At 41.1% G+C, this 144,179-nt stretch overlaps 2 protein-coding genes across 2 annotated transcripts; one reads left to right on the forward strand and one right to left on the reverse strand.

Moving 5' to 3' along the window:
• Positions 1-14,709: 14,709 nt before the first annotated feature.
• LOC148010660 (putative RNA-dependent RNA polymerase 1) lies at positions 14,710-93,470 on the forward strand. Its single transcript, XM_087671400.1, has 7 exons — positions 14,710-14,882; positions 15,036-15,141; positions 70,765-70,862; positions 86,831-87,347; positions 89,111-91,071; positions 92,156-92,306; positions 92,420-93,470. Exons 3-7 carry the CDS (start codon positions 70,837-70,839, stop codon positions 93,224-93,226), a joined length of 3,462 nt encoding a protein of 1,153 aa, XP_087527526.1. The 5' UTR covers positions 14,710-14,882; positions 15,036-15,141; positions 70,765-70,836; the 3' UTR covers positions 93,227-93,470.
• Positions 46,713-47,294, reverse strand: LOC148010661 (uncharacterized). The gene has a single exon (XM_087671564.1). It carries the CDS (start codon positions 47,292-47,294, stop codon positions 46,713-46,715), a length of 582 nt encoding a protein of 193 aa, XP_087527690.1.
• Positions 93,471-144,179: the final 50,709 nt, after the last annotated feature.

A 144,179-nucleotide genomic window follows, 5' to 3' on the forward strand; every position in this document is an offset into this window, starting at 1 on the left:
CAGTCCAAAAGAGTTGCGATAAACCTATCTAGCTAAGCATACTACAAACTTACTATTGAATCATCCTATTCATGCACTCAGCCATACCATTTTGGGGGGTGGGATGTATGGGATAATCAACTGACACTTAATAACTCTCTCATTATAAAATTGCTCAAAGGCTCTAAATACATACTCATCCCCATTGTTAGATCGTAGGTATTTTAGCCTATACCCAAATTGGTTCTCAACAAAAGCAAGCCAATGCTAAAATGTAGCTAAGACTTCTAATTTTTGTTTTATGCGGTATGCCCACACCTCATGCAAGTAATCATCAATGAAAGTGACAAAATACTTTGTATCACCTAACGACTTGCAAGGCATAGGTCCACAAACATTAGAATGAACGAGAGTAAGAGGCTTGTTAAAAGATTCAAGATAGGAGAGAAATGGAGGCAAGAGTTGGAGCAAAAACAAAGAGCTATGTGCTCTCATCTTCTTCCATTATTCTTCTTCAGTAACACTCTACACTTACTCTACAATAGTGTAATACGATAGGTCTAACTATTGATCATAGTTAACTAACTAGAGATAACTTACCTGACTTATTTATGAAGTCACACATGGCTAGTGATAGCTAGCCTATACATGTCAATGTCAAGATAAGATGAACTTGACTCTTTAACACTCCCCCTCAAGCTCAAGAAAGACAATGCATCCCAAGTATCTCTCTAAAAGTGATTGAACTTATCTTGACCTAATGACTTGGTAAAGATATCAACTACTTAGTCTTTGGTTCTGAGATGCAGGAGATCTATCTGCCTTGCAAGTACCATCTCTCGTATGAAGTGATGGTGTACCTCTATGTGTTTTGTTCTGGCATGATACACACGATTCATGCCAGAAGTACTCCATTCATATTGTCACAATACAGTGTGACTAGAGCATCTACTTGCATATCCAAATCTATCAATAACTTCAACAACTAAGCAATCTCACATGCTACTACTACAACACCTCTATACTTTGCCTCATTACTAATAGAGAGTGCAGCTATTCGTTGCTTTTTACTACTCTAGCTAATTTTTCGACTGCCAAGGTTGAAGACATATCCACTAGGAAGCCATCTATCATATGGACAAGCTCCCTAATTTACATCTATATATCCCATGAAATTCAGGTGCTTGCCAATCTCATAGAAGAGTCCATAGTCTATTGTAGCCTTAACATAGCGCATAATTCTCATCACTACATCCAAGTGGGGTTTTCTAGGCTTCTACATGAACTAACTGATAAGTCCAACTAAGTAACTAAGATCAAGCCTAGTGATGGTAAGGTAGATGAGACTTCCTACCATTTGCATGTACATAGTAACATTTGAAATTTCAACTCCAATATTCACATCCAACTTAGTATTCTGATCTAATGGACTATCCAAGGGTTTGCAATCTATCATACCATATTTCTTCAACATCTCAAGTGTATACTATATTTGCATTAGCCAATGTCCATTGGTTGAATTTACAATCTCAATGCCTACAAAAGAACTTCAATCCTCCCAAATCCTTCATATCAAATTTAGTTTTCAACATGGCCATAACATTATGTATCCCAATATCATCATCTCCTATAATGATCAAATCATCTACATAGATGACTAGTACCACAAGTCATGCATCTATTTACTTTGTAAAGAGACTATGATCAGCATTGCCAACTACAAATCCAAGACTCTGCAAGGAGATACTAATATGTACATGCCAAGCTCTTAGAGCCTGCTTCAGACCATAGAGTGTTTTTTTCAGTTTGCAGACATAATTTGGATATAGAGGATGCACATAACCTTTTGGATGATCCATAAACACCTCATTTGCTATGTCTCCATTCAGAAATGCATTCTTAATATCCATCTACTATAATTTTTAGCCATTTGATGTAGCCAATGCAATTACTGTCATAATAGTTGCCATTTTGGCAATAGGGCTGAATGTCTCTTCATAATCCAAACCATACTATTGTGCGTAGCCTTTTGCCAAAATAACCTAGCTATATACCTTTCAATGCTGCCATCAAACTTGCACTTAACTTTGTAAATCCATTTACAACCAATTGACTTCTTACCAGCAATGCAACCAATTTCCAAGTTTGATTTTTAGCCAGTGCATTCATCTCCTCATCCATTACTTTGCACCAATTCTTGTCCATGACAGCCTCATTGAATGTAGTAGGCCCTTTGTATTCCATAACCTTTGTCATATATGCATAATGCTTTGCTGAAAATCCCCTATATGTGAGCCCATTAATAGGGTATCTCACCCTTTGTGATCATCTCATCTGTGTGGATTGCTTCATTTCCCTCTTTCATAAGGTGGCACGTATCGTCTAACTCTAGGAGTATACATAGATGGAACTCCAAGCTCACTATCCAAGTTATCAGTTGAATCATATCTAGATATCTCTTCCCCCCTACCATTACCAATTTAACCCCTCATTGATATAGTGATGTTAGTGGATGGTGATGCATGACTGCGTAACCTACCGATCCAAGGTGAAACAATTGAAAATACATCACTTATAGGCCTAGATATAGTAGTACTCTACTACGAAATATCAGTGGATACATGATCTGAAGGTACATAATGTGGAATAGCAATAGATGAACCACACCAGAATGCCAACTCATCAAAGATAACATCTCTATTGATTAATGTTTCCTATGTAGATGGATCAAAGCTTTTATACGCTTTTTGCTCTTGAACATAGCCAATGAGCACACAATTTTGTGCTTTAGGATCCACCTTTCTTCTCCTCTTGTCTAGAATGTGTATATATGCAATGCAACCAAAGACTTTCAAATAGCTGATGTCGGTACAAGTTTTGATATGGTGTCATGTCCTGAATCCCTATAATAGGGTATGGTTCAATGTGTACATAGCTATCACTGTAACTTCAACCCAATAGTACATTGGAGTATTCTTCTCATTAAGCATTGCACAAGCAGTTTCCATAAGAAACCTTTTCTTCCTTTTTGGAGTGTAACTGCAAGTAAGCTACATGTGCGAATGCCATTCTCTACCAAAATCTATCAATTTCATTGGATACATATTCACCACCATTGTTAGATCTCTCAGGCCAGAGATCGAGCAATCGAATTCTTTCTCAACCTACCACTTAAAGTCTTTAAAAACAACAAGTACCTAATCTTTATGCTTCAAGATACACATCCATGTATATCAGCTAAAATCATCAATAAATTTCACATAATATCTTTATCCACCAAGAGTACCATTATGGGTTGGTCAAAATGAATCAACTGCAATGGCCTAGAGTTGTTCCAAACATGTTTCATAAATGGAAATCAAGATTGCTTTGCCAAACTAATATGCATCACAAACATGACCTAAATCTATGTAGGTAAACTTTGGCAAGCTTGTAACCAGCTACCTCTTCTACATATTATGCAGCCTTTGAACATTAACATGGCTAATCCTCTTATGCCATATCTCAAGATCTCTAACTGCACCTTGTCTTTATGCAAACATAGTTGATTTTAGATGGGGAAGACTAGCATCCAAGGTAAATAGGAGACCATGCCTTTTTCCCTTAGGAATAAACTTACAACCATTTCCAAAATCCTCAATAAAATAGCCATGTTTATTGAATCACACTTACAAATTCTACTCATTTGCCCAACTGATATAGCTGATTCTTAGTGATGGAAGGAACATGCAAGATATCATGCAAATTCTTCTTCTAACCATCATGTATAACCAAGGGAAATACACCCTTATGCTCAATGTTATGATGAGTATCATCATTTATAAAAACATAACCATGCTTATCAAGAACCATATTGGTGAACCATTCACCATGCAGAGTCATGTGATTAGAAGCTCCCGAATCAATGTACCATACATCATCTGACTTATCAACCTTAGGGATATTTTTTTGAACATAGGTCATAGCAAATAACCTGCCAGTAGTAGCATCCTCAACATGACTAGATGAAGCATAGTGTCAGTGTTGCTTGCCTCTTTGATTTGCTTGATTCTTCCAGCATTCCTTAGCAATATGCCCATACTTCCCATAGTAGTGGCATTCATTATCCTTATTTGCATTCTCATGCACATTTTGAGATTGTATAAACCTTTGCCTCTAGATCTCCCCTATATCTATTGATTATTCATATTTTGAGACGCATTCTGATTAGTCCCCCGACCAACCCTCTACCCATGGCTGCCTTGGCCTCTTTGATTTGAGCAAAAAAATTGATCTCTACCCTTTGAGCCATTATTAGAGCCTTTGGCTAATTCAAGTTTAATCTCTTTATGAATAATCAATGGAACCAGCTCATTAAAATCAGGCACCTACAATTGTAAGATAGGCATATCAAATGACTTATACTTTGGTTCAAGACCATTTAGGGCCATTGCAACCAAGTCTTCATCATTAACTTTAGCTCCAATAGAGGCTACTTGATCAAAAATAGTCTTTATCTCTATGACATAGTCTTGTATTGACTGTCCTTCCCTGTCCATGGTGTTAAACTTTTGTTTTAGCTGGATTTTTTGTGCATTGGTAGTAGTACCACAGTACTGTATCAATGTCCCATGCATCTTTGACTTTCAATTCATGATTTGCATGACCATTGGATTGAAGATACATAGTGAAAGCCAGTGCAAGACTCTACAAGCTCGTTCAAGCTACACACGATGTGCTCTCTTTGTTGTTCAGTAGTGGGTTTTCTTTCCGAAAGCTTAGGTTTGGCCTCATCACCTGTAATCAAATCCCAATATTCTTTTCCAATCAAGAAATTCTCCATATGAAATTTCCATATTGGATACTTTTACCCACTATCTGTGTGATATTGTCTATCCTATCAACATTTGCCATGTTTGCAGATCTATGTCTTTACTACAATATTCAAGTTGTTAATGCCTAACTACCTACAAACTAAGATGTATTTTCACTAATAAATTTCTTGCATTACATTCATGCAACACATGTACATTTGTAGGTATTCAATATCGAGTTTAGTCCCAACTCATTTTGGACATGTAGTAGACATCAGTTCTTTAGTTAGAATCCCAAAAAAACTTCAGTCAAATAGCATAGGTATGCCACTTCTCAGACAATATAGTTTCTATCCTCAAGTAATAGTACAAACTCTACAACAACCAATATATTTTAGCTCAATAACATGCCAAGACATCTCCAAAAATCTGCCTTAACATCTGTAAGTAATAGCATATCATGTAGATATCATTGACTGCATAAACCTTATGCATATATGAAGAAGAACCTTCTAATAACCACTGATGATAGGCAAGTAGTCTAAAGTAATTAGCAGTAAGGATTCTACTATACCCAAGGTATTCTCTGCTCATAATAGCCTCAAGTCATATTAGACATGTGTCATAACCTCTAGAAGTTGATACATGGACATATGAGCATCAATGCTTGTACATACATCAAGTAGTAGTGAGAAATGAGCTTCTCTTAGGCCATGACCAACCAACAGACATGTTAAACTAGTTGTAAATAAATCTAGGACTAAGCATCTAGTGCTCATAACAATTTATAAACCATCCACCAATCATGTGGCATCATCCAAGCATTAACGACCAACAACTCAAGCTTCATTGAGCTCCAAGCATTATATACAAGTTGCCCCAAACTTTATGACAACACTTAGTCAATTGCATAAGGCTTTAGATCACTGTAAAAGTACTGCACCACATGACATGCATACTGTGGTAGTACGAGTGCTCAGGAGGATCTTCCAATTTTTGTGTTATGCCAACTCCAAATGAGCTACCAATTGCTTCAATAAATGCTTAGATAGTAGGCACAATTTCCTACAACTCAAACTAATCTATCTACATGTTCTCTATTGCTCAATTGCTACCATTTCTAGTATTTAATGATGCCTCTAATGTTGCACAATAATACCCAAGGTGTAGTAGAAGGTAGGCAATGTCTACCAAGTGTGATAGCCCTTTGAATGTTTAAATGTTGTCCACGTTGTCCTTTAAAAGTAGGTGCAATTTCAAGGCTATCTATGCTTATTAGATCCACACGTGCTTGCTGATGGTTAAAGCTCCAATATCCAACACTCAATAATACTCCATATGCATCAAAGACGGGTTGCTTGACTCTCTTGAATGCCTTAACAGGACATGATCAGAAGACACACCAAAGACATGCCTCTTAATTGAGATTCTCACTAATTGCAATCCACATTCACCTCTCAATTATGCTCAAGCAGCAAAACATGCTTTGATACCATCTTAAAAGATTCAAGACAGAAGAGAAATGAAGGTAAGAGGTGGAGTAGAAATAGCGAGCTATGTGCTCTCATTTTCTTCCATTATTCTTCTTTAGTAACACTCTACACTCGGTCTACAATAGTGTAATAAGATAGGTCTAACTATTGACTATAATTAACTAACTAGAGTTAACTTACCTCACTTATTTATGAAGTCACACCTGGCTAGTGATAGCTAGCCTACAACTGTCAATGTCAGGATAAGATGAGCTTGACTCTTAACAAGGCTCACCCATGCATGTAATGCTAAGACTTCTTATGTGAATTACGAGCCTACTTGCCATAAAGACAATGATCATAAGAATCAAAACACATAGTTAAGGGGCAGAAGATACCGCAAAATGAGCAAGAATTTTCATTTCCTTTAGTGACACGTACCCAAGGCAATGATGCCATAATGACACATGGGATTGCAACCATTGCCAAAACATGGTCGATAGACCCAGATACAAGTAAGGGATAAAGAGTGCTTGACTTGGTCCCTCTTGTTGCTAGGACAAGATTCCCACAAGTAAGCTTCCATGAGGAAGCACCAAAAGATATAGCATAACATGCATCATCCAATTGTCCATCCAAAAGTAAACTTATAGGTAAAGTCACGAAACATGTCATATTCCTTGTGCTTATCATTGTGCATTTTATGGCACTATGGCCAAATATGACCCTCCTGCTTCCCACAATAGTGATAAGTCAATGTGGACTTACAACCATGAGACTTATTGTGAGATTTTCCATGCGACTAAGGAAAGAAACTTTTGAGAGTCTCTCCCACAATGGTCATTGCTACTCTTACTGTTATTGCCTCTAAGTGTCAAAGCGTGAGAGGTGTTAAAAGCATCTACACTCTTACTGTTATTGCCTCTAAGTGTTAAAAGTGTGAGAGGTGTTAAAACCTCTTCATTCAAGAGTGCACCCTCTACATCTTGCAACTTCAGCCCATCAACAGGCATATTTGCACACATAGTAGTGCAGAATGTGTCCCATGACTCAAGTAATATAACCAACAAGAATAAGAGAGGAAGGTTGTCCTTAAATTCAATTTCATGCAAAGAAAAGTGGCTGAAAATGAAACGAAACTCATTTAAGTGGGTGGACATGGATGTCCTCTCCTTCATATGAAGGTACATGAGTTGCTTCAACCAATCCATCTGAGAGGCATGGGTATGCTTATCATAGACATTATGAATCTTATCCCATAATTCCCATGCAGGGCTGCTTGTTTGAGACAACATTATAGTAGACTTGCTTAGAGAGTGACAAAATGATTGTAGATTATATAACCCATCTAGTTTAGCCCAATCCTCTGCATTAAAGCATTCTAGCTTTACATTCTCATGTCTCAATGGCTTAATATGCAATTTTTGCACTAGAACATGCCAAATTTGTGCCTTCCAATAGCTATAATTTATGCCATCCAAGTTCCCAATGTCAAAGATAGTATTGTCATTTGATCCACCAGCCATAATGCAAGAAAGGAAAGCACCGTCCAAGACAAACAAGCTACTGTAAATGACAACAAAACAGTCTGAAATCAAAGCCAATATAATGCCTAACAAAATAGTCCACTAGCTACCAGTAGTAGAGGATGGTCAAGTCAAAGCATGTGCCCTCATAAAGGATGCATAAGCCTACAATTACAACAAGCTGCAAATAATGACAATAGTTAAACCCAAAGCCAAGTGTGAGCAAGCAACCAATAAATTCCAATCTACAACTACCAGGTATATCTTACAAGAAGTGGGATATGTACAAACCACTAGCAGTCATGGAGCATGCAACTAGTATCGAGAACTGTGTCAGAGAGATATACTAAATAGGCATAACTGTCATGTATATAGTAGGTCTTAGAGATAGTGGAAAAGAACTACCACATACACAACTAACTAAGCAATTGTAGAGAAGCTCAATACATAGCCAAGCGGGATGAATACATCACTGACAACGACTTGACAGAGATGGGTGCCAACTCAAAGCATGAATCAAATCAACCCACTAGGCACTAATTGCACCCAAATATCACTAGAAGAGCATGACCATAACTCAATGGAGTCCCATGGTCTCAGTAGTAGTAAAGGAAGCTCAATTACAAACCTAAAGCTCTACTCAAATGTGAAGTATCCAAGTAGTGCAAGTAACTCCCACTAGAAAAAAATTGAATACCAAATGAGCAATGCAAGCTCAAAACATCAAGTACATGACATCCAAGCATCCAAGATATGTGAAGCATAAGCCATGAACATAAAGCCGAATAGATTCTTCAAGCTCAAAACTACATAAGCCACTAAAGTAACAAAGGCATGTAGTCATACCCAAGGTAAATATCACCAAGCTCAAAATCTTTCAATAGCATATTCAAGTGCGTAGACCAATGCTAAGCATCAATACAATGATATGAACCACCTGAATCACATCCAAGAGCAATAGATATTTAGTTTTCCATGATAAAAGCTTGCTGTCCACTGTATTACAATAGTGAAATCTCTGCTAAAACTGAGCCAATGTGAGCTTAAATCCAACCATTAGCACCTCAAGACATTTACTAAATATCCCAACATCAATGCACATGCATGCGAGCATTAATAGAGATAGGAGTGAGCTCCAATGATTGACAAAACCCTATTCGGACCTGTATGATAGCAGGTTTGCTATATTTTTTAGCAAGTAATGGAGGTTGGGGGCTGTAAGCAACAATTAATATCATGCCAAAGGTGCAATATACAATGCCAAGTGATTGCCCAAGGTAGTCGGGAGCTCAGGTAACAAGTTGGAGATGAGGTGAAGTGGATAATAGACTCCACCTCCATAGTTTCTATTGCTAACAAATTTCACTTATAAGTGCCCAAGAATCACCTTTGCGTTTGCTTCCATACCTTGAACTTTTGTTTTTCTAGTTTTTTGGTTTTTTGGTCTCTTTTTCTCACCTTTCCAAGAAGAGGTTAACATTGCCCCTCTCTTAGATGAGTGCATGTTATAATCTAGTTGGAGCATTATTCTTGGATTAGCTAGTCTTGTTATTGCTACTAACCTCAAGGGTGGATCCTAAAGCTTATGGGACGTAAACAATGCCTCGAAGAGGACTTGATCACCCATGAGGAAGCAAAGAATCAAATGCATACCTTTGAATGTGAAGCCATGGCTACCATAGATGAAGGGTTTAAACTTTTCAAATTTGGGCTAAAGCAAACTGAAGGAGAAGCTTCTCAATCTCAGCTCTGATACCCATTGAAGGGGAGAAGCCCTAAGTCGAAGCTGACAAGCAAAAGTAAGAGCTCTGGTGGAAGAAGTAAGAGAGAAAGAGTAAGAGACATAGGATGCGGGAACTCCAACAATCATAATGTGTAACCAGCTTTCCCCTATTCAAATATCACTAAAAGAATAAAGAATGAAGTGAAGTGATGGGTGCCTACCACTTGCAGTATATAGGTGGGCCGACACTGTCAGTGTAATGAATACATGGTCGATTAGGCACAAGTGCCTTTACCCCCAACAAATGGAAGCATATATGATGATGATTATGGGAAGAAAATTGCAACAAACAATACTTAAAGAAAACAGTAGATTGAAGACATGTTTGGTCCTCAAGACAATGAAGAAAACAATAGGAGATATAGCAAATGGAGCAGTAGATTGAGGAGTGCACAAAAGAAGACATGAATAGTGAAATGGAAGAAGCCTATGGGTGATAGTTCAAACGATGAGCCTATGGATGATGCATTTGGGATACCTCATGTTAGAACAAACAAAAAAAATGTAAGAAAGTATGTACCACAACATGGAAGATAAATTGAAACACCGTCTAGTGCACCTTAGTTTGAGAAGATAAAAAAGAGTAAGACATCTAGTTGACAAGTTGATATACAATGGCTTAATGAAAATGCATTATGAACACATGGTATCTTATGTGCAACATGTAGAGCCTACTTGAGCCACCTTATGCCAAGAAAGCAATTGGTTGCAAGTGGGTTTACAAGGTCAAATGCAAGTTAGATGGTTCACTGGAAAGATATAAAGCAAGGCTGGTTGCAAAGGGCTACACACAAACATATGGATTGGACTATGAGAAGACATTCAGTTGGTCGTAAAGGGCTACACACAAACATATAGATTGGAATATGAGGAGACATTTGATCCAATTGCAAATATGATTACAATTAGATTAATTATTACCTTGACTTCAATTTATGGCTAGAATTTATATCAAATGGATGTTAAGAATGCTTTCTTGAATGGAACCTTGGAAGAGGAAGTATATATGGAATAGCCAGAAGCGCATGTGCACTCTAAGTATGTGCATTATGCATGCAAGCTAAGGAAGGCATTGTATGGGTTGAAGTAAGCACCGAGAGCTTGGTGTGAAAGGATTAATAGGTTTTTATGCAACATAGGATTTCTGCAAAGCATGGATGACTACTTACTCTATGTTAGACACTTGGAGGATTGAATGGTGGTTGTTGTTATCTATGTTTAAGACCTTATCATAACATGTACTTTTGAAATAGAGATTGTTGAAGTGAAGAGTGGGTTACAAAAGGAGTCTGACATCAAATATTTTAGATTATTGAGGTATTTTTTGGGAATAGTCCTTGGAAATGTTGAAAAAGTATGGAATGACAACATATAAGCTAGACCAAAACATAAGGATGGTTGGCGATGGACAATATGATGAAGATATTACCATGTTCAAGAAGATGGTTGATAGCTTAATCTATTTAACCATAACAAGATCAGACTTGAGCTATTTAGTTGGAGTGATAAGTCAATTCATGTAGAGGCCATGCAAGTCACACTTGGATGTTGTAAGGAGAGTGTCGAGGTATGTGAAGAAGACAATGAATTATGACTTGTTCTATGAAAAAGGAATTGAGCCTAAATTGTTTGGATACACACATGCTGACTAGGCAAAAAGTCTTATGGATAGAAGATCTAATATTGATTATGCTTTTTTATTCGGTTCAGTCATGGTGAGTTGGAGTAGCAAGAAGCAACCGCATTAACTTTATCAGGCATTGAAGTAGAGTATAAAGGAATAGCATGAGTAGCATGTGAGCAGACATGACTGAGACTGTTTCTATGTGACATGGGAATTGAGATAGATGGTAGGGTTATCATACATTGTGATAAAATCAATAGCATTATGCTTGCAAAGAATCCAACCTATCATGCAAGAACAAAACATTTCATTTCATTAAAGAGAAAGTCATGAATGGAGAGATAGGCTTAGTACATGTCAAAACCAAAGACCAAGTTGTGGATATCTTTACAAAATGATTAGGTAAAGATAAGTTTAAGTATTGTAGAAGTGCACTTGGCATATTATGGTTGCAAGCTCATTTTGAGCTTGAGGGGGAGTGTTGAGAAAGTACAACTCATAGGTTAAGTCATATCCTACTAAAAGTCAAAGTATACATCCACTTTGGGAGATACTCAGAGGGTGCATAAGAAGAATGAAGAAGAAGATGGATTAAGCCTCCATGTCTTGTGCCATCTCCATTCAGCCGCCCATCTAAATAGAGAGAGAGAGAGAGAGAGAGAGAGAGAGAGAGAGAGAGAGAGAGAGAGAGAGAGAGAGAGAGAGAGAGAGAGAGAGAGAGAGAGAGAGAGAGAGAGAGAGAGAGAGAGAGAGAGAGAGAGAGAGAGAGAGAGAGAGAGAGAGAGAGAGAGAGAGAGAGAGAATGAGCACGTGTGTGTGTGCCACATAGGCTCAGTAACTTTCTCCTTGGTTCAGGTTCACTAAGCCAAAGCTCTAAATAACATATGAAAAAAGATATATATATATCTTTATGTGTATATAAATAATATTTAGGTGGCATTTTTATGCTATAAGTGAGGCTAAGTGGTTTTCAGCTAATGTACATATTATAGGCATGTTGTTTTCTATAATATGTGTGGACATTTACACTATAAACCATCTTTTTAATAATACAAGCCATCCTAGGTAGCTTCCAATTGATGTATATATCATAAATGCACAATATATAGAAATCGGATATTGGATTGTACAATTTTTTGTGAAACTTATTGGATCTAGTTAAATCAACTCATTACAATGTGACAAGATGGTTTTTAAAGTCAACAATACATGACCTACATACTCTAATTAAAAAAAAAGAAAACCAGGGTTTTTAAAGTCAGCATCTATAATCATGTTTATATGCACGGCTAAGTCAATGCAATATTTAACACACTTTTAAACATGAGCCTTTAGATGCTAATATGAACATGCTAATAAATGCACCAATAATTTTTCTGACCTTTTTTTTGTTTAATTCACAATACATGTTTAGTTCTCATCTACAACCTTATTTCAGTGTAGGAAAAGGTGAGGAAGGGGGATATTTTTTATGATTACTGACAAGGTAATGATAATTGAGTAAGATAATTATGTATACATGGCACATTTTTTTGCTTAGTTCACAATACACACTATTTCCTCTCTATGGCCCTTTTTTGGTGTTGTGAAACATGAGGGAGGAGGATATTTTGTATGATTACCTACAAGATAATGACGATGGAGCTTATGAATAATGTATAAAATACACACAATGTACAAAATATGATTAAGTATGCATAAAGTAAAAATTTTTAATGTCATATAAGGTAGTGATTGGACTTACATAATTATGATTAAGTATGCATAAATGAATAAATAATTTATGTTATATAAAGCAGCGATTAGACATACAATTATGTAATATTAGACCATTAAATCTAGATAACTGTGTATAACATTAATCATATACACTCAAAGATATTAGGAATATCTTTATATTAAATCTTCTTAATATGTAAAAAAAGTATATATGGTTTCAATGGCTAAGTATACAAGTACATATAAAACATGAAGTAATTAGGTATATATTGTACACTTTGAATGATTATGTCTGTAAGTAGATAAAGAAATATATAATCAAGTATATAAATGTTAAATTTTTGTAAAATAACATACAATTACACACTTTTTAAAATGATTATATATTAGTTTAATAAGTAACGCATAAATGGCAATATCAATCTAATGATTAAAATAAAAATAGTTTTACTATAATGCATAAATGGCAATATCAATCTAATGATTAAAATAAAAATAGTTTTACTACAATTATCTAGTGGCCAAATATAGTTTTATGCAAACAATTAATCGCCTACATACTAAGATTATAATAAATTAAGATTATAAACATACATGTAAGTATTTCATATAACTTATAAACCATTATAAAATTGGGTTAATGACATGGTTATGCATCATTATTACTTGACGCTATTATAAAGTTATGTTTTAAATTAAAATCAAGTTAACGATAATATCATTGAGCTATATGAGCTATCTTTATAAATTAGAATTATATAAATGTTATGAGTTATAATGACATTAATAATAACAATAAAATCAAAAAACATAAGTTGATGTTTTAAATAATCTAACATTATAATTTGAAATCATACTTTGATGATGGTTATTAAACTATTAAAAGTTTAGGTTATCTATATGTAAACAAGATTGATATGAGTGGCAAGAAACTTAAATAAGCTTCAATTGTCAATTTCCTTTAGTAGAACTTCGTATGAAGTAGCCATAAATTCACTAGCAAAATGTCAAACTTGTAAACAAGCAGAATGACAAACTTGTCTGTACCAGTGCTTAACAAGTGCTTAACAATGCAAAAGTAAAAATCACATGGTTGCGAAATTTGATGCTTTAAAATAGAAGAAAAATGTAGCGAATTATTTTAACTCTTCGCAAAAAAGAGAGAAAAAAAGCTTCATGAATAGTGAATTAGTTTGACTAGGTAAAAAAACAAGAAGATTCCTAGGCAAAATCCATCATAAGCTCCATGGTTAATAAAAAAAACCTCGTCTCTCTATAAATAATTGGGTATGGAATAATTATAATTGTTATTTTTTTTGGAAAAGGCGCACACAGCCATACTCAAACCACTTGGGCTACAACCCATATAGCAAATCTTGAATTTTCAAATAAAGTTCTATAAAAAATTAGGTATGGAATAATTATAATTGTTATTATTTTTTGGAAAAGGTGCACACAGCCATACCCAAACCACTCGGGCTACAACCCATAGAGAAAATCTTGAATTTTCAAATAAAGTTGCAGGTGGGAATGCCTCTCATAAATTATATGTGTCACAATGTACCTTGAAAAACTATTTTAATTGTTTATTATTATTATTATTATTAGGTTGTATTAGGTACATTGTGTGATGAGAATATGACATTTTTCCTATATTTTTATTATTTGATATTACAATGATGATGATGACGATAATTATGATTGGTACAATGATGAGACATACTACCCCTTTTTGTATAGGGATAAGGGACCTTAGTTTGCATGCAAGGACAAAGGTGGCGGCGATGGAGCTTCAAGTTCTGATGGCCTCTTGTACATCTGGTTATTCTTTAATTTCAGGAGAGAGAGAGAAAGAGGTCCTAACACTACCAGCTGCAGTGGTTGTCAACCCTAATTTGAGCCATACATATCCAGTAGCTGCAGGCGGCCACCTGCCTTGTGCCTGCACACTACGTCTGGAAGCAAAATGAGTAGATGCATATGCAGGTGAGCTTTCGGGGCGTTCTGGGCGTTCATGGGTTCTGCATTAGGGTTGCGCTTGGCATGCCTCTATTCATGATGGAGCACATTTAATGGCATTGATGATGGTCCAACCTTTTTTGGGGACATTAATGTTGCCCATGCTCAAATTTGGGCTAGGATCAAATGGAAAGACGAGGCTGCATGCAGTCTTCCAGGCAGCAGAATCATAAGACTTGAACCTGGGAATTATCAGACGCGGCATACCATTGCTGTCCAATTTGGGGTATGTAATTTTGTGTAGTAGGCATTCTAACACACGTTTAGGGGTTATGATTGCAGCAGCTTGTTCAAGCCCTCAACCTTCTAGATGTCTAAGCACCTAATTATGTTCCTTCTTGATGCCGATTGTAGTAGAATTTGAAATTTTACCTGATGCTAAACTGGGGTTTCGGACTGGGAACTTTAATTTTGTGAGCTTCTAACGAACATGCTCCATCTACACTGGTCGATGGATAATAGAGACAAGTGTGGGTGCTGTAGCCAGGACTCTTAATAGGCTAGGCTGGATAGAATGTACCTTTTTAAGCATAATCTGTTTTTTTAAAAACTTATCAAAGAGCTACGTAGCATGTACCCTCTGACAGATCTCCTTTCATGCTAGAGCTATCACAGCATGTATTAAATGATTACCAGAGCTACGACAAAAGCTGCCTCTTTGACGTGATCAGGCTTGTGTTGATCATGAAGTTTTTCAGCATTTTATGGAGCGAATAGGGGCATATTTGTGATACTGCTCATGACCAGGGAGTTCTAGCTTATGAATTTTCTGAGCAGAATGTACAGAAACTGACTGATCACTATGGAAATTTTTAATCTGTCTCTTTATAGTTAGCAATTGATGTTGCAGTCCTTGTTGAATGGGTTGTATGATGGAGTAGACAAGGGGCTGCCATTGAGGATATCTGTTATGTTTAGCATAAAAGCTCTTACTAATCAGAACTGGTAAGATTATGAAATTTAAGCATTGCTGCAACAAAAATATTCCTCATAGAATGTTGTTGAGCTAAGGATTTCCAAGTTTCAAGGTTGTGGATCATTCCAAGGTTATTGGGTTGTATGGGCTGCTCCTTTGTCTTGCAAAATTGTTACTGTATAATGTCATTGCAGCTAGATAGTGTTTATTGTATTTGGTTCATTGTTAAGACTCAAATGAGTAAGCCTCTAGTATCGGCGAGTGGTGCAAGCCATTTGGTGCTCCTTCCGAAGGGATAGGAATACAGGGATTTGAGGCATCGCACCTCCCATTCCAGAGTTTGAGGAGTTGTTAGATATAGAATTTGTAGATGACACATATGTCTACTTGGATGGGGATGAGGAGAATTTTAAGGCCTTTGTAGCTGCAATGGAGCTCTTCTATAGAGCTTCATGAGCTTTTATTAATTGGCACAAATCCTATGGATTTTGGGTTTGTGATACTTGGCAAATAGACTGGAAACCACATGAGATTTCAGTTGGGTCCCCTGTGGCACTTTTGTGAGATACTTGGGCTGCCATGTAGGCATTGATATTTCTTCAAAATAGAAGTTGGCACCCTTATTACTTAGCATAAGACAAAAGCTACTATATTGGAGCATAGCAAGACTATCACTAGCAGGTAGTGTGGTAGTTGAAAATCAGGTTCTGATAGCCACCATGTGGTACATAACTTCTTGTTGGACCTTCTCTAGTTCATGCATTGGCCAAGCGAAGCAACTCATTGGGAATTTCATTTGGCTAAGTGGAGATGGTAGTCTTGCGAGGGTTGAGGTAGCTTGGGATATTATCATCCAACCTAGATCCAATGGTGGGTTGGGGGTTATTGATCCTGATAGTTAGAGTAGAGCAATAATGGTAAGGCTGACTATGAGGGTTCTTCTTCCGGGTGGAGAGCCATGGAAGAAGCTACTATTATGGAGATTAGAGACCATTTCCCTTGCTCATGGGGGATTGTGGCAGCCTAGCACACATTGGCTATTTTAGTATATCCAAGCTATAGGGCTTAGGAATAATTTTGAGGTCAGATTTGTTGCATCTATTCTATGCACATGGAGATTAGTATTATCTATAGGACTTCATTAGATTGACCTAGTGAGTGTTGAAGTTTGAAGAGAAGTTGAGGCAGCCATTGCTTTTTAATCAGCTACTCAAGGTAGAGAGAGGCCACACGCTTGGAGAGAGGACCCTTCTATCTTGGGGGAGATTCTCTACACAATTAGCTTCTACAATGGGGAGTGGTTTGCCTTTCTAGAGTTGCTGGCCGGTGTACAGAGAAAGAGACTTTGAGGTACTAGGGAGCCCAAAGTCATAGAGCATCAGGGAGGCGGTACTCGTTCAATGGAGGAATGACACAGTGAGACGGATTAAACATTAGGGAGGTGGTATCCCTTGAATGGAGGAATGACACAATGACAGATTAAACATGGATACGGCTCTTTACAAAGGAGAGATCCTTCTTGTAGTGGTAGCCAATGGAGAGCTAGAGTCATAATGGAGAACATTAGGTATCAGGGGGGCCAGAGTCATAATGGAGAGCATCAGGGAGGTGGTACTCGTTGGATGGAGGAATGACACACTGATAGATTAAACATGGATAGGGCTCTTTACTAGAGGACAAATCCTTCTTGCAGTGGTAGCTACCAATGGACAGAGTCTTTAGTAGGAATGGATGACACACTTAAGCAAGAGGATCTGGATTAGTTAGAGTTCACAAGATGCTCTTGACAAAGGACTAGAGTTGTGACTTATTGTGATAGGACTTGGTACTTAGATCCAAACCCTCAGACTTGTATGGAAGATGGATGGAGACATTGGGCATATGGGAGGAGATTGCTACATAGATTTTAGTGGGATCTTGAGGAGTGGGTATGGTTGTTCTGGATGGTCGACCAAATATCATGATATCCTCTAGGCACCCAAAAGTGCTGACGAATATGCCGAAAAGAATAAAGATGGGCCTGCTTAGGAATGACACTATCTAGGGCTGTCTACAATCCCAAACGAGCCATCCGGTTGAACTTGTCTTGCTGTAGATCTTTATCAGGCCAATCCAACAATCTGGAGGTAGCTAGTACTTCTCCTAGCAAGTAATTATCCCCCTTACGAAAATCAAGAGGGCGCCAAACTATAAAACGTAATATCATCTGCCAAGATGTGATCATATGGGCAAGGAGAAAAGAGTGGGAGATCTTAACAGACCTTGCAGAGTTAAGCACATGCCACCAAGAAGCATGAATAACCGTTCTACCATGAGAAATGCCAGTCCTTTCTATAAAAAATTTTGCTATATCTATCCAGGGATGATTCTCAACACAGAGTGCCTGCAGAAGAGCAGACCTCAAAGCAGCCATATGAAAATTAACATCCAAAAGAGTTGCTCCCTCCATCCTTTTAGAAGTAGTCACATGCTGCCATGAAATCCACACCTGTCCTAGACGATTTCCTTTCTTTTTCCATAACATAATCGGATAGGTTGAACCAATTTCAGTAGGGACTTCTTGGTCCAAGGAAGCAACGACAAGAAAAATGAAATCATGCTGATCATAATGCATTGAGCAAACTTTTAAGTCTCACATGGAAAGGCCAGCCTTGAGATTTCCAGTACATAAACCTATCATGAATACGGGATGCCATCCAATCCAACAAGGCATGAGGAGCTATCTCCACACCAATAGGATAATCCAAATGTCTAGTTATATTTCCCTTAGGGATCACAATACCATTCCACTCCAAAGCCTGCAAATCATTTTCCGTACAAGAGAGCAGAGTGGATTTTTGAGCATTAATATGAAGTCCCGATGCTATAGCAAAAAATTTCCACGCTACCATTGCCTGATCAACATTCGAGCGATCTGCCTTAAGAAACATAAAGGAATCATTTGCCAAAGATTGACTTAGAAGTTGGGTTCCATTGGGAAGAGACAAACCAACGATTTCACCTTGATTAGCCAACTTATCCAACAAAGAAAGCATCGGGTGAGTGACCAATGCAAACAACAAAGGGCTGAGAGGGAAGCCTTGCCGAAGGGATCGAGATAAGGCAATTTCATCAGTGATCCCTCCGTTAAGTGTAATACGGGCCACTGCCCTCAACTAAAAATGTCCATAAGAGAAACCATACATGGCTCAAACCCCATGGTGGACATTAATTGCTTCAAAAAGGACCAGCTTACATGATCAAATGCCTTTTCAATATCAAGCTAAAGCATGACAATCTACTGGCCTGAAGCTTTTGCAAAGTCAATCCCCAGCTGAACATTCAAGATGTTGTGCATTATAAGCCGACCCTTAATGAAATCGTATTGACGTGGATGAATCAAATGTGGAAATACTTTTTGTAGTCTGTTGGCAATGATTTTTGAGAAGATTTTGTATAAAGAGCCCATAACAGAAATGGGTCTCCATTGTTTCAAAGAGGTAGGAGAGGGAACCGTAGGCAACAACTGAATGATTGCAATCTTCCAATCCGAAGGCATAACACTAGAATTCCAAACTTGCTGACATAGGCAAGTTAGCGGATCTTAAAACTGTTCAACATTGGCTGAAAACAACTCATTAGGAAGGCCATCCCAACCAGGGCTTTTCCTTCTAGGCAAATGGGATAGGACCTCTTTTACTTCATCCTCCAAAATATCAGCCTCCATTAGGGCTACCCATTTTGGCTGAACCTGATTACTAACCAGGTCACAAATGTATCTACGAGCTGAGTGTACAGCATCAGAGAGAGTCTCTTGAGGGCCCAATAGTGATTTATAAAAATCTACACACGACTGAATGATGGATGGAGGATCTGTCACCATAACACCTTGCTCATTGTTCAAATGTAGAATATTTTCTTAGGCATATTTCTGATGTAATCGAGCAAAGAATTGATAAGATTGACAGTTATTATCATGCAAAGCTTCTGCTTTGGACAACAATTTGTACTTAGCATATTTCTCTTCCTGTAGCGATTGAACTCGGCCTTTCAACCATTCAATGCATGTGAGTAAGTCATCAGTGGTATCCCCCAATTGACATAGAGACAACGAATGGGCCAACAAAGATTGCACATGGTTCAATTCAGCACGTAAAATGGAAGCATGCTGAATATCATGCTGTCGGGATAACGAATATGCATTATTCCTAAAAACAGCCCATGTTTCCATCCCTTCTGATAGGACTCTCGAACGAAAAGAATCAATTAATTGCTGAATACATTTCCGAAACTGATTTTGCAGCAGAAAGGATTGATTGAAACGAATAGACAAACAAGCCAGGAGAGCCTTATAGGCATGAATAGATCGGTGTGTCATTTCCAAAATCAAAGGATAATGATCAAACACAACATGCTGCCGCTCAATCCACATATCACTGACTGAAGGGAGAAAAGAATCACTGTGACAAATATAGATCCTGTCTAGTCTGGCCCATGTGTTTGGATACTAAAGAGAATGATAAGTATATCCTAGCTGAGAGGGATACAGCCAAGGCCACGTGTCCTGTTTCAAAGACACAGCTGCTAGAGCATCCCAAGCCTGTCGCTTAGGACCATCCATAACCAGGTGCTGTGAAGTCTTCTGATCCAGTGATGTACATGCGTTAAAATCACCCATTACAAAGCCTTGGGCCATGGCAAGGCAATGCAAGTCATCCCAAAGCTGATGACATTCACGAGTAGTAGAAGGAGTATACACACCCACTAGCCATAAAACCTCTCCCTCATATAGGATTTCCAAAATCATAAATCTGCCGCGATAGTCCAGAGAAATCAAAGATGGTTGCAATGAAGATTTGACGGCCAACATTACTCTAGATTTATGTGGAGCACGACCACTAAAAAAGACTAAATAATCCTTATATACATAGGATGAGCCTATGAAGCATGCTATTTATTCTCCACATCACCAAAAACATCCCAATTGCCAGCAAACACAACTTTCCACAACCGATACTACTTATTGCCTGAAGAAATATCCTTAACATTCCATAAGGCAATTCTCACGATGGATCATAAAAAATGAAAACTATTGAACCCCCACTTTCCCTTTCCCTTTTACATCAATTGCTTTGGTTGCCTGAAATCTTTCCATCTTGCTTCGAATCACATCTACCAGATCTGCCCTTTGCAAACTAGCAATCAAAGTACGAGAAGGAAACTGCTGTTGCTGGGGACAAAAAACATCCCGAGGAGACACCAGCTTCCCTCTCGAGTCAAAATGCAGAGAGCAGTATCAGAAACCCTGTTTTCATTCTCACCAACTGTAGGTTGCGGTTTCATATAGAACCCCCTATCTTTGTGTTGAAAAGTTTGGGTGATAGTTTGTAGAGCTAGGTGAACAGGAGTTGACCGAGGTTCCTGTCTAGCATTATGACGAACCACTGTAACCCAAGAATTATCTTGAGGAGACACGTTCTGACCCATTGGAAGCGATACACGCTCAATACCAGCTTGAGAAGCAACCTTCTTTCCATCTGCTTGTCCCTGCTAGACAAGCGGCTCAGGAACAGCTTCACGCTGTCGAACCATCTGCTTGGGAAGATGGTCATGCATATCCAAATCGGGATCCATAGACCGTTGCAATACCTCCTAGCTTCTATCACATTTTGAAATAAAATGTCCAAGTTGTCCACATCTGAAACAATGTCCAGCAAATGTGCCCCATTTCAGCTCATAGACCAAAGTTTGTAACCCCGGAACCTCAAATGAACTTTGGTCGGATGAGGCTTCCTTGTATCCCAAAGCATATAGGCCCTATTCCTATTGCGAGAGGCCAACCGAGGCTTCACCAAAACCTCACCAAGAGATCTTAGAACCAAGGGAAGAAGTTGCCAAAGATGTGCGGGAAAATCAACCACCTCAACCCAAATTGGACATGCTTTCCTAAGTACCTCATGAAACTCCGCCATAGGCCTCCATGGAACCATATGAACCAATTGACCATCCATGAACAATAGGATATGTTGCATAATATGAGCACACACTTCCTGAGAGCAGAAAAAAACCTCAAAAAAACCCTTGGGTCCATCATAAATCTCTTCCACAAGGGAGGCCTGCCCTTGCCCTGAAGCATCATTCAAATGCACCTCCACATTGACAAGCGTAGATTGCAACCAAGCGCGGATTTTAGTGATCAAAAGAGTCCTTCCCGTAAAATAAAAGATGGCTGCCCTCTCATGAAAGGCAGCTATCTGCTGAAGAACCAGATCAGCACCCACAACAACGACCACATGTTCACCTTCCGGTAAAGAACTCACTTTACCCTCATTGGCTTGAGCATATTCCGACATACGATGATTGGCAGTGGCCAGCATAAACTGAAAAGACTCGTTAGACTGCGAACACGAAGCGTGAACATTTTGCTGAGGCAAATTCAGGGCACAAACATCTGGTTCTTGGACCGACATTTTACGACGCTTACCCATCTCATCTCCTTCCATTAACAGCCTAGAATCGTCAGCTGACGAATCACCATATGATTCTACCAAATCTTTATCATCCCCATTTCCAATATGCTGGTCTGGAAAGGCCATATCAATACCATTAGATTCCTGCAAATTCTCCATATCCAAGGCTTACGCTTTACACAGTTTATTCCAGCCCTGAGTGTCTGTCACAGAACAGAACTGAACCTGTCTCTTTCTTCAGGCCGTTGTACCTCAGGTGCTCTGTGCAAATCTGTGCTCTGCTATACTGTTTGTACAGACCTTTAACAATCGCACTCAGTCAGTCTTACCTGGGATGAAAGCAGGTCGTCACAGACAGACTCTCGCAGTCCGACGCAGCAGGGCACCACAGGAAAGTCAGGACAGATCAGGTCGACTGTGTGCACATGCGAACTGGGACAGAGTGCGAGCTGGACAGAAGACGAACCTTAGGATGGCAAGGGCAGGAGTGGAGTTGTCGAACAAGGCAGATGGTAGCCTGCGCAATGTGAGCCAGGACACACACACACACACACTCTCTCTCTCTCTCTCTCTCTCTCTCTCTCTCTCTCTCCAAAAATCCTTCACACACACACACACAGAGGGAGGGAGGTGGGAGCATCGGAGGAGTTCCACTGTCCAACAGTGGAGCCTTGTGCTTCCACTATTGGTATGCTTTGCATCTCTGTTTTCAGCTCTTGCCCTCGATCTTGCGTTGCTCTATTTATCTTTGTGAATTTGCATTTTCCACATGCATTTGACATTAACTTGTTGCTAGATGACTTGTTGCATTGTCTTGCATGTTCATTGCTTGTGTTTTGCTGTATCTTACTGTCTTCTGCTGCACTAGGATGGTTGTGTTAACAGCATGACACGGATGCGCAGGAGTGTGATAGGGTAGCATGTCACCTAGTGGATCCTTTGATGTTAGCATGTTGGTAGTAGGGTATTTGTGTTTCTATTGTAGATTGAGGTCTTGCATTTGACTTTGTGCTGTACCACCAAGTCGTAGATTATGTGGGATTTTCCTTTGTGGCTGTTCTTGCATGCTGTACATTTTGTGTCTTAATCATCACCGTGTTCACTTTGCAATTGTACCTTGAGAGGCGGTTCTTCCATGTTGATTGAGTGCTACAACTAAATTTTGTGCATCATTGAGCCTGTTTTTGTTCTATGTGTTCGTTGATTTTTTCATGCAGACTATTGAACTTGAGAGTTAGTTGTTGGCTCACTAAGGACCTCTTGATGGATCCAGGTATCTCTTGTATTCTCTACTTTGTTTCATTACTTTCTACTTCGCATATCATTTTTAGAATTGTGTCACTTCTATCTGCTGGCTTTGTGTATAATTTATCATGGCTTGACCTTGTTCTTTTGAGCCTTCTTTGAAAGCCAAGATTTTGTTCGAGATAGTGTGATCTTGAGATGCAAATATCTTTTCTCTTGCTTGGACCAAGGCCTTAGCTTCCCACATCTCTTTTGCCTGTGAGTGCTTTCATTTTTAGACAACTATGGTTCTCACCGTAACCATTGGTTCATTCAAGATTCTTGATGACACTTCTTTGGCGATGTTCATGGTGGTCTACAACCTCTTTTGTTGGGTTTGACGCATGCCTATGCTCACAGAGGAGTGTCGGTGATCTGCGGTAGGACATTGGGGCACTTTTTACTCTTTTTATGAGAGGTTTTTTCCCCTAGTTATATTATCTTTTATTTTATGTGCTTAGGTCACATAGCTCGGGCACTTATTGTGTTTTACACTTTTTGGGTGTGAATGCACATTAACAACCCTAAGGTTTAAGGGTTGTACTTTGTACTTTCATTACACTCTTTTGTAATTGCATTGGGAGTCGTGTTGCGTCTTCACTCTCTCACTCTCTTCACTGTTAACCGTGTACTCTCAGCTGAGCTTTGATCCTCCATATCTCACATTTGGTATCAGAACTGTCAGCTTTAGCTCCTCCCAGCCAGATCAGCTCGACCTAGCCATCCAGCTGTTGTCCCCAACCAGCAGCCCCTGTAGGTTTGTCCACCAGTAGCACCACCACCTCAAGCTTGCAGCGCTGCCCACTTTGTGGACGCTAGCAGTCACCACCACCACCACCAGCTTGCGTCATCTGCAGCTATGCTGTCCTAGCCTGCCACTCTATTTGCTAGTGTCGCCTACTCTAGCTCTTGCATCATCTACTCTAGCTCCAGCGTCACTTGCTCCAGCTCAAGTGCCACCTGCACAACATCAGTGCCAGGCCTGTAGATGTCTCCTCTAGCAGCTCCCTACCTCCACTAGGGTCACGGTCTCTTGCTCCACTAGGCCTGTTGGCTCTCAAAGCTAGCATTAGAGGTAAAAGGAGACATTTCTCTATTTTTTAATTCAAAAATTTTAATCTTAGTAGGAAGTGCTTTTGCCCGGCCAATTCATTTCGACTCCTGGATGTGACTTGGACACACTTATTGTAGAAATTTCTTGAGATTCGGATGAGAAAATTTGGGGCTTTGGGTTTAGTGCAGAGATTGGTACGTGTACTACAGGTTCACTTTGAAATAGACTAAAATTGTGCATTTTGGATAGAAAGATTTGGGGATTTTGCATTGATTGTGTTACTAAGCACTGTTTGTGCATTGGACAGCGTGCACATTGGACAATTTTGATAGAGTATGACACATATTTGTCAATTATGCTGTAATTTTTGGAAATTTCCAGATCTTCAGGTTGTTCCAACTTTAGCTTTTGCTCTTGTGCTATTTGAAACAGTGACATTTTCTATGGCCAATTAGGGACAGAGTGATGTATTCACATATGTATCCAAGGCGGATAGATTGGACGACAATAATTATTCTCTATGGTCTTTCATGATGAAGAATGTATTGATTGCAAAAAATCTTTGGGATTATGTTAGTGGTGAAGAAGTTTGTTTTGGAGTTGTGGCTCCTACAACACCTCCTCCAGGAGGATGCGGTTAAAGGCCTGCTCCAACTCAGCCACTTCCCCAAAGATCAGCAACAAAAAAGGCTTGGGACACATGGGATGCTTAAGCATTGTCACTGATTGCATTGGCAGTTCAATGGTCTATAATTCCGCATATACGGTTTGCAACTTCTTCATGAGAAGCATGGCTCACACTTGAGTAGATGTTTGCAGGAAAAAATGAGACATGCACTTGTTTCTTGTAGAAAGATCTTGAGAATGTGAAGATGGATGAAGTTGATTCCATGCAGGATCATCTTAACAAAATTTAGGACTTGCGTGAGTAGTTAATGAATGTAGATGAGTATTATTCGGATGCATAGTTGATCTCTACTACTTTGAATTCTTTGCTGCTCTCTTATTTGGCCTTTCATATGGCCCTAAATCTCACCATGAGAATTTCTCTGCAGCCACGTACCTTTCTTCAGTTGGTTAGTATGCTTCTAGAAGAAGAGCAAACAAGAAAGAATAGTGGGGTGAATGTTATAGCCTCTGAATAGGCTTTTATGGCGAGGTAGAAGGGCAAGCACAGCCAGTCAAAAAATACTTTGTAGAGTTTTGGAAGTTCAAGTACTTCGCAGAGCAACAAGAAACATGGGGCTAAGCAAGCCAGGAAGGGCAAGTGCCACTATTGCAAGAAGCTAGGTCATTACATCACGGAATGTAAGAAGCACATTGCCAAGGAGAAGAAGGAGGAGCCAGGGATGTCTGTTTTTGATGCACCTTCTATTGAGAAACCCTTCACCCGCAGTTTGCATTTTTTGCGTTTCTGCGTTTTGCGTTCAGGGTTTGCAGCCCCAAAAAGGGGCGTCATCCTAGACTCATTGTGCCTATTTATAGACCACTCTCTCATTCATTCCTCATGACCTATTCATTCAGTCCGTCACCTCTTCTCTCTAGCCTCTTCGTTGCCCTCATACCCCTTTAGGAGGACATTGTGGTTCATGGTTCGTGGTTGTCTTCATCATCTTCCTTGCGCTACGGCACCCTTGTTTCCTTGTATCACATTCACTCCATGATTCAGAACTTCATCATTCCATTCATCAGAGTTTTTCTCTCTTCTCTTCTCTTCTCCATGTTTGTCGAGTTCACTCCGTGTTTCTCCCCACAAACCCTGCTGTCTCACTAGTATGTCATCTTTTGACATGGTATCAGGGTTGGATTTGCTCAAACAGTGGCAAAGATTCGCTACTCCAATGAAGGCAAAGACCGGTGGCGGGGTTGGCATCCACTTCTCTTCTTCCGCTGCATCAAAATCTCATTTTTGCAGGTTTCAAGTGTTTTCAGCTTGCTGTCCACACCCCTTTTGCGGAGGACATCACAGTCTTAGTTGTCCCTTGCTGTCATCTACAGTTTGGTGCTTGTTTCTAGCCTTCCATCCACAGTTTGCAGTTGTTTACAACAGAGTGACTGTTGTTGATCACTCTCCATTTAGAAAACAATCTCGTTTTTGTAGATTTCAGGTATTTTAGGTTGCTGCCCACACCCCGGTGCGGAGGACATCGCAGTCCAAGCTGGCCATTGCTGTCTACAACAGTTTGGCACCTGTTTCCAGCCTATCACACAATGTTTGAAGCTGATTTTAGCATGCTGATTGCTATTGCTGGTTTTTTCCTGAGTTTTTAGTATTTCTCTCTTCTCACCTACGTTTTTCTACTGGTTGCAATCTCCTATTGCTGGTCGCATCCTCCTCCCACTAGCAGCTCACTTCCAATCCTTCCACTACCCTCCCAGCCCTTGAGGCGGACATTACAGTTCATGTTTCGTGGCTGACCTCTTTCTTCTTCACAGCAAGGCACACTGGTACCCATGGCTTCTTTACCAATAGATGACCAGACGACTAGGTGCTCCTACTGTGGCATCATCGGATACACCACCGATGCTTGCCGACTTTGACCTTTGCTCCCCACCCCCCCGGAGTATATGCATCTTCCACCATGCACTTCTTGTGCCACCTCTCCTTCTTGGGCCACAGAGATGGTTCTGCATTGGCTATTAGAGTACTATGCTCAAGGCAATAAGACGCATTCGATGCGCTTTAAGTCCTTTCGAGCACATGGAGGATTAATTGGCGCTATGACCTCTTGGAGATCGTCGCAATGCCAGCGGCAGTCTCCTCCCTCCTATTTTTGGGTACAGTGGCTACCACGGCCCGTGGTTTTGCAATCCCCTCCATCGAGAGACGGTGATTGTTTGATACTGTCTCCTTGTTAGTCCGCTCCTTCGAGAGACAGTGGCTGCTCAACTCCTTCCTCTTCTTCGGCTTCCTGTCCGCTCCATTGAGAAGTAGTGATTGCTGCCCACTCATTGCTCAATCTGAGCCCCACCCTTCTCCACCCTCGCCTACTTAGGCTCGAGAAGCCACCTCTGGTAGTTCTTCACCACCCTAGATACCTTCTTCGGCACGATTGGCGGTATTTCCTTCATCCTCAGACATTTCGGGGTCCGTGATCCATGAGTTTTTGGATTCCCTATCTACCTTAGAGAGGGATCTAGAGGGGGATGATCTTTCTTTGCTCTCCAAGGGGGCATCTGTATCTATTGTGACTTCAGAGGGGGCTCCTATTTCTCTAGTTTCACAAGGGGTGCCCACCCACTGCTCAGTCCTTCGCACACCTTGGCAGAGGCCTTTTACCTTCTTTTTTTACCCTTGGATGGGGTGGATTCCTTCCAACGGTCATCTCACCTATTGATACCTAGGATCTCTAGGATCTACATAGATCGGGGCCTTGGAGGTTCATCAGCTGCGACTTGGTGATGAGGCCTTCATATTCCTTCTTGCATGGTTGCATGAAGCTAGTGGCTTCTTTCCCGAGGTTGAGTTTCAGGTTCTCCAATTCACTCTGTCTACTGTTCTTTACTGCAGGTTACCTTTCAGGTGGAAATCTTGGATCTTAGGGATCCTCTACATTTTCTTCCTCCTCTTTTTCTTGCCTTGGTCACTTGGTCAGCATGGAGCCAACTCCTGAGATCGAGTACGGGCATATCCTTATGGTTCTCGACACCACAAAAAGTCCGATATTCCTCCTATGCATTGTGTGTTTTCATCATCTTTGTACTAGGGCACTTGGACAAGTGAACAATTTTCCCATGAGGGACATTGTCCAAGTGGCACATGGTGCGTGAGCATTCTTCTGCATGTAGCATTGCATCTCCACCTCACTCTTTTCTTCTTCTCCTTTTTGGGCTTGAGAGGGGGTGTTGAGAAACCCTTCACCCTTCATCCGCAATTTGCGTTTTTGCGTTTTGCGTTTAGGGTTTGCAGTCCCAAAAAGGGGCGCCATCCTAGACTGATTGTGCCTATTTATAGGCCACTCTCTCGTTCATTCCTCATGGCTGATTTATTCAGTCCGTCACCTCTTCTCTCTAGTCTCTCCGCTACCCTCACATCCCTTCAGGAGGACATTGTGGTCCGTGGTTCATGGCTATCTTCATCATCTTCCTTGTGCTACGGCACCCTTGTTCCCTTGTATCACATTCACTCCATGATTCAAAACTTCATTATTCCATTCATCAGAGTTTCTTCTCTCTTCTTTTCTCTTCTCCATGTTTGTCGAGTTCACTCCGTGTTTCTCCCCGCAAACCCTACTGTCTCGCTGGTACGTCATCTTTTGACACCTTCTACTACTATAGAGTCCTCGTCTTTTGTTGTAGACCATGACTACTATTTTTACACATGCAGTTATGACTCTTCTTGGGCTGATAGAGCATTTAATTATACTGAGGATGCTAGCACTTGGTTCTTTGATAATGGTGCTTCTAAGCACATTATATCCAACGGGGATTTATTTTCCTTTGTTATTGCAGCTCATGTTAGCAAGTTTGTGTAGTGTGCCAATAATGCATCTTACCCTATTAGAGGTGTTGGGGAGATTGTCTTGAAAGCCATAGATGGCTCTACTCTTCGTTTACAAGGTGCATTATATATGACAGGCATAAAGAAGAATTTGTTGTCCGTTTCTTCTTTAGCAAAGTGTGGCATGTAGGTCACATTTGATGATGACAAATGTATGGTCAGGGATAAAGAATTCTTAGACTTCGGTGTTGCTTTTAAGGCAACCACCAGATTACAGATTGTGTATTTGGATGTATGTGGACCTATGTAGACAAAGTCATTGGGTGGATGTTGTTATTTCGTCACCTTCATTGATGATCTTACTCGTTTTTGTTGGGTCCGCTCATTGGTGAAAAAGTCAGAGTTGTATGATTCATTTTTGGCTGTTGTTGCACTTTCTGAAAATCAATCTGGCTGCATGATTAAGACTCTCCGTTCAGACCAAGGGGGGGAATACATGTCTTCCTTGCTGAATAATTTTTTGAAGCAGAAAGGCATTGTCCATCGGTGTACAGTAATGCACGCTCGTCTTTTTGTGTTTCCTGAATCCATAGTATTTGGTTCATATATGATGGCCTAGAGCCACCTTGCTGTTTGTAATATTTTTATCCTTGTACTTTGTAATCTTGTTATCTTTGACTTTTTTCTGTAATTAATACAATTACCCATTACGAGAGAGAGAGAGAGAGAGAGAGAGAGAGAGAGAAAGAGAGAGAGAGAGTATATTAACGTCTCTAAAAGGCCAATGTGGCCTATGAGACCAAAGCAATACATACAATGATGGTGTGTTTCTCATCTAGAACAAGAAAAAGATGAAAAACATATATATAAGATTGAAAAATGAAATAGTGTCCTATAAAAGGGAGACATGTCAGTGATCTGAAAGTGAGAGTAGAGAAAGGAAATCTCTCCATCAATGATATGTCTGTTCTCTAAGGAGGTGTATCTTTGCATGGCTGAGGCGTCTCGGCATCTGTCTCTTGTGGCGCTCAATGATGGCTTTAATTTATCTGTGGTGTGGATGTCTAGGCCTTCGTCCGGGTGGACGTGGGCGCCTAGACCGGCTAAGTGCCATTGCTCTATCCAAAGGGACACCTACTACAGAAGATGAGGTCCAATGATGATGTACTCCTGTAGATTGTGTGGCAGTAGTAGTGGTATCTGCCATACTCTGTTGTGTATCAGTGAAAAAGTCAGTGACTGCTCTCTGTCTATGTGAGCCGAGCTGTGGGGGCCTCCTACTCTGTAGAATTGTTGCTCTGTGCCTCTGGAGCTCCAAGAGGAAGAATCCCAAGCATCTCTGATCCTCAAACTGCATGATCCGTCTCAGGGGTCCAAAACCCTCTTTGGACCCTCTCGAAACAGACAGTGGTATCTACCTCGTATGTCATAATATACAGTGCATCGGCAGATGTAGTGTTCCTCTGTCTCTGGCTCTCTGTGCACACAGAGAGAGAGAGAGAGAGAGAGAGAGAGAGAGAGAGAGAGAGAGAGAGAGAGAGAGAGAGAGAGAGAGAGAGAGAATGGAGTCATTGTTTGTACTCTCACTTTTGCCACAGCATCGTTGACCTATGCGCCAGCTCCATAGTGATTGTGTGGGCCTAGGGGCTTGTCTACTCCCTACATAGCTTTCCTACTGCCTTGTTTCCACACGGAGTAGGCTATTTGACTATGAGAGAGAGAGAGAGAGAGAGAGAGAGAGAGAGAGAGAGAGAGAGAGAGAGAGAGAGAGAGAGAGAGAGAGAGAGAGAGAGAGAGAGAGAGAGCATGTATGTGTGTGTAAACACATGAGAAGTCGTAACGGAGAGATGGCGGGAGCGAGCTTTGAACCCTACTGTGCGCCCGTCCTTTCTGTGCCCTCGCCGCCGTCGCCTGACCCGTCCGCGCCAGTCCCCGCCGTCGCCTGACCCGTCCGTGCCTGTTCGCCCCGTTCGCACCTGTCTGAGCCTATTCGCGCCCGTTCGCGCCTGTTCACGCCCGTTCGGACTCGTCCGCCCTGGTCTGCACCCGTTCGCGCCCGTCCACCCTGCCTTGCACCCCGTCTGAACCCTGCCCAACGTCAACCTGATCATCTGTGAGCCCCCGCGCGCACGACTGTGCCGTTTTCCTTGTCGGCGGTCCCTGCTTCTGCATGACGACCTGCCCCACGATTCCCTGTGTCGGTGCACCCGCCTGGCCCCTCGTTTGACCTGCCCAGCTGGACCTGTGGCGTCGGCTGACCTGCCCTGCGGACCTGCCTTGCGAACCTGTGATGTCGGCTGACCTGCCTCGCGGACCTGCGAAGTCGCCCTTGGCTGCGCGCCCTGACAGAGAGAGAGGTCAGTAGTATGGCTGGCCTGGATATGGATTTTATTGACCAGACGGTAGCAGCCCTTGGTCCTGATTCTGATACAGAGGAGCCGGAGGATATGGTTCCTTGCATGGAGGAGATGCCTTCTGGTTCTGACCTGCCGCCTGCGGGCAAATGCTCCAAGCATACTTCCGACGAGATAATGGGTCCTTCGGAACGTTCATATGCGCAGGTTGCCTCGAATTCTGTGGATTCCCAGGAGATTGATTGGGAGCATTTGTTGGAATTTGCCAATACTCTGCTTGGCAATTATGTCCAGCATAATCATGAAGCTTTTTCTGACTCAGGAACTGATGAAGTGCTGGAAGCCACGGTGGACCCGAAATCAGTCTTGCGGTCTTTTTCGGTGTTTTATGACCGTGCAGTTATACTCTTCTTCACTGGCAGGATCCTAGTGCTTTCCCATATCCGCCAGTGGCTGCACCATTTATTACAAGGGGAATGTGTTGAGGAGATCTTTCTTGGACCTCGCGGCTTTTATGAGGTGCTGCTGAAATCAGAGACACATCGGGCTGAGCTCCTGTCCAAGTTGCCATTGTTCTTTGATCGCCGCTTGGTCCATGTTGTGCCATGGGACCCTATGGCCGACTTTCAGCGCCTGCTTCAATGTGAGTGCCCAGTGTGGGTTGAAGTGGAAAATTGTCCGGCGGTCTATTGGCCATTGTTAAAGGATGCGATGGAAGTTGTGGGAACGGTGCTGGTTCCCCCAAGCCTAAGGGCTATGAATTGAAACCGTTTATGCATGTTATGGGACACGTCCAGGAAAAGGCCTGTGTGGCTTCGTCTCAATTGCTCTGGCATGCATCCTTTGCACTTTCGCTTGAAATGGGGCAACTTTGCAGGACACTGCTTTTCGTGTGGAAAATTGGGGCATTTTATGGTCGAATGCCCAGAGAGACAACCGTCTTCAGATGATGCGCATGTTGTGCTACCTAAGGATGACATGGTGCTTGATGCTCCGGCACAGGAGGCCCCCCGGCCACCTAATGTTGTGGATAAAGGTAAACAACAGGTCCTGGGTTTGGATTCCCGTAGCAATGACTGGCTTGAGGCATGTCCCAAAAAAGATAAAAAGTTGGATGCAGGCCTGGCAGATTCTGGGCCTAATGTTTCACAGGATTCCGTGCGCACGTATATGCGCAGGAAAGAAATGTTCTCTTCACAGCATGCTGCACGTACTATGGTTCCTTCTGCCCCCCATAATCAGTCTACAAGGAAAGTCTATACAGGCGGTCCAAAGGGCCCACCTGCTAAGCTGGCGTTTGATACTAGAGGTAATGTGATTACACCCTGGGATCGTTGTTATCCCCGTTCCACTCCCAAGGCAATGGATATTCCATCTACCTCTAAAGCGGGCCGCCAGAATTCGTTGCAATGTTAGCTGATTTTCTGGATGAAGGTGTCTTGGACACTCTCGCGGAAAAGGTGAAATCGAGGCAACAGGTGCCTCCTTCCTGATTCTCTTTTTTTGAAGATATATGAAGGTAGCCACGTGGAATGTGCGAGGCATTTGTTCTCATCATAAGCAACATGCCATGTGGACTGTCTTGCATGAGAACCAGTGGGATGTCTTGTGTGCGGTTGAGCACAAGAGTCACGGTGAAGTAGGGAAAGTTGTGGATTGCCATGGGTTTTGCCTGTTTTATGCAGGGACACATGCTGTGCACTATTCGGGCGTGCTTATGATTGTCCATGAGAAATACCAGCCTGTTCTTATTAAAAATGATGTACAGGGCCGCTTTGTGGTAATCAAAGTTTTATTTGAAGGAGAGATTTTATGGTTGCTGGGTCTCTATGCTCCGAATGACCCTGCATCCCGACGGGATCTTTGGAAGACTTTGCAGAGCTCCATGTCACTTGGCAGAAGGGGTTTTTTGATGGGGGATTTCAATATGTGTGTTGACTCTTCTCAGTCCACTTCAGGGCATTCGGTGATGGATGCTCCGGAAAGTCGGGTATGGAATGTCTTTGCTCTTCACGTACTTAAGCAAGATCTCTGGTCTTGGCTCCACCCTTCTTGTTCAGGGTTTACTTTTCATTCTGCACAATATGCAACTACCTGGTCGTGGTTGGACCGAATGTATATCATGCAAGGGGATGATTTTCTTCCCAAGATGCTGGAAATGAAAGTCTTGCAACAATATGCCTTGTCAGACCATTTCCCTCTCCAGCTTGAGATGCTTGCATAACCTATTGCACCTTTTATGCAGTTGCTGGATAGACTCCCTTTACGTTTCAACTCGTCTTATTTGAAGCATCCAATCTTTCAGGGCTATATGCAGCAATTGATTGAGAGGTTTTTATTGGACTTCGCCTCTGAGGGCTTGGCTTCCTTTGCAAGGCTGCTCTCTAATGTGCAGCGGGTTGCTCGGCAGTATGGGATCCATCACGCCTCTATTTGTCGGCGGCGTCGACACGCAACGGAGGACTTACTAGCTTCGGTCCGTTCGCTATTGGTGGACACCCCAGATGATGAATTTTTGTTGTCACTGGCGATGCGTTTGGCTGATCTAATTCAAGTATTTCAGTTGAAATCTTATCAGCAGGCCAAACTATACAACTTGACTAACACATTGCAAGATAGTGCTTGTCAGACTCATAAGTTCTTTTGCGCCTTGCATGCTTCTCCTGCTCGAGAAAATATGACTAGACTCAAGGATTCAGAAGATCGCATGGTCACTGATCCGCAGACCATTGTCAATATGTGCAGAAATTATTTTATGGATCTTCTTGGTTCCTCTCCCTCGCCTTCTAACCAGGTTACGCATGCACGCTCGGTCTTCTATGATTTGGACTGCCAGTAGGTTCCACTTGATATGTGTTGGGTATTTGACTCACGCCTCACTTACGCCTACGCTCATATGGGAGTATCGGTGATCAGTAGGACACTGGGGCACTTTTTACTCTCGGTAGGAGAGGTTTTTTCCCCCAGACTTATAGTCTTATTGTCGTATGTGCTTATGTGCTTATGTTACACACTTATGGGCACTTAGTGTGTGTCGGGTGTGAACACCCCCTACAACCCTAAGGTTTAAGGGTTGTACTTTGTACTTTCTGGTTACACTCTTTCAGTCCATTCTCTTGGGTGTCGTGCTTCACTCTGTCTCTCTCTCACACTGTCTACTGAATCTCAGCTGCACCTCGATCCGTCCATCTCACATTTGGTATCAGAGCAGTCTGCAGTCTGCAGACTGAAGCTCCCACTGTCTGCAGCCCCCGCCCTCAGATCTGCTTCAGGCCTTCAGCTCTAGCCGATAGCGCAGCTCGTCTGCCTACTCCTGCTTGTCAGGCAAGACCTGTAGCTTGTCTGCTCGCCAGCACCGCCTGTGGTATCCAAGCGCAGCCTGCCTATGGCCGCCTGCCTGTGGCACGCCACCTGTCTCTGCGTCTGTCCGTCGCCAGCGCACAGTCGCCACGGTTGCCTCCAGTCGCCACGGTTGCCTCCAGTTGCCAGCGCGCAAGTTCAGTCGGTCGCCTCCAGTTGCCAGCGCCACCCGCCAGTTGCAGCTCATGTCAGCCTGCTCGTCCGCCAGCGCGTAGCTTCAGACGCCGCACGTTCGTCAGACGCCAGCCACGTCAGTTGTCAGGCGCCACGTCAGGCGTCAGGCGTCACATCAGTTTGCGCTGCCAGTTGCAGACATCACGTAACCTGTCCTGTTCACCCACTCTGACAGCGACCTGCCACACTGCCCTATCAGCTTGCTCCACGTCAGGTATATTTTTTAACAAAATTTTTATTTTTAGTCCAGAACACAGTTCTGGAAGAGGAGGTTCATACGCGGCAGGCACAGCACAGGATACAGGTGTGCGATAAATTTCAAGCAAATTTCTGGACTGGATCATCAGAAATTTTGGGGCTTTTGTGTATTTTGAGGACAGTTGCATATGAACTGCTGATACAGTCATAGAAAGACTATTTTGACAGACATTTTGGCAAAAATTTTTGGGGATTTTGATATAATAGTGTTGCTGAGAACTGTTTGCACCTTGGGAAGCGTGCATTAAAAGACAGTTTTTTGACAGAGTACGCCCTTGCACATTAATTGCAGAAGTGTGTTTGCTGCAATTTCTGGTGCAGATTTCCAATCCATACTGCTTTGACATTGCTCAATTGTCTTTGGAAATTTGTCATCATGGCAAATCAGGGAGGTGATGTCTTTACGTATGTATCTAAGGAAGACAGATTGGACGGAAACAATTATTCGCTATGGTCATTCATGATGAAGAATGTATTAGTGGCCAAGAATTTATGGGATTATGTCAGTGGAGAGGAAACTCGACCGGGAGTTGTAGCTCCCGTTACTCCTCCTCCCCATGGCGCACGTGGACAACGGGGACCTCAGCCCGCTCCACCTCAGCCACTTCCTCCAAGAACTGCAGCTCAAAAAGCTTGGGATACACGTGATGCACACGCCTTGTCGCTGATTGCTCTGGCAGTTCAGCGGTCCATCATCCCTCACATTCGTTCGGTATCTTCTTCACGAGATGCATGGTGACTTTGGAGCATATGTTTGCAGGAAAGAATGAGACTCGGATCTCTTTCTTGAAGAAAGAGTTGGAAACTTTGAAGATGCATGAGGGTGATTCTATGCAGGATCACTTAAATAAGATTCAGGACTTGAGGGAGCAGCTCATGAATGTAGATGAGTATTTTTCAGATGCACAGTTGATATCCACCACCTCGAATTCCTTACCTCCTTCGTACTTGTCTTTTCATACTGCATTGAACCTCACCATGAGGATTGCTGAGCACCCACTCACTTTTATTCAGCTGGTTAGTTTGCTTCTAGAGGAAGAGCAAACAAGGAAAAATAGTGGTGTGGATGCTATAGTCTCTGAGCAGGCTTTTGTGGCAAGACAAAAAGGCAAAAACAACAAGGTGAAAAATGCTCCACAGAGTTCTGGCACTTCGGGCACATCGCAGAATCAGACACAAGGGGGGACGCAAGCTAAAAAAGGAAAATGTCACTATTGTAAGAAGCCCGGCCACTATATCACTGAGTGCAGGAAGCGTATTGCCAAAGAGAAGAAGAAGGAGTCAGGAATGTCTGTTTCTACTACTCCTTCCACTGCTAGTGAGTCCGCGTCCTTTGTTGTGGACAGGGACTATTGTTTTTACACTTGTAGTTACGACATCTCTTGGGCCGATAGAGCACTTAGCTTTACAGAGGATGCTGACACTTGGTTCTTTGACAGTGATGCTTGTAGATATATTACATCTCGCAGAGATTTGTTTACTTTAGTTTAGTGCACCTCCCATTGGGAAATCGGTACAGTGTGCCAATAATGCATCATACCCTGTTCGTGGTATTGGGGAGATGCAGCTCACAGCCATTGATGGCTCTATTCTCTGCCTGCAGGATGCTTTGTTTGTGCCTGGAATCAAGAAGAATTTGCTTTCTATTTCTTCTTTGACACGTTGTGGTTTGCAGGTCACATTTGATGATGACCGTTGCATGGTTAGAGATAAAGAACGCATGACTTTGGTCTTGACAGGAACTTTGTGTCATGGTTTATATGAGTTGGATGCTCTTTCAGTAGATCAGTCGGCATATTTGACATCCACTCTTACTCCTGCTATGATACAGGCGGAGTTATGGCATGCTCGTTTGGGGCATGTAAACTTTGGCAGCTTGATGCTTTTGCAGCGTACTCAGATGCTGGATGGCTTACCTCTCTTGGAGAGACCTCTTGAGCACTTATGCAAGGGATGCATTTTAGGAAAAATGCATCGTTTCTCATTTCCTCGTGATGTTGCTTTCAGAGCAACAACCAGATTGCAGTTGGTGCATTCAGATGTTTGTGGGCCTATGCAAACCATGTCATTGGGTGGTTGTTATTATTTTGTGACATTCATTGATGACTTTACACGTTTTTGCTGGGTCTACTGCTTGAAAAAGAAGTCAGAAGTGTATGATGCATTTTTGGCTTTTAGTGCACTTGTTGAAAATCAATCTGGATGCAAGATTAAGACACTTCGTTCGGACCGAGGGGGGGAATACATGTCCTCTATGTTGAATTCCTTTTTGCAGCAGAAGGGCATAGTCCATCAGTATACTACTACCTATACTCCATAGCAGAATGAGGTAGCAGAGAGGAAGAATCGGTCACTCATGGAGATGGCGAGATGTATGCTGAAGGCAAAAAGCTTGCCTCATAGTTTTTAGATGGAAGCAGTCATGTGTGCTTGCCATATTTTGAACAGATGCCCTACCAAAGCCTTGAAGACCATCACACCTTTTGAGGCTTGGAACAGCCGTAAACCTTCTGTTGGTCACTTTCGTACCTTTGGGTGTCTTGCCTATGCCCATATTCCACAGGTACTTAGAAAAAAGTTGGACAACAAGGCTGTTAAGTGCATTTTTATGGGATATAGCAATGAGAGCAAAGGCTACAGACTCTATGATCCCGTTACAAAGAAGGTTTTTGTCAGCAGGGATGTTGTTTTTGATGAAAAATCAGAATTATCCTTGGCTGGTTTGGACACATATCAGGCTGCCCGTGATGTTTTTGAAGGGCTGCTGCCCATTACTTTTGGTGATTCAGCTGGAGCTTCAGAAAAGGAACCTAATGTTCAGCCAGCTGCTCCTATGGAAAGTGCAGAAATTCAGCCATTGGCTGATCGGAATATTCAGCATCATGCTGAAACTGAAATTCAGCAAGAGCTTGCACACAATCAGGATGCTAGACAGTTACCTAGATGGTATTTGCAGACTATGCAAAATAGTCCTTTGGATGCACCCATGGCTGGTCGTACTAGAAGGCAAACTCGTTTGCATGATTCAGCACATACCATGGAGTTTGTTATGGCAGCAAGTACTTTTGATAATGAAGAGCCTGAATGTTATGAGGATGCACAACACAGTGTGCATTGGATGGCAGCAATGCAAGCTGAATTAGATTCTATTACTAAGAATCAAACTTGGGATTTGGTGTCCTTGCCATTTGGAAAGAAAGCCATTGGAACGAAATGGGTCTACAAACTGAAAAGGAAAGCAGATGGATCCATTGATAAATACAAGGCACGGCTTGTAGCTAAAGGCTATGCACAGAAAAAGAGCATTGATTATGAGGAGACATTTGCTCCTACTTCAGGTCTATGATTTCTTTGGCTGCACATTATGGTTGGACAGTGCATCAGCTAGATATCAAGACTGCATTTTTACATGGGGAACTTCAGGAGGAAGTTTATGTACAGTAGCCCATTGGTTTTGCAGTTGAAGGCTCTGACAAATTTGGTATGCAAGCTCAAAAAGGCACTATATGGTTTGAAACAAGCTCCTAGAGCTTGGTATGCAAAAATAGATGCTTTCTTGCTTGGTCAGGGGTTTCTAAACAGCTCATCTGAGTCTACCCTTTACATATGTAAAGAAGGGGGATCTATGCTGATTATATGTCTTTATGTTGATGACCTTTTGCTCACTGGAACACATGCTGATCAGATTTCAGCATTCAAACAAAATTTGCAGCAAACTTTTGACATGTCTGACTTGGGAGTTTTGCATTACTACTTGGGCATCCAGTTCATACATTATGCTCGAGGTATTGGGCTATCACAGTCAAGGTATATTGGGCAGCTTCTTGAGAAGTTTGGCTTACAGGATTGCAAGCCAGTTTGTACCCCCATGGAATCTGGACTGAAACTGTCATTACATGATGACAGTGATTTGTTTGATATACATACATATGCTCCTGCAGTTGGATGTCTTATCTATCTATGCAACACTAGGCCGGACATACAGTTTGCAGTTTCAGCTTTGAGCAGGTATATGCATCAGCCACGTATGTCACATTGGCAAGCTGTCAAGCGTGTTTTTCGCTACTTGCAGGGTACTCGATCTCTTGGGTTGCTTTATGCCAAGGGGGGACCACTGCAATTACATGCTTACAGTGATTCTGATTGGGCTGGTGATTATGATACACGTCACTCCACTAGTGGCAATTGTTTCTTTCTTGGCTTTTCTTGCATTTCTTGGCTTAGCAAGAAACAAGCCACTGTTGCCACATCGTCATGTGAAGCTGAATACATTGCAGCTTCCACTACCACAGTTGAATGCGTATGGCTTAGACGCTTGCTAGCTGATTTGGATGTATCTGTTACGGAGTCTACTCCTTTGTTCACTGACAGTCAGAGTGCCATTGCAGTGGCACGGAACCCAGTGTTTCATGCCCGTACGAAACACATTGAGATCCATTATCACTTTGTCAGAGAGGCTACATGCAGGTGATATCAGCCTTGTCTATTGTCCTACCACCAGTAATGTGGCAGACATCTTCACCAAAGCTCTTCCTCGTGACAAATTTGAAGCATTTCGCGATGCTTTAAATTTGATATCCTTTGGTGGCGGATGATCCTTGTACTCTTGATCACTCTTCACTCCAGGGGGGTTTGTTGGGTATTTGACTCACGCCTCACTTACGCCTACGCTCATATGGGAGTGTCGGTGATCAGTAGGACACTGGGGCACTTTTTACTCTCGGTAGGAGAGGTTTTTTTCCCTAGACTTATAGTCTTATTGTCGTATGTGCTTATGTGCCCAAGTAGACATACTGCCTAACCATCTCCGCTGGCTCTCCATCAAAAGTAAACTGGTGCTCAGCTCTTGTCACCCAAGCAGCTGAAGTGTTAAATACCATAACTTTAGTTTTCCCAAGGTTCACCTTAAGATCTCTATCTCTGCAAAAAGCTGATAATGCATCCAAGTGTCTATTTAGTCCCTCAGGCGAGTCAGATATAAGTACAGTATCGTCGGCATAAAGTAGTAATGGTATTAGCACTCCAGCTAGGTTGGCTCCGGCTCCACCAGTTCTGTCCACATATTCTGAAATTTCATCTATGTACAACCCAAATAGTGTCGGTGAAAGTGGACAGCCTTGTTTCACCCAAATGGTGCTATTGACTGTATCTGATATGCCCTCAGGTGTTCATACTTTGCCCGCCGTCAGTGTCTCATACAAGGCATAGATACTCCACTGTATCTCTATAGGCACATCAATGTTTTGCATTCTTCTCATGAGTCTAGCACGTGGCACTGTGTCAAAGGCCTTGCGAAAGTCCATAAAACAGCAGTAGATCTTTTTCTTGAATGCCTTGCCTTCTTCGATGATTGCCCTCAATGTAAAGATATGGTCTAGAGTTGTATATCCCCTCCTGAAGCCAGCCTGGCCTTTTGATCTCAGGCCATGCATCTCGACCCATTCACTCAATGCTTGTTCCACGATAGAGCCATATATTTTGGCCAGCATGTGTCCAATCATGATAGTTCGATAGTTACTAGGTAGTGTGGGGTCTCCACTCTTAAAGAGCGGCACAATAATATGGTCTGACCAACAGGTTGGAAATCCCTCACAAACTGCCCTATTAAAGATGTGAGCCAACGTTGGTGCCAAGATATCACAAGCATGCGCGAAGTGTTCAGCTACTAAACCATCATGATCTTGGGCTTTTACATTTTTCAGTTTCCATATGGCATTCCTCACTTTTTTTTCTGTGAAAAATCTGCAATTTGTTGGTCTTGAGGTTGAGGGGAGTGGCATAGGCTCTTGGCCAGGAACATCATAGAGTGTGCAAGCATATCCATGCCAATCATCCGGTCTAGTAATTTGTAAGGGTGGCTGGTTCTCATGCATCTTTTTCCATGCTCTCTTGCTGTCCTGTCCCAAGAACATGGAATACATTTCTGTTTCTAGTCTGCTCAGGTATTCCCGCTTCTTTTCGCGTACCAATCGTCTGAAGAGTGTTCGAGTATGCTTATGTGTACATATGCCAAGTGCCACCTCTCGTTGAAAACGTGCTCGTGTCTCTTTGCACTCATCATCATACCAGCCATTCTGTGGGGCATTACCTCGTGGAGGTTTATATGACGGTGTAGTGTGTGGGAAAGCGTAGGCTGCTGAAGTGTGTATTATCTCGGCCAATTGTCCTGTAGACTCATCCAGAGAGGCTTGTGTGTCTAGCTCCCTCAATGCATCTCGCACAGTAGTGCTGTATATGTGTGAGGTCGCTTCCACAAAATCATAGCGTGGTAATTTTGGTATGTGTGGCTGTGCTTCGTGTATATGCCCATATTGCATTGTGAAAGCTAGAATAGCATGGTCTGTTGTGCTAATCCAATTGGTCTGTCTGAGATTTCAAAGCTTTTTATGTCAGGTAGCAAGTTGGGTGATCCAATCAAATAGTCCATTGTGCTTGACCCTTTCTTGTTATTCCAACATGTGAAACCATTAGATCTTGGCCACTGTGGCAGCCCGTTAAGGATGGCCAAACCATGTGCACTTCCCAATGCCAGTAGCTGTGTTCCATATTCTGTTATCTCTCTATCTTGGGTTGATCTAATCCCACTTCATCTAATGCAATATTTCTGAACATCTCATCACTAGTGTCAAAGAAAGCAGATTGGTTGCTTCTTGTGCGTGCATTAAAGTCTCCTGCTAGTAGAACATCCCCAATTCTCATAAATCTCATTATGTCCTCATATAGTGGTGTATACAGGGATGTCTCTTTAGGGGCAAACTTAGAGTATGCAGGGGAAAAGTAGCATATGGCAATATACATGTCTCGAGTTCTACTTGTACGTAACTTGATCCACATGTATCTTGCCTCTACATCTCTATGTACCACTTGGACTGTATCTCGGAGCTCTTCTCTAAGTAGAATTGCCACACCTCCTGATCTCCTCGTCCCTCCAGGCCGCCTAGGCTGAGGGCGATATACACTTTCCCATCTATATCCATATACATCAGGTAGACGGCTGTCTTTACATTGATGTGTCTTAGTATACATAGCAATGTCTATCCCTTTGAAAGTATCCTCAAAATAACCTGCATCTGTCTTAAGGGAGCCATTGCAATTCCACAGTGTGAACTTCAGGGTCTCATAGGCCGCGCACCATCATGCTATCTTTTTCTCTGCAATGATGACTCTTCCATCTTTGTAGACAGCCCATTTACCTGCTTTCCGTGCCTCTAGAACACATGGCATATTTTCCCTCCTGTGGGCTATCTGGGCTGGGGTGAGGTCTTCATCTAGGTAGATCTTTTCTCCTTTGAGAGTGATCCTCTTGGAGAGGAAGGCTCTCTTCTTTTCCAAGTCTCCAAACTTCAAGATGAGGACTTTTGTTTTTGTGTCAGCTTTCCCGACTCGCCAAGCCCCAATGATGGGTACATCTGTAGCCCCAATTTTGGTGGCAAGAGCTGTAGCATCTTCAATTGGGGAGCTTTTCTCATCTAGTCCAACCACTCTTATGTGGAGTGCGCGTGCCCGTCTTTTTGTCTCTTCTTCCAAGGTAGCATTCATAACTTCCACTTTGTTGGCATGCATTCCTTTGTTCTTTTTTGCCACATCTATCCATTCTGCATTTTCTTTGACAGTATTCTCAACATTCTTCATTTTCTTTTGGGTGCCTTCCACCACACTTGCATAGGTGTGCATATCCTTTTTTAAAACATCCATTTCTTTTTGTAGTTCCGGTGTGATTTGTGGTTCCTTTTGTGCGTCCAGTTTCTTTTTGCATTCCTCTAGTTCTTCTTGTAGATTAGAGATCGTTGAGTCTTTCTTTTCCATGTGTGCATCCAATGTTTGTTGCATCTCCTTTTTTAGTTCTTCCATCATTTCAGCTCAAGTCCGCTCTTGTATATCATTTTCCATTTCCTTCCTCATGATACGCATTTCAGCATGGAGTATGGTCAACATCTCCTTATATAGTGTTTCATTAATTTTGCGGGATGTCTTCTCATATCTACTTGACCCTGGAGAGACATTCCAATCTCGGGTTTTACGCCCATAGGTTTTGTATCTCGTGTTCTTTGGCAGTGTATGAAACATTGTTTCCATGGTTGGTTTTGTGATTCCTTCATTGTCATTTTCTTCCATCATGATTATAGTATGTGCTATAGCATAAAATTGTTTACAGTCTGACTAGAGTAGTAAACCAGTAACATTAATTATCACTATAGCATAAACTGCCAGTATATCATAAACTGTCAATGTGACTGCATCATAAAATATGACTGTAGCATAAACTGTCAATGTAGCATAGAACTGTCAATCTCACCTAAACTGTCACTGTAGCATGAAATGTTAATGTGCGTCAGTCTGAATTCATGCAGGTCTCTAGTCTACACAGCACAACAAGGTTCACATCAGTCTGAGTACATCTGCAATCTCAGTACATTCACACGGGTCTGCATTCACGTCAGTTTGAGAGAGTCAACAGATTTCTTATACAGTCACAGTCACGACACAAAACTGTCCCATCAGTCACTGCGCATCCCTGCAGATACTGTTCACAAGGCCCACCACTGTTTACTGCAGGTACATCCCGTCACTGTTCACTTAGTACTCCTGCGTCAGTACATTTACAGCATTCTCAGTGCTCGTGCGTCAGTACCTTCGTCACAGCATTCTCACTACAGCATTCTCATTTGTCACAGTACATTCATCACAACGTGTATTTTTGTCATAGGACATTCGTCAGTACAGCATTACTACATCAGAGAGGTCATGCTTGTATCAGAGAGAGAGCTCACGCCTGCATTACTGACGACCTCAGACTTATATCAAACTTGACGACTTGTCTTGCATCACGCTGCAGTAAGCAGTGCACTCAATTTCTGTTTTGTAAGGAGGCATGACAAGATCGATATAAACGAAGGGGAGGATGAAGTGGACAGTTAAGTAGGACTCGGGCGATAAACCACTATCATGTTGTGTGCATTATGGCAAATCCTATGTTTTTCTATGAAGATCCGCTTTGAGGCAGCGCTTGTGTCTTGTCAGGCAGGCCCAACCAACGAAATGATCAAGTTGACTTGTTTGATTCTTGATGTAGAAAAAGCTACACACAGAGAGAGAGAGAGAGAGAGAGAGAGAGAGAGAGAGAGAGAGAGAGAGAGATTTACGAAAAAAAAAGAGAGAGAGAGAGAGATTAACGTCTCTAAAAGGCCAGAGTGGCCTATGAGACCATAACCAATACAACTGGTATCATCATCTCTCACCAGATAAGAAGAGATAAACTTTATGTGTAAGTTTACATGGTATATTGGAATGAGATGTATGGAAACTGAAAAAATTAGTTGGAAAAAGACCTAAGTTTAAAAAGATCAAGAGTGTAGGGTATCTCCCCTTAGTCTATGGAATCCACCAAGACTCTGCAAGCTACCTCCGACTGAGTCATCATGTAACCGGCCTGTTCACTGGAAAGGGCGGTAGTGTACAACCAAAATACATAAACGCTTTCACCCAATTTACAGTCGTCCACTTTACCTGAACTTAAAGACACATAATTAAGAAGACATACAGGAAGCTAGAATGCTCTTGTTGCAACACATACACCCTGTTGGCCCCTAAGTTAGGCGCCCCTTGCGGTATTTCTTTATTTTTAAAAAGAGAAAGTACAATGGGCTGTCTTTCACCTATTCTGGGTGAAATTTGACAGCATAACAGTACAATTACTGACCCAAATCAAGTTGACCAGGAGGGGAAACTCTTCCCAAGTCTGAATCTTCTGGTTGGAGTGCAGAATTGACCATTTCAACCTGCTGTATTTACTGGTTCAGACCTGTTCTGAAACCTGTTTACAACTCATACTGTTCCCTGTACTGTTCAGCCCACTGTAATTACTGGTTCAGTCCTGTTCTGACACCTGTTCTCAGCTCATATTGTTCCCTGCACTGTCCTGCATCATCTGTGCCAAGTGCCCCCTTGATTCTGACATCAATTGGGCTCTGAAATACCCTCTGAACAGTCCAGAATCAGTTCTGGTTTAGTGCTGTTTCAGACACTTGCTTGGTGAGGTTACCACCCTCACCTGTTCCTGCTTGTGGGCAGCAAACAACTGCTCCTGTTCCTGGAGAAAAGAGGCTCTTGCCTCATGCCAAAACAGCATATTCCACACAGCTGTACCTGAATCAGAAGAAAGGCCCTTGATTCTGCAGCATAACCATACTGTCAGGGAGAGAAAGAGAGAGTAGGAAGCAAGCTCAGCCCTCTGTGCATCATAGACAAGGTAGGCAAGCTCTCAAGAGCTCTCCATCTGCAGCTATCCCTCTTTTCTTTCACAAATGAGCCCCTTTCAGCCCAAAAACTGCACGCCAGCCCTCTTTAAAGAGGTAAGTGCACCAATTTGTGCCAAATGGCAGCACTGGAAGATATTTCCCGTTCCAGCCTTCCGGTCTAAAATTCTCCATGCTCGGTGCAGAATTTGACCTCGGCACAGACCAGAGGATTGATCCTCGTGAAAAAACGAAGATAATGGCGTGAACAGATTCTGGGGTCCAAAAATAGTAACTCCCTAAATTTTAGGAGTTGCTTCCATTGCATCCCCACTAGTCTTCTGACCATCTTTACAGACTATAGCTACATCCAAATTTGTAATGTAGCTCAACTGAAAGTGAATTTCCACTGATGACCCCACATGGACTAATCTCTTGTAGATTTGTCCATCTTTACTTTGAACTAGTCTCTTTCAGGCTAGTTCTTCAACACACTTGTCCATATACACTTTCACAAGTCTCTTCCAGGCTTGTCAATCTATAGTGCCATCAGCCTCTTCCAGACTTGTACTGGACCTTAACTGTCCCGTCTTGACTCATTAGACATTCCTGTCCGTTTCACATACTGGCCATGCAACTCAGGCGTTTAGATTTCAAGAGGGATTCTTCCAAAAAGAAAAACCAAATAAAATATGTAATAAAGAAATCAACAAAAAGGTAATAGTTGTCACAGTCTTGTGACATACCTCCCTCTCGAAATCGCAAACGTCCTCGTTTGCATGAATGTCATACATGCTTCCAGCTAACCCAGTGAACTTACACTTGGCAGCACATGTACAACACATACATGCTATCAGTCAACATTGTGTACTGAACACACTGTTAACACATGTATGTTCTAACTGTGAAACATGGCAGACTATCATCATGTGACTCCACATCACTGTTTCCAGATATAGTGTCCAGTACACCACAATGATATCCCCATAGTGGCAGATTCTCATTTGATGACTCCACATCACCCTGACTAGAGATCTAGTGGCCGGTACATCAAAATGATATCCCCACTGAGTCAATTCACAGAATACATGCCCGATCGAGTAACCATTGTTACAACATGTATTCAATTCAATAGAAGTAAAAACTGTATTCTTGCAAGCAATGCTTACTTCTTTAGCACCGAGAAAACCATATGGACACAATAAGTGTTAACTTGTACAAAATCTATTTCTATACATAATTTCTTTCTTGAGCAATTGTCACTTTGACAATCTATTTCAGCTTAGAGATACAAGGGGTCAAGGTAGGTTGCAAGCGAAATGCTTCAAGGTAAAGTTCCAACACATTAGGTGACTCTGCAAGTTCACCTTCGTCCATCCACTTAGCATCTATAGCTGGATAGTTCTTGAACTTAACCAAATACCTTCTGGCAACTTTGCCTTTCACTTTCCTTTCCTTGTGTGCCAATACTTGTTCTGGAACAAGAATTTCATCAAGTTCCTCAACTTCAGGCTGTTCCTCAGCTGGCATATCTTCTAGCACATCACCCACATATGGTCTAAGAAGACTTACATGGAAAGCATTATGAATCTTCCAATTGTTAGGTAATTTCAGCCTATAACTGACATCACTAATCTTCTTTGTTACTTGAAAAGGCCCATAGTATCGCATACTAAGCTTAGTGAAAAGACTTTCCTTGCCTTTCCGCTTCTTTAAGCGCGCCTTTTCAAACCGCAACAGTACCCAATCACCAAGTGAAAACAACAATTCACGACGGTGATGATCAACAGCTTTCTTTTGCTTTGCTTGAGTCCGTTCAAGGGCATGCTTAACTTTCTGATACATTTCCCCCATACTCTGCACATACTGATCTGCCTGAAAGATCTTATTCTTTGTATTTAAAATGGGAGGAACCTTTTTACCACCTTCAACAATTTCAAAAGGGGCTTTGCCTGTTGATGAATGCACAGTATTATTGTATGCATACTCGACCAAAGGCAAATACTACTCCCACTTTGACTTGTGCTCTAATACATAGCACTTAAGCAGATCCAAGACAGTAGAATTTGCCTCTTCTAACTGTCCATTTGTCTGTGGATGAAATGACGATGAAAACTTAAGCGTTGTGCCCATGTTCTCAAATATGCCCCTCCAGAATAGACTTGTCATCTGTGGATCACGGTCACTGACAATAGACTGTGGCATACCATGATACTTGAAGACATTGTACATAAACAAACGTGCCATCTGATCCGGTTTTATCTTCTTCTTGACAGGAATGAAATGAGCCTGTTTGCTAAACCTACAAATAATAGTCCATATCCCATCATTTCCTGTCTGTGTCCTTGGAAGATCAAAGATAAAATCCAGAGCTATGCTTTCCCATGGTTTATCTAGAATAGGCAATGGCTGTAAAAGCCCTGGTGCTTTTTGCCTGTCAAACTTGACCTTCCGGCAAATCAAGCACTGCCACACAAAAGCATCCACATCTCTTCTCAAAGTAGGCCAATAAAAGAATGTCTCTACTGCTTTGACTGTTGCATCAATACCACGATGCCCTGCATACGGTGGAGAATGACTCTCTGTCATAACTTTTCGTCTCAATGGCATAGTCACACATAGTTTACCATGCATCAACATGAAACCTTCCTTGAGAAGATAATGCTCATGATGTTGTCCATTGACAAGCTGATCAAAGATCCTTGCAAAATCTTCATCATCAGCATATTGTTCCTTCATATCATCAAGCTCATGATGATAAGGAATTGACACAGCTGAAATTTGTGGCTTCCTTGACAAAGCATCTGCCACAACATTCTTTTTGCCTTCCACATGCACAATCTGAAAATGGAACATTGACAAAAAGTTTGCCCAACGCATATGCTTTTCTGACAGCTTAGTCTGAGTTAAGAAATAACGCAATGTCTGATGATTTGTCTGGACAACAAAATCTGCCCCAAGTAGGTAGTGTTTTCAACAAGAAAGCGCATGAATCATAGCCAGCAATTCTTTCTCATAGACTTGCATAGTCTTTTCTGGCCCTCGCAAGATTCTGCTTTCATAAGCCACTACCCGGCCATCTTGCATTAGCACTGCACCAATGCTATTGCCACAGGCATCACATTGGACAACAAATGACTTCCTAAGATCTGGCAGAATGATCACTGGACTAGAAGTCATCTTTTCTTTAAGAAGATTAAAAGCTGAAATCTCTTTATGTGTCCACTGGAAAGAAATTCCTTTCTTCTGTAAAGCATGTAAAGGTGAAGCAATCTCTGCAAAGTTGCGGATGCACCTCCTGTAGTAAGAACACAAACCCAAGAAGCTTCTAACATCATGGACAATCTTCAAATCTGGCCATGTTCTAATTGCTTCAACCTTAGTAGGATCCATTCGGACACCATCCTTTGACACTATATGCCCCAGGAACTAGATTTCTTCCAAGAAGAACTCACTCTTCTTGCCATTGATAAGCAACCTATTACTGCAAAGCTCATGAATGACTGCTTTCAAGTGTTCTTTATGCTCCTGTTCATTCTTTGAAAAGACAATCATGTCATCAAAGAATGTATCAACAAACTGCCTGCATGGACGAAAAATCCTGTCCATCATTCGATTAAACGTAGCAGGAGCATTTGTAAGTCTAAATGACATTACCAAGAACTCATAGAGACCAAACGTGGTCCTAAATGCAGTCTTATGCACATCCTCTTGCTTAATCCTAGTCTGATGGTATCCACTCTTCAAGTCTATCCTGCTGAAAATTGACGCTCCTTCCAAACGGTCAAGGATTTCGTCAATTCTTGGAATGGGGAACCTGTTCTTGATGGTACTCTTGTTCAACGCTCGATAATCTATGCACATGCGCCAAGATCCATCCTTCTTCTGCACTAGGAGCACTGGTGAGCAAAAAGGAGATGAACTTGACTGAATCAGCCCTTTTTCTAGCAGCTCATTCACCTGGCTCAATTGTTGGGTATTTGACTCACGCCTCACTTACGCCTACGCTCATATGGGAGTGTCAGTGATCAGTAGGACACTGGGGCACTTTTTACTCTCGGTAGGAGAGGTTTTTTCCCCCAGACTTATAGTCTTATTGTCGTATGTGCTTATGTGCTTATGTTACACACTTATGGGCACTTAGTGTGTGTCGGGTGTGAACACCCCCTACAACCCTAAGTTTAAGGGTTGTACTTGTACTTTCTGGTTACACTCTTTCAGTTATTCTCTTGGGTGTCGTGCTTCACTCTGTCTCTCTTACTCTCACACTGTCTACGGAACTTTGAGCTGCACCTCGATCCTTCGATCTCACATTTGGTATCAGAGCATTGGCTCTGTTGAGCTCAGCTCCGTTCAGCGTTCGGGACTCTCTGCTCAGTTTGAAGCGCCAAACGTCAGCTGCTGCCCCGCCAGTATCCAGCTCGCCAGTGCTGTCCGTCAACAGTCGTCAAACAGCCACCAGATGTCCAGTAAAACAGTCGCTGCCTGCCTTAGCCCTCGCTTGCTGCACCGTCCCTGTCTAGATGCCCCGACAACTGCTGCACGCCTCGCCAACTGCTGCACGCCCCAACTGTGAGTCACGCTGCCCGCCCGTCAGATGCCACGTCAGCTGTCAGCCGTCAGCCGTCAGACGCCACGACAGGCCACTGTTGCGCCGCCCGTCACCCGCCAGTCGCGAGCGCTGTGTGTCAACTCACCTGCAACCACCAGCTGTTTACCCTCACGTCAGCAGTCCTGCCCGACACCGTCTGACCAGCGATCGTCAGCCTGTAGTCTACGTCAGGTATTTTTTAACAAAATTTTTATTTTTAGTCTAGAACAAAGTTCTGGAAGAGGAGGTTCATACGCAGCAGGCACAGCATACAGGATACAGGTGTGCAATAAATTTGATGCAAATTTTTGGACTGGTTCATCAGAAATTTTGGGGCTTTTATGTATTTTGAGGACAGTTGCATATAAACTGTTGTTACAGTCACAGAAACACTGTTTTGACAGAAATTTTGGCAGAAACTTTGGGGCTTTTGATATAACAGTGTTGCTGAGCACTGTTTGCACCTTGGGAAGCGTGCATTAAAAGACAGTTTTTGACAGAGTACGCCCTTGCACATTAATTGCAGAAATGTGTTTACTGCAATTTCTGGAAATTTGCAGATTTCCAGTCCTTACTGCTTTGACATTGCTCATTTGTCTTTGGAAATTTGTCATCATGGCAAATCAGGGAGGTGATGTCTTTACGTATGTATCCAAGGAAGACAGATTGGACGGAAACAATTACTCGCTATGGTCATTCATGATGAAGAATGTATTAGTGGCCAATAATTTATGGGATTATGTCAGTGGAGAGGAAACTCGACCGGGAGTTGTAGCTCCCGTTACTCCTCCTCCCCATGGTGCACGTGGACAATAGGGACCTCAGCCCGCTCCACCTCAGCCACTTCCTCCAAGAATTGCAGCTCAAAAAGCTTGGGATACACGTGATGCACAGGCCTTGTTGCTGATTGCTCTGGCAGTTCAGCGGTCCATTATCCCTCACATTCGTTCAGCATCTTCTTTACGAGATGCATGGTTGACTTTGGAGCATATGTTTGTAGGAAAGAATGAGATTCGGATCTCTTTCTTGACGAAAGAGTTGGAGACTTTGAAGATGAATGAGGGTGATTCTATGCAGGATCACTTAAATAAGATTCAGGACTTGAGGGAGCAGCTCATGAATGTATGAGTATTTTTCAGATGCACAGTTGATATCCACCACCTTGAATTCCTTACCTCCTTCGTACTTGTCTTTTCATACTGCATTGAACCTCACCATGAGGATTGCTGATCACCCACTCACTTTTATTCAGCTGGTTAGTTTGCTTCTAGAGGAAGAGCAAACAAGGAAAAATAGTGGTGTGGATGCTATAGTCTCTGAGCAGGCTTTTGTGGCAAGACAAAAAGGCAAAAACAACAAGGTGAAAAATGCTCCACAGAGTTCTGGCACTTCGGGCACATCGCAGAATCAGACACAAGGGGGGACGCAAGCTAAAAAAGGAAAATGTCATTATTGTAAGAAGCCCGGCCACTATATCACTGAGTGCAGGAAGCGCATTGCCAAAGAGAAGAAGGAGTCAGGAATGTCTGTTTCTACTACTCCTTCCACTGCTAGTGAGTCCGCGTCCTTTGTTGTGGACAGGGACTATTGTTTTTACACTTGTAGTTACGACATCTCTTGGGCCGATAGAGCACTTAGCTTTACAGAGGATGCTGACACTTGGTTCTTTGACAGTGATGCTTGTAGATATATTACATCTCGCAGAGATTTGTTTACTTTAGTTTAGTGCACCTCCCATTGGGAAATCGGTACAGTGTGCCAATAATGCATCATACCCTGTTCGTGGTATTGGGGAGATGCAGCTCACAGCCATTGATGGCTCTATTCTCTGCCTGCAGGATGCTTTGTTTGTGCCTGGAATCAAGAAGAATTTGCTTTCTATTTCTTCTTTGGCACGTTGTGGTTTGCAGGTCACATTTGATGATGACCGTTGCATGGTTAGAGATAAAGAACGCATGACTTTGGTCTTGACAGGAACTTTGTGTCATGGTTTATATGAGTTGGATGCTCTTTCAGTAGATCAGACGGCATACTTGACATCCACTCTTACTCCTGCTATGATACAGGCGGAGTTATGGCATACTTATTTGGGGCATGTAAACTTTGGCAGCTTGATGCTTTTGCAGCGTACTCAGATGCTGGATGGCTTACCTCTCTTGGAAAGACCTCCTGAGCACTTATGCGAGGGATGCATTTTAGGGAAAATGCATCATTTCTCATTTCCTCGTGATATTGCTTTCAGAGCAACAACCAGATTGCAGTTGGTGCATTCAGATGTTTGTGGGCCTACACAAACCATGTCATTGGGTGGTTGTTATTATTTTGTGACATTCATTGATGACTTTACACGTTTTTGCTGGGTCTACTGTTTGAAAAAGAAGTCAGAAGTGTATGATGCATTTTTGGCTTTCAGTACACTTGTTGAAAATCAATCTGGATGCAAGATTAAGACTCTCCGTTCGGACCGAGGGGGGGAATACATGTCCTCTATGCTGAATTCCTTTTTGCAGGAGAAAGGCGTAGTCCATCAGTATACTACTGTCTATACTCCACAGCAGAATGGGGTAGCAGAGAGGAAGAATCGGTCACTCATGGAGATGGCCAGATGTATGCTGAAGGCAAAGAGCTTGCCTCATAGTTTTTGGATGGAAGCAGTCATGTGTGCTTGCCATATTTTGAACAGATGCCCTACCAAAGCCTTGAAGACCATCACACCTTTTGAGGCTTGGAATAGCCGTAAACCTTCTGTTGGTCACTTTCGTACCTTTGGGTGTCTTGCCTATGCCCATATTCCACAGGTACTTAGAAAAAAGTTGGACAACAAGGCTGTTAAGTGCATTTTTATGGGATATAGCAATGAGAGCAAAGGCTACAGACTCTATGATCCCGTTACAAAGAAGGTTTTTGTCAGCAGGGATGTTGTTTTTGATGAAAAATCAGAATTATCCTTGGCTGGTTTGGACACATATCAGGCTGCCCGTGATGTTTTTGAAGGGCTGCTGCCCATTACTTTTGGTGATTCAGCTGGAGCTTCAGAAAAGGGACCTAATGTTCAGCCAGCTGCTCCTATGGAAAGTGCAGAAATTCAGCCATTGGCTGATCGGAATATTCAGCATCATGCTGAAACTGAAATTCAGCAAGAGCTTGCACACAATCAGGATGCTAGACAGTTACCTAGATGGTATTTGCAGACTATGCAAAATAGTCCTTTGGATGCACCCATGGCTGGTCGTACTAGAAGGCAAACTCGTTTGCATGATTCAGCACATACCATGGAGTTTGTTATGGCAGCAAGTACTTTTGATAATGAAGAGCCTGAATGTTATGAGGATGCACAACACAGTGTGCATTGGATGGCAGCAATGCAAGCTGAATTAGATTCTATTACTAAGAATCAAACTTGGGATTTGGTGTCCTTGCCATTTGGAAAGAAAGCCATTGGAACGAAATGGGTCTACAAACTGAAAAGGAAAGCAGATGGATCCATTGATAAATACAAGGCACGGCTTGTAGCTAAAGGCTATGCACAGAAAAAGGGCATTGATTATGAGGAGACATTTGCTCCTACTTCCCGTATGACGACCATCAGGTCTATGATTGCTTTGGCTGCACATTATGGTTGGACAGTGCATCAGCTAGATATCAAGACTGCATTCTTACATGGAGAACTTCAGGAGGAAGTTTATGTACAGCAGCCCATTGGTTTTGCAGTTGAAGGCTCAGAACATTTGGTATGCAAGCTCAAAAAGGCACTATATGGTTTGAAACAAGCTCCTAGAGCTTGGTATGCAAAAATAGATGCTTTCTTGCTTGGTCAGGGGTTTCTAAACAGCTCATCTGAGTCTACCCTTTACGTATGTAAAGAAGGGGGATCTATGCTGATTATATGTCTTTATGTTGATGATCTTTTGCTCACTAGAACACATGCTGATCAGATTTCAGCATTCAAACAAAATTTGCAGCAAACTTTTGACGTGTTTGACTTGGGAGTTTTGCATTACTACTTGGGCATCCAGTTCATACATCATGCTCGAGGTATTGGGCTATCACAGTCAAGGTATATTGGGCAGCTTCTTGAGAAGTTTGGCCTACAGGATTACAAGCCAGTTTGTACTCCCATGGAACTTGAACTGAAATTGTCATTACATGGTGATAGTGATTTGTTTGATGTACATATATATGCTCGTGCAGTTGGATGTCTTATCTATCTATGCAACACTAGGCCGGACATACAGTTTGTAGTTTAAGCTTTGAGCAGGTATATGCATCAGCCACGTATGTCACATTGGCAAGCTGTCAAGCGTGTTTTTCGTTACTTGAAGGGTACTCGATCTCTTGGGTTGCTTTATGCCAAGGGGGGACCACTGCAGTTACATGCTTACAGTGATTCTGATTGGGCTGGTGATTATGATACACGTCACTCCACTAGTGGCAATTGTTTCTTTCTTGGCTCTTCTTGCATTTCTTGGCTTAGCAAGAAACAATCCATTGTTGCCACATCGTCATGTGAAGCTGAATATAAGGCAGCTGTCTTTTCATAGCTCACTACTGTCACTTCACTCCAGTCTTTACTTGAGTCTTCAGCAGCTACTTCTTTCACTTGTTTTAGCTCTTTTACACTTGTATTCACCTCTTTTCAAGGCTAGAAAACTTTTCCAAGCTACACATACATTCTACAGGACACATACAGAAGCATACAGAACAGTCACAGTACAGTTACAGAACAGCTACAGTACAGAGATAGTATAGAGACAGAAGCTCTACAGAAGATCTACAGAAGGTTACAGAATGTCATCAAAACCTCATAACTCATACTCAAACCATTCCAAACTCTCAAAAACCATTTAATAAGCTTTCACAATATCTCAATCTTCATCAATCATCAATCCATGCTTCATACAGAAGAGAATCAGAACAAAACAGAAGCTATACAGAAGGTATACAGAACCAATCAGAACATCACATCTCTACTAATAAACATCATGAACTTCCAAAACACAATCAATATTATCCAAAACACTCTCAAACCACTTCCAAACTAATCAATCATCTCATAAAATCAACCATTCAGCTCTCAAAAACAACAAAAATCAGCCAAAAAAACAAGTCATTTCAACACTCAACAGTGATGCAGATGTGGCGCATATGGGCACGCCTATGTTGCCATGTAGGTACTCTAGGGCGTTGTGCTCTGCGTAGCGTTGTAGCTCTGTCAACTGTGATGCCTCCTAATGTTGTATCTTGGTAATGCCTATCAGTAGGAGATGTAGTGTCTGGGGCGGTCGCGGTTGGGGGTTCAGCTACGCTGAAGTAGTTTGTAACCGCTCTCTGGAGGGGTGGATGATGCTGGGGTCACCTCCTATCCTGTAACAATAATGCTCTGCGTCGTTGGAGGTCCAGCAAGAAAAGGCCCAAACATCTTTGGTTCTCATAGTCCATCACCCGTCTTAGTGGTCCAAACCCCTCCTTAAAGAGGCAATGATAGTGGCCTCGGATATCATAGTATAAAGTACATCTACAAATGTAGTGCTCCTCCGTCTCTGGCTCCCATCCACAAAGCTGGCACATCCTCTCATCCGTTGCAATATGGCTCCATCGACCTGTCTCAATCATTAGCTGATGCGATGAGGTGCGGATTTGACCAATAGCAACTCGGAGTCCATGGGACAGTTGAGCATCCATGTATCTAGGCCTCACTATGAAACCGTCATGAGAAAGCTGCAAGAAGTGACTTTGGTATCGTGCCATTTTCGTGCCTAATGGGAAAGGGGGACTTGGACCAAGTCCTTTCTATCTCCACTTTAGTGATGTTTGCCCTGATCACACTATTCAGCTCTGCACGACTAAGGCTCAAAGTAGGGTAGTCGAGGCTGTAATCAAACGGTGATAGTCTATGTGTACTCATGCCATGCAAATTCAGCCACGTGATCATGTGTGCATACCAGCACTGCCTATCTCCCTCTGCTGCAAGCTGTCTTGAAGACTCCAGCGCTAGTCTAGGATATCGGTCTTTAGGGAGCTGCCATATCCTTTGAAGGAAAGTAATTGCTTGGAATAATGCCTCAACTACCATGGGTGCAGCGCCTAATTCTGCCCAGATGATCTCCTCTGGTACTGAGGCTCTTGCCCTTATCATATGTGCTATCATCATGACTAGCGGTCTTTCCATGTGTTCCCAGCCATCATAATGTTGTGCTTTCGGTCCATCACAGTCCATAAGTGGCATCCGTCTAGTTTGATAAAGGCTTGGGTCCCAAATGGCTGCCCCATAGAGCAGTGTGGGCTTAACTAAAGTGTCAAAAAGCCACAATTTGGTACGAGGCTCTTGAAACTGTATGTGTGCACACTGCCGCTCTAGAATACCCAAAGCTGCATATGCCCGTGCAAGTCTAGCCTCTGAAGTCTCCTTTCATGAAAACTGTGGCCTCTTGAAAGTGACCCCGAGGTATACATATTATCTAACCATTTCCATAGGCTGGCCGTCATACATAAAGTAATGCTTTGAGCATGTCACCCAAGCTGCTGAGGTGTTAAGGACCATGATTTTAGTCTTTCCGAGATTAACCTTGAGACCTTTCTCTTCATAGAACACATGCAATGCATCCAGATGCCATTGTAGTCCCTCTGGTGAATTGGAGATAAGCACCATATCATCAACATATAACAAAATTGGTATCAGTACCCCAGCCAAGCTAGCTCCCGTACCACCCCATCTCTACATATAATCGGAGATCTCGTCAATGTACAGTCCAAACAGCAAAGGAGAGAGGGGACAACCTTGCTTTACGCCCACTGTACTAGAGACTGAGTCTGTTGTGCCTCCAAGCACTCGTACTCTCCTTTTCACAGTTTCATACAATGCACAAATACACCACTGCATAACCTCTGGGACCCCAATGGCTCGCAACCTTTGCATGAGTCTTGCACATGGCACAGTATCAAAGGCTTGGCGGAGGTCCACAAAACAACAGTAGATTCTTTGCCTCCGTGATCGTCCCTCCTCAATCAAGGCCCTTAGTGTGAATATATGGTCTAGCGTACTGTATCCCTGGCGGAAATCGGCTTGTCTTGTAGACCGTATTCTCTTTGTTTCAACCCACTAACTCAACTCATGCTCCACAATAGAGGTGTATATCTTTGCTAGCATATGGCCAATCATAATAGTGCGGTAGCTGTTAGCGACCAATGGACCTCCACTCTTAAAAATCAGCACTATTGCGTGGTCACACCAACTTACTGGAAACCCCTCACATACGGTTCTATTAAAGAGATTCGCCAAGATAGGGGCCAGTGCATAGCATGCATGTGCAAAATGCTCTGCCACAAGGCCATCTTGATCATGTGTCCTCCCATTCTTCAACCTCTAAATGGCATATCTCACCATCTTTTCGGTAAAGAAACCGCACTGTGTTGGCCTAGAGTTTGATGGATAGGGTATTTGCTCTTGTGATGGAACATCGTATAGTGCCTTAGCATGTTCATGCCAAACCATAGGTAATGTCAACTAGATTGGGGGTTGTCTCTCGTGAAATTTCCTCCATGCCCTCTTGCTGTCCTTGCTCAGAAAGAGCTGATACATCTCTGACTCTAGTTTGGCTAAATAATCTCTCTTCTTTTTTCGCACAAGACAACGCAAGACATTCCATGCTTGCTTATGTGCGCATGTCCCTAGTGTAATATCTCTCTGTAGGCGGGTCCTAGTCTGTCTGCACTCATCATCATACCAAGCATTCTGAGGGGCAGTACTATTGCGTATTGCAATAGGGCCCATCTTATATGGGAATTCCTCTGAAGCTACAACATGCAAAACCTTTGCTAGAGATCTAGTGGCATCTTCCAATGGTTCATGTTGGTCTAGCTGACTTAAGCCATCTCGTACTGCATCACTATAGATGTGCGATGCTTTCTTTAGAAATTCATAATGCGGGAATGCGTGTGAGTGTGTGCATGTTTCTTGTCTCTGACTACATGCTAGAGTAAATTTTAAGATCGCATGGTTAGTTGCTATATTGATTGGCTTATCAGATATCTTGAAATCCTTAATTTCTGGAATTAACGCTGGCGAGCCCATTACATAGTCCACCACACTGGCCCCTTTTTTGCTGTTCCAACAAGTGAAAGTATCCACTCTCGGCCATCTCAATAGGCCATTGAATATAGCCAATCCATGAGCACTTCCCAAAGCTAGCAGATGGGATCCATATGTTGTCAACGCCTTATCTTGAGATGTCCTGGCAAGCCCTAGTTCATCCAAAGCCAATTCCTTAAACATTTCATGTTCAGTATCATAAAAGGCAGATTGCTCATTTCCTGTTCGAGCATTAAAGTCTCCCACTAGTAGTATGTCCCCAATACTTGCATATCTCGTAATATCTTCATGTACTACTTCAAATGGTGATCCCTCCCTAATAGCAAATTTTGAAGAGGCAGGTGGGAAGTAGCATACCGCAACATATAGATCCCTTGGGTGCCCTATCCTTAGCCTTACCCACATGTATCTAGCATGCACATCTCGTGACACCACGTGAATCATGTCTTGGAGGCTCTCACGATAAAAGAATAGCCACCCCTCCTGACCCCGTGGTTCCTCCTGGTCTACGGGGTTGAGGTCTGTATGCGCTCTCCCACTTATATCCCCCAACATCCAGTAATCTTGAATTTGTACACTGATGTGTCTCTGTATACATAGCCATATCTATCCCATGAAAGGTGTCCTCAAAATAACTTGCATCGAGTCTCATTGAACCATTAGAATTCCAAAGGGACAGCTTCAACGTCTCATAGGCCTTGTACCGTCATTGTGACCTCCGTTCTGCTATGTTTACTCTGCCATCTCTATACACAGCATACTTGCCTTCTTTACGTGTCTCCAATACTTTTGGCATGGGTTTCCTTTTTAAGTCCATCTCACCACACGTACACGCAATGCACAGAGTTTCCTCTTTGCTTCCTCCTCTAGTGTTGCATTCATCATTTCTACTTTGTTCTGAGGCACCCCTTTGTTTCTTCTGACTACGTCAATCCATTGTGCATTTTCTACTTTCTTTTGAGCTCCCTCTATCACATTCACCCATGCGTGTATGTCTTTTTTTAAACTTTCCACCACTTTCTTTAATTCTGGTGCATCTAGCATTGTTGTTTGTGCATCCATCATTGACTTGTATGTCACTAATTCATTCTTACATGACTCTAATTGCCTTTTGAATTCGGCAATCTCCACGTCCTTGGCTGCTATGTGTGCATTTGTACCGGGTTTCAATGCATCCATATCTGCTTTCCATGCATCCCTTACCATGTTCAAGTTATCTACCATATCCATTTGCAAGTCAACCTTGATTTCTTTATATTTTGCATCATCCCAACCATTAGAGCATGATTTCCTGTTTGCTTCTACAACATCACTTAGTTCTTCCCTGAATGTCTCCTGCAATTTTCAATATACGTATTTTTGCTTTGTGTCCATATAATTCATGACTTTTTACTGCATGTTGCCACACACCCTCATGCACGCTTTCAGGTTTGCATCAATTTCAGCATTCAATTCCTTTCCCCATGTTTCATGCATCGCATTCATGTCACTTGTCACCTTGTCAAACATTGGCATACATATTGCTGCAAACTCAGCTCTTATGAGGGCTTTCATGTCATCCAAACCATTTGTTGCAGTCAGCCTTTGCATCTTTGTCCATCGCTTGCACTTGTGGGTGCGGCATTTTCACGAGTTCTCCTTCTGTTTTGTCTATAGTAGAACTTTTTGTCCTTAGTGGGGGTCTTGTACCGCCCTTCTGATGCATTCTCTCCTGTGGTTGGCCCGATTGTTTGTGTATCAAGTTCGGTCTCATGTCCATTGGTTTCTTTGTCAGTAGTCTTTGCCATCTCGCAGTTTAGGACAGCCACTCAGTGTGCTTGCATTGACCCTGCAGACCCTTCTTAGACAACATTCAATACAGAGCGACTTCCAGGGCAGCCAGAGTCTCCCTATGCAGAGACGTGAATTTGCAGGACAGTGACTGTTTCTCTGCGCAGAGACGTGCTTGTGCAATGCCTTCATGTCAGCACTCACGTCAGTGTCGTCAGAGCTCTCGCACTGCACGTCAGCATCCGTCTCACGCCTGCGTCCAATTGGGTAGTCGTCACGTCAACATCCTCACGCCATCGTCCAGTCGTTCGGGCAAGAGAGAGTAACGTCCACTTTGATCTTGGAGTAACGTCCACGAAGTCCACATCAGTCGCATCAGGCGTCATTCGCGTCGTAGCATTCTATCAGGCGTCAGCATCCCGTCAGGCGTCAGAGCATCCCATTAGGCGTTATAGAGAGAGAGAGAGAGAGAGAGAGAGAGAGAGAGAGAGAGAGAGAGAGAGAGAGAGAGAGAGAGAGAGAGAGAGAGAGAGAGAGAGTATATTAACGTCTCTAAAAGGCCAATGCGGCCTATGAGACCAAAGCAGTACATACAATGATGGTGTGTTTCTTATCTGGAATGAGAAAAAGATGAAAAACATGCCTATAAGACTGAAAAAGAATGAAATAGTATCCTATAGTATCCTATAAAACGGAAACATGTGAGTGATCTGAAAGTGAGAGTAGAGAAAGGAAAACTCTCCATCAATGATATGTCTGTTCTCTAGGGAGGTGTATCTCTGCATGGTTGAGGCGCCTCGGCATTTGTCCCCTGTGGCGCTCAATGATGGCTTTAATTTATCTGTGGTGTGGATGTCTAGGCCTTCGTTCGGGTGGACGTGGGCGCCTAGACCGGCTAAGTGCCATTGCTCTATCCAAAGGGACACCTACTACAGAAGATGAGGTCCAATGATGATGTACTCCTGTAGATTGTGTGGCAGTAGTAGTGGTATCTGCCATACTCTGTCGTGTATCAGTGAAAAAGTCAGTGACTGCTCTCTATCTATGTGAGCCGAGCTGTGGGGGCCTCCTACTCCGTAGAATTGTTGCTCTGCGCCTTTGGAGCTCCAAGAGGAAAAATCCCAAGCATCTCTGATCCTCAAACTGCATGATCCGTCTCAGGGTCCAAAACCCTCTCGAAACAGACAGTGGTATCTACCTCGTATGTCATAATGTACAGTGCATCGGCAGATGTAGTATTCCTCTGTCTCTGGCTCTCTGTTGCATAGTGGGTATATGCATTCTTCTGTCTGTATACCCTCCCATCTGCTTGTCTCAATCCTCAGGTGGTGGGATGAGGTGCGGATCTGACCAATAACTGTGCGTAGTCCGTGAGGCAGCTGTGTGTCCATGTAATTGGGTCGGGTGATGAAACCATCCTCAGATACCTGAAGGAAGTGGGTCTGGTAGTGTGCCATCCTCGTGCCATGGGGGGAGGGGGGTGGGGGTCGGGATCCAGGTCTTCTCCGTATCTAACTTCAGTATGTCTGCTCTGATCACATGATTTAGCTTTGATCGGCTTAGGTCAAGTGTAGGGCAATCCAGGCTATAGTCAAAGGGGGGTAGTCTGTCAATCTGCAGCCCATGTAGACTCATTCAGTGAACTATTAGATACATAGATAGATAGATAGATAGATAGATAGATAGAGAGAGAGAGAGAGAGAGAGAGAGAGAGAGAGAGAGAGAGAGAGAGAGAGAGAGAGAGAGAGAGAGAGAGAGAGAGAGAGAGAGAGAGAGAGAGAGAGAGAGAGAGAGAGAGAGAGAGAGAGAGAGAGAGAGAGAGAGAGAGAGAGAGATGTGCTGCGTGCCCGCAAGATCTCACGTGGTAGATATATCTTTTGTACTACATGCGATGAAACACCGATCCATCTCTTCATCTCTTGCCCTCTAGCAAGATAGATTTGGACTTTGTTTCCTGTGTGGACCTTAGTGACTCAACAACAAATGGCCGTCCGTTCTTGGGTCTTGGGCAAGATGCGTTCTTCATCCACTTCACAATCAGATCATTCTTGCCTCTTCCGTTTTCTCAGATGGACAGCTCTTTGGCACATTTGGTGCACCCGTAATGCCTTCATTTTTTATTCAGTCTCAAGTACTCGAGAACAGCCTATTCGATTCATGTTGTGGAAAAAGAAAGGGAATCGTTTGGGCCAGGTGTGGATTTCATGGAAGCATGTGAGTACTCCTTAAAGGATGGGGGGAGTAGCTTTATTGGATGCTAATTTGCATATGGCTGCTTTGAGACTAGCACTTTTGCAGGCACTATGTTTAGAGAGTCATCCCTGGTTAGATATTCCAAAATTTTTCATAGAAAAGATTGGCATCTCTCATGGTAGCATGGTTATTCAAGTTTCTTAGTGGCATGTGGTTAATTCCACGAGGCATGTTAAGGTCTCCTAGTCTCTTCTGCTTTCTCATTTGATTGCATCCTGGCAGGAGATGTTATGTTTTGCAGTTTGGTGCCCTCTTGATTTTCGTAAGGAGGAGAATTTGTTGCAAGGAGAAGTGCTGGCTATCTCCAGGTTGTTGGATTGACCTGATAAAGATTTGCAGTGAGACAAGTTTAATCGGATGGCTTGTTTGGGATTGCAGACAGTCCATGATGGTGTCATTCTTGGGCAGCCCTGTCTTTATTCTCTTTGGCGTATTCGTCAGCACTTTTGGGTGCCTCGAGGATATCATGACATTTGGTCATCCATATAGGACATGCTTTTGAGGTTCTCTCCTTTACCTTCTTTACAACCATCTTCTCCTTGGCGAGATTGGATGTTTGTGCTTCCTGATGATTTTGAGAAAAGGTTAGCTAATCAAATATATCATCAGATGGTTGAGGCCAAGAGATGGGTAATTGGAAAGGCTAATAAATTATGGCATATTCGGGACAACAAAATGAATTGGCAGGAAAGATTCGTCCAACTTTGGAAGTCAAAGGTTCCTTATTAGGGTAAAGTGTTCATGCGGAGGTTGCTTATTGGGGGTCTTCCAATTGGGGACATGTTGCATGCTCACAAGATCTCCGGTGGTCGTTCTATATTTTGCACTATATGTGATGAGACATCGCTTCATTTCCTTGTCTCTTACCCTATTGCTAGACGGATTTGAAGTTTTGTTTCCCGTGTGTGGTCCTTGGCGACTCAGCAGTGGATATTGTGAGAAAACATGGATCTAGAGCATGGCAGGAGCTATGGAGGATGGAAGATGAAGACAAGACTCATGAGAACATAGACACAGACAAGACCAACTGTCACACAAGTGAATTAGGTTTCAAGATTGAGACTTGAACTCATAAACACATTCTTGTGTGTAAGGACAATGACACTGGCACTCGATTGAAAGGACAATAGCATTGCATTGAAAAATGGACCAAGTACATGTCTTTATAGCTTTCCATCTTGTTCCACTCTCCTCATTGTGCTTATGGGATACAAAGCATCTCATCCTGCAGCATACATCATTTGTCTATTTCTCAACACCCCCCCTCAATTGATGAATCTCTACCCTTGCAGGCTTTTGCCTCCCCCCTGCATACAAAGATGGACCAGGAGACTAGCTCTGTGGCAGCGTAGTCAAGTTAAGGCTTAAAATTGCACATCTTTGGTAGGGTTTTTACAAAGTCAAATCCACTAAGGAAAATAAAGATCCACTATGGGAAAAACATATGAAAGATACAATGAAAGTTTTTCAAAACAATCAGAGTTGTTGATGGTAGCGGAAGCATCTTTTTCTTCTTTTTCTTCTTCCATGAACTGGTTCTAGTGATGATCACTTTGCACTTGTTGGGCTCTTTTCTTGTGGAAACATTCACTGGCTACATGGCCAGTCTTACCACAATAGTGACATATAATCCGATCCTTGTTGTTGTTGTTGATGAATCCTTGACCTCTTCCTTTAGGTCCAGCAGCTCCTTTGGTGTACAAAAGATTGTCCCTAGATGATGAGACATCGTCTTTTGCATTCTTGTTTTTTACTTTGCCTTCTTCATCGAGTAGTGAGTGCTCAATATCTTTAAGTGTGAGGCTTGGAACATTACTCAAAGTGGACACAAGATTTTCATATGGATTCTTGTTTACACTTGCAAGTAGTACAGCTATTGCTTCATCTTCATCAATATTCTTTTTAAGAGTTGCAAGCTGGGTTTTTAAACTCTTGAACTTATTAATGTGTGTGGTCATGGAAGCACTATCTTTTATATCCAACTTATAAAACTGCATGAGCAATTTTATCTTTGAATTCTTTGCTTGAGTTCCAAAGATTTTGTCAAGCTCTTCCCAAGCCCTTTTTGCATCTCTGATGCCAGAGATATGATGCATTACATCATCAGATAGACCCCAGGCAATGATGCCTAGTGCTTTGTTGTTCATCCTCTTCCACTCCTTGGTTCTCGGTGGAGCTACTGCAAGGATCCCACTTTCAGAATCTTCTTTCTCGCCGTCTGCATCAGCTTCATCATCTTCAAAGAGATCCCAAAGGTCCTTTCTCATGAGGTGGTACATGGTCTTTTCCTTCCAAGCATGAAAGCCCTCACTGTTGAACTTGGCTATTTGTTCGAGCTCTGCCATTTTTGATCAGCAGCAAGTCAGCCAGCAAAAGAGTTGTACCTCAATGTGTCAAGAGACACAAGACGATTAGTGTTTAACAACACTGCATGAGTATCAAAAAGATACTATCTTGGAGCTCAATGTCAGATGTTGATGCTTGGTCTTCTTCTTGCTTGCTGATTTAGTGTGATGGTTTGCTGGAAACTAACTGCTCAGTAAGACCAGAGTGATAGAGTCTTTAGTGGACTGAGAGGAGTAAGAAAATGAAAGGTTTTATAACCTTGAAGGTCAATGGCTATGGCTGGAACTAGGGTTTAGCAGACAGGCGACTGAACTTTTGCTTGTAGCAGCTCCTAGAGGCGATTATTTCTCGAGATCTCTGGAGGGAAGGAGGCTCATATGGCAAGCTTTAAAACCCCTAAGCTCGCAAGACGGATCGCGATGAGTGCAGGTCGTCTCGGCTGTATGACCAGACGACTGTCAAAAACAAGGCAGCGAGGGAGAAAATTCGAAATGCTGGAGTGAATAGTGTCCAATGTTATGCTGTGAGGTAACACAATGCTGCGCCCTGAGTCAAGGAACAACTCCCCTGAAGACACCTCAGTGAGATATGCCTTGTATGGAGAGATCAAGGAGCTCCAAGGCAGGTAGGTCCTGTAGGCTATGGCAGACACGAAGAAGATGAAGTTGAAAATGGAGTCATGAGCTGGACAGAGGTGACCAGAGGTGAAGAGAGACTAGAGAGGTAGTGTATGAGCTGTGCCATGCTCAGCTGAGCTCTAATACCATGTGAGAAAACATGGATCTAGAGCATGGCGGGAGCCATGGAGGATGGAAGATGAAGACAAGACTTATGAGAACATAGACATAGACAAGACCAACTGTCAAACAAGTGAATTAGGTTTCAAGATTGAGACTTGAACTTATAAACGCATTCTTGTGTGTAAGGACAATGACACTGACACTTGATTGAAAGGACAATAGCATTGCATTGAAAAATGAACCAAGTACATGTCTTTATAGCTTTCTAGCTTGTTCCACTCTCCTCACTGTGCTTATGGGATACAAAGCACCTCATCCTGCAGCATACATCATTTGTCTATTTCTCAACAGATATCAGCTCGTTCATGGATTATGGGAAGGATGACTTCTATGTCTACTTTGCATTCAGATTATTCCTGACTCTTCCATTTCCTTAGATGGACAGCTTTGTGGGATACTTAGCGTACTCGGAATGCCTTTATTTTTGATTCAGCCTTGGGCATCCATGGTCATGTGGCCCGTGTTCGTGGTTTAGTGTTATGGGAGATCTCTTCTCAGTTGATTTGGTTCTCCTTGACATTGCTACTCCCTGGCTGGATATTGTTTGCTCCACACCAGCTGTCCTTTCTGTGTGATATTTGTGTGTTAAGAGTCTTGGTAACCTTTCATATGTGTCTGCTTTTTCTTAGCTGACCTGATGGGGAGCCTTTCGGGACATTGTTTCAATTGCGGAAAATTGGGTCACTTCATGCTAGAATGTACCAAAGCCAAAGAAGGGACAACATAGACAAATGAGGTTTCTATTGTTCAACAGGATGGTACTGCTATGCATATAGATGCCTAGCCTGTGGAGGGAAATCTGGGCAAAGACAAATGATTGCTTTTGTCCCTCATTGATGGAATCCATGGTTGGCAAGAAATGTAGTCGAAAAAGGGGAAAAGTAAAATGATGTCCACAACATTGGATCCTTGGAGGATACAGAGAATGCCTTGCACACTTATGCATAGTGTAAGGATGCACCTTCAAGCATTAAGGCACCCTCTAATCCTAAGGCTTGATAGGAATCATTGCGTGAGCCTCCGAAGCATCTAGCCTTTGAGGAGCGTGGCAAGATCATTACTCCATGGGACCGTAGATACTTGCACAATAGCATAGTGGATGTGGATCAGCCCTCGACTTCAAAAGCACGTGGTAATGTGACAAATGCCTTTGTTGTGTGGTGGATTTTCTGGATGAGGATGTTCTTGCTGTTTTGGCAAATAAAGTTGTAACTAAGTAGCTGCAACCCCACCCTTGATTTCCCATCACATCATGAAAATTGCCACATGGAATGTTTGAGGTATTTGTTCACGTGGCAAGCTGCATGCTATGTGGCAAGCCTTACACTCTAATGCTTGGAATGTTTTGTGTGAGATGGAGCACAAGGGTCACAAAGCAGGAAGAATCCTACACTATCATGGCTTCAACTTTTTTATGCTCCTGTTTCAATAGGAACCCATTCGGGTGTGTTCCTATTTGTTAGAGAGAAGTTTCAACCAATAGCGATAAAGAGAGATGTATCGGGCAGATTTATAGTTGTGGAAATCATATATGAAGGGGAAGTGTTATGGTTGGTGGGTCTCTATGCTCCTAATGATGTTCTTGGTTGTCGCGAGTTATGGCGCCAGTTGAGAGCATGCCTCTCCCTTGGAAGGCCCGGATTTATCATGGGAGATTTCAATACATGTGTTGACCCATCGCATTCGACTTCCAGACGTGGACTTATGGATGGCCCGGAATGCCAAGTTTGGAACGCCTTTGCTTCAGCAGTTTTGAAGCAGGATCTCTAGTCTTGGTTATCTCCCCTAGATCACAGGCTCTACATTATGCATGATGATTCCTTTTTACTGGTGGTTTCGGAAATCAGGGAGCAAGCTCCCATTGTGTTTCAACTCTTCCTTCCTCTGGCTTGAAATATTTGATGGCTATCTGCAACAGTTTGGCGTGTAGTGTTTTGAACTGCATGCACATTCAAGCCTTGCTGGGTTGAAATGGGTGCCTGTGGGGAAGGTAAGACTGAAGAGGGGACAAGGGAGGAGGCTTGGGCAAAAAAGTGAAGGAGAGTAGCCAGCGTGGAGGATGCTGAGGATGCAATTTTTGGGCAGAAGGGAGCTGCTTGCAACTGAAGTTGCCTAGGGCAAAGCAGGAAGGTGGCATGTAACTGGGCATATGGGTGGCAGGGCAAGAGGCGAGAGCAGTACAGCACAGTGCTAATGGGGAGGTGGCTGCTGGGTGATGCTAGTGCCGAGGAGGAAGGTGGTGAGGGCAATGCAAGGCAGAAGAAGAGAGTGCTTGGCTCTGCTACCATCTACAAGATTAGTCATGGGTTTATGCTGGAATGTCAACTCTTTGATAGAATTTGATCAAGTGAATCCTCTCAAGAATGTCTGATTGCGGTGGGAGATGATAGGTTATATCTTCTAATAACCTTGTGGGCACCACCTGGCTTGGAGAAGAGGTTCAGGATAGGCTGAGAAGGGTTGAAGTCACAACCATCCCAGGGAAGTTGTTACAAGTTGGTAGCAGCTTTTTTTTCTACTCAAGCAAAAGTATGCTACCTATCCACTGTACGCGTATCTTTTTGAGGCTTTGTGCAAAGTTTTCTGCTTGCTATTTGCTGTTTTCCATCTAGGTTCAAGTCGCACAAAATAGAATAGTACTACAGCGAATGATAGGGAGAGCTTGTTTCGAGTTGTGTACAGGAGTTTGTCTAATGGTTGACAGTAGTATATATCAGGAATTCTTGCAGAAATTGTTGCTCTATTCTTGTGGTATTAGGGTTTGGTTCTGATCATCCATCTCAACCCTTCAAATGAGAGACTTGGGTGCCATAGACATGGAATTTGTGGATCATCATATTCTGAAATGGAAAAAGATATTTTTATGGCTCTCTCATGCAAATGTAGTGATAGAGGATTATGTGCATGCTGAGGAGAGGCAGACAGTGGGTTTGCTGGAGGGGGCTATGTTGTGGAAATAGTGGGGGTAGAACTGATGCTGCAGTGAATTACTGCCTTGAGGAGAGGGCAACCCTCTTTAAATTTACATGGCAGCCCCCTTGTTTGGGCATATACAAGCCTGGTTAAAGGCTATGGTTTTGAATGGAAATTTTGAGAATGGTGATATGCAAGCCACAAAGAATTTTTTGAGATCCTGTTTCAAAACCCCCAAGCTTGTGTGCAGATAATGTAGTGACTTCCTTTGTTCCGGAATGGGCAGTGGGTATGTACAATCTGGCTGAAAGTAGTGAACTTCTAGAAAGAGAAAAAAAGCTTGCTGCCATGGTCCATGCAAGCCCTGTCTTTGAATGCTATGGTTTGAGGCTCATGGCTTGCATTCTTTGTTCTATGAATTGAATTGCAGGATATTTCTTTCAATGTGCGCAGTTGGGTCACTCTGTGTTGGGATGTTCTCAGAAGGTGGTTGTGCATCAACAGCGTCTTGTGCCACAGGAATATTCCAATGCAGGAAAGCATACCTCAAGTTGCTTCACATCAGCCTAGTCTTGATCCTCCTGCACATGTTGGGCTCTTTGCTTTCAGGGAAACCAAGTAATAAGGCTCAAGGAGAAATTGAAATAGAACCTCCACATTTGACTGTTGTAAAATGGTAGGGGCACCACCGTACTTCCTCTGATGTCACACAGATGTTCTAGTGCAGATGGAGGGGTTTTTATCCTTAGCCACAAAAGCCGGTGTTATCACAGCTTGGTATGAGCAACAAAGTTTTGCTTTGTAGCTGGATGCACGGATTAGATTGGTAACATCTAGGGATACTTTCAGTCCTCAACACAAAGGTTGTTCTCCCGTAATGTAGTTTTTGGTTTGCCAAAAATTGACCCCATTGATGCAATTAGATTGGAGGTTCTAGGATGGCCAGTGTACTATTGGACTCTCCAGAATATCTTTCAGATCCTATCAGTGCTGCTCCTTGTTATGTGTCTCAAGGATGTGAAGTTCCTCTTAAACCTAGGCAGGATGAACATTGCATTAGCAGCACAAGGCATGTGCAAGACCTTGGGATTTACAATGCCAAAGGTTAGGATTTGAAACTTTCAATTAAGGGCCAAAAGAGTAGTTAACAACCTTAATGTGAAGTTTGGGCAAGGTCATTAAATTTTTAGCTTGTGCAACCATTAAGTTAAAAAAGTTTGGGCAGCCAAATCGAATGTTTAGGTGTGCCAGTTAATATTTTATTCATGTAAAATCAGATTGATTTTTGCTTGTCTAAATGGAAAGTAGAAAGTGCTATTTTCATTTCCTTCTTCTCAATTCATCCTACATGCAAAGTGGGACAGCCATTATGGGCTGGTTGGAGGCCATTTTGAAGCTGGAGAGAGCAATCTTGGCTATGGTGGACTGAAAAACAACATGGAAAGGTGCAATTTTTTGCACTGTGATCATTAGGACAGCATTTTGGCCGGCACGGAAGCATTCTACCACTAGTAGGGGTAGCAGCCCTTGACTCTTTAGCTCCTAGCCAAGTTCTCATTGGTGGTAGCAGAGGTGATTAATTCACAAACCCTACAGATTTGGGTTTGCAACACCTAGCACCCATCCTAGAGGCCACATTAGGACTTCACTTGGGTTCCCTGTGGTGCTTCAGTGAGGTATCTTGGGTGTCACTTGGGCATTGTATCACCTTAGCAGCAGCTAGCACACTCTTGAGCATTGGGCAGAATATCCCAAGTCCAGACCTGGATAGCTATAGGCAAAATCCTGGTGTTCAGCATGCACAAATTGAGGCTGATAGCATTATGTTTGAGAGAGGATCTTGATTGAGATCTCAGGCTTCTATTCTTCGCTATAAAGGGTCAATGTTTTACACATGTTTATAAAGACTTTTCCATTGTCTTCGCTGCTTCATCATTTTTGCTCCTTAGGCATTTAAGCTCACTTAGAATCCAAGAGGGGGTGTTAATAGATGGTAATGTCTTACTTGTGAGCCCTACAATGAGTGAGCAATGGACAGTAGGAGCTCTACCCATTTTGTCCAGTTTTTGGTCACATTGCACAAGCTTTGGTCATTGACCACTTTTTGGTCTACTTGGGTTGTTTAGGGCAATAAGTTGTGGTTAGTTTTCTAGAACTTAGTGCCTATATTAGGTTAGTTTTTTAAAATTGGTAATGGCTCTGCCATTGTTTGGAGCCTTATATCATGGAGATTGTTTATTAGCACTATGGTAATGGATGAAACTATTAGTTCTTTGCATGTTTAATGTATCTATGTCCCATATCCACTAGCTTTTGGTTTATATGTAGGAAAAAATGTTCAGAACCTTCCTAAAAATTAACACTATACTTTCAAGGAACTCATTTTTCTTCTAGTTGTTTTTGAAACTCTTGCAACTATCAATTTAGCAATCTCACTTTCAGTAGCTGTAACTCTACTAAGTGAATACTTAAACTATCAATTTAGCAATCTCACTTTCAGTAGCTGTAACTCTACTAAGTGAATACTTAAACCTGTGTTTCTTTTATATTCTAAATATTCAGGGACACTTGAACCTAATGTGATTTAGCAAAGTCGCAAAGGCCAGTTTTTTGTTTTGGAAGTGCAAATCCTTAATGGAGGGAATGGAGCAAAATGTGAGGTAAAATCAATTCTTCTTGGAGTCAATTCTTTGCAATGTGTGACATAGTCTTGGCAATTTGTTCATGTGCTTGATTGTATACTGGTGAAATATGATCAAAAGGGATAACTTTGTTGGTGCTAATGCCATGAAATCAAGATGCTCTGCTAGTTTAGTAGGCAGTATAATCACCTTCTTTTGTATGAGTGGGCACATTGCAACCCCCTAATTTTGCAGTGCAATTAAAGGATGCTTTGTGAAAACTGTCAATGCATTAGGGTTTATTGTGTGTGGATTAGGGTTTATTCTACATGTTGTATGTTACTTAGAACACCTAGAGTATTCTATGATGTATGAAATGTCATGTGCTGCAATGTGATGCATGATGTATCATGCAAAGAGGCTTCCATGTGGAGCGACTAATGATGACTCACCTATACTCTGCATGGAGCAGAGGAGTCAGTGTTAGCGAAAGCATGTGACATATGTCATGTGAAAACTTACTAGTAGCTGAAGAACTCATAACATCTGTGTGCTATTAGTCTGCTCGTGTAAGCTGAGATAGGATGCCTTCATGAAGCATTGGCTATGCCAACCTTGTGACAAGTAAAAAAGCTGACCAAGATCATGAAAAAACACAACCATTGTGGAGTTGTCATGAGCTCGGGTTCATATGCATGTGTGAAGTTTATTCGATTGTCTGTGCTTGTTGGATTTTCTTTGAGATGTATCTTTAATGACTCCAGCCTCAAAGTTGACCACCTTAAGGAACCACTTGAGTTGCATGATGCATTCATATAACAAGTTTGCATCATGTGTTGGTGTGAAGTATTTTACTCCTTTAGATTTATATTGCAAGGTTATTTTGGAAGTGTAATTATTTTCCTTAGTCATAGCACCTCAGTATTTGGTACATGGCTTGGGTATGGGATGGTCCCAGTGGCATGTGTGAGCAGCCTCTTCTCTTCAATCCCTGTTTGCAATCAAAGGCAGGCCACACTATTGGACAGAGGACTTACCTATCCCAGGGAAGGTTCTTTGTGCAGGTTGCTTTCTCAGTTGGGGATTTGCACTTTACGAGTTGTTACAGGAGATGGGCATCAAGGGTGCCAGAGCAATGATAGTGGCCATTATAGAGGGAGTTCCTTCCAAGTGGAGGATAGTTGCAGCCACTTCACAGACATGGATTGGTTGGTCTCTTCTCTAGAGGAGACTTTCTTCTTGGAGTCATTGTGACTAGCAGAGACAAGACTTTTTATGGTATGCTGGAGGAGGATCGTTGACTCCAGACACAAGAACTTGGACCACATAGAGTTCACAAGGGGCATCAGAATTGTGGCACATTGTGAGAGGAGATGGCACATCAACTTGGATCCAGCCACCTGATAAATGGATGGAGACACTGGGTTTATCAAAGGTGATCCCTTCAAAGACTGTAATGGGATCCAAGAGAGTGGGTTTGGAGGGATTCATGTCTTGATAGGCCATGTGATGTGGCCTTCTTTGGCTACACTACTAGGTTGGGGAGGAGGATCTTGATGAGTAGGATTAGACTACAACCAACAGCCACCTGTCATTGTTTACAAACATGGCATATCAGATTACTTTTTGTCAGAATTTAGGAGGAGCCTAGATGATATATTCAGAGGCCTAGGAAGATATCCCTCTTCCTATGGCTACTAACTCACATGAACTTAGCAGTTGATACATGGCTTGGATACGGTAGGGTCCCAGTGGCATGTGTTCTGAGATATGGTGAACTACAGGAGATGCAGAGAGACTGTCTATAGGGATGCCTTGGAGTTCAAGTGGTATGGAGAGTCCTCTCAGGATGGTCTTTCATGGCACAACGGAGATTATGATTATGACTTGGAGCCATATATGAGTGATAGATAGAAGCCCATCGTGTGGATATGTGGATGTTTAGTGAAGCCACTCCTTTCTCATCATTGGTCAGCACTTGAGAGCAAGATCCCTACTCCAGAGTATTGATGGACATAGTGCACTAAAGGACATTGTCATATACAGGAGCTAATTGCTAGGATCATTGCTTGGTACATCTAGACAGCAAGGTGTAGCCATGGTACAGGGTGTCTCCACTGCAGGAACTCTCTTGAGGATTTGGATAGAGATTATCCATACTCTCTGTGGGAAGTGGGAGAGGCCGTAGGGTGGCTGTGAGAGGATGAGGAGGAGGAAAGATGCCTTCTTGTGGATCTAAGACTTCAGCACATTCTTTCACCTAGCCCCCTCAAATGGTCTAGCATTATCATCCGTGAGATTGGTTGTTCGCATAGTAATTGTATTTATCATGTACTTAGCTACTCTCTATAGGGTTCTCTGTACTTTGTATTTTGCCTTAGAGGGGTCTTCTCCGAGGTGTTATAAATAGAAATTTCTCATGAATCCAAACTTAGTGGCTTCCAAATTTTAGGATGTTGCTATTTTTGGAAGTTACTCTATTGGAATTTGGTCACATCAAAATCTCTGGAGTTTTGCAAGGAACAATTGTCCCCAACAACTATTTCTCAACCAATTGAGATATCTTTTGAGCAAAAGGTTTGGGAGCTTTCTCTAGAAAATTGACATGTGGCATCTAGAATAGGAAATGTGTCTTTTGAAAGTGATGAGTGCCCAAGCACTTGCCATTTTTAGTAGACACTTGTCTTTGTAGCTTCCCCTTTCCACTTTTGAGCACCCAAGATCTAGAAGCTCTATAGCTAAAATTTCAGCTATATGCTATGCATACGCCTATCTAATCTTTTAGAAATTATTCATCCAAGAAGCACTGTCTATTTAGCTTGATCAGATCAAAGCATGAAAGAAGAAAATTAGCTTGCTATTCGGAGTATGCACAAATTAGGGTTTCAAAAGTCCTTATTTTTAGATTTGCAAAAAATCATCCCCATTCAATTATAATATTTGGTTTAGGTATTGTGCTTGTGGTATGTTTATTTAAATTTTTGTAAAGGGGGAGGGCATGTTGCCCTCTCATTGTGGTATCATCTCTCTCTCTACCCTTTAATTTCATTGTAGTAATTGATCAAGTTGGATAGATTAAAATGTTGTCATTCTCACATTCTTCCTAGCATTTACTTGGTATTAAAGTAGATTTCTTCCTCAAAAGAACTTTTCTAGGGTGACAAGATCTTTGGACTCAACATTCTCACAGTGCTTGATAGAGAGGGGAATCACAGTCAACCATTGGAAAACTTGACATTCTATATCTTTATACTTTCGCAATTAGGAAAAGATACAAAGATACAAGGAGTTGAAACCAATCTAGAAATTCAAGCATTGATGGAGAGGAAGGGTAAAAGCAAAGGCTGAAGTGAAGGTCTTTGAAGATTGTCTTACAAAGAAAGCTCTTGAGACAAAATCAAAGAACCAACCATGTCTATGGTCACAGAATCTCCAAAGGTGTTTTTAACAAAAAAATAGACAATGTTGAAAGAGACTTTAAGCCTAGAGAAGATTGTCAAGTTTGATAATTTCTAGCATAAGAGAAAAGAATCTTTAAGTCTAGAGAAGAGCATCAAGTTTGGTAATTTCTATCATAAGAGAGATAATATGGTCATTCTTAGGTTCGGGATCAAGTGGTGATGATTCATCTCAGTTTGGATATTCATGTGGTGAAGGGGGAAACGCAATGCATAATCTTGGACAAGGTTCGCAACATGGACGACAAGTTGCAAATATGGGAAATGACCCAAATGTAGGGACTTCCATGCCTCAAGATGCTGATGACCAGCAGGAGGGTGAAGAATTTGATGATAGGCTCAAAGATTGGATGATGAAAACAACAAATCTCTTTGCTGAATTGGTAAAGGATCCTTAGTTTTCTCGATTCTTGAATGCCCCAAAGAGAAGAAGACACCTTCTAGAGCTTTAGGACAGCCAGAAGGACAAAAGGAAATGCTTAAGCCTCCATTGGAAGAGCCCAAAGTCGGTAATGAGCACAAACAGTTGGTATCCATGGGACAAGTGCAAACACATGGCCAACTTGGTAGTGCCAATCCATGGGAATATGGATAGTAGGGTATTCATGCACTTTCAAACATGGGACAGCAAGGATACTTTAGTGGCGGCACCATTTTTTGTGCAAGGGTTAGTTAAGGACCGCATATGGGAATGTTTGGCACAATTCTCTATGGTATGCAGCAGCCAATGCATGGTTCTCAACACCCAATGTATCCGGATATGTCATGTGGAATGCACAATCCCATGTATGGCAACATAGGCATGGCGCCTAGGCCACAAAGTGGGTCATATGGAAATGTATCTACACTCCTTGGGGCTGTTGGAGAACAAGGATTTAGTGCTAATCATGTAAATGCATTTGATAGTGCTGGTTATCATAAGCGCATCCTTTTTGCAACAGCCTATTTATGACAATTTGACTCCCATAGGTTCAGCAAAGGACTATGATGAGGGTGGCAAAAGTATGAATTTTGAACCTTTCAGTGGTTCACAAGACAGGTTGAAAGCTCACTTTCATCTAGTAATTTGATGCAGCCTATTCAGGAGGCAACTTCACAGAGGCATCTAAATTTCATAAGGCATCCACATTTGTGAAGAGAAATGCATTATAGTGGTGGTCTACACTTCTTATTTAGGGGAGAGCACCTACCACTTGGGTTAAGTTCGAGCAATTAGCATGAGGTATTGGATTACCAAGTACCCACTATCTAAGTGGAATATGCTGGAAAAGTTCTTGATGTAATCTTGGATAGAAGATTGGGGAGTAAATTATTTTAGAAAAAATGTTTTTGCCAATCAAACAATTGAGCTATCATCAGCTCCTCTCAATTGAAAATGGCAGATTAGAGGAGATTGCAACCCTTGGGGAGCTTGAAGAATCAACAAATCAAATTAGTGTGACTTTCAAAGTGAGCTTTTCAGTTTGGAGGAGGAATGAGGTTGGAGATTCCTATTAGATGCTGTTGGGGAGACCGTGGTCCAAATAAGCCAAACTAAAGTAGGATTGGGGATCTGGGGTAGTTAGTTTCCTAAGGGGTAGAGAGATTAGCTTGCGTATAATCGATAAGATCCTTCTCAAATAAAAGTGCATGTCCGTCATCACTCAAATAAACAATTGAATAGTTGCAGTTCAGGATGATGAGGAATAATATTTCCTTTAACAAGAGGGATTGGATTTAGCCTTAGTGGACAATCAATCTCTCCCCTCAACAATCAATTTAATTAAGATCCGCACTAAGATTGAGTGCTATTGGTTAAACCTCACTCAAGGCATTGTGCCCTAAAATGAGCTATGCAAAGCAATCAAAAGTAGAGCCTAGTTGCAGTACTATGAGTACTTCCAATCCTCTTGTATAGTTTTTCAACTAAAGCATTACAAAAGAAAATAGAAAAATAAGATAATATGTAGATTACTGGTAATATGAAGAGACGTAATAGACATAAAAGATCATGGGACCTTGGTATGGTATCAAGGCCCATGACAATTGAGATAGGTCTTCAAAAAAATTATATTTCTTCTCTGCAGCTTACGTTCCAGAATCTTGGTAGTGTTCTTGGTAGATTACTGTCTCATATCTTGGTATATGGATTCCATTTCCTGAGAATCTCTTTGCTTTTGAGTTCTTTGGGGGCAGTGTTCTTTTCTTTTGCAGTGTTTCTCCTTTCCTTTGTCTCGTGTTCAACAGTCTATTCTAGCAATTTTCCATGCTTCCATCACTGCATCCACTTCTAACATGGTATCAGATTGCAGGATGATTGTTCCTACTGCTGCTTTACACTATTTCAGGTCTGAGTTTTGACTTTTCGTCTGCTGATTGGACCTGTTTTGGCCTGTTTTTCTGCTCTTTTCTCAACGTTTTGCAGTCTGCCATCTGCATTGACACTTTCTTGGGTCTGTTTTAGGGCTGGGGACCTGTTATTGACACTTCCATATCAGCATTTTGGTGTCTGTTGGCCGAGGTGACCTGTTTTTCTGCAAGTCAACTGCATTGACTGCAGCCACTATCTGCGTTTTACTGATCAGCCTCTGCATTTTGCTTGTTTTCTTTTTGTGCAAGGCTGGGCCGACAGTATTTTAGGCTGGTTTTGGCTGTGTTTGGTCTATATTTTCATTTTGTGATACAATGTCAGCTTTAGAGAGGGTTCATGTGCATCCGGTTGTCGTGCTTCATCACTACACTCTAATTACTGTTGATCTTTTCTCTATGTGCTTTTTTATTGCCTTGAATTCATACAATCCTTGTGATTTTGTCTTTTTGGCATACTTTTCTCCCTAAAGATCCCTTGCCTTTCTTTCTCTTCTTTGTATCCCCCTCATCATGACTCCTCCAGCATCTCCTCCTGATGGTTAGTATGCAGATATTCTTTACCCATCTATAAGTGTTATGTTGGAGACTTGCTATGTTCAGCTTTAGATTTCTATGAGGATGTTATCTCTTGGTGCTTTAGATGTTCCAGTTTCAAAGAGGGATGCCATACAACAATAGAAGAAAAAGTCTTAGTGCAATTGTTGTGGCCAGAAGGGACACTTCCGAAAGGACTGTAGGACATTAGCAACTTTATAGTAGGAGTAGGAGTAGACTGTGACAAAGGGTGATGACTCTCTCGGTGAGTCTTCCTCATCTCTAGTCCAGGTTTAGGCTCCAACTATGTGGCCCCGACAATGGGTGCAGGACCTCCCTTCCCGGTTGCTAGTACAGGTGATGCAATCATTGCTCACAACTCTCTAGTGCTAGAGAGAAAGTGTGAGGGGGTAGTGAGATGGGGTCAATGAACCTCATCTTTACAGGTATAGGTGCACAGGTTCTAGAGAGAGATTTCCCTGATGCATTGGCCCACCCAAGTTTAGCAGGTTCAAATCCTAGAGCTAGGATTGACATTGAGGTTCATGATGAGTTGGTTCTTTGACAGAGAGCAGGATTGGCTCCTAGTCTAAGCTCACATGAGGGAATACTTTGATGGTTTTGGCCAAAGGCGGGGAATCCACAGTCACATATGTTTAAATGCATTTTTGACAATGTGGTCTTGAATGCTATTGCAAGACATTGTTGGTAGATATTAAGAGCTGCTGCTATGGTTCTTCCCTATTTCTAGAAATTGATACAACCAACATCAACATTAAATTCTCTTCGAGGCATCTTGGTGGTGAGCTGGCCACTCACCGTCCGACACCTAGGCATTATCTTTTGAGCCCCTCCGGAGTGGAGAGCTCCAATGGATGTGATCAAGTGGCCCCTGGCACAGGTGACTCATTTCTACCAGTGTACAGAGTCATGCCTCTCAACTTGACTGATAGATGCCCAGGTGGTACCACTAGGTGCATCCATCACCCCCATCGTCCCCGATCGAGGGCTACCATGGGGGAATGGAGCTCACTATCCAAGCTGGCAGCAAAGTGTATCCGCATGTCCCATAGCTCTTCTTCTTCGTCAGTAGCTTCCACACCGAACAGATGCCTGTTCGGTCAGTCACAGGTTTCCCTATGAGTTTACATCTTGCATGTTGGAATGTGAACAACCTTCACTACAGTGGAGCACGTGGTTCCAGGAAGTTGATTGTTCAACAGGAGCTATAGCCAACGGATTTGAATCAACATCTTACTTTTGCAGGAGCACAAGCTCACTCCTGCTCAAGCCTAGCGGGTAGGGAAGGTACCCCCATGCAGTTCACACAGTTACTGGGAGCACGCCATTGGTGCCCACGGTAGGAGTGGAGGCGTATACACCTTTATTTGCCCGAACCTCACCGCCTGTGTATGGGACCACGGGACAATTGTGGCAGAAAGGGTTCTATGGATCAGATTGGATATTGGGGACTCGTGCCTTGGAGTCCTCAATGTCTATACCCCTACTGAGGTTAGGGAACACAATAGGTTCTGGGTGGAGATCACAGCAGGTCTCTCAGAGGTGGACTCCTAGATTGTTGAAGGAGACTTTAATAACTTGAAGGCCTTAGAGGACCAGCAAGGCAAAGGCAGAAACTACCACGGCATGGCTAGGGAGGAGCAGGAGGCATGGGAGGTCTTCCTACTGGCAATAGGAGCATGCGATGCTTGGAGAGACCCAGCTTTCCATAGGAGGGAGAGGTCGTTGGACTTCTCTTGGGGATGCAAGCGGCTAGGCGGAAGTTTGTTGGAGCGACTGGACAAGTTTTATGTGGGAGAGTGGGGATGCCCTCGCGGAGGCCGGGTAGAGCAGTTGGCTAGCACCACTTTGTCCGCCCAGTTCTCCTGACACTTGATGTCCCAGCCTCTGTCCTAGACACACGATCTTGTTCGATCCCTCACTCAATCTATAGGAGGGAGGCAATAAAGAGACAGATTGAGCAGATCTAGACTAGGGAGTGGAGCAGGAGGGACCGGATCACAAAGGAGGTTGCAGAGGTCCTAGCTGAGTCGAGCAGTATTTGCCAAGGAGGCAGCCCTACAGGCTAGGCAACAGAGCTGGGAGGAGGAGAGAGCACTCTGGTGGGACCTAGCAGCCACGCAGAGATTACTATAGGAGGCACCATGGGATCCCATCCTTCACGCACAGGAGGTGCGAGCACAAGCTGCCCTTGCTGGCCTAGAGGACAGCCGCTCGAAGTTCTCATTCTGCACCTCACCAGTCTTTTGGGCACGGAAGGGGGACATGATGTGCAGGGAGTTTTTCCAGGTGCATCAGCCCCGCACCTTAGGAGAGCAGATACGTAGCCTTCAGGATCAGTCTGGGAGGATTCGCTCTAGCCCAAACGAGGTGATGGAGATTGCCATAGACTACTACAGACGCCTCGTCCAGTAGGAGACAGCCGCAGCCGGAGGACAGTGATGTAGACAATAGGTCTGGGATCACATCCCATCCCTTGTCACAGAGGAGATGGGATGCTCCCTCCTAGACCTCCTTCACAGAGAAGGAACTAGAGGAGGCTTTCCATACACAGGACGGGCAGAAATGCCTAGGGGAGGATGGCCTTTCTAAGGCCTTCTTCACTACCTTCTAGGAGGTGGTGAAGGACCCCTTACTACTAGCCTTCCAGGAGATCTTTAGTTCAAGACGGATGCCAGGGAGTCTTTCGGCAGGTCTCATCAATCTCCTCCCCAAAGGGGGAGACCGGTTGGAGCTATCCCAATGGAGATCGATCACCCTGTTGTTAGTCGCCTATGAGGCACTGGCAAAGATGATTGGTAGGCAACTCCACCCTGTGCTTCCAGACATCATTCATGACACATAGACAAGCTTTCTCTAGGATAGGAGTATCCTAGACAATGTCTTCACCTTTTTTGAGGCGATGGAGTGGGCCCAGCATAGTGGTCAAGGATTGGCGGTACTACTCCTGGACTTTGAGAAAGCCTATGAAAGGGTTGACTGGGACTTCTTAGGCACCATGGTGAGGTTGGAGGCATGGATCCGTGGGGTCTCCGCACTTTACAGATCGGCTACCAACAGGGTTCTCATAGGTGCAGGCGAGGGGAGGAGTTTTGGCTGGAGAGATTGGTCCGGCAGGGCTGCCCTCTAGCCTTGTATCTATTTCTACTTTTTGCAAAGGCATTGTCTCACTTCCTTAGGTCATGTGTGAGCGGGTTACGTGGCCTTCGACTTCCGGTGAGGGAAGAGACGGAGTTGTTAGACTCATAGTATGCAGATGATACAACACTCTACATAGAGGACGATGAGCTGATGTTGGAGAGAGTGAGACTAGCTCTTGAGGTGTTTTACACTACAGCGGAAGCAAAAATCAACTAGCGAAAGTCGGTTGGTTTCCTCACGGATCCGGACTCTAGCACGGAGTGGAGCGTCCACTTGGGATTTAGATGGGTGTGTAGAGAGCAGACTGTCCGTTACCTAGGGTTCCAAGTGGGACTCAACATCACTCTTGCCCATTAGTTTCTTCCAGTCCTGGACTCTATTTGGAGGAAGTTGACCTATTGGAGTACTGCTCGCCTTTCCCTAGTGGGCCGAGCCCTAGTGGTTAACCAAGTCCTCCTAGCAACGACTTAGTACATCGCCTTGTGTTGGTGCTTCTCCTTGTCCTGTGTAGTTCAGCTTCGTTGCCTAGTGCGAATTTCCTTTGGGCTGGGTTAGACGGTTCTAGGGACTCCTGAGCCAAGGTGGCGTGGGCGACCATCATCCGGCATTGGTCAGAGGGAGAGCTTGGGATCATAGACCCAGAGTATTAGAGTATGGCCCTTTTGGACAAGCTAGTAGTCTGTGGTCTCACACCAGAAGGGCAAACTTGGAAGGTTCTATTGCAGGAGGGTCTCCAGGAGTGTAGACTGAGGCTTGGTGGTGATTGGAGGCCGTCCTTGAGATGGATCTTCACGACGGCCCAGGTCACACCTCCCAAATCCCCTTTTCTACGCAGCCTACTTCGTGTGTGGAAGGGCCTCTGTAAGGCCCTAATTGAGAGTCCCCTAGGTTGATAGGAGGAGATAGACCACCAATGTGGAACCCCTAGGTGTCAGAGATCGGGATGGGGTATAGATTGGCGAGCACCCCCACATCCAATGGGTTGGTTGGGAGGCCGGCCCGGCTCGTACCATCAGGACATGGCGGGAGGTGCACAGGATGGTGAATGAGGTGTTGCAACGCACATCAAATTGCCAAAGAGGAGTTGAGTTGAGGAGAAGGGAGATTGATACAACAATACCTCATGAGTGGCTTGCCCCCCTAATATGAGAGCCGGTAGAGCACGGGGAGGTATGGGCTGCTAGGTTTTAACTAATACGTATCCCCCTACAGGTGGCAAGTAGAGTGGGCGGTGCCCCACATTGGACTTTCTTCACCGTGCAGGAGGGAGGCCGTTTGGTCCTTGACAGAGGGCAAAAGGATGAGGGGATAGTTGTCCTTTCGTGGAGAAGGATTCGGGTGGTTGGCCTCCAGGGGAAGACATGGCGGCTGGATCCTTATGTGTTCTGGGAGGCGCTTCGGGAGTGGCACCTCTGGATATGGGAGGGCAGGCCACTTGATGAGCTGAAGTGGGATCCGGGAGAGTGGCTATGGCCGGGTACTGCGGTTGCCAAGAAGCCACCGAGGTTCCTGGAGTACACAACCAGGATTGGCAGACACGTACTGATACACGAGGACATGGACTGGGCTTCGTTGCGCAGCAGGGAGCACAGCATCACGGATGCTTTCTAGCAGACTTTCTAGCGCCGCCTATGGGATAGTTAGAGATTAAGGAGGGTATTGTATTTCTTATGGCTGTTGGTACATGGAGGCCCGGCAGTGGGGAGTTGGTTAGCTCAGATGCAGAAGGATGGAGGTTGTAAATGCTGCACACAACAACTTCTGGAAACTTCAAAGCACTACCTTTGGTCGCTCGTATGGAGAGAAGCATGCCGCATTCGCTGCCATATAGCACCCAGCTTTGGATGTATCTCATGGGGGGCTTTCTGCTGGCAGATAGTCAGCTAGAGCCGTCACCTTCTGTATGAGGCTAGGATGTAGGACATGATATTCATTATTGAGGCTGGGTCGTGCACAGTGGTTGGCTTGGAGGCTGTACCCATCCGCCAAGTACTAGAGCCCACATGAGACCGCTTTGAGGTATGGGAGATCGTAGGGAGTCTTACTAGATGGCACATCTGGAAGGCGCAGTGTCAGGAGGTTTTTGGTGGGGAGAGACTTTCAGTACACAGGTGACTTTAGCAGAGTTCTAGACCTCCATCATCCACTCCCTCCATGGCCGATGGGACCAAGTGCAGGGCGAGACTTGTTTTTTGTGATGTAGGTAGGCAGCCCCAGATGGCGATACACCCCCTCTCCATGGCCTCTTGCCCCCATCCCCCCTAGACTGCCCTGAGAGGCTTGTATACTTGACATATTTCAGACTTTGCATCAGCTCCAGCTAGTCTGTTGAGCAGAACTTCTTTGTATTCAGGTTTTTTCTGAAGTAATATAATTAGCCACACTTTATTTGCCAAAAAAAAAAAGTGCGAGTCTGTGCATGTCAGTGGGTTAGGGTACAAGATTTTATCTTGTGTATTTAGGCATTTTATTTTACCTGATTTGATGTGTATTGGCATTTATTGTAGGCAATTGGCCTACATTTAACACTGGTCAACCTATCATATTCTTGGCATTTATTGTGCCCTATATTAGGCACTCCGCCTCCTCAGTCAGTTGTATTATTTGTCATTCACCTCCTTAAGGTTCTAGTGAAGAGAGGGAGCAGGTGTTGGTGCCTTGACAGATAGTGACTCTCGTTGGATTTGTACTCTCTCATATCTTAGTATATGGATTCCATTTCTCGAGCATCTCTATGCTTTTGAGTTCTTTGTGCAATGTTCTTTTCTTTTGTTGTGTTTCTCTTTTCCTCCATCTCTTGTGTTTGACAATCAATTCCAGCAGTTTTCCACGCTTCCATCACTGCATCCACTTCTAACAATATTTACACTTGAATTTACATAGTATTTTAGACGTGCCTGCAATGCATATCACACCTCCTGTCTTTGCTCCAATTTTTTTGTAGTGGAAGCTGCACCTTGAGTCTAGCACTAAGCCACAACAGTATTACCAATCCTCCTTTATCTTCTCTCATCGGATTGTGTGTGGGGTTTTCCTCATTCACCATTCGCACAACAATATGTCGGTATAGTTATCCTTATAATCATTGGTATTTATGTTGCTATATTTGTCCCTGATGTATTGGCACATATACCAACAACTATACCAATGTCCACACCAATGATTATATAGATGGTAATATTTTTTAAATAAACAACATCAAAACTAAATGTGAAAATACCTATCATTCTTTGTAGGGTGAGAAATTCTACTACTTAAAGTCTACACGTCAACCAAGCATTTCTTTTCACATGCATTCTTTTCTCTATTATCCACCTTATGGGGATGCTATAACTAAGTTAGTCTACTAACCTTGGTCAAACCATGAACATTGAGGATCCCAATGTAGAAGCCCTCACTATTAAGTGTGAGATCAAGTGCCTATCTTGTCACAATGGTCTTTTGGTCTTACAAACATGACATAATACTTAGTCCAATCAATATACATGTGCTATAATGGGCACCGATGATCAAGTACTCTTGATAGGTGAAGGATCCTGTCATGCGGACGTGAAATTTTGAGATGCTTAAATCTTGCCGATAACATTTGATTAATCAAATGTGCAAGGTTGTTTAGCACATGTGATGCTCATGGCATTTATTTCATGGTAATAGGCCAAGGACCTTGAGGATGCAATGGGTGTTAAAGGAAAAATTTGTAATAAGTTATGTTTGACACGACGAAGTGGTACTTGGTGTCAGATTTGGGCCTAGACCAATTTATTGGCCGTTAATGTCAATGGTGACATTAGAGACTAGGAATTAATTAATTAATTAATTAATGCTAGTCTAAGGGTCAATGACTGCTCAAGGATACTTGGAAGACAAATTGCCCTAGCCAATTTGATTATTGGTTAGTGAAATTAATTTTTTGAGAACTAGAATAATTATCAAATTAATTTTTAAAATTAATATTCTAAAAATTAATTTAATAAGGTGGATAATGCTAGAAAATGAGATTAGAAGGTTGCCGCTTGACAAAACTTGCCCATGCAAGTGGGAAAAACGTTTTCAAGGGTTGGTGGAAGTCTATTCCAGCCATTGTGAGAGAGAAAGAGGCTATTATAGAGCAAGGAGATGCTGCTGATGTGATTTGCAGCCACGAGTCCCATGGCAATTGACAAAAATTTGGAGCTCTCCAAGAGCAAGTGACAGCAGCCCAAGGTCCTTTTGGTGTAGGTGTAAGCATATAGGAGGGGGCAGCAGTCTTTTTGGTGGTCCTAAGTTGTAGGTGGCAGCTTCCATGGTTGTTTGAGTAGGGAAGCAATAGTTTTTTAGCATTTCTTGGGATGAAACTCTGAAATTTCTCTCTACAGCATTCTCACTCATCCCCTAGCCATCCCTCAAGTTATCTCAGCATTTTCCAGTAGTTTGAGCCATCGGAGGAAGAGATTTTAGTCAATCTCTGTTGTAAACCCTAATTTACAGTAAAAATTAGACGGCCGCCTTGGGATGTGTACTTAGAATTGAGGGCCTAGGACTTGAATTTCAGCAGTTGAAATTGAGAAATTTAAGGGAGATTCAAGAGCCAGCCAAGCAATATTAGATTTGTGGTTGAATTTGTCTTTCAAGGAGCAGGGTGAAGGTGAATCCCCAAGCAAACCAAGGGGCAAATTGGTTTGGAGGCTTGCTGATTAATTTTGACAACAAGAGGAACTTGGATTAGTGGAGGAGATCAAAGGATCTCAGTTGTACTCCTTCCATTTGCAATATAAGATAAAGAAATACCGCAAGGGGCACCAATTTTGGGGGCCAACAGGTTGTCCAATGTCCAAGATTGTATGGTAAAGTGTGCATTTCAGTTTTGCGAATTTGTTAATTGCTATAATTAGTGCTTAATTAGGTTATTTACCACCCTATCCGAGAAGGAAGACCGATTTTGGATCCTCTCAATCATGACACAATTGGCTTGTGAGGAAGAGAACTTGCATTCTTGCAGCAAAAGAATAGCAATCCATCCCACAAGGGCTGGCTGTGACTCCTTTGCAACGATCAGCTTTTGTGTCTATGCACTCTATTATAGTGAAGGTGGTTGACGTTCTAGGATGCCAAATGTAAACTCATGATCACTTACTCCATCCTATGAGCTTGAGGGTGAACCTCTAGTAGCCAAGTTGTCAAGTGGGCCTTTGTGGGGCACCTTGCAATTACTTTGGAGTTGCTAGTGAATGTCTATATCATGGAAGTAGGCCATTGCTTTGAGAGCAGCTCTAGCCCAACCATGTCTACTAATTGTGGCCTTGCTTTGATGGTCTACTCCACTTATACCTGGCCCTGAAGTGGTTGATTCAGATGGAGTGCCCCAGCAGGGGGGACTGATTACTAACCTTACCATCCCTAGCTTTGTAAGTGATAAAGATTTGAATCATGAAGGGGGAAGTCTTAGCTTTGTAGGTGACGCCTAGGTGCGCCACCCATAGTCCTAGCAGGTGGGTGGGATTGTAAGGAGATTTGGTCCATCATCTTGCACTTGGTACAATGGAGGAACAACAGGATTCTATCTATTGTGGGGGTGGTTGTGATGCCTAGCTGCACCATCTATAGTCTAGTATGTGGGTGAGGCTGTAAAGAGTTTTGGTCCATCATCTTGCTGTTGACATCATTAATCTTGATGAAATCCATTGTTGTCCATTGCAAGGTAGTCTACGCTTGTGGTTCGACCTCCCATTTTCCTACCTTTCTCCTAGACTAAGGACTGTCCATTTTCTGATGGACAAACTCATGGCAGTACAGACACTGGCTGGGCTGCCTAGTGATGATAACCTGCTGCTCACTATGGTGTTTCCTACCACAATCCTGATGGCTTCAAGGATATTGGAAGTTTCTAAAATTGCCACCCTAACCTTCCAACACTAGGTAAGGAGGCCAAAATCCTCATAGAAGGTGGTGGAAATTGCTATCCACCTTCAATATACTTAAACCAAAATTATTTGCAAATGAAGAAATCACAAGAGAACAAGGGAATGAGAGAGACGAGTGCACAAAAAGAGAATCAGCACAATCCCCCCCCATGCATGAGTCGCCTTCCCTCATGAATGCATTTAATTATTTGTATTTCTTTGCTTTTGGTGCTAAAAAATCATGAAAAGCAGACTTTGGGCTTTTGGCTTCTCTTGAATGACGTCATTTTGGGGCTTACAAGGTGGAGGGAGCTGACTGCACACTGCACATAGCAACCTTCATGTGAGGAGGCAGCAAGAGTGGCACAATAGACAGTGAGGTGTGAGGGGGAGAGGTGGAGTGGGGGGGAAGAAGCGGCTGCATGGGGAGTGGAGGAGCAGCTCAGTTGGCAATATTTGCATGCGTGTAATATTTAGACATTCTGGATCAGTTTTGTTATGTTTGAGGTTGGAACATTTAGTGCATGTGTGCTTAGTTTTAGAAGCTTTTTGTTTATATTTTCATTTGATGTCCTTATAAACATTGTAAGTTTTGACTTATTTGTCTCAGTTCACATGGATCCAGATCATGTACAGTCCGTGTCTCACGAATCCCATATGCAGCTGTTGCAAAGGAGCTTTTTGATTTTTTAAGTGTGACCATAGGGTCCAATACCGTGTTTGCATGTAAGATACTCACTGAAAAGTTGAATTGGAAATCAAAAGGATTTGGATTCGTTCAGTTTGAGGCTGAAGATGTGGCAGAAAAGGCTGTTAATCTTGCAAAAAAATGCCGTCTTAAGTTTCAGGGCAGTTTACTTCAGATGGAATTTGAGCCAACAAATTTAGTAGATAGACCTCAATTAATTATTCCTATTGGAAGGTTAAGCATGGGTTGCCTTGTGAGCAGTAACAAGCTACAGGTGTACTGGTCTACAGAAGGAGTGGTCAATATGGAGGTGGATTTTGTGGCTGGAAAGTTGAGGGTTTTCTTAGGTGGCAGTGGTAACCTCAAAGAGTATAAGTTGACTTGGAATCTCCTGGAGCTGAAGTTTTTACATTCTTCAAAAACACAAGAAGAGCACATCTCACTTCTGATACAGGTTTGTCTTTTCACCTTTCAGACCTGTGAAAGTGACCTTCCTATCTTTTCAAGTCAAACTCAACACTAGGTGTGTTGGCGTTAGAATGGAATGGAGAAAAAAAACAAGATCCTACAAACTGTACCCATTTGTAATCTGTAAAGTGAACTATTAATAAACATTCTTGTTTATAATCAATGGTTTCTTGGTCGTGGTTGATCGACTGCATGAGAGGGTTTGATACAGACTGTTGCCTTGAAAACTGATAGCTTAATGAGAATTAGGACAGCTTGTTTGGAATTAATCTAGTTTCTAAGCGTATGATGTTCTCTTCACAACTATAGTTTTTTCAAGTACCTTGACAAGTTCTATGTCTTGAACCTGGAATGGGACATCTAGAAAGGTCTGTTCTCACAAATATGGCCAATCAGCGCAAGAAAGATTTTGCAGAATAAGTCATAAACTGTGCAGATTTTGTGGAATAGGTCATAAAGTGTGGTGCTTTTTCTTTTTGTTGGAGAAAAGCTTGTATTGATTAAATTAAGACACTTTATATAGTCTCAAAGAAGAAGACATCTAGTCCACCCCTGGCTGGTGACTTTGTGGAGGATCTAGTATATACAAAGAAAAACTGGAAGTAAAAGGCTGGATGTGACAGAAATAATGGACACATATCTGCAGATGTATACGGGAAGGGCTCAGCATCATATGGATAAAGAGCTCAGCAACTATCAGCAGACACACTGAGGTGCCTTGCATGCATCCCAATAAATGCTGGGATTGCTGAGGAAATCTGCCCAAATACATTGCAGCATACTGTCACCATGGAACATGATGGTCTAGATGCCTAATAAGGGTTGTTCAAATATGCTAGACAAACACATTGGCCTCCTATCCTCTTTATATGACGTCAGCATATCACACTGCTGCTACCTTCCAAACAAGTGCCTTCAAGTGTAACCTAGTCATGGATCAATAACTCTGTGGTTGTGGGTTCAATTACAGCATGGTATGTGCTTGGAGGGCTGTATGGAGTGCACATGGCTCTATTGCACTTGCCCTTTCCAAGACTCCCATTGCGGTCACCCTAAATCAAGTATTGCCTGCCCAAGGATTGTGAGTTGGGCCATTGTTAAACAAGAAAGAGAGTGTGGAAAGATATTAGATTGAGGCCTATGTCCCGTGCCTTGAATATAATACTAATGGAACACACAATCTCTACTCCAGAGTTGTGTAGTTCAATTCTCTTTTTTCCCAACAGTATGGACTGCAGGTGAGAGCACGAGGTGAAATGGGAATCCTTCAAGCGAACTCCATCACACTAATATACAGGCCCATAGCTCTCCTTTGCCATGGGAATTGAAAGTTCTCCTTACCCATGGTTCTCCTTCCAAAAAAATAATACTGCTTCATCAAATTTAGGCACTGTTGTAGATGATGTTTCAGTCTTCAACAAGAGATCCCAAAGTGTGTACACATTATTATAGTAGCTTCCAAAGAATCTGTTGCTCGATAACTCTGTAATCTTTGGCTCAGCTATGTTCTTGATATACAGTACTTCTGTGCATTGCATTAGCAGCTACTTATTTGTTTTGGGAAAAGAATGACCTTGGTGACATGCGGTAGTCTGTCTTGGAATATCTTATGCTGTCTGCAAGGACGTGTCTACAATGTTGGCTTCTCTTGATGATACAATGTTTTACCTCTTGAGATTTCTTATGCTATCTGCAAGAACTTGCCTTTATTGTTTCCTTCTAGTGTTGCCTAATCCTGATGATTTGCAGGTAAAATATGCACCAAAAATTGGACAAAAAGTTTCATCGGACGAATGGATAGGCATGAGGGGAACAAATCAGGATAGATATACATTGTTCAGAGACAACATAAATACTTATGATATTCCATGGTCACGAGGACTAGATTTTACTGAAAATCAGAGTGTTGGGCAGTCATTTTATTACCATCTAGAAATTGCTACAGCAGGAAGGTGTGCATACCAGAGTTTCTTAGATACTTTATCAAGTATTGGCAGTGATGTGCCAGAGTGCTCAGAGAAAGTTTCCCTTGAAATAGGGTCTTTATTTTCTGCACCTCATTGTCTTCTGTCTTCACTTGAATTACATGATTTGAAGGCTCTTCCGTTTACTCTGATATTTCAAATCAACCATCTGGTGCAGCAAGGCCTTTTAATTGGTCCAAATATAACCAATGATTTTCTGAAGCAGTTACATCCATCCACTACTCCACTTGCACATACACAGCAAATCTTTCGTAAGTTATCTGAATCGAGGAAAGTTTGCTACAGTCCTTGTGAGTGGTTTGTGCATGAAGTTAAAATTCTGCAAAATGGGTGTCTCAGAAGACCATTGAGAAGAAGTTTGGCTGAAGAACAAGTTTTTATTAATCGCATAAAAGTTACCCCAACAAGGATATACTGCATTGGACCAGAGGTGGAGCTGTCCAACCGAGTACTTAGGCATTATAAGAGATGTAGTGAGAATTTCATCAGAGTATCATTTTCTGATGAAGACATGGATGGGCTTTCATCCAAGGCCTTAACTATTCCATCAAAAAGTAGTGCTCAAAATGATTTGAGAGAGAGACCTACAGACATCTCTCGAAGAATTCATGAAGTTTTGAAGCATGGTATTGAGCTGGGAGGAAAAAAGTTTGAATTTCTTGCTTTTTCAGCAAGCCAACTCAGGGAGCACTCTGTGTGGATGTTTGCATCAAAAGAAGGTATTGATGCAAATAGCATTCGCGCGTGGATGGGTGAATTTTCTAATATAAAGAATATTGCAAACTGTGCAATCAGAATGGGCCAGTGCTTCAGCTCTTCCAGGAGTGCGTCAGATGTTTCTCAGGATCAAATAGAAGTGATTCCTGACATTGAGAGGCAATCTCGAGGTATTAAATACTGCTTTTCAGATGGAATAGGAAAAATAAGCTGGGAATTCGGTGAAGAAGTTGCTAAGAAGTGTGGATGTGCTAAGAAGGAAGGAAAAACGCCTTCTGCATTTCAAATAAGGTATGGGGGCTACAAAGGTGTTGTTGCGGTTCATCCGGCATCTTTGTACAAACTCTCCTTAAGGCCAAGCATGAAAAAGTTTGAATCTTCTGTTATTTCTCTTGATATTCTTGAATGGAGTCGTTTCTTACCATGCTATCTAAATCGCCAAATAATAACCTTATTGTCTACTCTTGGAATAGTAGACACAGTTTTTGAAGAGTTGCAAAAGGAAAGAATCTCTACGCTAGATCAAATGTTCACAAGTCAGGATGTTGCTTTGATAACTATAGAGTCTTCATGTGGAGGAGACTTTCATAACATCATGAAAGAGATGCTTTTAGCAGGATATTCCCCTCGTTCAGAGCCATTTCTCGAAAGCATGCTCCTGTCCTTCAAAAGAGCTCAAATTCAGGACATCCAGAAGAAATCAAAGATCTTGGTTCCCGAAGGACGAGTTCTGATGGGTTGTTTAGATGAGCATGGAACTTTAGAGTATGGGGAAGTTTTTATTCAAGTATCAGCTACTTCTGGAAGTAAATTACAGGATGATGACGAACAGTTTCTGAACATAGGAGTTACCAGTTTATGCAAGGCTGCACATGTCGTGAAAGGAAGAGTTGTGGTGGCCAAGAATCCATGCCTCCATCCTGGGGACATTCGGATTCTCAATGCTGTGGACTCTTCCTATCTTCAACACATGGTAGATTGCATTGTTTTCCCTCAAAAAGGGAGCAGGTAAATCTGGTCAGTTGTTTTGGAGAATTCCAAAAGCATATGTTGATCCGTTCTAACCTGTTGTATAATTCTTATTTCTTCCAGATTTGCATTATTTGAGGGTAAACAAAAAACGAAATAAAGAGTAAAGACCACTAGGCCACCCTTGCTGGCCACTTGTGTGCTGGCGTGCTGTTTCTAATTATGCTTTAGTAACTGAAAAGTTTCCTGAATGTTTTAATTCTTGGTCAATTAAGGACCACGGATGGATACAAAATTCTATTCATTACTAAGTTTTAGTGTAATGATTTGGAGCCTTCTATGTTTCCTTATGAGAGGCTTTTTCAAGATGCCAATGAGATTGTTTGGTATGTTACTTTCTAATAGCTGTATGATTCAGGAATAGGGAAACTGAAACTTGTAATGCCAAATATGATCACATAACATAAGAATGATCCACATGTTTCGATAAACAGCTACCAAAACAACTGCTTCGGTTGATTGAAAAGGCTCAAAGACTGCGAACTTACCCCTATACTGATACCCTTAAGGCAACAAAGCTCCCCCATAAAGGTACTAAGTACAAAAGATAAACAAGAGCTTCTAAGTTGCTGCTCTAGAGGGATTGAGAGCCAAGATGATAGATAAGAACATCAGCCAGCACACACAGCTGCAGGTGAAGTAAAAGACAAGATGGTACTTCCTTAAGAGGAGGCTCCATAGGTAACTAGCTTAGTACTGCTGCCTAGTCCCATTGCCTTTACATTGGGTTCTTGCCTTCCCTCAGGTGTCTAGAACTAAGGTTATTATTGCGCCGAGTTTTCATGCATGTTGTGAGAAAGGAAAATGTCAATAGACTATTGTAGGAACCTTGAAAGGCTTCTGGATCCTGCTTCCCATTGGCTGCTGTGGGTAGGAGTTGGTCTCCTAAGGATGGAAATTTTCATTGCCTGCATTGCAGATTACTTTCCCTTGGATTCTTTGGATCAATATTGTTTCTGTTTGATAACTTTACAGATATTTGGTGCAGTTTTGGCACATTCATCTACATGCTGCATAATTCTATAATCCTCAGAAATCTGTTTCTGTTGGTTGATGTATACAGGCCACATCCGCATGAATGCTCTGGAAGTGATTTAGATGGGGATCTTTATTTTGTGGCATGGGATGAAAGGCTTATCCCTTCAACAATGGATGCACCAATGGACTATTACCCACCCAAACCCATTGCTTTAGATCATTCTCCAACCCTTGAGGTGCATAAAACATGTTATTGAATACAGAACTGTTTGTATTAATCAAACAGTCGTGCTCTTCTACCATTCTTTTGTCAGTTATCATTATGATCATTCTCTGTACATATGTGCAGGAAATCCAAACTTATTTTGTTGATTACATGAGGAATGACAGTTTAGGGACAATTGCAAATGCTCATGTGGTCTTTGCAGACAAAGAGCCTGAAAAGGCAAGATCTTGGCAATGTAGGGAACTTGCAGAGCTTGCTTCAATTGCTGTGGATTTTCCAAAGACTGGAGTACCAGCTATCCTTCCCAAAATGTTGCGACCTCATTCTTATCCAGATTTCATGGAGAAAAATACAAGACAGGGAAAGAGAACATATGTTTCATCTGGGGTTTTAGGGAAGCTTTATAGAGCAGCAAAAGAAATTTCATCATCGAGTTATCTTAATAATAGATCAGGGTGCTTGGACTTCTATGATACAGACCTGATATTTCCAGGCAAGGATCTTTATACAGATCGGGCATTGAGATACAGGAACCATTTCAATGAGAAACTCATGGCAGTGATGGATTATTATGGTGTCCAAAATGAAGCAGATATGTTCACAGGCTTCTTTTCTCAGCTATTACCAACTCTCAATAACGCATCAAAAGGAGTCAAAGAAAGGATACAGGAGGCTGTCATTGTGCTAAAAAGGGAAGCTCTTGCCTGGTTTGATGACACAAATGATGATCCCAGCAGTACACAGATAGAAAACAAGCAATTTGCAAAAGCTTCAGCATGGTATCATGTGACATATCATCCAGACTTTGCTAGACCAATGGATGCATGGCAACAGAAACATCTGCTGAGCTTCCCCTGGGTGGTTTATGACAAGCTCTTATGTATAAAGAGGTTCAATCAGATGAACAAGGGCTGTAGTATGGGCATCTGAAAGCTGGACTGCTTCTTTACATCATCTCTAGGCATCTGAAAAATGTACATGCTGTTGTACTTAGGTTGCTGATTTAACAGAATTTTCCCATCAGGCCTCTCAGGGTAGAGTGGCCAACTTAGTCATACCTAGTGCAAAACATGTAATTTTGGGGGGAATTTTCCCTTTTGAATGTTATTAAGGGTCAGATTATATGAGTATCTAGATATTGTTAAGAGAAATTGAAGGACTCTACTATCAATTTTCTTATTTTGAAAAAATTGTCCTCAATTTCAAAGAAGCATCTTGGGGATCTTTCCAGTGAAATATTATAGTTTGGCCCAATATGGCAACCTTTTTAGCAACTCGTTGATTGAAATTCTAGGCCATGTTGGTTTTTGTGTCAAGCAAGATTTAAGACCAATTTTATGTCAAATTGTTTCTTTTATATAGTTACAATTGAGTCTTCTTATCATAGATTTATTTATTGTCCTTTTTCTTGGAAGATATGGGCTCTTCTCTTGAATATTTGACTTGTTGTAGTGGGGAATCCTTGTCTAATCGACTCAAAATACCTGCATGAATTCAAGCAGCCATTGTAGCTTTAGATTTGGAGCATTAGTGTCTGCTTTGGATGGAAGCCATTGAAGGCCGAAAATAATGAATAACAACAAGGATTCGGCTTGCTTTGGAGTCCAAATCGAGATGCATGTTTATACCAGAAGCTCAAGGGCCGCTTGAGCAGAGGGCCTGCTTATGCATGATAGCACAGGGACAGCTTGCAAATCAAAGCACAGGGGTTGCTTGTTTAATAAGCATGGGGATTATGTCACAAAGATAGAGAAGAGAAAGAAGATTAATCCATGGCTTAACAAGAGAGCTTGAAGCTCCAGCTCACATTTCGAAGGACAAAAGGATGTTCAGCTTGGAATCAATCTGTTTATCACATGCAGGAGACCTAGGCAGTTTGGCGGTGTCCATTCATAGCCACCAGGTTGATCCATTAGGATACTTGATCAAAGGTTATTAAGCCCCCCTTTGAATTAAACCACTTTCATGCTCACAAAGGCTTGAATTTATTTAAATACCTTGTGTTCACACTAGAAGAGTGGTTGATGCTTAGGATTTGTTCAAGCACTTGAATAGTGGTTTGTCGCACTATATATTATTATTTTTTCTTTTAAATTTTAGAAGTCATAATGTCAAAATGACAAATTACTCAAATTGTTGGTGACAAGTTGCCAAAAGATAACTACGATGTGTGGTCCTATCGCACGGAAACCTCGTTGTCGTAGCTCTTTTGATTGTTGAGACTTAATACCTAGAGGCAGAGGGAGATCTTTTTCTAGAGGTAGAGGATAGTCTAGTCCTCATAGAGATTATGCTTGTCATTATTGTGGACAATTCACCATTTTAAGAAGAAATGCTATCATAAGAAAAATGATATGTCAAGAGGTCATGGAAGAACATAGTATGGTTATTAAGCAGGTGGTTATGAAGGCACATGCTATGGTTCTAGAGGTCGTTCATCACCTAGAGGCCATATTTTTGCTATGGAGTATGTACTTGGTAGCATGACATATTCCCCTAGAGAGCACGATTGGTTTTAGACTCGAGCTACAAATTATATGATGCATTATGCAAAATGATTTGACATGAAGAATAGATGCGAAGTATATTTGAGTTTGAGCACTAGCGCCATAGAGTAGGGTGCGGTCATACTCAGAGCCGCCGACATAGGTGGACGCTGACATTCTACTCTACAATCAACATATGATGTATAGAGCTCGACATAGTCACAACAATGAAAACATATACCAAATGTACTCAACAACAAAAGAATCTCGAATGTATATTACTCTATGAAAGCAATACAATTGTCTCACCTGAGACAAAAATGATAGCGACAATACTCGGGGACAATTAGTGAAGAGATCACAAAGCCTTCATGAACTCAAGATAACCGATGAATACAAAGATGATGGTAGTAGTATTGCTAGATGTTGTGACTGAGGACAATACAAGAGATAGCTTTGCTACTAGATAGCACTCAAGATGCCAACCAAAGGATGGTCAGAGGGACAAACAGAAGATCTAATAGTCGGCATGGGAATCCCCTGAACCTTTGAATCCTAGTATCCCTCGGATACTTGATCCCTTGATCTAACCCTTGATCTCCTCTCTCCCTTATATAGCCTATTGCTTGTTGTGACATTCTCTCCACCAATGTGGCATAGGAGGTAGTAAGGGGTGAGGTGGGTTGGGGTTTGGTGGAGGCTAAAGGCAAGGTGCTGTTGTAGCTAAAGATCCATGTGAGTCCAAAGGAGAGGCTATGGGATGTTCTGGAAGATGAGCTCGCGGCCGCCAACTTTTCCAAGTGGATGGCTCTAAGTTGGATTTGTTGTTGCAATTGGTCATGCTCGAATGTAATCCGAATGAGGCGGGTCTGGACTCCTTCAAGCTCGATTTTATGCTTGGACTCGGTGCTTAAGAAAGCATGAATGCGGTGCCATCACACTTGAGGGAGAGGGCTCAAACTTAGTCAGGCAAGCATAAAGTTGGTTAATATTGGCTAACTTCATGATGTTTGTGGTGGGAGTGGAGGGGTCTTCAAAGAGTGGATCATTGGGATAGGATTTTTGTTGTCGGCGGAAACTTGGAATAGTAATCCTTGATGATTGGTGGAATAGCCTTCGGGGCGGATTAGCCTTCAGGTTGGATTATATGATATATTCCAAAGACTGATAAATAAAGATCAAATGCTGAAAAAGGAACTTGCTTGACATTGTTTTTCTATGTCAGTGCCTAAGTTACGTGAAGGAACCAGTGATTAATTGGTTAATTAAAGAAGCTGTTTTTACTTGTCAAACTAAATGTGGTAGGTAATTAGATAACTAAAGCAACCTGAGGAAAGTGCGGTGGATGTGACCCTAGGTGGAAATGGGTACTCTGGTGGCACTTTGATGTAGGGCATGGGTTCGAACGGGAAATATTGGCCTTCTTTATGTCTCGCGTTACCCTAGCATGTTTTTGCCTATTGCAATATCTAGATCCTCTCCTCTACCTCGATGTTTCGCTACTCTAGTGCTTAACAATGCTCCACCATGATCTACCAGTTTGGATCGATGAAACTAGTGCTAACAGAGAAGTCAGAGAAGTTCAAAGCCAAGGGTTGGGGAGACACATCCTCCTCACTCATGGTATTGACGTGCTCCTTTGTGGCAATCTGCTTGCCTTTACTGATGGACAGGGAGACGCTTTAGTTGTTGTTCCTTGTCCCTTGGGCAGCTGGTCTATAAGGATTTGGAGTGTGGATAGTTCGGTCCATGGTAGGGTGACAAGTGTGGATAGTCCAGTCCATGATAATTCAATGCATAGTGGGAGTGAGAGAGAGTGGAGCTGGCAAGGATGCTTTCCCCTTGTTGCGGCAAGGGATTGGGCGGAGTTGTGGTGGGCAAGGGGACCGAACTTGGCATCATAGTCCAACTAATCTTGTTTGTTAGTCAAAGGTGGAAGCTTGGAGCAGGAGTCGGTCATGTCGGCCAAGAGTTCTCATTTGCACTTTTCTCATCAGTTAAGCCACTTCTTTTCAAACCAGACATCCAATCTGTTCGTGATTTTGAGCTCATTTGCCCCTTCGTCTAGGTTGAAACCACTTCAAACAAGTGTGAAAATGTCAAAATGAACTAGTTATTCGAGGGGTTAAGTGTAAAGCTTGATTAAGAAGAGGAAATGCATGGAAAAAAAAACGTGATGGGGGGGAGGGGCGCCATTTTTTAGACACCTCCTCAAACCCCCAAAAATGGCATTTTTGGGGCTATCACCATTCTCTCCCTACTCTTGGGCCTCAGTTCCATCAAATGTTCACTCTTCATCACTTTGATTCTCGCGAATAATGATGTAGTATTCAACAAGATCCAAAATTAGTCTTTCTCTCTCCTCTTTCTCGCTCCCCATAAATGTGGTTTATATGGGTTGATAGAATGAGGGGGAATGGGTGCTAGTTTGTGATGGAATTCAAGAGATAGATCAAGGACAAGCACCAAGGAAGTGTCAACCACTATGGATGAGTGTCAGTGGCTTCCCAAACACAAGATACACATGCATTTTTATGTGGTGTAATGCGTAAGTGGGATTCTTCATTATTTTATGATGCATTTTGATTTCATATTATTGGAAATGATTGCTATCACTTGAAAATGATTTATTTTATCAAAAACATTAGAAATAACAGTAAGTGTTAATCATTTAATAATTTTATGCTAGACACGCAAAACTCACAAAGTGTGGTTTTATGACAAATCATGAGTTTTACAGGTTTTGTTGAGTCATATTTTGTTCTTATGGTATGAAATGGTGGATGATGATAAATCTCAGTATTCTTAATCATTTTACATTTAAAAAATCAAGATACACACACACACACACACACACATAAAATCAAGAAAAATAGATTTCATATGGAAAAAATTAGATTTTATGCATAAAAATTTACGACAAATTATGGATGTGTCCATAAGGGTATGGTGGGCCTAAGGCATGAGGTTTAGCCTCAGCTTAGCTCCGTTTCCATATTACAATGCATGATTTATTGTGTTTTAGACAAGAAAAAACACATGAAAAACATTCTCTACACCTACCACTGCAAGCATAACATTAAACAATAGGGAGGAGAGGGGTCATGAGCATTGAATATAGGTTGAAATCTGATTTTTATAATGCACTTTACATATAGGACACTTTTATCTTAAAATTTAAAGGGTTCAATAGCACAAGTATACTCGGTGATGTCCCTATGCAGTGCCACAAATATATTGTTAGCATGAAAATCATGAAAAGAACTAGTTGTGCACATCCACATTGCTGATTTGATTAAATAAACTATTGTACACTTGTGGGCATTCACCTTTGCATTGCATTTCATATACATGGTACTAAACGAGTATTAGTTCTTGGATTGCATAGCATTTGTTTTCCTAAATGTTGACCCACATTAAGAGTGTGAGAAGCCCTAAGTTGTAGGTTTAGTACGTTCGTTTCTTTGGGGATTGATTCGGTGAGGATTATATTTTATCTCCTGGAACAATTGTGCTATATGTTTGAACGGCATATCTCGAGGCCTATCCCCGAGATGTAGGAGAGCCATAGTGAGTCATGGTAGTTAGTCGAGGGGTGCTCCTTGTGTATGTGCTATGAGAGGTGCTAGGTACCATTATGTTTGGGTACTCCTTGTGAGGAGTTAGGAAGGGATTTGTTGGACTATAAACAATATGAATATGTGTATGAGTTAGATTAGTGTGTGTAGCCTCTAGATGCTCATGGCTGCAAGGTCATGGGGTGTTTTGGTTGAGCATAGAGGCCCGGCTAGAGCCTTAGAGTCAATGTTGGGCCCATTTTTGGTCCCATGGCCAAAATAAGATAGTTTAGTGGTTGAATCTCCCAGATTTGGGGGTTAAACAGGGATAGGGATGCACTATACATGAGAGAGGCTGATAAAACTGATTATCTCCATAGTTATCTCTATAGGTAGTTTTCTCTACACTGGCTTAACCCAATCCTTGACTTTATTAATGGTAGCCAACTATTACTAGCTTGTGCTTAGGGTTGGGATGCTCTCCCACTTTTATTATAGCAGCTTTCTTAGTTTGGAATATTATTATCGTACTCTCTATATTTGCAACAGGTGTAGTGTCATGAAGGGTGGTTAGGCCTTTTCTTTTTAGCCTAATGTAAGTATGCTTCCATCATTTCTTAGTTTCTTTTTTGCCTAATATCAATCTCACATTTATTGTTTTGTACTCAAATGATGGCACTGTCTAGAATTTGGATGACATATTTGTCCTTAATCATCTTAATAGCAAAAAGACTTTAGGATACCAAGGATATGATTACCTTGCTACTACTGCATTTATGTTTGGGCCAATCTTGATACATGGGAATGATTCCACATTCAAGGCATTGTTGGTCCAATTCATTTTCTTTAGATTACTCGTCTCTAACGACAATGCTAAAACATGTGTCCTAGTTGTTTGTACTTCAAATAAGCTATTGTCTCTTAAGGTTGGATCCACGCCCTCACCAACATCATGATTAGCACTACCCAATAGCCCACCAAGTTGGGATGGCCCTCTTCATTGTAGCAAACAAATAAATCCATGTACTTCTCATCATCCATTGAATCTTCCATGTGATGAACAAGAGCATCACTAGGAGGGTGAGTAATGATCATGCCTAAGGGTCGAGAACGGGTTGATTTTAGCTCCCAACACTATTTGTCTTTGCTCCTAGGGAGCTAGTAAGAGTAAATGGTAATGCTAACTATGATTGCCTTGGATAGTTGAGGTTGTAATTGAATTTTTGTTAGTCATACTTTGGGTTGGTTGGGATAAAGGTCAATGTGGCTTAGCATCTTGCATATGGATTGCTCAAGTACTTTGTGTATGTACTCCTTCTAAGATAAGTAGAGAAGTCCCTTAGAGCGATTGCACATAATGCGCATACCAAGTATATGTGAGGCCTAACCCATGTCCTTCATCTCAATGCTCTTCTTGAGCTGACTCTCTAAAGCATTTAGCTTAGCATGGACACTCCTAACAATAAGCATATCATCAATCTAAACTACCTAGATAATAAGGCTACCATCACAAGCCTTATTCTATATAGATACAGATCCATAACAAGGCTTTCTGGGCAATAAGCTGTCTAGTAAAATGACCCCCACATGTTGAATTGTGGCATTCCTCTAAAATAAATGGCACCTCATCAGGCACCATGCAACCATGATACATGTCATCCACTCACACTAGCTATAATGGAAAATTGAAGTGCTTGTTGCTTAACCTTCTTCTTCTCAGATTTAGAAAGAGTTTCTGTTGGGTTATCTCTAGATAGCTAATGCATAATAGACGCATACCATGATGGGATTGAGGCTGCATCAATCTTGCATAGATCCTCACAATCACTAATATCTTCCCATTCTTACTTATGCTCACCAAAATCTACTAGATATTCAACAATTCCCTATAATTTTGGTGGCTCACTTCGAATCTCATAGTCAAACTCTTGAAAATGGATTGAATCATGTGCAGTGGTGTTTGAGGATGTTAAGATGGAATGATCCAAAATGCCAATGCTAATAAAAGCTCCAAAAAGGGGTGAGGTTTTCTATATCTTTATAGCTACAACAAGTCATAGTATCAATTGTTGGCTATCACAGATTTGGGAGGTGCAACTTTATCATCCGATTACTTTTGTAAGCTGAAAATTAGGCGTTTCAAAGATTTGTTATAGTTATTTAGAAAAAGTGTATTTGGCTATGGTGTTTGCCACCAAGAAGTTTAGACAATACATTCTTCATGAGAAGGTAGTATTTTTCACCAAGGAGGTTCTATGCTTATTGTTGAACAAGTTTCAACTCCTTGATTGCCTAGCCAAGTGGTTTAAATTTGTCAAAGGTAATGAGCGCTCAACCATTGCATTAATGAACCAATGATAATAGCCCATAGATGAAACAAAGTTGTGAACCTTCCTAGGGTTGGTGGGTGGGCCCATGGCCACAATTACTGCTATTTCCCAGGATCAATGGTGGCAATACTAGCTGCACTTACCACATGACCCAATAATAAGCCATAAGTAACCTTGAGTACACACTTTCGAGGATTTAATGCTATGCAATATTCATGGCAATGCTCAAAGCACTTACGTAGAGCAATGAGTTGTTTATCACGGGTTGTGGTAGCTACTCCCAAATCATCTATAAAAACCTTAAGTTCTTTAGGGGAGATATTGGCAAACGTCTTGTCAGTTGTTCTTTGCCAAGGCCTAGAAGCATTGCATAGACCAAAAGCCACGAAATGGTGTGCAAAGTTACCAAAGACTATAATGAATATTGTTTTTAACTTATCCTCCTCAGCTATGACCATCTTGTCAGTTGTTCTTGGCCAACAAGACCTAGGAGCATCGCATAGACCAAAAGCCATGACATTGTATGCAAAGATACCAAAGACTATAATGAATATTGTTTTCAACTTATCCTCCTCAGAGCTATGACCATCTGATTATAGCCCGCAAAGCAATCCATAAAGGAGTATATTTCTTGCCTTGCCAACAATTGATCTAAAATCTGGTCACTAAATGGCATAGGATAGTAGTCCTTTATTGTCTGGTTTTTCAACTCCTTAAAATCTATGCATAGGTGGATTTGCTTATTATTCTTCTTCCTTATCATAACCAATGAGCACAATTCAGTGTATTCAATAGGAAAGATTAGTCATGCCTTCCTTAAATGCATTAATTTCTCAAAAAGAGGCTCTCTTAGCTCAAAAGTCATTCGTTTAATCTTCTGCCTTATTGGCTTACTACCTTCTTTCAATGGGATTGTGCACATGGAAATAGTAGATGGAACCCCCTTCAATTCATATAGCTCCATGCAAATATATCCCTAAACTCCTATAGAAGTGATACATAGTTTGCACGCTCATCATGAGATAATATAGTACTGAGTTTGCTTGGACATGGATCATTAGAAGTCCCAAGATCCCATTGTTTTACATCGGCATCACATATTCAATCTTTTTCCCCCTATCAACTCATTCAAACACACTTGGTAGACCTCCTCCATTTGTGGAACCCTCATCAGACTCATTGGAGCTCAAAGTTCTAGTGGTGGTGGCAGAGGTGCCTTCAAGTGCCTCCCATTCTATAGTGGGAGATGGTGCCCTTTCATTCAATGGGTATTTAGGATAAACATCCAAAACCATTCTTTTGCATAGGCCACTTATAATCGTGACTCTATCTTCTCCAATGTTTTCATGATTTATTTTCTCTAACGTTATGCTGTGTTGCAAAGGGATAGTACTAGGCTAATTTTGCTACTGTTTCTCTTCAAACTTAAATAATCCAAAGTCTATATGTCATAATATGCAATTAAATTAGAACTTATCCAAATCTTATCTCTTTTCATTTCTTTTTTCCCTACTGCTTAGGTTTTGCTTTCATACGTATGTGTAAAAGGGTTTTGTTGTTATTTTTTGTATGAATAAGCAATAAATATGCACTTTTCACATATAAATTAAGATAGATTGAGACAAATCCTCATGCCCTACCCTCAATATATATCTAAATACACACTCTTAAATTTTGATAAATTTTAGTACTTTAAAACTAAATTTTATCTATTGTTTCCCTTCAAAAAACTATTTTTATGGTTTTTTAATTTATTTAAACATAGATTATTCATTTTTCCTGATTTTTTGACTTAAGTGACTAGTATGGATTGTGGTCCATAAGGATATCCACGTGAAACAACATCGAACCCTCAAAACCCAATAAAATCCCCATTTTCGCATTGAATCCTGCATCTCAAGTTTTGTAGTTTTAATCTTTTTTACGTAAATGACTAAAAGTAACTGAGTTTTTTTAATTTCAAACATTGATAAACATAACTCAAGTATTCTCAACCATTTTTCACGATAGACACAAGAGATATGACATAATATGTAATAAATTGGCACTTACGCTAAATCTTGCATATATCATGCATCATATTTTGAAAAAAAAAGTTGTTGATACCATCACACAACCATTGATGACCACCTTCGTGCTTCCTTGATTCATTCCTTGCATCTTGCCGCAATCCATCACTCATTCTGTCTCATCCTCTTAGCCCAAGAAAAACAATTATGGCGAGAGAAAATGACTAAAATATGAACTTCAATAGAATCCATGATTTCTCATGCTTGTTGTGGTGATTAGAGGCGAAGAATTGCAGGAATCTATGGCCAAAGCTATTCCTTATGATTCAATTAGGTGAAAAATCGCATTTTTAGGACCATAAAGGGGTGTACCAAAAAATGTGCCCTCTCCAATCACGTTTAGTTTTTGAGATTAATTGGCTTCTTAAGCATCATTAACACTAACTAGCAAATTATCTAGTTCATAGGTTGCAAGTCTATGCTTTGGATGCCTATAGGTGCTTTGAGTACTCTACATGCTTACATGGATACATTAACGTATGTGCTCAAATATGCTTATGATGAGCTTCGAGCTTTGCATGTGAGCTTAATTGGATGCATTTTGGTAGTGGCTTATTGATACAATGATTCTTCGCTTGCAGGTTGAACATAGATGTGTATACTCTCAAATGTATTTAGGATGCACTTAGGCTTCTCGAATGCTATGAAACTTATAACTTGAGCTTTTCTCACTCACTTTACATTTTAGATTTATTTAGTGGGAGGCACTTGTATTTACTTGGAGGCAGAGCTTGGCTCTTTAGAGACAATGGGAGTCTCTTTCTTATGTATATGGTCAGTTGACCTATGCATATATTGTCCTTGTAGATTGACTTTAATGGGCTGATTTTCTTTTTGGACATTTGGATACCTTATGCCTATCATTATCAATGGTTGATGCTTGACATTCATTGGCTACATCCATCTACATATTTGGCACTCCATATGCTTTGATAGTTTTGTTGATACTTGGTTGCTACACTACTAGTTTCATTCTATGTATCCTTGATATTCCTAGTAGTGGAAGCTTACTCTATTGGTCATTTTTCTAATAATATATGGTCATTTACTATAGTTTTATGGACAACAATGCTAAATATTATTTTTGAGCACTTTCTTTGAGCATGGATGCCTTGTTTGAGCACTCTACTACCTACTATGTGTGTATATCTATTTATTCTTTTGTTCTCTACCTACCCTTTTGGCTCAACTTTGGGGCTATTTTGTTGTGATTATAGCACCCCATACTTTGTACTTTTCAATCAATTTTGTTGTCATTATGGTAAGCACTTCCAATGCATCAATCGAGATAGTGCTATATTCAACATTGAAAAGCTAGATGATAACAACTTCCAATATTAGAAGATGTAAATATGGAAGGACTTGGTGCAGAAGATGTAGATTAGGCATTGAAGACCAAGGGTATAAAGCCAAAAGGTTGAGATAGAGGTAATTGGCATGAGCTTCATGTGTTATGCAAGTCCACTATCATACTATCTTTGTCCAAGCAAGAGTTATTCAATGCTATCTCTATTGTTGGTGGTGCATCTGATTTATGGAAGAAGATATGTGATCTTTATGACACGCAAAGTCTTGCATCTCACTTATACTAGTTGAAGAAGCTTGTGGACCTTTGTGTGAGGGAGGGCACCCCTATGTCTACTCATTTGAATGAGTTTCACTCTATTTTCAACCAACTTATCTTGTAGAACATAACATAAACTCTTTGTTATTGTTTGTCACTGTACCAGAGTCATGGAATACATTTTGTACTACTATGAGTATTAATCCCCCTAAGGATGGTTTTAAATGCAGTGACGTAGAGAGTGATTTACTTACTAAAGAGGTAAACGGGAAGAATCTTGATGCAGCCTGCAATTCTCATGGATAAATTATTAAAGGCAAAAATGGTGGAAATGGTAATAATAATTATGGTAGAATTCACAGTGCAAGTCTCAAGCTCGTGGGAAATCCTATAGTAAGTCTTGTAGTCATAAGTCCTCTTTGACATGTCATTATTGTGGATAGTAGGGTTACATTATGCTATAGTGCCATAAAATGCACAATGATAGGCGCAATCAAAAACGCACATAAAAAATGTAGGAAAATGCAAAGTCCACTAAGATTGTATATAACTCCAATGTGAAGATAGAGGATATAAATGCCTTAGAGTACAATTCTAATGACTACATTCTAGCATCTTCATCTCTTGATTCTACTTAGTTGTCTTCCATTTACTCTCAATATTGGCTAGTCAATTCGGGGGCTTCATTCCATGTTACCCCACATCACCATTGGTTTTATAGCTACCAAACTATTACAAGTTTTGCTAGACTGGGAAACTAGCATTGCATTGGATATTATTTGCGTAGGTGATGTTAGTTAGGCTCTAGTTTGATATAGTTGTTCCTTTTGTACATGATGTATGTCATGTCTGAGATTTGACAAAAAGCCTTATTTCAGCTGGATAGTTGGATGATGACAGGTACCATGTATCTTTGGGTGATTGTTTTTGCTGATTTTTTTATAGAGCTACCAAGGTTGGCAGCCTCTACTCTTTGCTTGTTTTCAGATATGTTGACTATGTTTCGAGTGACTGATCTTGTCTCTTATGCATTCAAATGTTTGTGGCCCCATGCCCTTTTAGTCATTGGGTGGTGCAAAGTACTTAGTTATATTAGATGACTATTCTCATACAGTTTGAGTCTATCCTATTAAGTGAAAATTAGATATTTTGCCTACATTTTAGTGCTTTCTTGCCATTGTTGAGAACCAATTTGGATATAAGCTAAAGGACCTACAGCTTGACAATGGGGGTGAATATGTTTCTAAGACTTTTGAGCAGCTATGTGATGAGAGGGATATTAAACATGAGTAGATCGCTCCATACACCCCACCCTAGAATAGTATTATAGAGTGCATGAGAATGGCTTTTTAGAAAAGAGTCCGTAGTATGCTTAGTTAGGTTGGCTTACCACAATAATTTTGGGTTGAGATAGTTACTACTACCATGCATCTCATTAATAGATCCCCATGTATTGCTTTTGGTTGGTAGAGTTAGTGCATGTGCAAATGCAAGGTTGTGCACTATGCACTGCTCACAAAGATAGAAGAAAAAAGTAAATTTAATCAAGATTCATAGCCTAGAATTTAACCATATTCTTGACCTTAATTAGTGCAACACATGCAATGCACCTCAATCCCTATGTGCTAGATGAGTCCACCTCCCCATAGTCTCTTTCATAAATGCAATGCACTCTCCATAAATTCATGTAGCAAGCATAAATTTGAGTGAAATCTTACCCACTACACGGGTTGGGGACTATGGCTTTCTTTGGCTCTATTCTTGGCAACCGCTCCCTTCCTATGGTGGTCTCTTTTGGTTGCTTGGTGCCTCTTCTTCCTTCTCAATAGCCCATCTTTCTATTGAAGCTTCTTGGCTTGAGCCCTTCTACTCCTTGCACAGTATTCTCTAATGTAGAAGAGACCGGTAGGAAGAAATCAAAACCAAAAGCAAAAGGTCTTTGAAATAGTGGGTAGCCAAGAGATGTTTCCTTGCAAGAACTTGTAATTTGATAGTGTAATTGAGAGAGAAGATGTGGGAATTCTTATTGAAGAAAATTGTGGGAATAAGCATGAGGATGAAGGTGCATGCAAATCATTGTTTGATGCCCCCTGCTACCTTTAGGGCATGCTTCCTTCCCTGCACCTTGTGGGCACTTCTCTTCTAGGGATTGTCAACAATTAATTGAGTCTTTGATGAAGGGAAGAGGGAGAAGATGAGTAGGTTGATTGTCCCAAGTGCTATGATGAATAAAGTAGGTCATGGGCTAAACAAGTGTAGATTTTCACACGGATGTTCAATGCCTACAAGGTGGTTTGTTCTTGATGATGGCATGTGCCTACTTGTGGCCCACAAATTATTGTAGAATGCTTTTGGCAATTTAGAAATATTTGAGCAAGGCTTAGGCAATAGAGAGATTAGGGGATCACAGAGTGGCATGCCTTGGTAATGCCAAATGTCCAACAAACAGACATTTGATGATGATGTCTATTCTGAGTCATTGATAATAGCAAAAATAATGATAAAAGTAAACTTGTTCTTCTCCAAAATAAAGAATAGTCTTGATACCCCTTAAACTCCAACCTAAGGTTTATACCATGAAGCATGCTTGCTTTTCACACTCCTACTTTATACCAATCACGAGATTCATATGCATTCTCTTAGAAGTGCCTTGTCTTTTACATCGAGGTTTTTTCTTACTAACTCATGTATGCAACTATTTTCTTGACTTCTTGCTTTCCACATGTAATGAAAATACGGTTATTTCCAACAAGTACTCTTGAGATTCACCAGTAGATTTGAATTAAATAATGCCTTTGATAATTCTTATGTTCCATTTAAGCATTCTTTCATTCCATGATAGTAATTTATGTATCGTCGTACACATATGCTTACATATATACAAATTTAAAGAAGAATGAATTCTCTTGCAAACATGTGAACATAAGTCCTAGTTATTATGCATGCACTTTGGAGTCGGTTTTTGCGTACCCCTCTTATTCCACCATGCAAGTATGCAAGTGACCATGCACTTGATGTATCATTTGTCTCTAAAAAATGGAGCCAAAATGTTGTGCTACATGAGATAGCTCAATGATGGGACTTTGGACACCCTTTTATTTATTCAAGAGGTTCAACCACAAATTATGATGACCATCTCTCACCTATCCTCTTGCAAGCAGCATGAATACCAAGATCTACTTGTAATGAGCTTGTGTGGCCCTCCTTAAAGTATGACGGGCACTCTTGTGAAGCTCCACATCATACGCAATTATGATAAAGAGTTTGATAGCCATTTTTGCAAAGCTATATTCAAAAGGTTGGATACAATGCCCAATTTAAGTACTATAATTCACCCTCAAACATATGTGGAAAGTTTTGAATATAGCTCTCTAATTTGGGTAGATTACCTACCCATCTTAGAGTTTTCTTACAATAGTGCTAGCCCATGTGCCTATATGGTTTAGTTCATTTGTGCTTATGTATTGATTTTAATCCCAATTTCTAGTCATGGTCGGATTGCCCAATGAGAAAATCCAACATGTAAAGGATTTCCTTCAATATCATTTGAGCATAAAGGTGTGGTCACTTTTAAAAAGGGTGACAAGGTCTACATATAGGCTCTGGAATAATACAAAAGTCTAAAGTCTAGACTAGTTCCTAAGTTTCCAAGGTGTTGTGTTCCATTCAAAATCCATAAACATGTCAACAAAGCTACCTACAAACTAGATCACAAAATTTGGATACCAACAAAAAAATTGGGCCTATAGTACCCAAAGTGGCATTGCTTGCATCATGTTAGGAAAAACTAGTAGCTCATATGGTAGAAATTGACATGTTAGGAATACCAAGACCTCTAGCACCCATTGTTACATGCCCTCCAAGTGATGCTCTTTTACATTACATCAAAGAACCCACAGAAGAAGAGGAGTATGCCAACCCCTATGTCACATATTATGATGAGGGAAGCACAATTTTCATGGACTATTGTCTGATTTCAATTATGGTGCTAGCATGTGGTTGAGGGAGAGAAACAATTCAACCTCAAGAAACCATAGAGTGCTAGAATCGCAAGTGACCAAGGCATGTGTCCACGAAATACTCATAGAGATTAGAGCCTCCATACGATAATTGCATAGACAAATAGCACTTTGAGTGTGGTATCACTCAAAGTTCCCCAAGAGAAAGGCAAGAACAAGTAAGGTAATTTTTCCATAGATGCCTTTGAGTCTCTTCGGTTTGGAGATGAACAATGATGAAGACATCATACCTATCCCTATGAATTGCATAGGGCTCAAAGGAGAAATATAAAAGTCAACATCCTTGGCCCTTCAAATTCTATTAATTTAATAATATGCAAGAAAACTCAAGTAAAAAGGATAGGCTACTAACAAAAACACCCATGTCAAGTGTAGAAAGTGTTACCATTGCACCACATATTGAAAAGGTAGCCTCACCCAAAGTAAGAATATAATCATCCTAGTACCAAATAGAAGTCAAAGATTAAGTCCAATTGTGGTTATAGGAATTGGAAGTTTTGGTGCAAAGTTAGGAGGTGGGTTTGATATGAGTGCATTGCCTTGTTTGCTATGGTATCCTTGTCAAACCCCATAGTTGCATATATCTACACATTTTGAGGCATAACCATGATGAACCACCTTCGCCACCACCAAAATAAAAATCCCATTAGGTATTGAAGGAAAGAATTTTCCTTTTGATGACTTTCAAAGTTTGAAGTGAGGGTGTGGTGGACATAGCCAACCAATACCCAAGTCTCAAAGAAGTGGCATATGCAACACCTAATGCCAAATTCAACATTAAGGGTACTAAGTGTCAATATATTCCATCCTTCTAATGGAAGCACTAGCTATACAAATCGGTATAATAAACATGGAAGAAAGAGTCAACATTGTAAATCAGTTGGTTTTAGAAGTTAAGGGAAGACCATGTATTGAGAATGTACATTTCAATCTAATTGTAATGGATGGTTTCAAGGTTTGTCCATGCATATTAAAAGACTGGCTTGTTTAGATTGTAGATATCAAGTTCTCTATCCGTAGTTATGAAAGGGTTAGATTGTGACTTATGGCTCACATATACTTGGATGAAAAATGCAAGATTAATTGAGGATTGGGAAAAGGGTCTAGTTTTCCTAGGCAATAGAAGCACGGAAGTTTGCATAGAGATGGAGAGATGGAAAACCACACCAAATGATTTGGATGCAATCTCTAGCATACTTAAAGGGGACTCAAGTTACCCATCTATATCAAAACCATTCAACAAATACATTCCTTGCCCTAAGGGGGACGAGCATGACTAGATGCAAATCCTAGCAACACTAGAACTACCATTCACAAAAGAAGTAGAATAAAAAGAGAGGAGTTAAGAAGAAAAGGAGGAGATAATTGTGCACATGATCGAATCTAAGATAAATACAATATTGATGTTCATATTCATTATGAACCTTGAAGTGTCATAGCAACTTAGGATGAGAGGTTTCCTTCTAATAAACTAAAGCTTTGACAAAATACTTGCCCAATGGTGCTGGTGCCTTGAGGATAATCATGAAGCTAACTTATTGATTTTTGAAAAGTTGTTACAACAACCAAACTAGCAATGAAGCAAACTATATTAGGCACTATTCGATTATCACAATAATGTGGTGGTATTACTAATGATGACAAAAGACTCAGATGCTAAGGATGGAAGCAATGCAAAGGATGAGCCATTAGAGTACAAAAGTGTAGAAGACTAAGATAATGAGTTTGTTGACTATGATACAAATGGGAAAATGATCAAGATATTTGTAGTAGATTCAAAAGCCTTCAAGGTTGAAGGACCACTCATGGATGTTAGACTAGTTAGAATAAAGTCTAAAATTAAATGGTCATCATTGTAGACATTACAAAGTTTCACATAGCCATGGACTTGCCAACACCCACAAATCCTAAGTGCATCCAATGCTTCATAGGTGATATCACATACTATGGGTGCTTTGCATTAAACTATGCTGCAATAGCAAGAATTTTATAGAAGCTCCATGTGATCTAAAAATGGAGCTATGTATGAAGCCCTCAAAAAGGCTCAAATAATAATAGCCAACTTAAGAGCCCCAAATATTGGAAATTAATGTTCCATGTACACATGAATATATCCAAGGTTGCTATTTGAGTAGTGATATGCCAACTTGTTGAGCATAACATGGATTTTCTAGTGATCTTTGCCACTAGACAACTCAAACATAGAGATGAATTCCTCAATTATTGAAAGGAAAGGGCTAGGAATTGTACATGTGGTAAAGAAGTTTCTTCACTCTTTGTTTGTCACCTTCTTCGTGGGCCATCAAGTGTTTTTATATTTGGTGAATAAGTTATGTGCCACAAGCTACGTAGTGCAATTAATGATTATGGCTTCTACTACTATTGGAGTTTAATTGTATCATGATTGTCTGGAAAGGTAACTTGCATTACATGGCAGTTCGCATGTTTGAGTGACTTGTGGTGAGAAAGCAATGGGAATTGATGAACTTCATGACTCCCACTTATTTAGAATATAATAGGAGGCCTAAATATTCAAGGCCAACCTAATACCTTATTAGGTAGATGACATTGTGAAACTTCTTGAGCAAGGACTATCCAAACACTTAATGGAGAGGGCAAGACTCGCATGATTTCTAATCAAGACATGACTCTATCAAATGATAGTGGAAAAAATTCATGGCAATGTTTTTATAAGTATGAGATGGGGGATTTGTTTCAAGAAGCACATGGAGGCATAGCAAGAGACTATGTTGAGGCCAATATGATGGCTCAAAAGATATTAGAGTCACAACTTTGGTGGGATACCTTGTTCAAAGTCACAACATGTTTTATAAAGCAATAGAATGAATGTCAACATAATAAGGTACCAACCCAAAAGGTAAGATGGAACTTGCACTAATGATTTTCCATTAGATCATTGAAAAATGGGGCATCAATTTCATGGGGCCTATTAGCTCTATGGTGCGATATTCATAGGCATGATATATTATTGTTGTATGACAAAGAGGGAAAAAGGCTAGAGCCACTTGTAAAAATGATGTAAGAAGACCTCATGGAAAGTCATCTCCCTATTTTACTACCCCATTGAGATTGTTGATGAGCAAGGGACCCACTTCATTAATGAAGTGGTAGAACATCTACTCTCAACATTATTGGTCATTCATAGCAAAGCAACTCCACATTACTCTCAAGAAAATAGATGTTAACCATCAGACACAAACAAGGTGGAAAATCATAGGAAAGCAGCTCAACATTACTCTTAAGAAAATAAATGTTAACCCTCAGACACAAACAAGGTGGAAAATCTAGAAAATCCAAAGCAAAAGACAAGGCCAAGGCAAAAGTGAAATGGAAGACAAAGGCACACCAAGAAAAATATGGAAACACAAGAAGTGCAAAAAAGTCCTAAATCAAGGAGAAAGGCACACAAGAAAAAGTGCAAGTCAATACTTTTGTAAAAAAGCGCAAGGCGCACCGTGATTTATTTTAAGAGCATCGAGCTCTCACCCGTGCAAATTGTAAAGGTAGATGGGCAGTAGGAAGGAAGCTAAGAAGATAGAAGGACAATGGGAAAAAGGGCCGGCCATGTAAAAAAGGGAATAAGGGAATGATTGTCCAAAAGGGATTTAGGGCTTTGTATATAAAGTTGAAAAGAGAATGAGAAGCTCATTCTTATGTGTGGCCAAAATTAGCTCTCCTCTTCTTCTTCTTCTTCTTCTTCTTCTTCTTCTTCTTCTTCTTCTTGATTGAGTTTGTGCTTGAGAGAGGGAGTGTGAGAGTGTGAGGGAGTGATTGTGTGAGGGCAAGGGACCGTGGTGGAGAAGCTCTCCATCTTATCCTCTCTTCTTCTCTTCTCTTGCTCGTGGCAATGGAGCCTGAAGCATGGAGCTTGACGATCAAGCTCATTTGAAGCTTGCAGTTGGATCGTAGAGCTACCGGAGTGCTCGGGAGAGGAGGCAACTCGATTGGGCATGGAGGTATGCTTACTACACTCATAGAGAGGGACAGCGCATTGGCTATGTGAGAGATAGCCATTAGTGCTCACTTGAAACGCTTGAACAATAAGCGGTCCGTGGGTCTTGGTGGTTGAGCGTGAGCTCGCCTCTACATTTTGGTTCCATTGCCAAGGCCAACAGATTCAAGCCTTGAGTGCTTGCGCGCTCCAAATCGAGCATTGAAGTAGGGTTTTCCTCGAATCGATGCTTGAGCTAGATAGGTAGGAAGTGAGGGAGTTTGAAAATGTATTTGATCTCCTTAGCAAGTAAGATTTTTGTTTTTTAGATTTGGAAAAGTAGGTTGGAGTAGTTTAGGTGTTTGCTTTGTGATTTGGATGCATTAGGATAAGAAAAAACAAAGAAAAAAAAGAAAAACATGCACTAAGGTTTCTGCTGTCATAACAGGGCAAGAGGGTTTGATTTGTTTGCCGATTTGAATTTTGGAGTTTATTTGTTATTCCAGGTATATATAATCCTTCATTAGGGTCTATTCTTACATTCTGGAAGTTTGTGTGACCCCTCATAACCAAAATCATTGGAATTGATCCCTAAAAACTTGTCCACAGGAGTCAAACACTATTACCAGAGTCTGATTCCCAGAATCGGAGTCCGATTTTTAGACTCCGACCAACCCATCCTATCCAATCGGGCATATCCTGTTTGATTTTAAAAATCGAGCATCCCATAATCGAACACAAAAATTGAACCATCCAGAATCGGACGCTTCAAATCGGACATCCGACTCCCAAAATCAAACTCCCAAAATCGAACACACAAAAATCTGACCAACCCATAATTAGACCACCATAATCGAACCACCAAAATCAAACCAACAAAAATCGAATCACTCGAACTTTTTTGATCAACCGATTGAACCATCGGACATCCAATTTTGATCATTGAACTCTTGAGAATTGAACCTTTGAGAATCAAACAAAAAACTATCAAAATCGGAAAGATGAACAGAATGCAAATTTGACACATCTAAACCTTGAAACCACGATCCAGAGACTATATAGAGCTGAAAGCATATCATAGATCTATCACTAAGCTGAAATCCTGATGCCATGAGGCATATTCCATGATGGATTCCGTGAGTTTTTATTCCACAGTAGATTCCGTGACGTTTTGCGGTGGATTCCATAAAACCATATTTATTTGTCGGAGCTTATACACAAGGCTCGTACACAAGGTGGATTCCTTGTATGAGAAGTTGATGGGGACGATTGCCCTTTTTGAGCATCATGTCAATTTAATGTGTATGTGGGTGACTCCACAGCGGGTGATTCCGTAAAATACATATTTAAATTAATGGACATTTATGAGTTAGAGTGCGTACTCGTATTAAATTAAGGTTAGGACAGAGTTCCAACCTTTTATTTAATTTGTAGCTGAAGACTGCTAAGTATTCACTTTTGTCGATTTAATTTTATTATTTTCTAACAATTGTGAATGCTTCAGTTGATGTGTAGAGCAGGTAGCAGTGGCTTTGGGTAGCACTAGGCGTTAGCATAGATCCAAGCGTAAATTTCATAATTATGATTAATTATCTTAAGTATAATATATAATATTATGTATTTTTATGATATTGTATTATTAAAATTATTACTCTATTTGTAAGTTATAAGTTTAAACTTCTTTAGTAATAATTAGATCATTGTTCTTAGTACTATTAATTTATTTATTTTTAATATAGATTATTTTAGAATACGAGATTTAAGATATGTTTTTATTGAAATAAGCTTTCTTTATGGAATACCTTGCTATTTTCTTAATGTGGTTAAGTTTAGAAGGTTTTTCTAGCTTTCTTTATAAAAGTAACAGGATCGCGCGCAAAACAGAAGAAGAGGGTGAAAACTGAGTTTTTTCATTTCTCCCTCATCCGGAATCAAAATTCAAAGCTTCATGGGGGTTTTGACACGCTCCCAACGCGATGGTGAAGATTCAAAGCACAGAATTTTCTACATCAATTGCAGCATGTTATAGGATACCTCTTGACTCTTAAAACTCTGTATTTCAATTGATATTTGTACTTTCTTTGTAATTATATATAAGATATGTATGCAAATATCCATGTAAAACTATAATATATAATTAAGGATGGCAAACCATGGCTTTTGCTATGGGGGAGGTTAGGCCCAATCATGTGTTTTTCTCTTGTCTTTCTCAATCTATTGAGTTATTCAAATCCTCTTATGTATTATAATGTTATTTGTATTTAATAGTTGAGATGTTTGATTTGTTATATTTTTCCACTAAGTTATTTATTTATGATTGAGATTTGATTTGCTAGATTTGCCACATGTTCCGCTTCGCAACATTGGTATCAGAGCTTGGCTACGCTCCGAGTTTTCAATTTTATGTTATCAGTGTATAAAGGCAAACACCATGAAACAATCGCAATCTATAAGACAAATCGCTACAAATGAATATTGCAACTGCATTTCTCGTGTTTTGGACAGCCTTATATCCACAGTTGATTGACTCGAATTGATCCAATTTGTTCTTCTCTGAATTTGGATTATAGCATGGACTTGGCTATGCAAACAGGATGTTATAGCCAAAAATCTTTTGAAGTTTATTTCATAGTAAATCATAGCTTTGTTTTATTTTATAAAATTTTCAAATTTAAGCATATTAAGTCTTTATTTATGTTACAGGCTATATAGAAGAGGCACTGGAAAGTAGCCTAGTTATTGCATGCTTCACCATAAAAATCCTCTCGAACAACTATTTTTCAGGTAATGTAACTTTTTACTAGTTCATATTTTGAGGATGGTATAAAGACAAAAGTTTTAGCCCTCAAAAAGAACTACAATTTTTATTAGACACATATTTTACAAATTTTGAATATTTAGCGAGTTATTTGAGTCCGAAAGTGACCCTGAATGCAAATTTCACAGCAGTATGTAGAAAACTGTGTAGTAGCCAACTTTGAGCCCTATTTTTTATGACTTTACCTTCAGATTTGGTAATCCACCATAGGGACATGAATTGTAGATATTTTGGTTGTCTACAACTCTCTAGTTATCATCATGACCTGATTCTATCTACAAAGAAAGTTATTTATCTTGAAAGCAGGTCTCACAGCTAACCCAGACAATGAAATTTGTAAATTTCAACCTATACAAATATCTAATTTCCTAGTAGGATAGCTTTTAATCCATTTGGAATTTGAGTATACTCCCAAAAGAAAAAGTTTAGCTTGTACAAAGATCTAAAACTTATATTAGACATGGTTTTGTCTAAAGATGCATATATTAAAAGATAATCATATCTAAATATGCCATAAAACTTGAATATTACTATTTTTTTTACCAAGAGACTAGTATTTTATCCAACTTTAGCCTTATCTTTAATATGTTTCTTTTTAAATTTTAGTCTTAGTCATAAGTAAATGTTTTGTAAAATTCCTTATAAGCTCCAACTCTCTAGTTATAGACTAACTTGATTCACAAGAAGATATAAGTTGTTTTTTATTCAAAGTAGGCCTTCAATATGATTTTCACTCTAATTTTTGACGATTATAGTATGCCTTTAATGTTGTTATCTTTTGATTTGACAAATATTGAGACTAACAAATTTTTCTTAAAAGTACTTTGGAAAATTCTTGAACTTCCTAATTCTGTTGCGAATTCACACTCTCTAGTAAAGATAGAGATCTCCAATTAAGGTAAGATAGGTAAGTCTTTTATTATTTTTTTCTAGAATTCTTAGTTAAATTTTTTTACTTACTACTAAACTAGAATAACAATTTTATTTGTTATTGTCGATGCTTTGAGTATGAGACCTAGCATTCATAATATTTATGTCTTATCTTTTGACTATCTTACTCCTATGAAAGACATATATAGCACTAACACTAGTTTTTAATCTTAGTAGAATCAATTGTTTGCTAATAATTAGACTCTGATTGATTCATTGTCGTATAATAGATACTTGATTCAGTTTAAGATATGCAACCGATAACCGCCCATGCTCTTAGTGCTTACCTCTCACTGCTAGCTCCACATTGAGCTAATAGCAATTGAGGACAATTGCTATCCCACCCCGGGGGTATGATGCCATGAGGTATATTCCACGATGGATTCTGTGAGTTTTTTTTATTCCACAGTCGATTCCGTGAGGTTTTGCAGTGGATTCCGTAAAACTATATTTATTTGCTGGGGCTTGTACACAAGGTGGATTCCTTGTGCGAGAAGTTGACGGGGACGCCTATCCTTTTCAGGCATCATGTTAATTTAATGTGCATGTGGGTGACTCCACAGCATGTGAATCTGCAAAATACATATTTAAATTAATGGACATTTATAAGTTAGAGTGCACACTCATATTAAATTAAGGTTAGGATAGAGTTTCAACCTATTTATTTATTTTGTAGTTGAAGACTGCTAGGTATTCACTTTTGTCGATTTAATTTTATTATTTTCTAACAATTGTGAATGCTTTAGTTGATGTGTAGAGCAGGTAGCGGTGGCTTTGGGTAGCATTGAGCGTTAGCATAGGTCCAAGCGTAAATTTCATAATTATGATTAGTTATCTTAAGTATAATATATAATATTATGTATTTATATGATATTGTATTATTAAAATTATTACTCTATTTGTAAGTTATAAGTTTAAACTTCTTTAGTAATAATTAGATCATTGTCCTTAGTACTATTAATTTATTTGTTTTTAATATAGATTATTTCAGAATATGAGATTTAAGATATACTTTTATTGAAATAAGCTTTCTTTATGGAATACCTTGCTATTTTCTTAATGTGGTTAAGCTTAGAAGGTTTTTCTAGCTTTCTTTATAAAAGTAACAGGATCGCATGCAAAACAAAAGAAGAGGGTGAAAACTAAGTTTTTTCATTTCTCCCTCATCCGGAATCGGAATTCAAAGCTTCAAGAGTCATTATGGGAATTTTGGCACGCTCTCGACGCGATGGTGATATCAAAACATCAAGATTCAAAGCGCAGGATTTTCTGCAACAACTGCAGCATGTTATAGGATACCTCTTGACTCTTAAAACTCTGTATTTCAATTGATATTTGTACTTTCTTTGTAATTATATGTAAGATATGTATGCAAATATCCATGTAAAACTATAATATATAATTAAGGATGGCAAATCATGGCTTTTGCACGGGGGAGGTTGGGCCCAATCATGCGTTTTTCTCTTATCTTTCTCAATCTATCGAGTTATTCAAATCCTCTTATGTATTATAATGTTATTTATATTTAATAGTTGAGATGTTTGATTTGTTAGGTTTCTCACTAAGTTATTTATTTATGATTAAGATTTGATTTGCTTGATTTGCCACTGTTCCGCTTTGCACCAAATCCAGAGCAAGGAGTTCAAAACTTGGCTACGAACGGTCCTTCAAATCACGCATGGTATTTAGCATAACGACCCCCTTTGCACCTTCCCCAAGTAGACTGGAGAGAAAATATGCGTCGTAACAGGTCCTGTAAATTAGATCCTAGTGTAGTAATTGATTTATATAAGCATAGATTCTCACTTGCAAAACAACAACCAAAAACCCATACCCGAACAAAGACAAACAGAGACCCTAGAACCTTAATGCTCCAATCTAGCAAACAAGGGCAAACAGGCCACACCACAAAAACATGTATATGTTGCATTCGGACTGCATCTAATCAAAGCGAAATGCAACAACATCAAACCACAACTACGAGGATGACTAGACATGACAGTCCTGATGATAGATGCACCTTGAATGGCACTACACAAACAACCCAAGGCATCAATGGATAATCCACATCCGGTTGTGCAGTCAGAGACTCAAGGGCATGTATCTGAAGGCTTGGGCTAAAGGGCATATATCATAAGTCATGTTTGGTTTCTTGCCTCGAGACTTGGACTTTTGTTTAGATTTCTAATACATGACTTCTTATACATGTCGGGACTCAAGGGCATATATCAGAAGACTGAGGATAATGAGCACCACAAGCACAATGTTGCTCATGATAAGGCTGATTGGTCAATAAAGCAAATGGTAGAATCATCTAATAGCCACAAGAAAATCTTCAAGCCTTTGCCTACACCCTCTTTCCCTAAACGAACATAGGAAGCATGGCAGTAGTTGTCAAGTGTAGCTACTCATCAATACCAATCTCTATCTCCATCTGAGCTTCCAAATGTCCAAGATGCGAGACATGATACCACCCCTAGTTCTCACAGCCTAAGGAGATGCCTGTGCAATCCACCGAGGTGGCTAGCTTAACTGATGCTCAATCTTCATAAGTGAATGCACAAAGAGCAACAAAAGACATGACCGCTTTTGATTTGCTTAAGGACTTGACATCATAGTCTACCAACAATAGCCAATCCACTGAACTAGCCGCTGCTACTTCCAATCAGGAATCACTGCCAATACAATCAGATGAGGGGCTAAATGCACGAAAATCAGCTGAAGAGCTAGACTCTCCAAGAAGAGAGGCATTTGTATCCTCACAACCTTGCGAGGCTATTCAACAGGCCATGGCTATGTCCCATGAGGACACACTTGAGAAAGAGAAGACTGAGGTCCCCAACCAATTAGCACATCAATGGCTAACCTAGTTCAGGGTCTTGATTCTTTAAAGGATGCACCTCAGTTTCCCAAGAAAAAGAGGAGAAAACAATGAAAACAAGTGCAGTTGCAAGTGGCTGTAGACGCCAAGAAGATTGAGACCAAGAGTGTTGAAGAGCTGAGGAATAAAGCATCGAGTCCACTCACGAATGAACCCATTACCGTATCTCCTAACGATGGTGAAACCTCACACACATATCTGTGTTTTGATAAGTCAAAGAAACCATTACCATCAATGGTTGCTTGCAACGCTCAATCCACTAATAGCAGAACTTACATTGACCAATCAAGAGTGGATACAACACTGTCACAACATGTTGACAAAACTATACTAGTCACATCTAAGGAGAACCATGAAAACCCCAATGACATGAGCAATCCTAGCATTGACCAATCTTGCTCATCTAGGCCTAAGCCCCCAACTATGCTAAAGCCTAGGAAAACTCCTAGAACCTTGCATGAGATAGTAACCGAGCAAGCCTTCATAGAACATAGAAGTGTCACAGAGTGCTTGATCGAGTTTGATGCTAAACTCAAATTATTTGCACGTGCCTACGTGCTTGCAGACATGGGCACATTTCCTAGGGAGCAACTTGAGGAATATTTGTCATATCCAATATCCTAGGAAGAGCAAGAATACATTAACAAGCACTATGACAAGCTCCTATATGAATGCATACGGCTCATCTCTGACGAGAAAGCCGACAAACTATGCTTAACCAAAGCTCTTAGAGATAGAGCAACTAAAGTGACAATCAGAGGGTTGAAGTCGATTTGAAAAATGTTAGTTTGAAAACCATATTACAATGGCCAAACTTGGAGCCCAGATTATGACAATCTTAGATGAGCAATTGGCCAAATGGCGATCTCAAAGAGACTCGACCTATGTGGCACCAACTTCCTTTCGAGTATTGACTGTCATTCGGGGTATGGACTTAGTCAGAACTAGCCAAGAAAACTCTCTAATTGATTAAAGTCTCACTGAGGAGGAGCTACATGTTGCAAGTAGACTCATACAAGGTACTATGCTACTCCATATTGCAATATATCTATTGTTACTGACTAGGTTGCCACGATTACTAGATGTGTGTGCCACACTCCAATACAATCCTGAGTTTTACAATTGGTTTTTATCCTCACGAAGTGATATGGACTCATAAATGTGTATATAAATAAATAATGTATTTAGTGATTGTGTATAGATTAGTACCAAAAAAGCAAAGTCAATACACACACAAGCAATGGTAATCAAGTGCAGGTGATATGCATCAAAGTCAACACTATGGGAATCAGATAAGTAATGTCTTTTTGAGCTGCACCTATTCATTATGATTGAAGCATATGATTTGCATGTACTCTCATCAGTTGTGAAGTGGATACATGACAACACAGATCTCTGTATGAAAGTGTTCAATGTCCAAGTCACCACAAGAGCACCAATCCCACAAAGAGTCATTATAGAAAAAGCAACAAAAATACCAAGAACAAAGAGCCATGATGGAAGCCATGTTATTGGAAGACAAAATCACCCCTGGAGAAAGCACACATTGCATTTGAGCATGGCCCAAAGCATAATCATTGGCTACTCTCTCTTTCTTGGCCAAACTCTACATCTGGCTCACTACAGTTGCTACCTCAATTGTACCAATGTCTCACATGTTACAAAGAGGTTTGCAAAATCTCAAGTGTATCTCTCCATCTCAACAACTGTTACTCTAGCATCGAGGCTAGTAACACAATCATCTTTGTATATCCATTTTTCACACCCTTTGGATCTCAACATTTCCCAATCCAAATTAAAGGATGATAGCCTCAACGTATTGCAATGGTTGTATTCATTTTATCCACACAAAAAATAGAAAAAAATAAAAAATAAAATAAAATAGAAAAAAATAAGAAGAAAAAAAAACACCCGCGATCACATCATAGCACCAAGGGGTCCTCAAATTAGGTACGTCCAATGACCTTGGTCGGCTCGCTCTGCGTCCCTTGTCCCCTAGCCCTTTATACATCCCCCACAATTGTTCAGGGCACATCAAGGGCAGGATATACCTAAGGATCTTGTCTCGCCTATGCTTAGATCTGTCACCCTGAACCAGTTGCACGATTCTTTTTATACTCCACCTTAGTACCATAGTAATCAATAGTGATGAGCTCAATTATGCTACACTGTACTCTTCAAACAATACAAGTAGCAACCAACTACCAAAAGCTATGGCGTCAATGTGCTCAATTATGCTACATCATGTTGACAAAATCACAAATGATGTCTCAAGAAGTCTTCAAGTGTACTTCTCCCCCACATCGATCATTTTCTCCACCCCATTAAGCCCTTGCTTCATCCACACATTTCTACGAGAAACCAAACTAGCAGTCTTCTAACTACGTAATATCTAAGTATGCATGTGCACTCACATAATATCTACACCACAATCTATATATTGTTTGGGTCCTCAAGTGTAGGACATTACACTCGACTCTCAACCTGTCTCCCAAACTAATCAAACTACGTCTCGTACACGATAACAAGACTAGCACTACCCCCAGGGAGAGACCACATATGAGAGGTTTTCAATTGTAGGTATTGAAGACTCCAACAAAAGTATCATCAACTCTTCGTCAATACTCAACTCTGAATTCTTATCCTTTATCATCATGCAAGCCCACCAACAATCATCCATGCAAAATCCCTAGAACATTAACACTTATGCCAGCCATGAGTGCAACTCCCAATAAAAAATAGCCCCATCACCAACTCCAATAACCCTATCACCAACCAATTAGGCCAACAACGTGCCTCCAACAACCTTCATCTACATCTCCACCAAAACTCCTCCACGGCAAACCACAGATGTCCCTTCCACCCATGTCTTTGGTGCATGCCAAAGCCTGCTACCATAACCCTCTAACATGAACAAGATGGAAAATCTAAAAAATCCAAAGCAAAAGACAAGGCAAAGGCAAAAGTGAAACGGAAGACGAAGCCGCGCCAAGAAAAATATGAAAACACAAGAAGTGCATAAATGTCCTAAATCAAGGAGAAAGATGCACAAGAAAAAGCACAAGTCAATACTTTTGTAAAAGAGCGCAAGGCGCACCATGATTTATTTTAAGAGTGCCGACGGGTTGGCTCTCGCCTGCGCAAATTGTAAAGGTAAATGTCCGGTAGAAAGGAAGCTAAGAAAATAGGAGGACAATGGAAAAAATGGCCTAGGCCACGACCATGTAAAAAAGGGGATAAGGGGATGACCACCCAATAGGGATTTAGGGTTTTGTATATAAAGTTGAAAAGAGAATGAGAAGCTCATTCTTGTGTGTGGCCAAAAGTAGCTCTCTCCTTCTTCTTCTTCTTCTTACTTGCTTGAGCTTGTGCTTGAGAGAGGGAGTGTGAGAGTGTGAGGGAGTGATTGTGTGAGGGTAAGGAACCGTGGTGGAGAAGCTCTCCATCTTCTCCTCTTCTCTTCTCTTCTCTTGCTCATGGAAATGGAGCTTGAAGCATGGAGCTTGAGGATCGAGCTTGCTTGAAGCTTTCACTTGGATCGTTGAGCTATCGAAGTGCTCGAGAGAGGAGGAAACTTGATCGGGCATGGAGGTAAGCTCACTACACTTGTAGAGATAGATAGTGCATCGGCTATGTGAGAGGTATCTGTTGGGGGTAAAGGCACCTCCGCCGTGCCGCCCCGTGTATTACTACACTGACAGTACCCGCCACTGCACACTGCAGGTGGCGGGCGCCCGTCACGTCACTTTATTCTTTATTCTTTTAGTGACAGTTTGAATAAAGGAAGGCCCAGTCACACATTGTGACTGTTGGAGTTCCCATTTCTTGTCTCTCTCTTTCTTACTCTTGCTCTCCCGCCATAGCTCACGTGCAAGCTTCGATCCTTCTCACCTTTCAACTGGTATCAGAGCTTGGCATTCTCTTGCTCGAGCTCGACTCGGTGCTTCCCTACCTTCGCATCAACTCCCTTCACGCATTGGGTCTCCATCCCGGCAGCCATATCCGATCTCCCCGAGCTCCCGTCACTCCCCGGCTTCCCGAGCACCTTCCTGGCCTATTGAGGCACCTTCAAGGCATTGATACTGAGGTATTTGATCATTCTTTCAGTGTTTTATTTCAGTCTACAGGTTGCAAACAGCAAGGGCAGCCATGGCTTCAAACCCTTGAAGCTTATTCCCCTCATATTGTGCCTTACACCTATCAAGGCTCAAAGAGGCTTGTCATAGGCCTTTGATAGGCCCTTCTTGAGCCCCCCATTACCCCTTTTCAGCCCATGTGGAGCAGCAGCAAGTTCAGCACCAACAGGGCAGATTGCATCATTTTTTTCCAGGCTGTGAGCACTCATCTACTTCAGCTCCACACTTGGCCATTGCTTCTTGCTCTCTACCTTGATCAAGAGGGCTATAGACTTCATGTTTGATGTCATTCAAGCTTTGGGCATTGGTCTTGATCATTCGGGGCTGATCTCTTCAGATTTGGGACTGTCATAAACTGTCATAACATGCTAAAAATAGGGCAGCACCATTGGCATTAGCATTTGTTGCTTATACTCCATTCCGGTTGTGCTATTTGATGCCCGTATGCGGTCTACATGATGCCTAGTGCCTTGGGAATGTATGCACATGATTATGCCATGATTTTGGCCTGAAATATTGGCTGATTTGGGTCTGTTATTTATTGTTATACAGTGCTGGAAATAGGGCAGCCACACTTGGCATTGGCATTTGATACTTATACTCTACTCCGGTTACCTTATTTGATGCCCGTATGCGATCTACTTCCTACCCGGATGTATTGGGGATGTATGCATTTGGTTTGACCATGATTTTGGCTTGAATTCGGGGCTGAAATCTACTATTTAGAATAGTAAATACATGCTGGAATAACAGTGGGCTGAAGGTACTTTACATGCTTTGGCACTTACCTACCGATACCGGATGTATGCTTTGAGCTTTGGCATGATGTCTCTGACATTTGGGGACGACTTGGAGCATATGTATGAGATTATGGGATGCTTTTGAGCTTCGCATTAGCTCCGTCTTCACTGGCATTTGGACCGACTTGGCATGCTCGTGGACCGCTTATGCCTCATGTCTCTGCTTGATAGTTAGGCTTTTGCATTACATGCTTTGGTTCATGACATATGCTATTTGGTTCGTGTATGCCATACCAACATTTGGAGCTTGGATTTGGATGTATTTGAGCATTCCCGGCTTACTTAATCACTGATCTTGGTTGCTATTTGGATGTCATTGAGTTGACCGAGAGCTTATTTGGGCTTATGTATTGCTTCATGGTTAATACGACCGGTGCTTCATGTATGTCATGCTCTCTTGGATGCGCTTGATGCATTGGCAGGGTCACTTATCACTAGTGCTTTCTCTTGGGTTGTTTGAGCTTCTGAGCTCGCTTTGTACGCCTTTTGTGCCAGTGGGAGCATTTTACATGCTTGCTTGACCTTTGACAGTTGTATGCTATTGGAGCACTTACATGTATTTGGAGCAGTTTATGTCTTGAGCAGCTACATATGCATTGAGACTTTGGGATCATACTCCGATCTTTATGGATATGCATTGATGTACTCTTGGTTCATAGGATGCTTATGAGCTGAGTCTCATATTTGGATCTTTCTCTTTGAGCAGACACCTATTTGTGTCAGGTTTTGGCAGTTACATTTCTTATGTTCGTTTCATGCCGGCTTTGGACCTAGCATTGTTTGCTTGACATTGGATCCTATTTTGGGACAGTTTGCTCTCTAGACTGCATACCTGCAATTTATTACAGCAAGCAGTTATTGGTGGACTGAAGTGTACTTTTCATGCTGAAATATCCTGATTTGGTGTACCGCACCTAGTACTAAGTGGGCAGCAACTTTTGGCACACTTTACTCGCCCTTTGGACCCCGTTTTGGTCATTTTTGGGCAGTTTCTGCAGTAAAACAACAAGCAGTTTTGGACTGTTTGGGCATTTCCAGCCTGCATTATGGCGTCATCTTCGCATGATAGTGCCATCTTTAACATCACAAAGTTGGATGGTACCAACTACTCTTACTGGAAGAGTCAAATTTGGCAGGTCTTGGTGCAGAAATCTCAGATTAAGCCACTTCGGTTGAGTGGGGAGCAGCCTGAAACTATGGACAATGACGACTGGCTTGAACTTGATGAGCTATGCAAGTCCACGATTGTATTGTCTCTCACTGAACATGTACATTATAATGTATTTGAGGAAGCATAGAGTGCATGGGATCTATGGAATAAGATCAAGAATCTTTATGATAAGAAAAGTCTGGCCAGTCAAATGTATTGGTTGAAGCAACTTATGGATCTGCACATGAAGGATAATGCGACTATGTCTGCTCACTTGAGCCAGTTCCATGCTATACTAAAGAACCTGACTTCGCAGGATATCACCTTTGGAGAGGAAGTAACTCCTCTTTTCTTGCTTGGGACTCTGAATGAGCCATGGGATGTTTTCCGTACTGCTCTTTGTGCCTCTAGTGCTACTCTAAAATTGGCAGATGTTGAGAGTGCTCTTCTTCAGGAAGAGGTGAATCGCAAAAACTTGGATGCCTCTCATGGTAGTCATGCTTTGAAAGTTAGAGGCAGGAATGACAGGTATGAGTGTGGTAATGGCCGAGGCCATGACTCGCAAAAGGGTCGGTCTAAATCTCGTGGCAAGTCGCGTAGTAAGTCGCGTGGGCGCAATGCAAATGTCACTTGTCATCATTGTGGGAAAAAGGGCCATATTAGACCACAGTGTCATGAGTTGCGCAATGAGAAGCGCAAGGATAAGGGGAAAGATAAAGTGCAGGAAAAGTCCTCTGATCACAGCATAGTACGTGCGAAGTCCAACATCAAGATTGAGGAAATTAATGTCACGCAGACTAAGGAGTCCGATGGTGGTGATGAGTTTATACTTGCAGCTAGTTCCTCTAATGCTTCACACTTGACTGAGACACCTAGTATGTATGCACAATGCTGGTTATTGGATTCAGGTGTCTCCTTCCATGTGACGCCTTATCGTGAGTGGTTTCACTCTTACCGTACTGTATCTGGATCAGTCAGACTTGGAGATGACAGGTCTCTTGATATTGTGGGCTGTGGAGATATTCAGTTGCAGTTTTCCACTGGCAGTTCCTTTTTGCTCAGGGATGTACATCATGTACCTGCGCTTACGCGTAGTCTTATGTCTGCAGGACAGTTGGATGATGCAGGGTTTCATGTCTGTTTTGGGGATTCTGCCTGGAAGATTACCAAAGGCAGACTTGTGCTTGCTAGAGGTGCCAAGGCTGGCAGCCTCTATCCTCTTGTTGTATCTGGGTCTTCTGTAGACCATGTTTTGGCAGTGGGCTCTATCCCACATGTATCACTTTGGCATGCCCGTTTGGGGCATATGTCTTTGAAGGGAATGAAAATGTTATCTGGTTTGCAGTATCTTCCGCCTTTGGACTATGCACGTTTTGACTCATGTGATCATTGTCTTTATGGTAAGCAGAATAGGTCTACGCATAAGAAATCGGGTAGGCCACGCATGAGTGAGCCCTTGGCATTGGTGCATTCCGATGTTTGTGGGCCTATGCCTTGCATGTCTATGGGGGTGGCGTGAAGTACTTCATTACCTTCATTGATGATTTTTCTAGGAAAGTGTGGGCTTATCCCATAAAGCAAAAGTCCGATGTCTTGGCAGTCTTTCAACGTTGGCTTGCTCTTGTTGAGAACCAGACTGGGTATAGGCTGAAATGCCTTAGGACTGACAATGGGGGAGAATATGTCTCACGTGCTTTTGAGCAGTTTTGTGATGACAGGGGTATTAAGCGTCAGTTGACCGCCCCTTACACCCCCACCCAGAATGGTTTGGCTGAGCGCATGAACAGGACTATTCAAGAGCGTGTCCGCTCTATGCTTAGCCATGCAGGCCTACCACAGAGCTTTTAGGCTGAGGCAGTTAGTATGACAGTGCATGTCATAAACCGATCACCTTCTAGTAGATTGGATTTCCAGGTTGCAGAGGAAGTTTGGGCTGGTAAGCCACCCTCTTATGCGCATCTCCGTGTCTTTGGATGTGAGGCATTCTACCATGTGCCCAAGGACAAGAGGATTAAATTGGATCCAAAGAGCATTAAATGCATATTCCTTGGCTATGGTGAGTCAGGAGAGATGGGCTATCACCTATGGGATCCGCAGGCGCGGAAAATAGTACGCAGCCATGATGTCGTCTTCCATGAAGACAAGATGCACAAGCAGCCTGAGAAGGTGGTTGAGATCCTCAGAGTGATCTTTCAGGAGGAGCCTAAAGCTCCAGCACAGCCAGTAGTACAGCCTGCAGCAGTTCCTCCACAGGGCCAGGATGTTGGACAGGCAGTTAGACAGGCAGTAGAGCCTGCGGTGAGACGGTCTGCTAGAGACAGACGTCCATCTAACAGATTTCAGCCCTCTATGCATTATGTTTTGGTTACAGATGCAGGAGAGCCTTTCACTTATGATGAGGCTATGCGCAGGGGTGACAGTCACTCCTGGGAGAGGGCTATGCAGTCTGAGATAGACTCCCTGCATAAGAATGAGACTTGGGATTTGGTTGCTTTGCCTAAGGGCAAGAAGGCTTTGCCATGCAAGTGGGTGTACAAGCTGAAAAGTATCCCTGGACACCCCAAGCCGGCATACAAGGCTAGATTGGTAGCAAAGGGTTTTAAGCAGGAACATGTTGTGGACTTTGATGATGTCTTCTCTCCTGTGGTTAAGATGACCACCCTGTGCTTGGTCTTGGCTTTGGTTGCACAGCTTGACTTAGATCTATATCAGATGGATGTCAAGACGGCTTTTCTACATGGGGACTTGCATGATGAGATCTATATGGATCAGCCTAAGGGCTTTGCAGAACCTGGCAGGGAGCACCTAGTGTGCAAGTTGAAGAAGAGCTTGTATGGCTTGAAGCAAGCACCTAGGGAATGGTATCATAAGTTTGATGCCTTTATGCAGTCACAGGGCTACAACAGGAGTGCTATGGATCCGTGTCTTTACACGAAGAAAGCCTGTGATGGCAGTTTGCTTATCTTGGTACTCTATGTTGATGATATGCTGATAGCAGGGAAAGCTCATGATGAGCTAGATGCTCTTAAATCTCAGCTGAAGAAGAACTTTGAGATGAAGGATTTGGGATAGGCCTCACATATACTTGGGATGCGCATTAAGCGCGATAGGCATCAGGGGCTTTTATATCTCTCACAGCAGGAGTACATTCATAAAGTCCTTGAGCGCTTCTGCATGCAGGACGTAAAGCCTATTGGCTGTCCATTACCTTCTTATCTGAAGGTATCACAGGCCGATTGTCCGCAGACAGATGAGCAGAGGGTCGAGATGGCCAAGATCCCTTATGCTTCAGCCGTGGGCAGTTTGATGTATGCCATGATAGCCACTCGTCCAGATATTGCGCATGCAGTTGGTGTTGTGGTAGGCTATATGGCTACACCTGGCAGCAGACATTGGGATGCCGTGAAGGGTATCATGAGGTACCTGAAGGGCACAACAGATATGTGTATTTGTATGGCAGCCAGGATACAGGGGTCGTCGGGTACACTGACTCCGATTATGCAGGACATGCAGATAGTAGGAAGTCCACTTCTGGCTATGTACTCACCTATGCTGGAGGGGCTGTCTCTTGGATGTCCAGGGTTCAAAAGTGTACGGCTTTGTCTACCACTGAGGCCGAGTATGTTGCAGCCACTGAGGCTTTCAAGGAGGCCATATGGTTAGGCCGTCTAGTTGCTGACCTTGGGATTGATGCTACACCTACACTGCATTTGGATTCTATGAGTGCCATTCAGTTGGCTAAGAATCCGGTCTTCCATGCGAAGACGAAACACATTGAGGTGAGGTATCACTTCATACGTGGTGTCGTGGAGGACAGGTCTGTTGACCTTGTCAAGATCTCCACTGACGAGAATCCTACAGATCTGCTCACGAAGAGCCTCACTACTAAGCGCTTTGCCTTCCTCAGGAGGTTGATGGGTGTTGGATGAGATGTCGCCTTTCCTCATCCCTTGTACCTATGTACATTTGTATTGTCTTTTCTTTTTTCTTTTCTCTCTCACTAAGGCAGATTCGCCTTTAAGCGGGAGGTTGTTGGGGGTAAAGGCGCCGCCGCTGTGCCGCCCCGTGTATTACTACACTGACAGTACCCGCCACTGCACACTGCAGGTGGCGGGCGCCCATCACGTCACTTTATTCTTTATTCTTTTAGTGACAGTTTGAATAAAGGAAGGCCCGGTCACACATTGTGACTGTTGGAGTTCCCATTTCTTGTCTCTCTCTTTCTTGCTCTTGCTCTCCCGCCATAGCTCGCGTGCAAGCTTCGATCCTTCTCACCTTTCAGTATCCATTAGTAATTGGCTTGAAATGGTTGAACAATAGAATCAAAATTATAAAATTTGAGACCTTGGAACATGAAGGCGTTAAACACTTCAATGGTAGCAAAATAAAAGAATACTACCCCCCAAGACACATTGAACATGAACCACTTTTCTGTGAGCCTAACATCCTTGTCAAGGCCATCATATTATCGGAATAAACTTGGTATGAGTAGATTGGACGTTGAACACATTGACAAGCTAACCGAAACCTTGCAAGTCACATGCTCTGAACAAATACTTCAAGCTTGCATATTAGGGCCATAATGAGCAACAACCCAGACACCAAGGATGATCCAATCATCCCTCTAGCATACCTTTGAGTTGGATTGATTGTAACAAAGGAAGTTAAGGCCAACAATCTCATAAGAAAAGGTTGGTATTTCTTTTGGAATCAAGTGGCCAACCAGATATAGTGTATTAACAAACATGAAGCTACATCCCTAGGGTGACAAGCCTTATTTCTTGATAGGAGAATGTAAACTCATGGTCATAGTGGAAATAGAAAGCACCCCTTTGATATTCTATGTTCTCTTGAATTGAGAAGAATGCAAAAGATATCCTTATGGGCTCACCAACAAAGGAAGTCAAGGTCAACACTCTCATAAATGAAGGCTGGTACCCCTAGGGTGACAAGCCTATTGCTTGCTAGGAAAATCAAGTGTGTCAAACACTCTCATAAATGAAGAGATGAAGCTCCACCCCTAGGGTGACAAGCCTTATATCTTTCTAGGAAAATATAAACTCATGATCACATTGGAAACATAAAGCACCCCTCTACTATTCCACATTCTCTTGAATTGGGAAGATATGGGAAAAGAGATCCTCATGGGCTACCTATTTAAGTATCAAGTATAATGCAATGCCAGTTATATCAATAAAGGAATTCATTTGACATTTCTTGGTTCCAAGTTATCTCTACCTTTAGGTCAATGAGAGGTACACAAAAATTATAACCTAATCCACTAGAGTGATACCTTGCTACGAAAGCTATTGGATGCTTGAGCCAAAAACTTACAATTAGTTAGCCAAACTAGTGCCACTTGACAAACCAAAAGAAATGAAAATTATCAATGGAAATCCAAGAATGAATCAAAGATAGACAAGGCTACCACACTTATGTGCATAAATCCTATTTGATGGAATAAGAACCATAGATGGTAATATGCCTCACTTAGATGAGTTCCCAAACATGCCTATGCAACCCATAAACTCTCCAAAACAACTACTAACTCTAAACAAAAATCTAGGGAAAAGTCAATACATGCTTTCTAGGCCCATCTTAACTTCTCATTCCATAAATCCTAGTATGGGAAAGAGATCCTAATGGACTGCCCATTTAAGTGTCATAAATGGAGGCCGATACCACTTTTGGAATCAAATGAGTCAACTACTACTGGTACCAAGAGAGATGAAGCTGCATCCCTAGCGTGACAAGCCTTATTTCTTGCTAGGAAAATGTAAACTCATGGTCATAGGTCCTTGCCTTATGTGCAGATATAGCAAAAAAGGAAAAACCCTTATCAGAGACACTAAGAACAAGGACAAAATCATCTCACAATGAGGCAAAAAACTAGGATTCAACATTCAACCATAGATGTGAAGCATTGGAAACCTAAAGTTGTGCCTACTAGATATTCTAAACAAGATAATTGAAAGTAATGACATGAAAAGAGAACCATTAAAGAAATGTGATCTTAGTAATTACCTTAAATGAATTTGTGGACCAAGACACATGATGGTGTGTGTATATGTTATCGAAATCTTAAAACTAGGTTTCAAGACTGCTTTAGTTGTTGGATTTTGGGTGGATAATGAGAGAAAAACCTCTCCAATCAGACTCAATTGGTGGTAGATGTCTTGGGTTTGAAGCAATAAGTGGATAAGTATGATAAGACCAAGAAAGCTTAAACTATCTTAGGTAGGTAGCAAGACAAGTTAGAAAGGTGGCTTGTTGTTTGATGGTATTCCTAAGGAATACTTGTGGGCCATAGTGCATGCTTTTCACACCATGTTCATCTACATTCGACATTATTCACATGTCAACAATATTCCCAAGGGTTTGATGGAAGATATCATGACATGTGGGATAGTAAATCAAAACTTAAATAACATTTGATTGATGCAACAATCAAAGCCATTATAAGGGCCAAGAACATCCTACACAAAAAACTAGGTAAAGGGCTAAAAACTATAGACGCTCTATCCTAGATTAGATGTGCATACACTCACTACACTTAGGGACCCTCAAGTTGGAGACATCCAATGGCTTGACCAGTTCGGTGAGAACACTTTAGGTTGCTTCGAGTTTAACCCAAGATGGAAGAAGTGGTGGGATGCAAGATAGAAGCTATGAAATGCAAGAGGCTGAGAGAGAGAGAGGAGAAGATAAGAGAGTTATATTGGTGGAAAATGAATGGCACCCTTATTCTTTGTTATCTTCACTTATATATGACTGTACAACATGTACATGTACAAGGGGTACCCACATGGCTTTGCATTGTGCGAAGTGTTGAGAAGATAAACTCTTTGTGAGAATCTACATGGTTATTACTCAAATGGATCTTCACAAGCTCAATGCGCTTTTTCTTAAGAACCTCCCTACTAATAAAGTGATACTTCACCTCAATGTCCTTTTTCTTTGCATAAAAGATGGGGTTCCATGCCAATTGAATGGCACTTTGACTATCATAGTGTAGTGTAGGCACCTTTCTTGCGATGTCTAAGTCTCCCATTAGATGAGTAACCCATATAGATTCCTTGTCGGTCTCAATGACTGCAACATACTTTGTCTTAGTGGTAGGTAAATCTACACATAATTGCAATCAAGATACCTAAGAGACTACACTATGTGCGAAAGTGAAGATAAAACTTGTAATAGACCTCATAAAGTCTATACTCCTCACAAAATCATTTATATATTCAAGAATAGATGCATCCTTTCTTTCCAAGCATATGCACATAGATCTAGTGCCATTCAAGTATTTCATGATACTCTTTATTGCCTCCCAATGCTTCTTGCTAGGGTTTTCCATATACCACTTAACCACTCTTATTGCATGGGCAATGTCTAGGAGTGTAGCAACCATGGCATACATCAAGCTACCAACTATGGATACATATAAAACCTTGACCATTTGAGCATTTTTCTCAAATGGTCATCTGACTTGAGGCTATCCTCTTCACTATGTTTCAAATATGGAGATAGTGAAACACTAATAGCATTCCCCTCTCCACATTGAGATGCTCCAATACCTCCCCAATGTATTCCTTTTTAGACAAATGGAGTATCTTTTTTGTCTTAATCTCACATAATGCATATGCTAAGAATATGATCCACATTCCCCATGTCTTTCATGTCAAAGGTTTCATGCAATCATTTCTTTAAAGAATCCACATCTAATTTTGGCTTCCCACCTATCAACATGTGATCCATATAAAGAATCAATATTTTAAGACTATCATTCCAAGCCAACATAGTATATAGGCAATAATCATTCTCACTACTAGTATACCCGTGAGGCCACATAAAGGAATTGAACGTATGATATCATTTCTAAGGAGCATGTTTCAAACCATATAAGATCTTATGCAACCTATGCACCAGCTACTCATTGCCTTCCACAACAAATGCTTTAGGTTGCTACATGTGAATATCCTAATGCAAGAAAGTGGTCTTTACATCCATTTGAAAAAACTCCATATCCTCTCTAGCAACCAAAGCAAGGATCATACAAAGGAGGTTCATCTTGACTAAACATGAGAAGATCTCATCAAATTCAATCCCCTTCTTTTTCTTAAATTCTTTGGCCATTGAACTTTCCTTGTACTTAGGCAATGCATCAAATCAAGATACCTTCAACTTATAGACCCACTTATATGGCAATGCATATTTGCCCTTAGGCACATATATTAACTCCCATGTAGCATTCTTTTCCAAAGAATCTATCTTTTGCTACATAACACCCTTTCTTATGACTGTCATCCCCCCTAGTATAGAATCAACATAATGAAAAGGTTCACCACAATTCATGACCATGACATAGCTATATCTATCTTGCAATCTAAAAGTCCTCATAGACTTACATAAAATTGGGCTAATAGAAGCCTTTGGCTTTTCTAGCTATCTATGTTGTAACAAATGAGGTTGTCCACCATCTCATTGCACTCCACCCTAGCATTCATAGGCTATCGAATCCCTCCATTATGTGGAACATGTCATGCAATCTACTCATGCGTTGGCTACTTATCCTCTAAACACTACTCTAGGGATCTCAATTATTTTAATAGACTATTATGCATTTGATCTTCATTGAGAATGACATCATGACTGTGTATTATCTTCTTTGATTCAATATCCCATAAGTAATAGCCCATTTCAATTGATTCTCCATAGCCAAAAAAATGCATTTATTAGACTTAGGTAGGATCAAGCTTACTCCACTTATCCCTAGATATATGCATAAATGCCTCACAACCAAAAGCACATAAGTGATCATAATTAGGTCTCTTGCCAACCATATCTCCTATCATATCTTATTATTCAATGGCTTGACCTGTTGATCAAATACACTATTATATTTAGCCCAAAATCCATTAGTGAGACTATCATTAAAACGAATACTATGGACCCTTTCTTGAATGGTTCTATTCATCTTCTCAACCACACCATTTTTAGTAGGGTTCTTAGGCATCGTTCACTCTCTCTTGATACCACGGCCTACACAAAATTTTGTAGAGGTACGTGAAGTGTATCCTCTAGAATTATCAATCCTTGAGGCACTTAAGCTTCTTGTCTAATTGTTGACTCTTTGCAAATGATAATAACCTTTGAAATGCACCCAATATATTACTCTTAATAAGCCCAAACCTTCCTTGTGGCATCATCTAATTGACAAAGTATGATGCTCCACCCAATGAAATCATGTGTATTATCCATATAAATTGCTATGAACCAAATCAAGACATTACAATCTTCTACTCCCACTACCTCTCTTACATGATATTTAAGTTTGCTTTCCAAAGAGATGATGCTCACAAAAACTAAGATCAAAAAAATTTAGACAAGGAAGATAGTTAAAATGACACAAAGCTTTCATTTCAGTGACCAATATACACTCCAATGAATGATACCATAAAGAAACAGATAATTGTTCTCAGTGACAGCTACAACATGGTCTTTAACACTAGAAACATGCAAAGGGTACAAAGTACTAGATTTTGGCCACAATAAGAGATCCCTTGCAAATATACCATGCATGATCATCAAGGATCACTCTATAATCATAATTGTCAAGCTATCGTGTATTGATTAGACTTTTTGTCAAGTTTGAAATATGCCATACATTCTACAAGACAAAGAAGAAACATTTGGCAATGAAGAGTATACATCCCCAATGCCAACACTGTTCCACATATAGTTATTACCAAGGTGAATGCATCCTCTTTTTCTAGTATCATAAGTAGAGAACCACTCTCTATATGGAGTGATAGGAAATGATGCACCAACATATAGTAGTTATTTTTGAGATATGCCACTATCCACATGACAACCAAAAAGTGCATCACCTAAAGAGGATGCATACAAAACATCACCATCATCTTTGTTACATGTATTTATATCTTTTGTCTTTGCCATGCTTTTCTCTTCCTTTTTGGCATTATATTAATTTTCATTTTTCCCTTTTTCTTACTCTTCCACTTGAAGCAATTCTTTTTTATGTGTCCCTTTTTATTACAGAAGTAGCATTCCATATCCTCTTTGTTGCATAACTTACTTCTCGATTTGCCTTTCTCCCAAGAGCTCCCCCTAGCATATGATCTTTCTCTTACCATAAGGACATTGGAGCTCTTTGACCTTGCATTATTATTTTTGTTCACCTCTTCAATGAGCAAAGTGCTCTCCACCTTAGCATTTGTAAGAAGACCACCTATAGGTGTAGAGTTACTAATGGCAATCCTAAAAGTGTCCCAACTCTTAGGCAAGGTAACTAACAATCTTTTGAGATGTAAATTTGCTAAAAATAGTATTGAAATGCAATCTTTTGAGATGTAAATTTGCTAAAAATAGTATTGAACTTATTTAGATGGTTCCATTTAGAGATCAATGAGTGTTTTAACCAATATACTTGTGAAATTGCACTTTCTTTCTTGTAAAGCTCACTTGCTTTTTCTATAAACCATATGCACTTTCTATGTCTTTCACATTGAAATACATAGACTTTGAGACTATTGATATATTAATGGAGCTTGAAAGCTTAGCTCATTCCTTCCATACATTTAAATCCATATTCTTGGGCTTAATCTCACTATAAGATCACTTGTAGAATGATAGTCCTAAAAGTGTTCCAACTCTTAAGCAAGGTAACTAACAAAAATTCATTGATGTGTTGCTATATTGCTCAATAACTTCATCAATATCATTGACAATCACATTATTGTCTTCTTTTGCGTTTCCTTGAACATCATCGCAAGGTTCATCTTGTACTATATCACACATATCATCCATTACGGTGTCATCATGCACATCATCATTATTTGTTGGGTTGTCATCTGCTATCTCCATGTCAGTAATATTACCATATATTGGTTTTGAACGATTAGATATAGGGATGACATACCACCATCGGTTATTGTTTACCATTGGATGATACACAACATGTATTTGAAAAACAAGAGCAAAAAACTTAAGTACTTATTATATTGTGTATATGTATCACATGTATACATATAAAAAAATTAGCCTTTATGCATCACATGTGCTTAAACGACCTTGCATATTTGATGAGTAACTTAATCAAATGCTATCAACAAGACTAAAGCATCTCAAAATGTCACGTCTCCGTGATAGTTGAAATTTGTCAAAGCTTGTATAAGAAGCTCTAACAAGCCTTCATTCAAGGTCAGTCAACTCGGAATAAGAAATTTTGGGGCATTTCAAGTCATTGAAAAGATTAATGATGTTTGTTACTAGTTATAACTTTCGGAGCATTGGAGAATTGACGGGATATGGAAGCATCATTATCCATGTGGAGATCAATTAGCTTTCAACCAATATACTTGTGAAGTTGCACTTTCTTTCTCATAAAGTTCACTAAACATTTCCCATACACCCTTTTGTGTCTTTCACATTAAAATAGATGGACTTTGAGAGTGTCAATTTAACAATGGAGTGTGCTAGCTCATCCAATTCCTTTGGATCCATGTCCTTAGGCTAAGCGCAAATGAATTCTCTACAAGCTCTCCTAAGTATCCTAACTAGCTTCTGAGCATCCAATGGAGACCAAGTATATGCAAATTGCCTTCATAAATCAATTTCAGTGTGCATAATCTTTGCAAAATGATCATGAAACAATGTGAAAAATCCTTCAAATTGACAAATCCATTGAAATATTTGTGTGCAACCCAAAGTCAAGAGTAATCTAGGAGGCTCCAAGTGTAACCAGTTAATATTTAAACCTTACAAAAACGTTATGTATAGAACAAATAGGCACCAAAATAGAGAAGGTGTGAAAAATGGCACGCTCTTCCTCTAACAGGTATCATTTTTGCTCTCGGGAGGCATAGATATCAAGAGATTGCATTTTGGCACTCATACTCTATGGTCCAAGCTATAGAGCACAAAAAAGTTAGTATTTTCTCTTTCTTTGCTTCTAATAGACACAAGCAAAGCCTTTTCTTAAGGCCCTAGATTCAGCCCCTTGTTTAAACCTTTGTTTACAAAACTAGCATGCCCCTTTCTTTGAAGAGACAAGCTATCCCCTTGCTTAAGCAAGCCATGTACTTGTATACATCAAAACCATGTACCAAGATCTCTTCCTAAGCATCCAAAGCCAAGCTATTTTGCTTCAATTCCAACCACTAATGGCTATACTCGAATCAATGCCAAAATGGGCTATTGCAACCCTAAATCAAGCCTCAATGGCTTAGCATGTATTAACTTAGATCTAGATCCCGATGATGAGAATAGTATCTCTAACAATGTGAGGGCAACAAGCATTATGAAAATCAAATCCTTGACCTTCACAACAAAGTTTCACTCCTTGAGCTCCTTGCTCGAAGCATGAGCTCCCATGAAGAATGAATGCTAGTTTGATACCATTTGAGAGGGAAGAAGTGGTGAGATGCGACGTAGAAGATATGAGTGCAAGGGGATTGAGAGAGAGAAGAAAAAAATTGATGGTAGCCTTACTTTTTGTTATCTTCACTTATGCGTAACTATACATTTTGTATATATTCAAGGGGTACCTACTTGGCTATAACCCATTGACCTTTACTGCACTAAGTTTCACTTACACAAGCATATCCTTCATTGTATGGTAAGGTAGTCATGAGCCTAAGTCATAAATTGGTTACAAGTACCATTGATGAAAACCAAACAAGAAGACCCATCATCGCTACTGGCATGTATATCCTTCACCCTTCACCTTTTCACTTCATGTGTGGCAACACCATCCTTTACATGCAAGGATATCATCCATAACTTCATCCATCATCATTAGAAACTAAAAGAAATGTCCAACCTCATCATGGTGAAAGACAACAACCACTCCTCCAATAAGACCTACATCATGACCATTCCTAGCATAAGGCATCTAGAGTGCAAGATCTGGTGTGCTACCTTCAATCGTGGTGGATGCCAAGGGACTAGCACTCATCTAGGAAGGGAGTAAAATATGAAACACAAAATGCAAGCAACAAAGTCAAAGCAAGTCATGGACAAAAGCACTAGAATTAATTTTGGACGAAGGCTTATTTTTTTGGGCTTCATTAAATTATTTATTCACAAGGATCATGTGGCCATCTATTTTTTCCTTCTAAGATGAACTACAATAAGATGATATTGAAGAGGTGAGTCTACTACAATCTCTTGAGTAATTGGGTTTCCTTTCTTGCATTGGTATTGTGAGAGGAGAGCACAATGATTTAAAGCTTGGAATGTGAGTGACTAGGTAAGGCATAGTGAACCTAGGTCAATCAAAACTCTTGAAAGAATAAGATTTTCATCCATGTCCCATCGAAAGCCCAATATAGATTCAATATTTAGAAATCAAATAGGCTTGTCCCCATTAGTACACCTTTTTATCCTTATCCATATATAGGGTTTTCCATCATTCCACCTTTTTATCCTTATCCATAGATAGGGTTGTCCATTAGTCCACCTTTTTATTTTTATTTATAGAGCAAAGGCCATGAACTCCTTCTTGAGAGATAGATCCACAAGTATCAGAGGTATTAGGTTACCCATCCTCGAGTTTGAGGAGCTTCTTAATGTGGAGTTTATTGATAATACAATAATCTATCTAGACAAGGGCAAGAGTAACTTTAGGGCCTTTGTAATGATCACACGTATTTCCTAGAGTATTAGGTACCTTAATTAATTGGCGTAAGTACCATAGATTTTAGGTATATGACATTTGGCATCAAGAGTGGAAAATGTAGGAGTATTTCAATTAGGTTCCATGTGGAACCACTATGAGATATCTTGGATTCCATATGGGAATAATGTTATCTCAAAGTTGCTATTGGAACCTCTTCTTTTGAGCATCGTATAAAAGCTCCTTTCATTGGAGCTCGGTGAGACTCTTACTAGCAGAGAGAGTAGTGGTCACCCAATAAGTTCTCTTTGCAACCATGTGTACATCACTTTCTATTGAGCATTCTCTGAATTATGCATCAACCAAGTGGTGCACCTTATCATGATCTTTTTTTGGTTAGGACGGGAACTCAAGTAGAGCAAAGGTTCCTTGGGATGTCACCATACAACCTAGACATAGAGGAGAATCGGGAATCATAGACCCAAATTGCCAAAGCAAAGTATTATTAGCTAAGCTCATTGTTAGAGGTCTTCTCCCAAGTGAGGATCCTTGGAAGGAACTTCTAATAGGGAAGCTTGAGTCTATCATGTGTACACATGGAGGACCATGGCAATCTAGCATTCACTGGATTTTTAAGGAGATCAAGACCATAGACTTAAGAAGGAGACTTGAGGTCAAATTTGCTATTATTAGAGCATAAAGAGCTACATCATTAGTCGTTCACTAGCTACCACTTATTATAATTGAAGAGAAGAGGAGATAGCCTATATAGCCTCTTCTCTTTAGTCACCTTTTGAGACCATAGTTGATCCATACTCTTGGACAATAGATTTACTTATCCTAGGGGAGAGTCTCTTTATAGGATGCTATGTTAGTGGAAAACTAGTTTTCATTTTAGGAGTTACTATAGGAGATTCAAAGGCAAAGACTATATGGTCTAAAGGAAGCCAAAGATATGAGTTGGGCTATGATGGAGGGAGTTTCACTGATTGGTACATAGATATTGTCATTTCTCAAACATGACCTTCTCTAGAGGGAACATCCTTCTAGTGGTAATTGCAACTAGTAGAGACAGTATATTCAGTTTTATGATTGAGGAGGATGGCTATCTCCAAAAGAGGACTTTGGCTAGACTACATTCATTGGATGCTCCAAACAGAGGATCAAAGTAGTGGGTACTGGTACATTAATCTAAACATAGCGATCTATCTAATAGATCAATGAAGATATTAGGCTTATTAGAGAAGACCTTTGTAGAGAATACTGTGAGATCCAAATGTGTATAAGAGACTCAAGCAAGGGCACCATAGTTTCTTTTTATCATTTCAAAATGATAAATTAATGCAAAATCCTTCCAATATAACTATCCAAATTTCATTCTTTTGGATTTTGCAGTTTTCTAAGCCTTTTCAAGTCATTTTTGGTCCTCCAAGTATTATTTCAACGTTTTGAAACTCCTTGTGGGTTTTTGGCATGCATCATTTGGATTGGACTTGCTACATGTAGGGGGATCCATTTCTTAATAAGCCATGTCATGTGGCCTTCTTTATCCACATCACATGACCTTCTTTAGCCACACTACTAGGCTAGGGAGGAGGATTTAGATGTGTAGGATCAAAGCATATGGGGTTCTAGTGTAGCCGCATCAGGTCCATTCTCATTGGTATTAAGTGTAGTCTTAAAGGAAATGGGGTGGTATGAGCTATGATCTCTTGGCATTTTGATATAGTGAGGAGAGTAATAAACTAAGATCCTTTATTTCTTTTCTCAAAGAAAACCATGACAAGTCCTAGATTATTTCTAGTAAGCCATGACATGTCTTGATTGACTAAGTAAATCAAGCTTTAACAAGTTGTCCTAGTTTACTTTTAATAAAGTAAGATCAAGATTGTACAAGGTCCTAAAAAAATTTTGTACCCCAAGCCACTTCCTTACAAAGCATTTCGGAGGCTAGAAATCAAACAAATGATATGTATATGTGTACCTCATTCACCTATTTACTAGGTAATATTGATGTAGGGGAGGCTCTTCTACTAAATCATGAAAGGATTCAATTTAGATGCACAACAAAAGGGAGATGACACAAGTTATGGAGGCTCAATCCTTCTTCTTCTTCTTCTTCTTCTTCTTCTTCTTCTTCTTCTTCTTCTTCTTCTTTATTTTCTTCTCTTCATAGATCCACAATGAGTACCTCCCAAAGTGGATAGATACTTTGACTTTAGGACACTTCACATACAACCTATTTTCCATTTTCATACAACTATAGGATATGACTTAACCTATGTAATATTTCCCAACACTCACCCTTAAGCTCAAAGTGAGCTTGCATATATAATACCCCAAGTGTACTTATAAAGTACTCAAATATATTTTTACCTAATGCTTTGGTAAAGACATTGACAACTTGGTCATTGGTTTTGATGTGTACCAAGTTTATCTCTCCATCCATGACTCTCTCTCTCTAATGAAATAATAGTGTACTTCAATGTGATTTTCTCTTGCATAATAGATTGGGTTATTTGCAAGCATAATGCTATTGATGTTATCACAATACATGGTAACTCCATTATCTATCTCAATCCATATATCACATAGAAGTAGTCTTAGCCATGTTTGCTCACATGCTGCCATCGTTATTCCTCTATACTCAGTTTTTGTGCTTGACACAGCAATCGTGGATTACTTCTTACTACTCCAACTCACCATGGTTGAACCAAATGAGTAATATTATTGACTTGTGGCTCTTCTATCCATAATGCTTCTTTCCCAGTCTCTACATCTGTGTATCCAAACAATGTAGGCTCCTTTTCTCATAGAACACGCCATAACTAGCAGTGATTGACACTCCACATGGAATTTGGTTGGTACATAGGAAATATTTACTAGAAATGTTAGAGAAGTATGGAATGATAGTAGGTAAGCTATTTGGTATACCATTGAATTAAAACATAACGATGGTTGATGATAGATAGTATATTGAAAATGTTACCATGCTTAGGAAGATGGTTGGAGTAGTTTGATCTACTTAACCATAAAGATCATACTTGAGCTATTGAGTGGGAGTGATAAGCCAATTTACGCAAAGGCCATGCAAGTCACACTTGGATGCAATGATGAGAGCATTTACCTCAACAATCCAAGATCTTTGATGTCAAACTCGTGCAAACTATGCTTTACTTCAACAATCTCTTTTCCAAGAGTACCTATTATTATAAGATCGTCAACATAGATGACAACAAGTACCACTCCATCCTCTGTGTATCTAACATAGAGTGAATAATTAGCCATGCTTTGATGAAAATCCATGCTGCATAAAAACCTGCTAATCCTCTCACACCAAGCTCAGGGTGCTTGCTTTAATCTATATAGTGCCTTCATTAGCTTGCATATAATGCAAATACTTAGAGTACACATACCCTTCATGTTGTTACATATGTACTTCCTCTTTCAATATACTATTCAAGAACACATTCTTGACATCCATCTGATATAAAATCTAGCCATAGATCGAAAGCCAAGGCAATTGTTGATCTGAATATAGTCATCTTTGCAACTGGACTAAATGTCTCCTCATAGTCTAATCAATATGTCTGTCATAACCCTTTGCATCCAATCTTGCTTTATACATTTCCAAAGAACCGTCCAACTTGCATTTAACCTTATAAACCCACTTGTAGCCAATGGATTTCTTGCCATAAGGTAGATCTACTAGATCACAAGTCTTGTTCTTGGTTAAAACATCCATTTCCCCATCCATTGCATCCTTCCAATCCTTGCTTTCAACTACTTCAGTACAGCGAGTAGGCTCTAAATGTTGCACATAAGAAACCATGTATGCATAATGCATCTTCATAAAGCAATTGTATGTCAACCTATCGAATGGATGTCTTACTCTTTCTGATCTTCTTAATTGAGGTGTACTAGGCAGCGTCTCAACCTTCTTTGCATGTGGTGGTATATACTTCCATGTACCTTTTATGCTAGGAGTTTTAACAAGAGGTATCCTAAACTCATCATCCATAGACTCGTCTTTTGGACTCTCACCTACAGGTTTCTTTCCTTTGTTATTTCTACCTTCTTTTGTGCACTTCTCAACCTGCCATGTCATGGGCTATAACTCCCACCATGTTCTTCATTGACTTCAGAACAATACATGCCCTCAATATGCTTTTTTTTTAAACTATTGTTTGCTATGATTTTCTTCCCATAACCATCATCACTATTGTTGCCATAAGCATCCATCTCAATTGTAGCTTTAGATCTATATCATGACTTATTTTCACAAAAACTCACATATTTCCTTATATAGATCTCTCTAGCGATAGGATCACAACATTTACAACCCTTTTTCTCATCTAGATAGCCAAGGAAAATACATTTGACAGCCTTCGGTTTTAATTTTCCGCCTCAAGTCATCTAGGAACATGACAATAACATACACAACCAAACACCTCAAAATATGCAACTTTAGGTGTTCTCCCATTTAACTTCTCACATGGTGAAATGTGATGGGTCAATGATGTAGGAGTTCAATTCATAATTTGAATTGTAGTATGTATTGTCTCAACCCAATAAGGAAAAGGCATATGCATTTGGTTCATTATAGCTCTTGCAACTTCAGTAATGATCCTATTCTTTCTTTCTACAACACCATTCGATTGTGGTATATATTTGCATGTAACCAGTCTCTTAATACCATGATCTCTTAGATAGTTAGAAAACTCATTTGATATGTACTCGCCTCCATTATCCAATCTCAATCACTTTATGTAACTTCCAAATTGCTTTTCTACCATATCTTTGAATTCAAAAACTTCTTAAAAGCCTCGATTTTATGTTGCAAGAAATAGACCAATATCATCCAACTAAAATAATCAATGAATGTAATGTAAAACATATAGCTCCCACACAAGAAAACATTCTAACATGGACCCCATATATTTGAATGTACATTTTCAAAAGATAAGTGCTAATTCTCCCGCTCATTGGAATGGGAGTCTAGACTACTTGCAAACTAATATTCTCACATATACAATCATAGTTGACATAGACAAACCACAAAAGGCCATGAATAACATGTCTAGACTACATTTTTTTTATCTTTTGCAAGTTAACATGTCCAATTATTCTATGTTATAACTCAATCTCCTTGTCTTGTCCATATCCAGTTCCACATACATAGAACTTGATATGACATGAGTACTTGCATCCAATACAAATAACCTGTCTTTCTTTTTATCAGAGGCAATCAACCTACCTATTTTTCCACTTCTAAACTCTTTAATGAAGAAACCATATTTATTTAACCTTATTTGCAGCTCTTGATTAGCCATTTATCCAATTGAAGCCAAATTATTAGTGATGGTAAGGCACATACAAGATATCTCCAAGCTTATTCTATCCCATTTGTAGTCGCCAATGGGATATTTCTAATGTGACTAATCTTATGCAAGGTATCATCTCATATAGCTACGTACTCCTCACTTTATGTTAAAGGCAACAGTAGTTAGCATCCTTTAAAGCTAGGGCTTCCAAAATCACATTAATGAGCCGACGGA

Source organism: Lygodium microphyllum, chromosome 29 (genome assembly GCF_053477565.2).
Source record: "Lygodium microphyllum isolate KBCC chromosome 29, Lygodium_microphyllum_v1.1.10, whole genome shotgun sequence".
Taxonomy (NCBI): Eukaryota; Viridiplantae; Streptophyta; class Polypodiopsida; order Schizaeales; family Lygodiaceae; genus Lygodium; species Lygodium microphyllum.

Bases quoted from the DNA above. Each gene is read 5' to 3' on its own strand.
- LOC148010661 (XM_087671564.1), bottom strand. From the start codon at position 47,294: ATGGGGGAAATGTATCAGAAAGTTAAGCATGCCCTTGAACGGACTCAA.
- LOC148010660 (XM_087671400.1), top strand. From the start codon at position 70,837: ATGGAGGGAATGGAGCAAAATGTGAG. The intron at 70,863-86,830 runs GTAAAATCAATT...ACATGGATCCAG, and splicing joins GGAATGGAGCAAAATGTGAG to ATCATGTACAGTCCGTGTCT. The intron at 91,072-92,155 runs GTAAATCTGGTC...TGATGTATACAG, and splicing joins TTCCCTCAAAAAGGGAGCAG to GCCACATCCGCATGAATGCT.